The 144,179-nt window shown below is 42.2% G+C and overlaps 1 protein-coding gene across 1 annotated transcript; it reads left to right on the top strand.

Annotated features, from left to right (window-relative positions):
• The first annotated feature begins 86,888 nt into the window (after positions 1 to 86,888).
• On the top strand, positions 86,889 to 143,882 carry RSPO3 (R-spondin 3). The gene is made up of 5 exons (XM_028723346.2): positions 86,889 to 88,011; positions 112,107 to 112,295; positions 113,288 to 113,434; positions 116,714 to 116,911; positions 142,632 to 143,882. The coding sequence occupies exons 1-5, from the start codon at positions 87,915 to 87,917 to the stop codon at positions 142,820 to 142,822; spliced, it is 822 nt and encodes a 273-aa protein (XP_028579179.1). The 5' UTR covers positions 86,889 to 87,914; the 3' UTR covers positions 142,823 to 143,882.
• Positions 143,883 to 144,179: the final 297 nt, after the last annotated feature.

Here is a 144,179-nt window from a genome sequence, read left to right as displayed (position 1 = left end):
CCCTTGAGCCAAAGAAAACCATTTCTTTCAGTTGTGAATGAGCACCCACTTGTCAAACGGGTGCCATCTTAGCCAAATGTTAGGCCAGAGACCTATAGAAATAAGAGCATGACTCGCAGTTCTTCCTGTGGGAGAAAGTTTCCCAAGGACTTGTTATGGCTAGATAAATATACTCTGGGCCACAGTATACGACTTGCATGATATAATTCAGAAGGAGTGGATGCTTGCAGACTATTCAGAGCAAGGGTTGGGAACCTGTGGCCCTTGAGTTGTTGTTGGATTCCAACTTCCATCTGCCCCAACCAGCATGGCCAGTGGTCAGGGTTGGTGGGAGCTGTAGTTTGAAGCAAAAGGAAAGTCAGGATCATGACTTTCCTTTTGTTTCTGAATACTGGTAGTCAGGAGAACTCTGTTTTATGGAAGCTGGACTCCAGCATCTGGAAGGCTACAAGTTCCCCATCCCTGTTCACTCCTTTGATCCTGAACGGATCCTGCAGTCCTATGAACATGAAAACCACTGGCCTCTTGACTGTGATATTTAAGTGAAGTGGTTTGGCAGAAGAGAACATTCCCAAGGAGCCAATATACTGGCCATTACTCAGCTAAAGCAGTAGTTAACTTAGTTTTGCCAGGAAAATTGTTCCGGGTCTGCACCAGAATTCCTGTTTCATTCACGCACACAGTCCTGCTTTCACAGTTCTGAATTCACCTAGTGTGAATGATCTCGCTCACTTGATGAAAAGGAAGTTTGCTTTGGAAAGAGGCTTTTAATCTCTCAAATGTTGCCTTTATCCAAAATTATTGCTGAACCCTTTGAGCATCTCCTGTAATTACTGTAATTTGACTGTAGTTCTTCCTTGCCTTTGCGTTGAACACAGCAATCCCATCTGACCTCCTACAAGCTGCAGGTGTGTTGAAGGACCAGCTGTTAACAGGACACAGCAAGCCCTTTGGACCAAATTGTGTTTTTTGAAGTTTTTCTGTACTGATGTTTTCCCCAATGGTATATGGAGTGGCATGTCAGCATTTTCTCAATTAACATTGCTCCGCCTGAATCTCCTTTACAATGGACGGTCTTGTTCTTATTTTTCTTTCTTTGCCATAGAAGCAACTATGAGCTATATCTTGAGTCAGTGGGTGTTTGGAGTACTCAGGTTTGGTGGTATTTCACTTTTCATTTCCGCCCCAGCACATACACACATTTTAATTTAAATAGGTTTTGCAATAAAGACATTGTGGCCATCTGTGTAATGTATGTATGGTCATATTTCCAGAAATATATTTATTTTTAAAACAAAACAAAACAAAAACTGTACACTCAGCTCTCAAAAGAGCTCTTAAGATGCTTCCACAACTGAGGTGCTACCACTAAGGAAGTCACTGGTACATCAACAAACAAGAGGGTGAAAGTCAATATAGTGCTATGTGGGGTGCAGGCTCTCAGGGAATGAGGACTCCTCATGTAATGGGAATCCCCCCCTTGCCCCTGTGCATCTCCTAACCATGATTTGGGGTTCATGGGGGGCACACAGGGGGAGGGGAGAGGGGAGAAGTCCCATTGCATCAGCAGACCTTGTTCCATGCATGCAATGACTAAGTTGAATCCTGTCCATAGAACTGCATAACATTTCTCTAACTTGCTGATGTGTATTATTGCAAGTATAGCAGTGATTAGTATAATTTGGATAGAAGTGACATCCTTCTTAAAACCAGAAGCCTTTTTCTTGGGAATTCTATCCCTACAATTCCCAAGAAAAAGGCTTCTGGTTTTAACTACCTAAATTGTATAGAAATTTATTTATGTATGTGACTACAGCGGCAAGAATGTTACTTGCCCAAAAATAGAAAGAAGAAGAAGTCCCAGCAAAGGAAGAATGTATGCAAAAACTTACGGAATATGCAGAAATGGCAAAACTTACTGGAAGAATAAGAAATTGAGATAACAAACTTTTCATAAAAGAATGGAAATGGTTTATTGAATATCTACAGATAAAAAACACTGGCAGGATTATTGTAATAACCTGCAGCTACATAAGAGTATATATAAAAAGAAGATAAATAAATGAGTAAGTTAAGTTAATTTGGATATGCAGAAGATATTTAAAATAAATTTATGGACCTGCAGAAAGAGGGGGAAGGAAGTCAAGTTTTAAAATGTCAAAATGATTGTAAAATCAGTGAAATATCTGAAAAGTATAGGGTGCTTTTTATATATATATAAAAGAAGAAGTGCCATCCTTCTCACCCTGTGAGGAACAGACTGTGAGCAGGTGTCCTGGGTGCCTGTCCAGTCAGCTTCCCAATGGTACCCTGTCAATGGGCATCTTGAAGACCCTTCCTGCTCTCACTTCTTATGTCTCTTTATCTTTAAAGCAGATTTGGACCATGCAGCCCCTCAAACAGAAGACTGCCCTGTGTGAAGCAAGGCACGTAGTCTCCCACCTCCCTCCATCCCCACCACTGCTTCAGTAAGCCTGGAGAGTCGTTTTTATTACTGTTGTTGTTAAAGTGTGATCATTTCTGTTTCTATAGAAGAATGATTTTATACTGGATGACAGATTCTAAGGGGGGGGGGGAGGAAAGAGAGATAGAAGAATAGAAAGAGGTGAGGAAGTTTAATCTTTTAAATTTAGCACCAAGCGGGTTCAATATTACTTATTTCCATGAGGTTTTATTTATTTATTTATTTATTTTTAAAGTGAAGTTTGTTTAATGGCCGTTTCCAATGTAATACTGTTTCCCAGAATCAAATCCTCTCTGATGATGTGTTCTCATAGCTGAGAAACAACACATACCACAAACCACGAGTAATGTGAGGGGTTTTTTTTATTATTATTTGAAAATATGCAGTGCCAGATTGAGGTATGTTGTTGATACATGTAATTTGTCAGAATTTCATAGTCTAAATACCCCACAGAAAAGGCATTTTTGTGGGTTTTTTCTACTAGAAACAATTCCAAGATGAATTTTGTGGCAGTGTTCTGTGTGTATGTGGCTGAAATATTGCAGGAATGGCAGGCCTGCCAAATCAACCTTTTTAAAAAAGAGTAATGAAACGAAATAAAAGGATACTGTAGGGTTGTTCTGTTGAGAGTAAAGCCCATTTATCCATTCATGCTTAGCCTCACCACTGATCTCACTACATTAAAAAGTCATGTCTGCAAAAAACTGATATATCAGGGGTGGGGAACCTGCGGCCAGGGATGTGAGAGAGATTCAATTTCCATTTTCATATTTTCTAAGTAATTTGCACACAGACTTTATCACAACTATCCTTTGAAATTTGCACTTTTCTGAATTTCCCAGCGCTGTACTCCAACTCAAAAGTGTGTACAAAAGCATGTGTATTAGGGTGAAGTATGCATCTAAAAAGCTGTAGATTAATGGGTGTGGAAAACCACAAAAAATGCATTCTGTTGGATAGAAACCTGTTTGCAAAAATGTGTATAGTAGGCAAAGTTGCATACACAAACTTGTATGTTAGGAGAAAAGCACACTAACACTTGCTGACACATTTTTCTGAGTACATTAAACACACACATACAAACAACGCAAAGCGATGTGGAAATGTGGCAAGCTAAATTTAAGATTGGAAAAGTGAAAAACCAAAATGGGCAGATTCATCTATCTCTACCTTTGGTCCTCCAAACGTAAGTGGATTCAACTCCCATCAGCCTCATCCAGAATGGCCAGTGGTCAGGGATGGTGGGAGATGCAGTCTGGCAACATCCGAAGAGCCACAGGTTGCCCATCTCAGACGTGTGTGTGTGTGTGTGTGTGTGTGTGTGTGTGTGTGTGTGCAGATTGGCACCTGTATGTGCAATCTGGAACTTCCCTTTGGGGGGGGGGGAGGGGATTCAGGATCCTCTGTACATTAAGTTGCACATCCGCCATGCTAATGTGAGCCTTGAATGTTTAGAGCAGGGGGTGGGGTAATGAAACCTTACCTCTCTCATCACCTGTAGGCCATGACTGACAGGTGTGTGGGGCTGCCCACCTGCCAGTCACCTGACAGCACAATGACATTAGGTGACCTGCTTTGGCTAGTGCGGTTTGAAATCAAACCATGTGGGCATATGCACAGACCTGCCTTTTGCAAGCCCTGATGATCAGCTGTGCTTGTGAAGTCTGGAGGCACAACACTTTGCAAACCCTGACAATCTGTGGATTTGATTTGACTGATCAATCCGATCAGCATCCCATTCCAGCTTCCAGGTAAAAATGACTAGGCCTGGGGTGTTAGTCTCTCTGCTATAGGGTCTTGCAACACATTTGGTTGGCATTTTGTTTCTTTCATAGGAACAGATAAGGACCAAATGAGATCTCCATATGCTCAGAGCAGCTATGAAAAACAAGGAGCCCACTGTTAATGCTGCAGCTGGCTCTCGCTCTCTCTTTGTGCGTGCATGTGGAAAGAGAGCACTTTGTCAAATATTTTTAGCCTAACAAAAAAGGCCAAGCCTAACTTGGCATTAGGGGAATACACAGAAAAATATGGATTTGTTTAAATCAATATTTTACCTTCATCTTGTGCAATATATATATATATATATATATGCTTTCGTAGATTTTCACGGGTACAGGAATGCAGGTTTTGGTGTCCTCGGGTATCTTCCCGTGTAAAAGTTGGGGTGTCTAGGCGACGTTTCGACGAGGTCTCACTCGTCATCTTCAGGCTGGTGCTTTCGGCTTCTTGTTACTGGAACAGAGCAGGATCTCAGTGTTTGAGTTCCTATAAATACTGTTGAGGAGGTGTGGCCTCCTATGTTCTGGGCAGAGAGGAAGTTCCCAGGCTAGTGTGCCTTTTCTTCTTTTGTTCCTTAATTGCTTGAGGGATATCTTGAGTGATTTCTTGAGTGATATCCTGAGTACCACTTAGGTGGGTCATTAGGTGTGGATTAGTTGCTAAAGCCTTTGTGTCTTGACCTCTTGAACTTTGTGAAGAGTTTTTCTGAGAAGATGGGTGTACTACATTTAGTTGTGCTCTGGCTTGGCTTCGTGTATAGGGGCGAGCTGTGGTTTTGTGGCCTGTGCCAGCCAGATCTGTGTAGGGATTGCAGGGGGGTGCAGCATCCGGAGGTGCCACCATGGTTTGGCTACTGGATGGTGTCTGTAATTTATCTGTGGAAAGGGTCTGGGTTTGGGTCTGGTGTGGTTGATTGGTGATGGTGTTCTGTGTGCCTCTGGATCTGGTGTCAGTTTTTGTGGGGAGGGCTAATTTCCAGATGTCTGGCAAGCGGGATGTGTCGTCACGCTTGTTCATGTTGTGAGGGTGTTTCTCTATCTCGATGGCTTCCATGATTATTCTCTTGTGGTGATGTTCCATGTTAGAGAGCAATTTGGAATCTGCAAAATTAATTTCGTGTCCTGTTTCTTTCATGTGTTGGAAGAGAGAGGAAGTTTTTTCTTCTTTTTTGACGGCATTCTTGTGTTCTGCGATACGTGCATTTATTCGTCTGTTTGTTTGTCCAATGTACGTGGCTGGGCAGACTTTGCAGGGTATTTCATAGACCCCTTGGTTTTCCAACTGGATTTTATCCTTGGGGTTTCTGAGGATATTGGCTATTTTTTGGTTGGCGCAAAAGGCTGTTTTGATATTGTGTTTATGGAGGATTTTGCTAATTTTATCTGTAGTGCCCTTGATATAAGGAAGGAGGGCCATGCCATTGTTTTCTTCTGTGTCTTGGTTTTTGGGGGGTGTTTCTTTTTGGATTAGCTTCGTAACCCTGTTTTGCTGGTATCCATTGGCAATTAACACATTTGAGAGATTCTGTAACTCAGTTGTCAAGTGGTCTTTGTCAGCCAGGCGTTTGGTTCTGGAGATGAGAGTCTTGGCTACGGAGTTTATTTGTGCAGGGTGGTGGTGTGATTGTGCATGTAAGTAGCGGTTGGTGTGTGTTTTTTTCCGGAAAAAAACACACACCAACCGCTACTTACATGCACAATCACACCACCACCCTGCACAAATAAACTCCGTAGCCAAGACTCTCATCTCCAGAACCAAACGCCTGGCTGACAAAGACCACTTGACAACTGAGTTACAGAATCTCTCAAATGTGTTAATTGCCAATGGATACCAGCAAAACAGGGTTACGAAGCTAATCCAAAAAGAAACACCCCCCAAAAACCAAGACACAGAAGAAAACAATGGCATGGCCCTCCTTCCTTATATCAAGGGCACTACAGATAAAATTAGCAAAATCCTCCATAAACACAATATCAAAACAGCCTTTTGCGCCAACCAAAAAATAGCCAATATCCTCAGAAACCCCAAGGATAAAATCCAGTTGGAAAACCAAGGGGTCTATGAAATACCCTGCAAAGTCTGCCCAGCCACGTACATTGGACAAACAAACAGACGAATAAATGCACGTATCGCAGAACACAAGAATGCCGTCAAAAAAGAAGAAAAAACTTCCTCTCTCTTCCAACACATGAAAGAAACAGGACACGAAATTAATTTTGCAGATTCCAAATTGCTCTCTAACATGGAACATCACCACAAGAGAATAATCATGGAAGCCATCGAGATAGAGAAACACCCTCACAACATGAACAAGCGTGACGACACATCCCGCTTGCCAGACATCTGGAAATTAGCCCTCCCCACAAAAACTGACACCAGATCCAGAGGCACACAGAACGCCATCACCAATCAACCACACCAGACCCAAACCCAGACCCTTTCCACAGATAAATTACAGACACCATCCAGTAGCCAAACCATGGTGGCACCTCCGGATGCTGCACCCCCCTGCAATCCCTACACAGATCTGGCTGGCACAGGCCACAAAACCACAGCTCGCCCCTATACACGAAGCCAAGCCAGAGCACAACTAAATGTAGTACACCCATCTTCTCAGAAAAACTCTTCACAAAGTTCAAGAGGTCAAGACACAAAGGCTTTAGCAACTAATCCACACCTAATGACCCACCTAAGTGGTACTCAGGATATCACTCAAGAAATCACTCAAGATATCCCTCAAGCAATTAAGGAACAAAAGAAGAAAAGGCACACTAGCCTGGGAACTTCCTCTCTGCCCAGAACATAGGAGGCCACACCTCCTCAACAGTATTTATAGGAACTCAAACACTGAGATCCTGCTCTGTTCCAGTAACAAGAAGCCGAAAGCACCAGCCTGAAGATGACGAGTGAGACCTCGTCGAAACGTCGCCTAGACACCCCAACTTTTACACGGGAAGATACCCGAGGACACCAAAACCTGCATATATATATATATATATATATTGTGTGTGTGTGTGTGTGTGTGTGTAGAGCTATATATGTACATGTGTATATAAACACACAGAAAGGCAGCATAGCCCACAATGTTGCTTAAGAGTTAGAATTTACCTTCTTGGAAGCCATTGGGAGTTTTTTGTTCCCTCTCATGGAGATTTATCACCAAACTAATTCCCAAGGCTTTATAAAGCTGTCTGTCTAGAATTTCCATGTTATAAATTGCTCTTGTTTGGGTACAATTTGAATTATTTTCATTAGCCTCACAGCTGGGGCCTGACCAGAGTTAGACTAAAAACTTCAGACAAGCTCTACAGATTTTGCAATTAGTCTGCCTCTCTCCTGTCACCCCCAAGGAAATGAAAGGCAGGGAAGTTTACACTTCAAGTTAATGTTTTAGAAGTGTTTGAGGCAGGAAGCAAATGGGCTTTTTCATAAGATGGAGGATGTTTTGATAGCCAGTGTGGTCTACTGGGCTGAAGGCTGGATTTACCCCTGGGAGACATGGATTCAAATAATAACCCAGCAATGGGGCATATTGGGTGGCCCTGGGCAAGTTGTTTCCTCAAATCCAGAGCTTGATCTCTGTGTATACTCTGAACTGCACACATTTCTTATATGAATTTGGGAAGCCTGATCTACAAGACTAAGTGTGAAGTCAGTAAACTCTCCCCATTTGCTTATTCTGACCCCATTTGCTGCAACTTCTGCCAGACATGTTTCCGCTGTCCATTTATTAAAGCCAAGGGCCATCACCATGTCTTAGGCTTTATGCCCTTGGTGACTCTGCACTCAATTTTGTCTGCCTTGCATCTACAGCCTGTCAGTGTCACTGGTGACCCACAGATCTAATAGCAGAAGAGGAGGAGAAACATTTCTATCACCATATTGTTGATAGCAATGGCTTGGATTCTGAGTTGCTGTCCTGCAAATTCAAAGGCTCTGATCCAGCGGGTGCTACCACTGGTGGAAGGGAGGAGGCCATTTTCACCAATGCCTCTGAGGCACCCCCCATGCCACCTCCCACATTGAAAGATCCCATGATGCTCTAGAGCAGATATTCATGGGCTAAATTAGACTGAAGCTGGGAATCACTGAAAATCACCTCTTCCTGCCTTCCACCAGTGAACCAAGGAAGATAGGAATGTCTTATACCAAGTCACATCATGGACCTATGAAGCTCAGTATTGCCTTGAATGAATATCAGCAGCTATCCAGGGTTTTACTCAGCCCTATGTAGACATGGGTGGGATGTGGGTGGCACTGTGGGTTAAACCACAGAGCCTAGGACTTGCCGATCAGAAGGTTGGCGGTTCGAATCCCTGCGAGGGAGTGAGCTCCCGTTGCTCGGTCCCTGCTCCTGCCAACCTAGCAGTTCAAAAGCACGTCAAAGTGCAAGTAGATAAATAGGTACCACTCCAGCGGGAAGGTAAACAGCGTTTCCGTGTGCTGCTCTGGTTCGCCAGAAGTGTCTTGTTCATGCTGGCCACATGACCCGGAAGCTGTACGCCGGCTCCCTCAGCCAATAAAGCGAGATGAGCGCCACAACCCCAGAGTCGGCCACGAATGGACCTAATGGTCAGGGGTCCGTTTACCTTTACCTATGTAGACACGCTAGAGATTGAACCTGAGACCTTCTGCATAAAAATAAACAGATGCTCTACCACTAGGAACAAATGAATCTGTTCATTTCAGGCTCCCATGGTTTCTCATTTTTTCACTCTTAAATTCAGTTGTCCACATTTCCAAACTAGCTAGGTTCTATTCATTGATCTTATTGTTCTTACCAGGCAATGGAGGGGAAGCTGGTATTTCACGCAACCTGCTTCAGAGTTGCTAAGAGCTTAGTAAGTAACAATACATTAAAACTGAATCAGAAGCTAATAGGCTGCCAGTGCAAATCCCTTAGCATGGCTATGATATGCGCCCCGTAAAAGGCATCATTCACCACCACTGCTGTGGGACTCTGCATCCACTGCAGTCTCTAAACTGACCATAAGGAAGCCCCACAGACAGCACATGACAGTAGTCAAGACATGAGGTTACCAGTGCATGTGTCACAGGAGCGAAGCACCAATCTTTCCTGGAATGAGAGCCAGTAGCAATAGTAGCTTTCACAAAGCATCAGCCCATCTAAGGCAGCTAAGTGAAGTTCATCAGCTAACTGGGTCTGAAAAACAAAATATTATAATCTTACATTTTTAGAATATTTCACAAGGGAAGAACCTCTTAATATTCAGCATCTGATTTTTCCAGAGTTCCCTGTGGGATTATAAGAAACGAGAAGGCAGTGTTATCTCATGTATATTCCAATAAAAAGCAAACATAGTGGCTAAAATTCCGTTCTTGGTTGCAGCCACCTAACACCACTGAGGCATACGCGGTTTGGTGAGTGTAACTAAGGACAGAAGCTGATCTTTATTTTAATGTGGGGGATAAAAACAAACATGGCTTTGAAAATGCAGCATGTTTACTCTTTAAAGCTGACGGCAGGAAAAAGAATGGATTTTATGTCAGGGGTAGTTAATTCCACAGAGATGATGTCTGAAAAGGAACGGCTATTTGCAATTTTGGCGGTTGAGATGGATGAATTGTCACGTGTGATGTCAGAGCATGCTGTGTGGCAAACGATTAAATAAACAGATAGCTGCTCAAGCAAGATATTTTGAATTTGCTGAGAAGCCAAAGACACTACAAATACTCTCCACTCACTGGAATAAAATCACTCAGTCGTGCTGTGACCACACAGAAGGCTTTACATATGCATCAGTGGCGCTTGCCTTTCACTGGGAAAGGCCCATTATCGAGCTCAGTGGTACAGCACAGGCTGTGCATGGAAAAGGTGTCAGGTTCTATTCCCAGCCACTCCAGATAGGGCTAGAAAAGACTCCAGACTGAATTCCTAGAGAATCATAGCTAATCAATGCAGAGCAACATTTCCCAACCTGTGGGTCATGGGATAGCTCAGTCAGTAGAGAATGAGACTCTTAATCTCAGGGTCGTGGGTTCAAATCCCACGTTGGGCAGAAGATTCCTACATTGCAATGGGTTGGACTAGATGGTACTCATAGGACCTTCCAACTCTATGAATCAAAAAGGAATTCAAGACCTGTTTGCAGAAGAAGAATCAAGAGGGCACTCTAAGTGCAGTCCTAATTTTTTCCTGTGCAGACATGTCTTGATTTCAGCGTTTTTTGAATTTGGTGCCTTTTTTGTGTTGCCCTGAATGGCGACAGAAATTAAAAATGTACTCAGTTTAAGCCACAGCTGCAAAGGAAGATTGGGGGGGGGCAGTAATGACTTGAATTTTCAGTCACCTGTTGCTGTATGACAGCAGGTGATTGACAGATGGGCAGCCCCACCCAATGTGGTCAATTCTGGGTCCAGCCTCCCCTCCTTGGCCTACACTGCATTATCAGCTGGTCTCCATCCCTGGGACCACTGAGCTACAGCTCTTCCCCACGACTGGAGACATATGAGTGTACAGACACCCTACCCCAGGGGTTGCCATCTTAAGGATCTTACCTCATTGATGTTCCCATCTAGTGTTTTGCATATCTTTTTTTGTTTATAGATTCCTCATTTATTGTGATCAGAATATCTGCTTTGTATCCAGAAAGCCAGATTCAACCTATGGCATCTCCAGGTAGGACTGGAAGAGAACTCTAGCTGTAACCCTGGAGACCCTCTGCCAGCCAGTGCATGCACAACTGAGCTAGATGGGCCCATTGGCTGACTCTGTAGAAGGCAACTTCCAGTGATTTACAAGAGGTCCAAATGTGTAAAGATCCCAACAGCTTAGCTGAGTTGTGATAGTTGGTATTTAGGACCAGGTTCTGTTCTCTGAGCTTGCAAACTTGCAAACTGGTTATTTAAGGTTGGGCCTCAGGCATGTAGCTACAGTATATATTGATTTTTTAAGGCAGCAGGTTTAATTTTAGGATTGCCATTTGCACTCCATGACATTTTAACTGCATGCCATGCCACAGTTTGCTCTTGTGCTTCAGGCATTAGTTCTATACATGAGGAAATAAGAATAACGATCTCCTCTACCTTACAGGATTGTTGTTAAGGATAGATGCTGTAAGAGTAGTAATCATAACTCTACTAATATAAATAGAGCATTCACCATAAAAACCAGTGGGATTAAATATCTTCAGGATCATAGTCTAGTCCATCAGCTACACTTTGTATAATTGCAAAGCAGTGGGTGGGACAGTACTTTTTTTTTTTTAAGGACATTCTTTTTAATGAAAAGCATGCCTATGTCTTCATCCAGGCAAGAAGTCTCTCATGAAAGATGACCTGATGTTTGTTTGACATATCATTAATACTTGGCAGTTGGATGGCAATTTTCAAATCATCTACCATGTAATTTGTGACTGGTTTTGGCATTTTTGGTTAGCGTGCAAAAACATCACAGCTGCTAACATGATCATCATCTCTTCTCTCCCAACATGCCAAGCACCCATTCAAGCAGCATACTAGTGATAATGTTATGGGGAGATTTGTTTTAGAATGATAGAATTGTAGAGTTGGAAGGGACCACGAGGGTCATCTAGTCCAGCCTCTTGCAATGCAGGAATCTTTTTCCCAATGTGGGGCTCACTTATTGTATGAAAAATAGTTTAATCTTTTCTCTGAACTGTTGGTAGTAGGCTGGTGCTTCTAAGAACATCGATGGACGGCAAAAGTAGGATGGGCAGTCAGGATTTTGGAACAGAATAAGTAGTATTCAGATTATACCATCAAAGTAAACTTTGAAAGCACATTTCCAAATTTTTTTTTATAGAAAAGTAAAATGATAATTTCCAGATCTGGAATGAGAGATGCTGCAGGTATTAAGCAGTTACTGAGAAACAAAAAACTAGGTTCCCCCCACCCTTCAGTATACCTGAAGGAGTGTTTCCACTCCATCGTTCAGCCTGGACACTGAGGTCCAGCGCCGAGGGCCTTCTGGCAGTTCCCTCACTGCGAGAAGCGAAGTTACATTGAGCCAGGCAGAGGGCCTTCTTGGTAGTGGCACCCACCCTGTGGAATGCCCTCCAATCAGATGTGAAGGAAATAAATAACTATCTGACTTTTAGAAGACATCTGAAGGCAGCCTTGTTTAGGGAAGTTTTTAATGTTTGATTGTATTTTTAATATTTTGTTGGAAGCTGCCCAGAGTGGCTGGGGAAACCCAACCAGACGGGTGGGGTATAAATTATTATTGCCACAAAGCAAATGCTAGGTACTGCACTGTACTGCATCATCATAATCATAAACCTTTCACCTATAAGCGCCCATTCCTCAGTCTCAGATGTGTAGAGACTGACTGTGCTTACCTTCTCATTGAGGTAAGAAGTGCACTTTCCATGTGCCAAGAGGCACTCCCAGGACTTAGGGCTCAACCTAATTTCTGCTCGGCCCATGATTTCTAGGCACAGGTCTGAGAGATTTTTCCTTTGTCCCACCACTTTCCTCGGGAAAACCTACTGTTTACTGCTGAATCGGAACAAATGTCAATAAAGTATTCAGGAGACTGACATTTGTTCTGATTCAGCAGTAAACAGTGGGTTTTCCCGGGGAAAGTGACTGGGCAAAATAAAAAACCTCACAGTCCCATGCTTAGAAATCATCACAGGACAAATGGAAGTGTGTATAAGTCCTTAGTCCCAATATCTTCCGGTGAGGTCCTTGTTCTGATGATGATGCTAAACTGATGCTAAACACAAGTATGCATAGTATTGCTCATTGTCAATGAGTGACAACTGATGAAAGGTGATTTGTGTGCAGAGAAAGTCTAAAGTAATCTGGGGCTGTGGGTTAAATGGTTGAGTAGCTCTCAAGGCAGTGTGGACATTCAGTGACCTGATTTCTTTGCCTCATTTCACCTGATAAATGAGCCCAGTGCAGTGGGAACTTCATGACTTCAGAAATCAGTGAATGGGATAATTGAGTATATGGAGAGGATTTATTTGGAAACCTTTCACATGGTTGCAGCAACTGTGGAAGGATATCATTGCAACCACTTCCTTGGTCTGTTTATCTTCAGGAGAACAACTCAAGCACTCCATAGTTCATAGCATAATTACACTGGGAACCAAGGAATTTTTTATTTTATTTAATCAGGCATAGTAAAATAATGTTATAATGAAGGCTACATCTTCAGCTTAATTCAGCAGAACCACAGAAATGCTGGCCAAAATAGGAGAAAGGGACTTTCGCCATTCAGCCATAGCATAAGCAGTAGGTGCCAAACAACTTATTGTGATGTACACAACTCATATGTGGATCCTGATTTTTCTGAAAGCTTGATCTGATTATCTCTCCTTTCCAGTTTTATTTTTTTTTTTTTTTTTTTTTTTTTTTTAAATATTTTTTATTGCTTTGTTTTCCAGGGTCGAAATACATTGTCAATAACTCAACAAAAGCCGTTTTTTACAGAAAAAAGAGAAAAGAAAACAAATAGAAGCAAAGACAAAACTCCTTCTTCCAAGTCTTTTTTCATTATCCACTGGACTTCCCCACCTCCTCCATCTCTGTATTTTTATAATAAAGGTTATATAGCAAATTGTTACCTTGTTTCGTATATTATTCTACTTTCATCTAGTTATTGATTTTAAAAAAATTTAAACTTTTCTCAATCATAACTCAATCATAATCTTGTCCGAATTTCAATAATGAAGCATGTTTTCCTCAAAACTTAGCAAATTCTCAACATTCAAATAATTTATAATGTTTTTGTAAATAGTCCTTAAATTTTCTCCAATCCTCTTCCACTGCGTCTTCTCCTCTGTCTCGAATTCTGCCGGTCATCTCAGCCAGTTCCATATAGTCCATCAGTTGCGTATGCCACTCTTCCAGTGTGGGTAATTCCTGTGCCTTCCAGTGTTTAGCTAGAAGAATTCTTGCTGCTGTAGTTGCATATAAAAAGAAAGTCCTATCCTTCTTTAACACTCTCTGGCCCACAATGCCCAGTAGGAAGGCCTCTGGTTTCTTCTGAAGGGTATATCTGAATACCTTTTTCAGCTCGTTATAAATCATTTCCCAAAAGGCCTTCACCCTCGGGCATGTCCACCAGAGGTGAAAGAACGTTCCCTCAGCCTCTTTGCATTTCCAACATTTATTATCAGACAAATGGTATATCTTTGCCAATTTGACTGGGGTCATGTACCACCTGTATATCATTTTCATGATGTTTTCTTTTAAGGCACTACATGCCGTAAATTTCATACTGGTGGTCCATAACCTTTCCCAGTCTTCAAACATAATGTTGTACCCAATGTCTTGTGCCCATTTTATCATGGCTGATTTAACTAACTCATCTTGAGTATTCCATTTAAGCAACAAATTGTACATTCTTGAAAGCACTTTCATCTTAGGTTCAAGTAGTTCTGACTCTAATTTTGATTTTTCCACCTGGAAGCCAATTTTTTTGTCTTTTTTAAAAATTTCTAGAATTTGGGCGTAATGAAACCAGTCTCGCACCTTCCCTTTAAGTTTTTCAAAACTCTGCAACCTCCAAGTATCATCCACTTTTTCAATTATTTCACAGTATTTTGCCCAGCCACCCCCCATATTAAGAATCTTAATGGCCTTAGCCTCCATCGGTGACAACCACCTCGGAGTCTTGTTTTCGAGTAAGTCCTTGTATTTAGTCCAGACAATAAACAGAGATTTCCTGACAATATGGTTTTTAAATAGCTTATGAGACTTTACCTTGTCATACCACAGATATGCATGCCACCCGAAAGCATTGTTAAACCCTTCCAGATCTAGGACATCGGTGTTTTCTAGCAAAAACCAATCTTTCATCCAGCAGAAGGATGCAGCTTCATAGTATAACCTTAAGTCCGGCAGGGCAAATCCCCCTCTTTCCTTTGCATCTGTTAATATTTTAAATTTTATTCGGGGCTTTTTGCCCTGCCAGACAAACTTCGCTATGTCCCTCTGCCACTTTCCAAAACACTCCACCCTGTCCACGATCTGCAAGGCCTGAAATAAGAACAACATTCTTGGCAATACATTCATCTTAACAGCTGCAATTCTTCCCAACAAGGAAAGTTTCAATCTTGACCAGATTTCTAGGTCCTTTTTAATTTCAGACCAACATTTTTCATAATTATCTTTAAACAAATTCAAATTTTTCCCGGTCAGGTTAACCCCCAGGTATTTCACTTTTTTAACCACGTTTAATTCGGTTTCCTTCTGAAACCCATCTATTTCTAAGGGTGTCAAATTTTTTGCCAAAACCTTGGTTTTTTGTTTGTTTAACTTAAACCCCGCCACCCGACCAAACTCAGAAATTAATTCCAAAGCTCTTTTAGTACTAGGCACTGGCTCCTGTAATGTCAATACCACATCATCCGCAAAGGCCTTCAGTTTATATTGTTTTCTACCGACCTGTATTCCTTCTACCTGCTGGTCCCTTCTGATCAGGTTCAGCAAAACCTCCAGGACCGAGATAAATAGCAAGGGTGATAAGGGGCATCCCTGTCGTGTTCCTTTTTCAATTTTAAACTCTTCTGACACCACATTGTTTACTATCAATTTAGCTTTTTGTTCTGAATAGATCGCTTCAATACCATTTTGAAATGCCCTTCCCACTCCCATCCCTTCTAAATTTCTCTTCATAAATTTCCAAGATATATTATCAAAGGCCTTCTCCGCATCTATAAATATCAAAGCTGCTTTCGTATTCAAATTTGTCTGTAGTAGTTCCAAGACATCCAAAATGTTCCTGGTATTGTCAGACAAATGTCTACCAGGGAGAAAGCCTGCTTGGTCTTTATGAATTACTTCATTTAAGACTTTTTTCAGCCTGTTTGCCAAAATATCAGCAAAAATCTTGTAATCCACGTTTAGGAGTGAGATGGGGCGATAATTCTTCAATTGGGTCTTTTCAGATTCTGATTTTGGTATCAACGTGATGAATGCCTCTTTCCACGATTCTGGTGCTCCCTTCCCTTCCATTATTTGGTTGCATACCTCCAACAATGGTTGAATCAGATGTTCCTTCAGTGTCTTGTAATATTTGGAGGTAAGTCCATCTGGGCCCGGAGATTTGCCTAATTGCATGTTCTGAATGGCACTTCCAATTTCTTGTTCTGTTATTTTGTAATTCAGGGTTATTTGTTTATCTTGAGTCAATTTTTGCAGGCCATAGCTTTTTACAAATTTATTTATCTCCTGCTCTTCTTGATGGCCTTGTGTGAACAATTTTTTAAAATATCTCTGGAAGCACTTTCTAATTTCCTCAGGTTTCTGGATACATTCACCTTCAACCTCTAGATTGGTAACAAAGTTCAGTTTCTGTCTCTTTTTCAGCTGCCATGACAGTAACTTCCCACATTTGTTTGCCGATTCAAATGATCTTTGTTTCATCTGTTTAATCTTCCATTCTACTTCTTGATTCATCAATTTCGCAAATTGTGTTTGATGGAATTTTATTTCTCTTAAGATTTCTTTTGATTTTGGATTCAATCTCAACCTTTTCTCTCCATCCTTTATCTTCTCCAAGATCTTGTCTTTTTTACCATTCCAGAGTTTTTTCCTAATAGTGTTCTGTTGTATCAGGAACCCTCTCATAACAGCTTTACTTGCGTCCCAGATTGTTTTTTTCTCCACCGAGGTATTCAAATTAATTTCAAAATAGTCCTTCATCGTTTTTTGGGCCTTCTTCACAATCTCCTGATCTCTGAACAAGGAGTCATTCATTCTCCATCTAAAGGATCCAGTTGGTATGAGTCTCAAGTCCATTTTTAAGGCATTATGGTCGGAGCAAGTTTTGGGACAAATCTCTATTTTTTTAGTTTTAGGTGCCAGTCCTCTAGATACCCAAATTTGGTCGATTCGTGTCCAAGATAGGTGGGCCTCAGAAAAGAATGTTCCCTCTTTGCCTAGAGGGTTTTTTGTTCTCCAAATGTCAATCAAGTCCATATTGTCTGTAAGTTCGAAGAAAGTCTTTGGTAGTCTGCCTTCTTTAGTCAGATTTTGGTTTTGTGACTTATCCATATGTGTGGAGACAACTCCATTCATATCTCCCATCAAAATGATGTTGTTATAGTCAATATAGTCCAGCGTTATCTCATGCAGCTTCTTGTAGAATTCCGATTTCCCATCATTAGGTGCGTAGATTCCTACTATCAGGAATTTTTCTCCTTGTAATTGTATTTCAATCGCCAAAATTCTGCCTTGTTCGTCTTTAAATACAAATTTTGGCACTAGGTTCTCTTTTGCATATATCACTACTCCTCTTTTCTTTACTTTATCTGATGAAATAAATTCTTGGCCTAGTCTCTTGTTAATCAATACTCTTCTATGGAGCCTAGTTACATGGGTTTCCTGTAAGCATATAACATCTAGTTGTTCTTTCTTTAATATATGGAAGATCCTCTTCCTTTTTTCAGGGGAATTTGCACCATGAATGTTCCAACTGAGAAGCTGCAGAGACATCCTGGATCTGTTGTCAGTCAGTGGGTTTGTCTCCCTTGTTATCTATGTCTAGAGGTGGATCTTTTGCGTCAGGCGTGGGGTGTGACCAGTCACTTGCTGTTCCTTTTCGGAGGTCTTCCCCGTAGTCACTTAGGAACTTATCTTGCTCCTCTGTTGATCTGATTCTAACTTTCTTCCCTTTCAAGTTAAAAGATAATCCTTGCGGGAATTCCCACCTGTAGCGGATTGAGTTGTTTCTCAGCAGTCTTGCTAGGTCTTTATATGTAGTTCTTAAGTCCAACAGCTGTTTTGGTATATCTCTGAAGATTTCTGCGGTCTTTCCTTGTACCACCAATGGATTTTTAAAGTGTAGGCCAAGTATGTTATCCTTTTCTTGCTTGTATCTCAAAATGATCAAGCAATCTCTTGGTTTATCCTTCCTGGCCACACTTCCCAATCTAAAGGCGGTAACAATTGTAAAGTCCTTCTCCTTCGCCAGACCCCAGAATTTGGATATTTCTGCGGTCAAGAAGTCAGCCAGATCTTCCTTTTCTTGTTCTGGGATATTTCTAATCCTAAGATTGCTCTCCCGGTTTTTCAATTCTGCCATCGACAGATAGGCCTGTTGTTCAGTGATCTGTCTACTCAGTGGTCTTACTTCCCCTCTTAATTCCTCTATCCCTTTTTTATTTTGGTCAGCTTTTGCATTCACTTCCTCGACCAGTCTTCGATTTTCTGTCGCCGTCTTCCCGATATCTCCTATCGCCTGTGTGTTCTGGGCTACTTGGTCTGTCAATTTATTAATTGTAGCTGTCACTTGGTCAAATTTAATCGCTTGATCATCGGCCTTCTTGTTTAATGCAGCCAGTTGCTCCAATATTTCTTTAGAAACAGGGTCAAGCCCTCCTGCAGCCATGTCCTCCAAAGCTGGCTGTTTAGATTTTTCTTCCTGCAAACCTGTCACAGTTGGGACAGATGATCTACGTGTCTGAACCGGCAAAGTTGCTTGCATTAATTCAAGCTGTTTTGCTCTCTTGCCAGCCCTTGTTTTTTCCAGCACCACTCATTCCACAGCTGTCAAGGCTTCAAGGTCAAATTATAAATCCCATGGGAAAGGCAATCCAAAAGGAAAGTAAACATCCAACCATAAAAGTTTCAAAACATCCCGCAGTTCTCAGAGGTTGATATTTCCACAATCCAGCAGGGGGAGCTCCCTAAAAGTTCAGGGAAGATGGAATTTTCCACCAGTAAGTTCCCAAATGAAGTAATGTCCAAAATAAAGGGGAGACCCTTTAAATTCACATTGAACAGCAGAGAATAAAAATTTTTGTCAGAATAAGTGCAACAGTTCCTTTCTTATAACTTTCAGAATAGCCCAGTAAAGCTTTGTATCTCTGTATACTGTCAACGCAGTCTGACAGTCTGATGTTACTTTGTAATCCAGCAGCCCGAGAGAGCAGGGTCTCGCAACTTTGTAATCCACTAACAATGGGAGGAAATAGCACAGTCTCTATCCACTTATAGCACAGTTATAGCTTATCTTTAACTTTAAAGCTTCAAATCCGAATTTGCAGGGTAAATTCCAACTTCTTTTAACCTCCTGTCAGCGCTTCAATTTTAAAGGGACTTTGCTCAGTACTTTAAACAGAGACGGAAGGCTGACTTCCTTTTTAGCGTCTCCCGTTTTCAGTCAAATTGCAAAGATTTTGTTGTTCCTCTTAAATAGAGTCCCAAATTTCTTACTCACGAGTATGTAGTTTCAAGTTGATTAATCGTAGAAGAAAGGTCAGCGCTCATCAGCAGCAGCCGCGCGGCTTCACTTCCGCGGAAAGAGCGATGGATTCACAGCACCGCTACCCCCTCCACGTTCCGGAGCCCCTTACGGGGTCCCTTCTGCGCTTCTGGGGTCGCTTCTGGTACCCGCCGAATCCCACGGCCACGGGCTCACTCTACCCGTGGTTTTTCTTACTGGGTCGTCGCTGTGCCGCAGCGCACGACCCTTTTCCGCGGAGCCCCCCTTCAGTAGCTGAAGAGGACCGCCATTGCTGTTTCGCGCCGTCTCCTTTCCAGTTTTAAATCCTGTTGGCAAACTGCAGTGCTTGGGATAAGGTGGGAGAGCGGTCTGGAGGAGAAAATATTTTGTTCCGCCATGCATTTTCTGGATGGCTTTCCCTTTTTCAGCTCATTTGTGTATAAAATGCAGGAAATGGCATTTTTCAAAAGAAAAAAAAAACAATTCTGTAAAAGCAGTGGTGCCTATTATGTGCTAAGATCACTATGGATATTTTATGAGTCAAACATTCCCAGCATTTGTCAAAGAATCTAAGATCCCAGCATCCCCTGGGGTGATGTAAACATTCCATCAGCCAGGACATAAGTGTGTGGCTGTTATGAAATCATTGTGGCTTCTGTTCATATTCCATTTTTAAGCTATTTTATCAAAACTGGTATTTCTTCTAGCTCAATGCTTCTCTGGGCTTGGGACCTTCAACAGGCTTCAGTGCCACAGCCACGGCCACCCTCAGTTTTGGAGTACATTTTCAGCAATATGCTGGTGACACTACTTTTCCTTTAGAAATCTGCAGTGGATGTTCTGGACCATTGTCTTGCCTTGGTAATGGACTGGATGAGAGCCAATTAACTGAAGCTCTCTCCTGATAAGACTGAGGCACTGTTAGTGGGTGGTTTCCTAAACTGATGGATTGGGGGGGGGGCGGCCTCTTGACCAGGTTACAGTTACACTGCACATAGCTGGTACATAGCTCGGGGCGTACTTCTGAAATCTTTGTTGTTGCTTGAGGTGGCCTCAGTGGCGTCGAGTGCCTTCCATCAGCTTTGGTTGGTGGCCCAGCTGCATCCCTGTCTGCAATAGCCTAACTCCTATCATCTTTGCTCTGGTAACTTCTGGGTTAGATTACAGCAATATGTTGTACATGGGGCGGCCTCTGAAGATGGTTTGGAAACTTCTGCATGCCATTTCAGCCCCATGCATGAAAATAGATCAACAATGTAATAATAAATAATCACTAAAAATAAATGGAGTGACCAGTTGAGCCAGGTATACGGAACTGGATTTAGCCAGAGGGACAATATGACAATCAGCTGATTGTTGGGGTTTCTAAGCACCACACACTTTGCAACCACCAGTGATCAGCTGATTGTCAAGGCTTGCAAATAGTTGGATTTTATATTAGAATTCTGGGTTTTAAATTAGTTAATAATGCAATTTCTGTATCCTCCAGGTCATTTTCTGCTCCCCATGGAACTTTGTAAGACCATGAGCCCATTTTTATCAGTTTGCGATTCCAAATAACAGCTGAAACCATAAAACTGAATATAACTGAAGAGAGATTTCAGAAATGTATATTGTAAAATGTGTGTGTGTGTGTGTGTGTGTGTGTGTGTGTGTGTGTGTGTAACTAAGGTCATTTTAAGAGAAAAGCAACCCCGATTATCCAGATATAACAAGGAAGGCATAATTTGCTGACTTATGTTATTGTAGCTTCGTTTGCTTCAATGGGACCTGAAATGGAGAAGTTCCTGGAGGATTGTGCCAGTAATGTTTTACTACTTAGCTGGGAGAAAGTAAGAAACCAGTGGCACTGCACTCTCATTTGAATAATGTTTCAAATCAATTCCATATGTTGACCCTATGACCGGGCCTTGCAGGCTAGTTAGAAAAAACAGAGGAGTTTCTCGTATGATTTCCAAGTAAGAGACTTGCGTTTATGTAAGTCAGCATACACGTCCATACCCCTTTGCACCTGCATAAATAAGACATTGTCCATTATCAAGAGCAAAGAGAGAGTACATTTTTTGTTGTTGCCCATGCATAAAAATAATTATGCCCAGAATGACTGCTTGATGACCACAGTCTTATTCAAGCTTAGCCATACAGACGTATTATTTATGGTACCATGTTCTCAGATTGGTTTGCCTTATCATCCTCAGGTTGATATATGGGCTGGTTCATGCACTCACTCAGCTGAGGACTGGTGTTCTGTGGTGAAGGGAGAATGCACACATATAAGGCATTTAGTCCTCTGTGTGCAGGACCAGGCCTGATTCATGTTTCTCCACAAACACATACTGGAATTTGGGGGAAAGAACTGTGCTGCATTGGACCTCCACTACGGATGGGGAAGAAATTCAATTCAGTTCTTATTTAAAGGCAAAACTACCTAATCTGCACTTTCAAAATCTATATGTGAACCAAACACAGCCATCATTTGAAATTTGCACTTCTCTGAATTTTGCTACACATTTCTCCAACATTTCTGTTGCAGCCTCATAAGTTTCTGTATCCATTATTCTTTCACTGGGACTTCTTCATTCCATTTTTGGGAAACATTCTTGCCGCTGTAGTCACATACATGAATTAATTTCTATACAGTTTGGGTAATTCTGTCCATATAATTCCCAAAAGGAAAGCTTCTGGGGTTTTTTTTGGTTTGTTTGTTTTTAAACAAACATTATTTTAGACATCTTTTTCAATTCATTATATATCATTTCCCAGTAAGCTTTAACCTTACTACAAGACCACCATATAAGATAAAAGGAACCTTCTTTCTCTTTACATTTCCAACACTTATTCGATTTAGATTTAGACATTTTTGCCAATTTACTCGGTATTAGGTACCATCAATATATCATTTTCATATAATTTTCTCTTAGACCATAACATGCTATAAATTTTATATCCATATTCCACAATTGTTCCCATGCTTCCATATCTATTTTATGGCCAATATCTATTGCCCAATGTATCACTGAGGATTTTACTTGCTCATCCTTTGTCTCCCATTCCAATAATATCTTATACATTTTAGACAGCACTTTTAAATTACATTCCGACAGATCTCTCTCCAGTTGTGATATTTGTTCCCCAAACCTTCATATCCTATCTTTCTTAAATGCTTGCCGCAGATTTCTAATCCGATGTGGAAATGTGATAAAATTAGACAAGCTTATTTATATTCATCAAGGGCTGGACAGAATTAGGATAGATACAGTTGACTGGTTTAATAAATTTGCTAAAGCAGGATTCCTATGCCCATTTCCCTGGAAAGGACCTCCACTGCAAAACAACAGGACTTATTTCTTAGAAAACATGCATGAGATTACACTATTGGTCTACAGTCCTAAACATGCTTACTAAAGAGAAAGTTCCATTGGATCAAATGGGTGCTCTTCTGAATAAACATGCTTGGGATTGGCCTGTTAGTTACATAGGCATATTTTCATTTTGCCTAATAGAAATGAATAGCTGGTGACTTGCTTTATGGCAGGGCTAGGGAACCTGTTGCCCTCCAGATGCTGATCAACCTGTGCTCATTCATTTAGCCCACCTGCACTCATTCACATCTTATTCAGGCTGCATTTCTTTAAGACATATCATGAGGCCCAAACTGGAATATATTCTTATATATAAACTTCAAATGTTATTTTAAGAGGGCTGTGATTGGTGAACATTGTTCCTGTTTGATGAACTAACTTACTTTCTTATGCCAGTAAGTGCATCACACACCCCACCAATTTCTAAATTTCCTAAGACCATAATATCTTACTTTGTCTTTCCAATCTTAACCGAACGTGAGCACAGCTAGTGTGAGAATTTCCACTGACTATGCAAATCCACTGTCCTGACATCTGCGGTCCAGAAACAAAAACATGTACAATCTCATCCAAAGTGTATTAAAGTCAGCGGTTGGGTTATGTGCTGCCCCCGCCCTGCTCCATTTAGGACTATATAGCTGAGAGAATTCTCTTGTTTAAGTTAAATAAAATTGCATAAGCTCTGGGGAGCTCAACAAGCATTGCACAGGCATGCCTCACTTTTGAAGAAAGACCGCACAAGTAACCTCCAAATTCCTCTAATGCTTTAGGATCAGGAATTCCTGCAATCCATATCCCCCAGTTACCAGTTACGCCACCAATGTCAACATAAGCATTTGGTCCAGTTTCAACATTTCTGTTTCATACTTGGAGAAGCACAAAGGAGGATTGTGCATTTTTTTACTGATGCAATAGCACAGCCATACTTTGCAGCCATTCATATTCTCTAAATCACTTTGCTGTTGACAGAGACCATGATCACTTTCAGCCGTGGTGCTGTAATGGGGATACTAGGGTTGATATTAGGCTGTACCCCTCTTGCACATAAATACCCATGTACACTAAATAAATCAGATATTGTGCTGGAAGTGCAACCAGGCTTTATCTTGGCTCTTTGGCAACACTGGAGATATCTGAGTTTGGAGACATGATCAGTGGAAATAATTCCTGCGCCTCCTGGTTCCTCCCTTACAACCAGTAGGAGCATCGCTGAAATGAGATCTGAACCAGGGACATTTGGCTTGCAACTCACAGTTCACACTTTCGGTCTACAAGCTGCCTTTGGAGTTCTGCTTATTTATACCCAGTCTTTAAGTGACCTTTCCAGTAAGTGAATGTTTCCAGAGCCCTGGGGTGTCTCCACATGGCAGCTTCTGGGACCTCTGATTCAGCACTGTAGCACACAACCAGGGATTATCCCTGTGGAAGACTGACAGTTGTTTAGCTCAGGATTAGGGCTGTGCTGAGCATTTCTTCTGCACTTTTTGACCATTAATAGTGCCCCCTGCAGCTTGGCATCATCACACCAATGTTTACAATCCTTGCACTACAGATCCACTACTGAATGTGTTCAGGCATTTATGCCAATGTCCCCATACTGGTTCTCCACTTGCTGTGTTGCCAACCTTCCCTGTGTTGAGTGGGGCATTTTCTTACTTATGGTCACCTTGCATGATCCAGGTTGATCAGGGGTTCTGCTTGTGCTCGAGTGAACACAAGTCAAAGCCTCCTGAAGAGGCAGTTAAGGGACTGAGCATGGAGGGAGATGTGTATGGGAACATTGCTGGCCTCCATCCACAGATAGTTTGTGTGTTCAGGCAAGCATCTGACCACATCTTATATTTCCAGGCAGTAACAATTCATTTTAACAATGCCTACTTAAGGACTGTTGGTCAGTATAACTTGTAATTAAACCAGGCAGAACTTGCTAATAGCTTCTCCTAAAGTTGTTTCCCCTGCTTAGGTAATCCTTACTGCCATGAAGATTTCTGTTGCATGCTATACAGCCTTCCATTAAGAAGCCATAGCCCTGTTTCTGACTACTGGATGGTAAAGCGTCCACCTCCTAGATAGCTAGGAACCACCAACTAATGAAGCTTCTCTGGCATGCTTTGATATAAGTCTGTTTGCATTTAGTCTGAACATTTCCTGTCTTTACTAATAATTCTTTTCAGAGAGGATGGAGCAATAATGTTGTGTTTTTAATCATTTTCCCTTATTACTATGGCATTCAAGCTACTATGGTTTCAAAATAGTCCATGTAGTCATTGGCAACTCTTAAACTTTCTTTGGAATGAGATCTTTTTACAGTCAATAGGGTGTCTTCTCCCCGCCCCCCCTTCCTTTCTTATCTAAGGCTTCTAGAATAAATAGGGGAGGGGAACAGGGGGTGATATCCAACTAACTTGTTCCATCAGTGCAAGGATTTCCACTTGCATAACAGAGCTTCTCCTCTCTTCTTCCCCATACCCTCCTAAATCTGTTCTGGCTCCTCCCCCCAATCCTCCAGAGCAGATTTGAGGAGGGTGTGGGGTGCACATGGGAAGAGGAAGGGGGAAAGTTCCACCAAGCAAGTGGAAAGCCTTGCATTGGTAGAACGCGTTTGCTGGATACCACCTAGGATTTGCTGCTGAAAGACTATTAAAATAACAATAAGGAAAGCAATTTTGAACGAAATATTTGGTAATGCTTTAAATATTTCGAGCCGGTAATGGACAGTGGAGTGGGGTGGTGGTGCTCCACTGACCTCTCCAAATTGAGCTAATGCTGCTTACTGGGAGGGGGAGGGGCGAGGCACTGGGGAGGAGGGCATGGTGCAAGTGCAGTGGGTGGAGCCAATCTGGTTCTCCTACTAGTGCCTTTGCATGGTCCTGATCTCCTTGCCGCCTCACCCCCTCCCATTTCAGGATAGCATAGGAACAAACTGAGAACATTATCTGGGGGGTGGGGGGGAATGATAGAAGCAATGATATCAACTCAATGTTTTCCCCTGAAGATTCACATAACAGAATAGATTTCCAGAAGAAGAAGAAGAAGAAGAAGAAGAAGAAGAAGAAGAAGAAGAAGAAGAAGAAGAAGAAGAAGAAGAAGAAGAAGATACTATCAATTTAGTTGCCCAATGACCATATCCAACCCTGGAGTTTTCATATGGAGTGTGTGTAATGTGTAATGAATGTTATTCTGCTCATAGCAATGATTTATTTTCTGGAAAAGGGAACAGTATTTTTGTTATAATGATGAGTGATGCCATATTTTCTGACACAAAGATTTATACCATTATAAAGATTTATATAAAGATTTATACCATTAGACCATTATAGTTTGGTCATCACACAGGTCTGTTTTCCAGAAGATTTATACTGCCATATGGCTCCTAAAGTTATGCTACATATCAGGGTGATACAGACAAAAACAAACACATGTGAATAACATTTCCCCCCACTGTTTGCACTGTATTCACAGATTCTACATTTGTGCATCTTTATACTAGCCAAACCTATTGTTTTGTTGAAATGGTTTGTGCTCAGTCAAATCTAGTCTACGGTGTTCCGTGCATCTTACTATATTCCCTTCCTGCTCAGCTGAATACTTTATATTGTATTCTCTTTCATCTAAATAAGTAATGGCTGTGACTATGATTAATAATAGAAAATGTCAACTAGATCCTGTTCTGTTGCAGAACATATTCTTCCATAATTAGCTAAAAATCTCCCAGAGTTTCTAAGAAAGACGTTATTGCTTGTTTCAGCATATTAAAGATTCTCTGTTTTGTTTTTTAAATTGAACCACTATCTTCCTGTTTCTCAGACATAGGGCCTTAGGCCACGTCAAGAGTGCCAACCTGGCCCCACGACTGTGGGTGTCATGCAGCCTGCATGGCCCTGGCACCGAAATTTGTGGGTGCCTGGCCCCTTCATGGGGAATGAGGGTGGGGTGGACATCCAGGGCCCCAGGGAGTTGGCACCTATGGACCACATTGTGGTGGCCCTCAGTGCCACAGCATGCCTAGCGCCTCCACAATTATATGCTGCTAAACCTTGATGTGACCAGGGGTGAAGCAGGGTGGGTGTGATGGGTCTGATCCGCCCTGGGTGTCACTTCCGAGGTGGGTGACAAAATGCTGTGCGGTACTCAATGTCTGTGAGAGATGCTGTGGGTTTGGCATGCACAGACTTCCTGCTGCCGAAACGGTCCGCCCGTCGTCTCCCCCTCAGCTGTAGGGTGGCAGGCAGACTCCTTATTGCAAGGCACGCGATCTCTGCTAAAAAAAAGCAGAATATGAAATAAAGCCACCATTTTTGCAGGCAATAAATAAATAAATAAATTTCAGTGTGGGGGACAATAAATTTTCCACACTGGGTACCACCTGACCTTGCTTTGCCACTGGCTGTGACATCTTGGTTTGACTGATGCCAGTATAGTGGTACCTCGGGTTACATATGCTTCAGGTTACATACGCTTCAGGTTACAGACTCCGCTAACCCAGAAATAGTACCTCGGGTTAAGAACTTTGCTTCAGGATGAGAACAGAAATCATGCTCCGGCAGCAGGAGGCCCCATTAGCTAAAGTGTTACCTCAGGTTAAGAACAGTTTGAGGTTAAGAACGGACCTCTGGAATGAATTAAGTACTTAACCTGAGGTACCACTGTACTAGATGGTCCTTGCATGCTAAGTAAAGGTTGCCATGAGACAGAGAAGTTCAGCAGGCAGAGGGGGGAAAGGTCTCCTTTCTGCTTTGAGGCAAGAGACCAGAGGAGGTATTGAAGGAAAGTAAGTGATAGAAAAGGTGTTGTTATTACAACATTATTAATAATAACTGCGTAGACTGAGGTGGGAGTGGGGAGAAAACTATTACAGGGAGAAAAGTGAGTGTGAAATGAGACAGAAGAGGGATGCAAGAAATCAGCATTTTGGGTGGTGGGAACAAAGTGCAAATTGAGGAAGGAAAGGAGAAAGGGAGACTAAGTTACAGGAAATAGGTAAAACTACTTTTCAGAGGCACGTAGGGATGGGAAGGGGAAACCTAAAGAAAAATCCTTCTTCACGTAGAGCTTCTGGATCTGCAAGTTCTGCCGAAAATGGGGAGTCTGTGACACAATACTGCAAGAACAGGGCTGGCCCACCCATTAACCTCAGTGAGGCAGTTGCCTCAGGTAGCAGACTGGGGCAGGTATGACATATTATCCAAAGGGTACCTAGTGATTAATGACATGAAGGTATAGACTAGGCTAAGAGGGGCAGGAGATCCAGGACCCCGAGTAGCATGCCACTCACTGCTTCCTGTACTTGGTGCCTATGGCTGCTGCCTGGAAAGAGCGAGGCCATTGCTGCTGCTTCTTTCTGCTCTCCCTTTTCCTCCCTCACTGCCTTCAGCATGCTGGGACTTACCCAGGCCACCTTCAGTTGCCTCAGGCAGCAGCAGCAGCAGCAGACAAGGGCGCAGAGGTGGAGAAAGTGGTGGCAACAGATGAAGAGGTGGTGGAGGTGGCAGCAGAGAGGAGGATGCAGGGGTGCCATTTTCTCTTTTACTTCAAGTGACAAAATGTGTTGGGCCAGCCCTGACATGAGGTAAACTGAGCTATGGAACTCCTTGCCATGGTGGGACAACACCATGGCAAAGAAATTAGCCATTTCCAAAGATGGAAATAGAAAACAGTAGAAAATGACATTGATAACTGCTAACTGATTACACCAAACTGTATCCCTTTGCTACTATGAGTGGTTCTGCCACTGCACAACCATTTTGTGGGCCTTCATCATTTTCAACCATCTCAAGTGGGCCCTGGGAGCAGAAAGTTTGAGAACACTTGCTGCAGACCCCTGTTACAAGATTGTGAACAGTTGCTTTGCTTTTTAGCAGCATGGGATTACTCATATCTGTAAATGAAGATCAGCTTGGTGTGATTGAATGGAAATAAGTGTTCTGCTGAAAATGATCCACAGGTCTTTGAAAAACATCCAAGGAATGCTAGGAACTGGAAGGCAACCAGAGAAGTGGTACTTGAGGAAAAGATGGTTTCTGACTCAATGGTAAGTTCTTGGGCTGAGAAACCACACAGGAAAGTTGCACATGGTGCTCTCATCTAAATATCCGTCTTGAAACATCAGCAGTGAAAAGCAAGTGGTGTGGTTGGCTGACATGACAGCAGCAGGAGCAACAGATGTTAACCAAATGGCAACTAAATGACAACAGATGTTAGCTCAGTGGCAACTATTCAAGGAGCACTGCCTGTAGCCATGGTGGGAGCAACAGAACATGTGATGCCACTAGCACATGGAGTGCGCATGAGCTGTGGTGGTGAGCTGTATTATTCCAGTGGCAACTGGGAGAGAAGGAGAACCTTTTGTGGTGCAGATGGTACAATGCAATAGGATGCAACTAGGAAAAGCCATGAAACACGTGTAGTTTTTATTACTATTATGATTATGACTATTAATATATATGGATGCATATATCATTTTATGTGAAAATAGGTGTAAAAGTATACAGTGGTACCTCGGGTTACAGACGCTTCAGGTTACAGACTCCGCTAACCCAGAAATAGTGCCTCGGGTTAAGAACTTTGCTTCAGGATGAGAACAGAAATTGTGCTCCGGTGGCAGAGCGGCGGCAGCGGGAAACCCCATTAGCTAAAGTGGTGCTTCAGGTAAAGAACAGTTTCAGGTTAAGAATGGACCTCCAGGATGAATTAAGTTCTTAACCCGAGCTACCACTGTAAAAAGCAAGGGCATAAACATTAAAATATAAACATTCATAATTAAAATACACACTAAAACAATCCATTTTAAGCAAGATAGCTATGAAAACAGGAGACCTTTGATGTGTTGCCAGATCTTAAGCAATTGGAAGTAGGAATTGAACCAAAGGTGAAAAGCATGTTCTGTTATTAATGCTTTGAACGCTTCTTCTGTAACAGTTGGAAGAAACCAATGATGATAGGATACAGGGCTGCATGCTGGCCAGACCCAGTAAGACTGCGCTTGAAAACCAACATCCAGAATACAGGTGGAAACATGTAACATTAAATATTATAGTTTCCTAATGTTGCAGCACAAGATTATCAGGAATCTCCAGAGTACAAGCCAGCAGTAAGCAGTAAGCAAGATTCATAAAACTCAACGAATTTGCCAATCAAGAACAAAGGCAATTGACTCGGAGAATGCAATGGTTTGGTTCTGTCGTTGTTGCCACACCAGCATCAGAGAAAGAGTAGTCAAGTAAAGGGAAGGGAAGGGCAAATGGGCAGGCAATATGTTGGTTAGATGCAGGTGGTTTTACTCATGGGATTTCTGGGTGAGAGTGTTATTAGCCAGGCAAAAGCAGTTCTCACACCTCTGATGGTAAGTGTGAATGGGGACCTCAGTCAGAGCATGCTGAGGGGGAAACTAGCATCTGTTATTGGCAAACAGTAAAGGTTGTATCTGACTACATCTAACTCAGAGTAGACTTACTGAAATAAATGGACTAGAGTTGGCAATGAATTCCTTCTCTTACTCTTGCTGTTAGCGAATGTACCAGTTCAAAGTGTTGGTGCTGACCTTTAAAGCCCTAAACGGCCTCGGTCCACTATACCTGAAGGAGCGTCTCCACCCCCATCGTTCTGCCCAGACACTGAGGTCCAGCGCTGAGGGCCTTCTGGCAGCTCCCACACTGCGAGAAGCCAAGTTACAGGGAACAAGGCAGAGGGCCTTCTCGGTAGTGGCACCCACCCTGTAGAACACCCTCCCACCAGATGTCAAAGAGAAAAACAATTACCAGACTTTTAGAAGACATCTGAAGGCAGCCTTGTTCAGGGAAGCTTTTAATGTTTAACAGACCATTGTATTTTAATGTTTTGTTGGAAGCCGCCCAGAGTGGCTGAGGTATAAATATATTATTATTATTATTATTATTATTATTATTATTATTATTATTATTATTACCATATCCCAGATATCCTAAACCCAAATCCAGCAACCTTTCACAGCAGGAAGTCTTCATGTATAACCTATATTAATCCTTGCAAAAAATGTTGAACAATTGATTTTGAAACTAAAGGAACATCTTTTAAGAGATTCTACCAAAAACAAGAGGGTGAAAGGGCACAAATTATTGAACAATCACCTCCAAAACAGCTCTCTCAATTTCTTTTAACTTTGTTGTAACTTATCAATGTAGCTCAGTGGTGGAGCATCCAAGCAAGGGGAAAAGACAGGAAAAAATAGTTAGCCAAACACTCACTCTCTCTCTCTCTCTCCCTCTCTCTCTCTCTCTCTCTCACACACACACACACACACACACCCCACTGCATGGGGCTCAATAAGGTCCTATTCCTGGCATCTCTAGGTATGTCTGGGAATGCCTGAAACACTGGTAAGCCACCGTCAATCCAAGTGGACAATGCTGAGGTAGGTTGACCAATGGCAGCTTCCTACGTTCTTTTCATAAGAAGAAGAAGAGTTTGGATTTGATATCCCGCCTTTCACTCCCCTTCAGGAGTCTCAAAGCGGCTAACATTCTCCTTTCCCTTCCTCCCCCACAACAAACACTCTGTGAGGTGAGTGGGGCTGAGAGACTTCAAAGAAGTGTGACTGGCCCAAGTTCACCCAGCAGCTGCATGTGGAGGAGCGGAGACGCGAACCCGGTTCCCCAGATTAGGTGACTACCGCTCTTAACCACTACACCACACTGGCTCTCTGAGACTTGTCACTCTGAGGGAATGCCAAAATAACACTACAGAAAAATATCTTTGAGTCCAGCATGCTGGTGATTTTTTAAAATACAAATAGATGATGACAGAGGTGATAAAACATTTTATCAGGTTCCTATTGGCCAGCATTATCAGCTTCCTATAAAGACCTACTTTCACACTAACAGGTCTGCTTATTCCTATCTGGACCACAGTTTCAGAGCTCAGTGTGGTTCAGTAATGCCTTAGTTAAACCAGGAAATTTACAGAGGCAGTTTTCTCCCCACTGCTGCCAAATAGCGTCTGTTTTCAATAGTTGGAAAACACAGATTTACACTTTCAAATCGACATATTTCCACCACACCAAGGATGTCTTTGATCAGTATCAGAAGCTTCCTTTTCCACTTAATTATAGGAAAGTCATTTCTTCTACTAGCCGCAATTTCTGGTTGATAGTTCTCAAGGCAGAGGGGTTTTTTAATGTAATATTTTTTTTAAAAAAAATTACTTTAACAACCAACTGTGAGTTCAAGCAACCAATTAAGTGGCAATGATAGGAAAAAATATAGTCAACCAGACTTACACACCACTATGTTGGGTTAAATAAAATTTCACTGCCATGAATCAGTTAGCTTCCAGCCCTTCTGTTTAATTAAAATAAAGGACAATCCCACTCAAATTCACCTAAGCATTAACTAAAAATGTGTATATTTTGGAAATGTATGCTAAAATGCTGGATAATCTTCACAAGGACTTAAAAAATACAAACTGATGCAGTTTTGGGGAAAATAGAACAAGGTTGGAAAGATGAGAAAGTGAGAGAAACCTAAGTTGTCAGATTTGTTCATGGCTCCTCTTTCCTTCCAAGAATTATGAGAATTGTAGTTTGCTGAAAGTTGTAAGATCCCTACTTCTGCACACAGACCCACAGCTCCCATCAGTCCTTGGAGAGCAACCAGTCAGTATAGCATAAGAAATACCTGAGAGAAACTTGAATTTAAAACCATCTCATCTCATATTTTGGCTTTGTTTCAGTGTCCTCATTTATTTCCTGCTTTTTATTTTATTAACCCAAAGTGGTTTTTCTTCTAGGATTTTTACTTCACTGAGCAAAATAATCTGAATAGTGAAATTTTGAATTTATTAAATCAACTATTTATGAGCTATAATCTTAAATTGCATAGTGTTACACAACTAGTTAATGAAAACAATAGTTACTGGTGAAGTCCAGGAGGAGATTTTTTATTTAATAACTGCAGGTTGGTGCTGGATAGAGTTAATGTTTTAATGTGACAGAGCTCCTCCGTTTTCGAAGAGAGGATTAGATTGCATTTATTTAACCTGTCATTACATCATACTGCACAAGCCTACCATGCAATTATAATGGTAATGGTTACCATGTTGTACTGATGGAGGGATGCTGGCTCTGGCATTCCTCTCCCTTTCCCCTACAGCCTGTACAAATGCAAGTTCTGCATGATGAATGAAGAAGCCATTAGAAAACGCCAGGGTAAGCTTATGAGATACTACAGAAAGGACCGGTTCCCAGATCCCATCTTTCTTTGAACATTCAGTCCATAATAGAACATTTTGTACAACCCCAAATTTATAGGCTCAAAACTACAGAGATCAATACTTTCCTGAAGAAATGTCCATTCATAGGCATGTGTCTGTGCAGTTAGCTTCTCGACATCGACATGTCTTAGATTGTTTTTACAAAACAAAACGAAATACTCCGTATGCATTACTGACAAGCTCTAGCTCCAGTGTGAGAGACAGCAAGCCTTTTAATGCCAGTTGCTGGGATCTGCAAGAAGGGAGAGGGCTGTTGCACTCTGGTCCTGGATGTGGGCTTCCCATGGGCAACTGATTGGTCACTGTGAGAACAGAGTGCTGGATTAGATGGGCCTTTGGCTTTTCTTACATAATTATGGTGCTGGAGGAGACTCTTGAGAGTCCCATGGACTTCAAGAAGATCAAACGTATCCATTCTGAAGGAAATCAGCCCTGAGTGCTCACTGGAAGGACAGATCGTGAAGCTGAGGCTCCAATATTTGGCCACATCATGAGAAGAGAAGACTCCCTGGAAAAGACCCTGATGTTGGGAAAGATTGAGGGCACAAGGAGAAGGGGACGACAGAGGACGAGATGGTTGGACAGTCTTCTCGAAGCTACCAACATGAGTTTGACCAAGCTGCGGGAGGCAGTGGAAGACAGGAGTGCCTGGCGTGCTCTGGTCCATGGGGTCACGAAGAGTCAGACACAACTAAACGACTAAACAACAGCAACGTTCTTACATAGTGGGACATGGTGTGGTTACTGTTATATATTCAGTGGTCTATGTTTGCCTGAGCTTGAGTCTGAACTAAGGATTCTGAGCTCCTGTGTTCTGATTCAATACATGATATCCAATCACAGAACATTTCAGGATTTGGGCCTTTGCCATTGGCCCTTAAACTCTGAGTCATGATTCGCAGCTTGGAAGTTTAGACAGCCAATCACGTTGGGAGTGGTCGTGGTCCAGGCCTTCAGAAATGTATATAAGCAGTTGCTTTGCCCCTGGTGTCCAGTTCTGTTAGTTCAATAAAGGTTTTTGCTGTTATCACTGTGTCTTGCCTCGTGGGAACCCACGTACACTTCAGTTACTGTGGAGCAGAGCTGTGCTTCTTACTGCATTCCCACTGTCAAGGATGCTGCCTGACCCCACCTCCAGGGATCCTCCCATTAGCAGGAATATCTGCATTGAAGAAGGCTGTGCATGAGCAGTATATGCAATGAAAACAGTGCCCACTTAAAGCAGATACTATCCCCCAAAGAACCAGAAATATATTTGTGGCTCTATTCAATTTACTCTTTCGATAGTCAAACTTTAATTGCTAGGGATGTTTTATTATAACCACTTGCACAAAATGAAAATGTTTAGGCATCCCCCTATTAGGTAAAGGGACCCCTGACCGTTAGGTCCAGTCGTGGCCAACTCTGGGGTTGCGGTGCTCATCTCGCTTTATTGGCTGAGGGAGCCAGTGTACAGCTTGTGGGTCATGTGGCCAGCATGACTAAGCTGCTTCTGGTGAACCAGAGCAGCACACGGAAATGCCATTTACCTTTCCACTGGAACGGTACCTATTTATCTACTTGCACTTTGATGTGCTTTTGAACTGCTAGTTTGGCAGGAGCTGGGACCGAGCAACAGGAGCTCACTCCATCACAGGGATTCGAACTGCTGACCTTCTGATTGGCAAGCCCTAGGCCAGGGGGTCAGCAAACTTACCGGGCTTTGGGCTGGTGTCTCCAGCGCTGATTGCACAGTGGGCCCGAGGGCAGGGGACCGTGCACCCATACATGTGCGCACATTAGTTCTGGTGCACTTCTAGGTCAGAGAAGCACTGGAAATAGCTTGTGCGCATGTGCATGGGCCTCCTCCCTCCGACCCGGATGTGCACTGGAAATAACGCTTGCGCATGCTCACAAGCAATTTCCGGTGCTCCTCCAACCCAGGAGTGGGCAGCCGCGCCATGCCACGCCAGTAAGAGCGGATGGCAGGAGCGGGTGGTGGGGGTCACCGCGGGCCGGATAAATGAGTCCCTCAGGCCTTATCCGACCCTCTGGCCTTAGTCTGGGGACACCTGCCCTAGGCTCTGTGGTTTAACCCACAGCGCCACATCCCCTTATTAGACAGCTCTTAATCTCACACCCCCGTTTCTGAAAATTCTCCTTTGTTGGTCTCTAGTGGCATTTAAAACCAAACAGCCTTGGCAGATGACAAAAAGTGAGCCAAGTTTATGCATTTCTTTTTATTTCTTTCTTTTTTTTAATGTATATGCTTGGTTGGCTAATCTATTAAAATGCAGTTTTGTTAGTATAAATTATCTGAACACATTCATTTTTATGTGAATGAAATAACTGTATGGATTATTAACATTTGTGCAGGCCTCTACATGTGAGCCTGTGTATTGTGGGTGTTATCCCCCCCCCCCTTTAACTGCCCTTAAGGTTGTGTACAAATTGGCACTACCTCTGACCATTAAGCTATTTGCCTGAATTATTTCTGCAGTAAATCTCTAGAAATGTCCACTTAAGCAGAAAGGGTCATAAATATCTCATGTTAGCCATAAAATACAACAGAATTTTGGAAGTCATAATTTTAATGGATATAACTGCACTATAAAAGGGAGGCCTGTGGGACTGGGGCTAAAGTAAAATTTATCCAAGTGAGCTGTGATGCTAATCCATCTGCAAGCAATAAATTATCCCTTGTCCCAGGTGTGACATATTATCCAAAGGGTGCCTAGTGATTAAGGACGCAAAGGTACAGATATGGCGGAGGCCCAAATAAGCCCTGAGCAATTAGCAGTGACTGGAAATTGTCAACAGTTCCTCTAAATGGTTGATAGTTTCCTATGTGCTCAGGTTTGCCAAGGCACACACATTCAGGAGTATCTGTGGTCAATCTCAGATGTGAGCACAGATCTCAGTGACAGGGGCTCACAGAGGAAGCGGAGCAACAATTTGTTTTATCCAGACTAGTTAGAATCCTCTGTTCCATGCAGAACTGATCCCTCTAAAGCTAATGGCAAAACTCCAATAATTTCAGCTGGTAAGAAAAGTCAGGCCTACAGGGCACAAAGAAGCAAATGAGACTGGTTGTGTGCAACCAGTATATTCTATAAGTGGACTATGAAAATGATGCATTGCTTTTTGGTATCACATTAACTCCTGTGAAGCTAAAGACAAGGCAAGAGCTGGGGCTGGAGGAAGCAAAATAGCCCTAGTCACTCAGACTAATATATGAGCTTTTTATAGGGACCGGGGAGTATCACTAACTCTCTCTCTCTGACCTTGGCTTTGGCTGCCTTATCCTTCCAGTTTTATGGCTGGGAGGTGATTCACCTCCTAAATTCATGCCTGCCATCTCTTAAGTCGCCAGTTCAAGGTCTACTGTTGTGAGCTCTAGAAAATGAGCTGGAGCAGCCTTTCTTATTAACGTGCCCTCCTCCCCACACTACATGGAAGAGGAGGAGGAGGAGGAGGAAGAAGAAGAAGAAGAAGAAGAAGAAGAAGAAGAAGAAGAAGAAGAAGAAGAGGAGGAGGAGGAGGAGGAGGAGTAGTAGTTTGGATTTGATATCCCGCTTTATCACTACCCAAAGGAGTCTCAAAGCTGCTAACATTCTCCTTTCCCTTCCTCCCCCACAACAAACACTCTGTGAGGTGAGTGGGGCTGAGAGACTTCAGAGAAGTGTGACTGGCCCAAGGTCACCCAGCAGCTGCATGTGGAGGAGCGGAGACGCGAACCCGGTTCCCCAGATTATGAGACTACTGCTCTTAACCACTACACCACACTACACTAGCTTTTGGACATGCGATGTGTAGAAATGTACATCAGCCTACCCACCACCTACTTGTCTTAAATATAGTCATATGGAAGAAAAGAGACATTGTAAGGCCCACCTCTGCAGCTAATTCCTTCAGAACAATATGTGACTTAAGGCCATTTGTGAATCCCAAACATCATGTAATTATGCTAGCTGTATTTTTAAATAATCAATTAGAAACTTTTGATGGCTCTGGTGGGAAGAGAGTTTGGTAGATAATAAATCACTTATATTTTATCTCTGAATACTTTGGCACTTCTGCTAGAATTTTCAGTAGACTCCACCTGGATGAGAAGACCTTGAAGCAATTAACTAGCACTCATACTGGAGCAGTTATTAACGTTGTGTCAATATAAGACAGCTGCTCTTGTCATTTTTCAATCGACTCCCATATTAAGTTATTCTCCACTGAGTTCCTTGATTGTTTCTGGACAGCAGTGGAAAAGTTTGACAAATGGCTGGATTCTAGCTTGACTTGTACAAAAATGTGCCATGGGGCACCCTTTTTTTTTCCAGGCAAGTAGTCACACAAAATCCAGGGAAGATACAGCTAATCAGACGCATTCTTTTGTGCAGGAGAAAAGAGAGCTTGTAACACTGCCTTAGTGCTAGAGTAAAGGCAATGTTTGGGTGTCGTCCTTCAAGCCTCATGCTAGTATGATCGCTAAGGTGTTTACGCATAGTGTGGAATAACAGTAGCATGACACGCTCTATTTCTAAGTGTTAACATCTGCTGCTTTGGGATGTTTTTCTTGGATTTCTTGAATTGTTCAGAAATAAATGGATTTCGAATGCAGTTTCCCACTTACTGGGGAGTGTGAGTTGGAAGGAGCATATTACACACGAGCTGACAGAATAGCACTGGCTCACCATCTGCTTTTGGGCACAACACAAAGGGCTGGTTTAAGTGGAAGCCCTCAATGGCTTTGATGCAGGTTACCAAAGAAAATATCTCCTCCCATATGACCCACCCCAAACAGAATCCACCCTCTCTTCCGATGAGACCTTGCCTCCACTGGCTCTTTGTCAGATTGACAGGGAGAAGCAATGCCTTCTCAGTGGGGGCTCCTTTTAATGAAAATCCTTCTCCAGCTCAGATACTCTTTTTAGGGGGTAATGGCTAACTCCTTTTTAATATATCAGCAGGCGTTTGCTGGTGGGGAATATTTCTAATAGTTCTAATTATTGTTTTATCTTCTGCTGCTATGGACATCTACATTATTTAGATTTGAAAGTTTTTGTCTCCAAATCCCCATGCATAAGTGGAAAGAACATCTGAGGTGTTCTCTCTGGTTGCAGCCTGTCAGATCACACCGTATCCTGCTCCAAGGGTTCCCAAGTGTTTTGCTCCTTCCTTCATGGTCTCGTTGGACCGAAGATGTCCCAGTTTCAGTTTTAAGGGTGTTGTACTTCAGAGTTCTGCCTTCCTACACTCACCTAAGTTCTCAAGAAAAGATTTGGCAGGACAGATGTCCAGTGATACTATCCTCTAGGTTTTCTGGAAATTGCTCTCCCCTAAACCGACTCTTGTATCCAATAAGAACAGGGCTGGTTTATCGCATTTTGAAACAGCTGAAGCAAAGCACAATAGAATTTAAAAAGAGGAGTCTTTGCAACCCCATGAAGTCCGGAGTCACTTGCAACACTGCTTCAATTCTCTGGGAGGAAAACGATTGTCCGTCTCCAGTCAGACAGAGGGCAGTGGTGGGTGCTTCTGCTGGTCCAGGTCTTCTGCTGCAGGGCTCCTTCGCACAGTTCCTGTGTGTGTTTTGGTATGAAAGAGGTCAATTCCCAGCTCTGTCCCACAGGATCACAGTTCTGGCTTATGGCCCTTTCAGATGTCCATTTTATTGGACATTCATGATTATTTGTGCTCATTATTGTATCGGAGTGGTTCTACGTGGTCCTGCTTTCGATACTGTTAGCAGCTGCAGAAGTTTAGGGTGAACTTACTACTTTGTTTCCAATCCATGCCTGTCCCAAAACTTGCTGCTGAAATTCTGTAACTTCTTTTGCCACAACATGTTCCCGTTTGTTTTATTTTTGATGCAATTTTGTCACGCTATGGTGCAAGAGTGTGTATCCAAACGACAATACAGCAGTAACCTTGGGGAAGCTTTGCAGAACAACGAATAAAGCAGAAGCGTGTGTGGACTGCCCAGCATAAATGCATCACTAATGCACTATAACTGCTTCAGTGACATATTGTGGGTTACACCTCTCCCCCACCCCCCAAGAGAAAGCCAGTCTGGAGGGGCCCTTAAACCTAGCAAAGGGGTCTGTTCATGTTTGACTTGTACCTTGATTGAAGACATGCTCGCCTAGAATGATCTCCATATGTTTCAGAAAAAGAAGGGAGAAAGCTTTCGGAGTCCGAGCACTTAGGTTTTGAATCTTTTCCGCTGCTTTTTCTGTATGGAGGCTCAAAACTAGCTGAGGCTGCATCCGTGCGGTTCAGTTTCACTTACTTTGTTGGCTTTGCATTCCTAAATTGGAAAAAAATTGCATTAACCAACTTGCATATAACTTGAGTCTGGAGTAGGATTTCTTTCTTTCTTTCTTTCTTTCTTTCTTTCTTTCTTTCTTTCTTTCTTGGGGAGGTGATTTACATGCTGGCTATAATCTATGCTCCCAGAACGCAGATTGCTTGTGTTTTCAAATATGCAAGGTAAAATGAATAAGAGTTTGGGGCAGGGATGTGTGTGAAAGGACTGGAAACCTTGGGGAAATTCCTTGCACACCACTCTGGCACTTTATTGCAAAGTTCAATTTATTGCCAAGGCACTAAATCTTCATTATCCATGACAACCTTCCTTTCCCACCCCCCGCAGTTCTGTCCTTTTTAACATTTTATTACTACCTTCTAAAATTCAAAAATCTTCCATAGCCATTCTGAAAAAACCCGGCTTACTGAGGACCTTTCGCAGATGATGAAGAGAAAGCACATTTTAGCCACTACCCCAGACTCTCAAATGCAGCATCTTACTGCCCCCACGTTTAAGGGATTTGAATAAAGAGTTGCAGAATATTAATTTTTTAAAAATAAAAAATAAAAAGGCATAGACATTGCTGCATACTTTGTTTACTGTTTACTGATCTCTCTTAAAAAAGAAAGAACTGGCTCAATGTGTGTTACCATGCAGGAGTTGTGCAATGAGGGTTCTGCTGACCACCCCAGAGTTAATTTCAGGGGGTGGAAGGGGATGTGGGCATGGGGAGAAGAAGGGGAAAGACCCATTGCACAACCAGAAGCCCTTCCACAAGCCTTCTGCTGATGAGGCTCATTAGGCAAATCCCATTCAATGCATTTTTTTAATGTTATTTTCACTAATATGTGCACTAACGTGCACACTTTACCCTTGTAAAGTGGTATCTCCGGTTACGAACGGGATCCATTCTGGAGGCCCGACCACATCCTAAAAACTTCGTAACTGCAGGCACCCTTCCGCTGTGTTCACAACCCGAAGTTTACGTATCCAGAGGGATACGTAAGCAGAGATACGACTGTATACATTTTTGTTCACATTTGTCTACAAGACATATGAGAGCACTTTACCCCATAGGTACCCACTCAACAGCTTCGATTGGTGGAATTGGCACATGTACAGGTGCCACATAATATCCGCATCACATCTGTAAGGTCTTGATTGCTTAGTGTGGTGGCACTGACACTTTAGAACTCTTTGCCTATTGATATCAGACAGGCACTTTCACTGTATTCTTTCGCTTGTTGATGATATTCTCATTTAGACATGCCAACCATGATATTTAGAAAGTTGGTAAAACTGCAGAACCAAATTCCTTTTTTTCTTTTTCTTTTTGTAACTCTTGTCTATTCTTGTTTGTTTTTGAATAGGCCTGTGATTGTCAGGCTTCGGGGAATCGGATCCCTCCCTCTGTGGCAGCAAAGAAGCAGAAAAAAAGAGAAGAGTTCTTACCAGTTAGTTTATTCAATAATCACAGTGAGAGACAAAGGAATGCAGTCTTTCCCTAGAAATGGCGTTGCTCCAAGTAAAGTCTCCCTTATTCTATGTCACCCCTGTGCTGGCTAATCTGAGCTTTCTGCCTCTGAGCTCTCTGTTGCACTACCTGTAATGTATGCCTGGTTCTGGGAGAGGTGGGGTCAGGAATGCTTTCCAAGGACACTGAGTCTGTCAGCGGTCTCTCCCCAGGTGCTTCTTCCTCTTCCTGTTGTTCCTCTTCCAATATTTCCCAGCTTCTGCCCTCTGCAGCAACTATGCCCTTCGGCAAACCACTCATCTAAATCTATACCGTCTTCCTGTTCTTGGGAAGGTTCAGGAGAAGGGAGGGAGCACCATTCCTCCTCAGTCTTGCCCCTGACAGTAATTACCTAATAGTATTTCTGGTTTATTGTACTGTAATCTCTCTTCTTAACACCAGTTCAGAGAGAAAGTGAGAGGGAGAGAGCACTACAGTGCAGTGCAGACTTCAACCCCTCTAGACAGTCCCTTGTCTGGCTTGGACCTCAGCATCTCCTTTTGTTTCTTTTGCTTACGCTCTGATGGTTGCATTGATGGTCTCATCAAAGATCACTAGCATTGCACTGCATCCTTCAGTTGAGGCATGATTTCAAAACTGGGCAACTTCTACCTCTTTTGGTCCTGCTTCATCCGGGTCACTGCATTAGTGCAGATAACAGAAGCACACAAGCAACTTTAATGGACCTTGAGGGTTTGAAGGTAGGAAAGGCATGTTCACCTGGCATGGGATGGCTTGCACATATTAACATACTTCATTGAACAGAATCTCCTAGAGAAGGGATTCTGCTTGCTATTCTTAGGGTGACATTCTGTTGCAATTTTGGGTGACAGATGGTCCCCCTCCACCAACCTCATTCTTCAGCTCCTTCTTTCTGCATTTTCTTCCGTATGCTATTTTTGTTACTCCAAACATTTTTGAAGGGCAGGGAGAACAGATTGTAAAAAAAAAAAAAGGAAGTGAGAAGGACCTCTTTATCTTCTTAACATTCTATGCGAAGATAAATTAATCTTAATAGGGGGATCGCCGATCGCCATAAACTACATTAAAATACTGTAAAGCCATGCTACAATGCATTTCTATTATTAAAAAAAATATGGGAGAGAAAAACAAGATGGACTAATGATGGATTTTCCACAAACACCAGGAAAAGTGTCAGGTACTTTTTTAAAAGTCGGGGTGAGGATGGATGACATACAAATGCCAGTCTTCAAATCATTCCCAAAGGCAAAATAGAGACAGGGGACTACCAAGGTAGTCAGAATACAGGGACTAGGGAGAATGAGGGTATATGAGGATGCAAGCCATGTGCTGATTCTTGTTCTGTCACAGCTAGCTGCTGCACATTGGGCATCCTTTGTGTGCTCAGAGTTGCTGCGCAGAAACAAAGTGTCTATTCTGAGCACATTGAGGAAGCACTTCAATGATGTCTCTGCCAGGGCAAGCCTCGGAAAGCTCACGTTACATTATACCGTACGTCTTTGTCTCCTTTTTTGTGTCAGATGCGCCTCTCGTTCTATTTTTATGCTCCATCGGATGAAGTCAACTTGTTCATGACGTGCTGTGACAGATAGCAGAGCGTCCAAATATATCACTGGCATCAATGCGCAAACAGCTTCTCCACCTGCTGCAGTTGCATAAGGGAAGCTATGAGCTGTTGTCACTCTGGGGGTGGCTCTTTTTAAACCTCATTTTGTTGCTTTGGGAATCTGGAAGAAAGAGTGGGTGATACGGCAAGCATCAGATAATTTTTGTCTGAAGGGTGACTCCTTTTGTGGATGAAGGCTAATGCCTTTTTTGAAAAGTGAGTTTTCTTCAGCTTTGGACTGTTAGGACTGTAGCTGTTGAGCTGTGGATCAGATGACTCTAAGGACTCCAAGATCTTTCTCTGTCTGAAAATAAGATTGGCATTTCTATGCCTCTCAAGAGAAGTGCACTTTGTTCTGGGGTGGGGAGAAATAACCCCCTTACCAATCACTGATAAAACATCACTGTGCAATTTGATGCATGTTTACTCATGCACTCATTGGAAATATATTCTGTGTTGCTTTAAAATGTGGATTTTAACATGTATTTTTGATAATATTTTTATAATGCTGCAAACTACTTAGAGAGATATTTGAAGTCTGGAGTGGCATATAAATCACCTACATTGCTTAGAAACTTCAGTGATTAAGCAGTGTGTAAACAGCTGTAAATTGTTGTTGTTGTTGTTGTTGTTGTTGTTGTTGTTGTGAGGAGAAATATCTCAAATGAAGAAATAAATATACAGAGAGCATGTCTACCATTTCTGGTAGATCTGGTGTGGCTAAATAGTGGTCAGGCCTCACGTTTTCAAGAGAGAGAGGCTGCAGGACACATTCAAAGCACACACCCCTCAAAGAACTCTGGGTACTGTAGTTTGTTGAGAGCTGGTGGCAATTGTATCTCTGTGGTTGGAAAACTACAGTACCCAGAATTCTTTGAGGAAAAGATTGTTGAGAGAAAGAATGTGCTTCAAATGTGTTTTAAAAATCAAATGCATAGGATTTCTGCAGCCAGAGAGAGGGAGCGAGGGGTTATTATTATTTGTTTGTTTTGTCTAGTGAACACTATTACAAAAGGAGAGAGAGGTGGTGTACACACTCCTATTTTGTCTACATCATGTGAGCTCCCACTGATGGTTTGAGGAGCAGTGTACACATGATCTCAGTTACAATCCATATCTATCCTGCATCCATCTACCTTGCAGTTTATTAAGAAATACTGCATTTTAATGCATTTTCTCCAACTTCAGTCCAAATGGAGAAAAAGAATGACCTAGCTATGTTTTAATGTGTACAAAGCCAGAGTCAGCTGAAGACTGGAAACAAGATGGCTGGTCACATCTTGGCACATCTTGAGAGCCAGTGTGGTGTAGCGGTTAAGAGCAATAGACTTGTAATCTGGGGAACCGGGTTCGCATCTCCGCTCCTCCACATGCAGCTGCTGGGTGACCTTGGGCTAGTCACACTTCTCTGAAGTCTCTCAGCCCCACTCACCTCACAGAGTGTTTGTTGTGGGGGAGGAAGGGAAAGGAGAATGTTAGCAGCTTTGAGACTCCTTTGGGTAGTGATAAAGCAGGATATCAAATCCAAACTCTTCTTCCTCTTCTTCTTCTTAGCAGGCAAGGTGCCTCTTTCTAGTGATCTGGTGTGGGGTAACTGATGTGAAAATTAGCAGAACTCAGGGCCACGATCCAATGAAACTTAATGGTGGCAGATTCAGAAGAGACAAAGGGAAGTACCTCGTTACACAGCACGTTGTTAAACTGTGGGATTTGCCAATGCTGTTTGCTACCACAGGATACGGTGATGGGCACCAACTTTAAAAGAGCATTAGGCAGTATCATGGAGGGTTACCTAACTAATGACGACTGTAGACTACCTCCATGGTCGGAAGCAGAATATTCCTGAGCTGCCTGTAATAAGTCTACACTGTAGTTTCCATGACTGAACAAATCTGTCATCTGGACAAACCCTCATACTACCAAGGAAAGATGTGTGTGGTTATCAGCCAGCCCCACTCCATTACCTAATATATTTATGTTGTTTTTCTCATCCAGACTATTTCGCCAAGAGCTACAAGGGCCACCCACAAAACCACTGTGGTCCCCAGTTTGGTGGTCCTGTCTCATCAGTGGGCTGCATCTCTTTACATTTCAAGACATTTTCTTTCTAATCTTATTCTTTAATGTGAAAAATGCTATGCTCGTAAACATTTGTGGCTACAGCAGGCCACATCCTCAGCTGATTTCCCCCTCTCATTTTTAACCCCCCCCCCCCCGAGGTCCATTGAGTTCACTGAAGTTTTATCCTCTGAGTGCCTGCATAACGCTTCACAAATCCTCTCACAGATAAAAATGACAGTGTAATCGGAGTGCGTCCTCAGCCTACGCTTAGCACGTGCTTCATCATACAGTACTAGACGGCTTGTGACATTTGTCTTTGCCAGTAAGGAAAGAAACCAGGTGATTCTTTGTCCCTCAAGCATTTTATTTGGGTTTTGGCTTAGAGAGTGTTGGCGCTGGGCTCTGCACATTTCCCGCTTGCTTGCCCCATGTTTGGAGGCCTGGCATGTGTTCATATTTCATTTTAGTGGTATAAAGCCTCATGTAGCAAGGATCAGTGTTCTGGAGCACAATGGAGAAAAGGGGGAAAGGCCTAATCATCATTTAGAAAACGAGGCGCATGTTGAGTTATGTTACTGAAGTAGAAATAAAGCACCTTTCAGAAGTCATTTTACTACTGGGGTGCAACTTGATAGGTGAGTGGTTAGAAAAGCATGGAAATGTAAATACCATTAATAATACCCAGTATTTGTATAACCTTATAGCAACCTTCCACAGAATGATGCCCTCCAGATGTTTTGGAATACAACGCCTATCATCCTTGCTGGGGCTGATGGGAGTTGGAGTTCAAAAATTCTGCAGGGCACCAGGTTGGGGAATGCTGCCTTACAACGTATTGAAAGTCAGAATAGATCTTTCTATTTGTAGTTGGTGTCGTTTTTTTATTTTTTTTACATGTATTCATTCATAAGCTCATTCCATTCCATTTTGCTTTAATCTGAAACTTTTATATATATGAAAATTCATATTTAAATACCTATTTTATCACAACACACCGACCTAAATCTGTATTTGTTTCTCAATGTGTGCTCGGGTTCTGTCTGTGGGTCTCCAGCAGGCATCTGGGTGCCCAATATAAAAAACAGGATGCTGTACTAAATGGACCGTTAGCCTGTTCGAGCAGCCTCTTATCACGTTATTGCAAGTTTTATTCTAAAATATGCATTTTTATATGCACTTGGGATACTGGGGGAGAGTGGAGTTATTTTGTTTGGGTTTTTTGAGCTAAGAAGTGGATCACAACATTCAGAGAAGTGAGAAAAGTGAAGGATACCTGTGTCCAAATCTTCACCTAAATTCAGGCGCTAACATCTAATCACAACTCCAATGTCGATTTCTCTAAGAACATCTCTACATATGCTCTGAAATCCAAGAGTGCTCAATGAGGTAACATGTAACTAGTAAAAACATGTAACTAGTAAAAACAGGTGCACTTTATTGATGCTTTTTGCAAGTGTGTGTGTGAGTGAGTGAGTGAACGAATGATGTTTGCCTTCCTTTTTTCTTCCTCCCATCCCATTTAATTCTTTATATTCTAATACTCAGCTTCCTTGGTTTTAAAACGTTCTTTTCTGGAATTTCTCACTAGAATCTCCCCCATGTTTTAAGACTGCATGCTTGCTAAAACTACTTTTGTGTTATAAGAACATTTCACAAGGGTGCTTTAGTTAAGCTGTGTGTCCTCAGGGCTTTGGGAAAGTCAGTCCACAGCTCCTCTTTTTTGTTTATTTTTTCCTAGAACTGGGCTGAAGGGCAGTCTGGCCCAGAATCTCCCCCAGGCAGCTGGACAGTCACTAGGGCAGGACAAAAGTTTTATCCTGTCTGGTGGCCACTTTTCAGAATTCTTTTCTGTATATGTGTGTACGTGTGCATGTACGTACACATGCACACATGGAGGGGAGGCTTTTAAACAAAAAGGAGGTCTGCCAGTATGAAAAAATGTCCACCTTACTGAATCTGTCACACTTGCTTACACTAAAAAACTGCCTGCAATTTGAAATTTGTTCTGCGAATTCTAGCAAATTCTGCAACTTGTTATTGATATAATAATATAATAATCAGTGCTGGATATTTCCCCCCCCCCCCCTGCTTTCATTTGTTATGCGATGCTTCCCCAATGCTAACACAGTATTGCTGTCTGAAAAAGCAAGGGTGCAATACAAATGGAACAAAAATGACCAGAACATTTGTGGTATACAAAATTATGGTATTTCAGCAGGGTTACATCATATGCACTAACTGGAATGGAAGCAGTGCAGCCCTCCCAAAACTTTTGCAGGTACATGCAGTATTGAAAGAGGGATTTTCAATACTGGGATAGTCATATGGGACTAACCCAACAGAATCATGAGTGGAAATAATCCTGAATGTGTGATAAATGGCATGGGACATAGCCTTGGTAGAAAAGCTAACTCAGCAAGTATGACTGGTGAGTGGACTGATGGAGCTTTCTCATCTTCATAAATCAAGAAGAAACAGGTGGACCATTACCTACGCAAGATATGGCTTGTCCAACAAATATACATACGTACCTAAACTTTCATGCAAACAGACTTCTCTCTAATGATATCCCTTTTGTTTTCTTCCATGTTGCCACCTGCATACTTATGTTAATTAATATTTCAGTTTACGTGCATGCTTATGTCCTTGTTTTCTTACATTATCTATTTTGTTGGTACTTGATTGAAAACCTCAATAAGCAATTAGAGGGGGAAAGATGTATGGGGTGGAGGGTTGTGAAAAGCCTCTATCTATATCTATCTATCTATCTATCTATCTATCTATCATCTATCTATCTATCTATCTATCTATCTATCTATCTATCTATCATCTATCTATCTATCTATCATCTATCATCTATCATCTATCATCTATCATCTATCATCTATCTATCTATCTATCTATCTATCTATCTATCTATCTATCATCTATCTATCTATCTATCTATCTATCTATCTATCTATCTATCTATCTCTATCTATCATCTATCTATGTATCTATCTATCTATCTATCTATCTATCTATCTATCTATCTATCTATCTATCTATCATCTATCATCTATCTCTCTTTTTAAACATATACGATACTTAAAACGTAGCACATTCCACTGAAATGCTGAACTGGTACACTCCACTCTGCTATCTATCACCTCAATCTGCTTTAGCAGAATTTAATTTTTAAATGATGGGTGCTAAATTTTGACAGCAGCTTTGGCCACCCTTGAAAGAGGCAGCTTTGGGTGACAATTATAGCGAACAAATATTAGGGTTCTTTGGTCCAACATAACCCCTTTTCCAAGTCTCTGCATATTCTAAAAAGCCTGCTGATCAAAGCTTTTCCCATTTCCTCATTTCTCTAAACTGTTCCACAAAGATATTCTTGAGATTCCAATATTGCAATCAAAATATGATGTGTTGTATTCAGGGTAGGACAAGGGAACATTCTCTCCCCTCTGCCTCCTAAATTGGTTCTGGGAATTCCACCCATCCTACCTAGCAGATTTGAGGATAACATAGGGGGCAATGTGGAGGGAGGAGAGGGAGGAAGTCCTATTGCAAGTATTTAATGGAATCCCACCCAATGTGAAAATTAAAAACATTTCCATGCCCTTTTATATTAACCATTTAAATCCCAGATCTAAAAAGCAGAAGTTTACTTCAGAGGGTGGGAGAAAGCAAAATATTCCTTCTCTTGCCTCCTCCCACCTTTCCTGGTTTGCTTCTCTCTGGTTCATCTTGTGTTTCTCTCAAGCCGCAGATTTATGCTTATTGGGGGTTTTCTGCCTCAGAGCATATTTATGCAACATGTCTGCACTTTGCAGAATGCAGAGTAGGATGTCTAAGCAACTGTGTAATATTTGGGAGCCTTCATTCCTACAGCAGTGTTGCTCTGCTTTTCAGTGCCGTATGCATTCATTCAGGGACACCAGTTCTCAAATAGCACACCTCAGCTCACAGTTCTTGAAATACAGTGCTGTTGCAGCCAAGGTACTGTGGCATCAAGACAGAAATAGTAGCACTTCGCCAGCTCATTAATTCCCAGACATATAAGGTCTGATGTAGGTCCCTTTTGAAGACAATAGGAATCTTTCATTGACTTCCAGTGGGCTTTGGATCATTCAGGCCACCAAAGAAATCTGCTTATGAAGCAACTGCGGTTAGATTAACCTAAAGTGTGCAATGCATTTGGAAATGGCTGAAAAGCCTCAAGAACACCCACGTAATGCTAGCTAATTGCACGGTTGAACAGTAAACCAGAATCTGAAGAGTCCTATGGAAGAACAGCGTCCTGTGCTCTGACAAGGCTTTTCCAGATCTGCTTAGAAGTAAGTTGCTGTCTGCCTAGTAACTCTAGTTCCTTTCAGCAGATATGAGATGGATCAACATTAAAAGAGCAATGAAAATTTAGGTGAAGCCACCACCAAAATCTCTATATTCCCTAGACTACTGAACTGCAAATCATTTGGTAAGATGGATCCATGCTGGGATAATGATAATTACAGTATTATGCTGTTAATCATCTCCCACTTTCCAATGTGGTGAGAGGACCAGAGGGTACAGCAATCAGGTTTAGTTTCCTTGGCATGAAACAATACTGGAGACTGATGGTGACTTCATCAAATTTACAAAGCTAAAAGCAGAGGGTGCTGGATGCAAATACCTGCCAACTGAACAGATAAGGCTGCTGTTAATCCTGATCTAGGCTACAACTTCAACCACCTTACAGCTCTCTCTCCCTCATTTTTACTGCAAACTACAGATGGCTTCTCTGCCAAGTCCTATTTCCAAAGGTGCCTCCTTTCCAAAGCAGGGATGTGACACTCTCCAGCAGCAGTGGAAGAAGCACATTTGTGTTGCTTTGTTACTTCCAGATGACCTGTTGAGAAAATATCAGCTGGCCATTTCTGGCCAGCACCCAAAATAAAATGTTTGGCATTTATGTGATGCTTTGAGCTTGGCGGACAGTAACCTGGGACTCATGGGACTCAGGGCCGTCTTACCCATAGGCGCTAGGGGTGTGGGGCACCTGGGCGCCGGGCTCTCACGGGCACCAGACTGAGAGTCCAGGGCCTGAGAGCTGAGTCCGGGGAAGAGCCCGCCCATCAGTTGGAGCACCGCAGTGGGCTCTTCTGCTGTGGGCAGCTCTGCGCTGTGGGTTTGGGGGCGACCGAGCCAGTGAGATGCTGAGGCGGCTGGCCGGCTCCACCCTCCTGCGTGCCTGGGACTGGGCAACCTGATGGGGGGGCGCCAGGTGGATATTTGCACCCCGCGCTGCATATGCTTAAGACAGCCCTGATGGGACTCAATGAGACTCAAGGCTGGCACCAGGGGACAGTGTGGTGGGGCAGCTGCTGAGTGCCCATGTCCTTAGGAGTGTCTGCTGCTGTCCGGCTGCCACCTTCCACCTGCCAACAGCCTCTGAGAATGTGCAGCTGGGGCTTGTGTGGGGGAAGCCCTTCTCTTTCCAGGCACTCATGCCAACTGCTGGCATCAGAGACTCAAGAGAAGTTGGAGAGGGGAGGAGGGGCACAGCCACAGCAGTCCAGAGGCTTCAAAATTTCACTGATCAGCTTCAGGAGAGGCCAGCTGGGAGGGACTCAAAGAAGAGTCTGTGCAAAAGAGTAGGCTGGGGAGAGATGGCAGCTCTTTGCCCCAGGGGATGGGAGGCTCCCCTCTAAAATCTACAAAACCCAGGCTTTAGGTCTATGAAGTCTATCCATCTAAACTCCTCCCTCATAATACTAGAACCCAGGATTATCCAATGGAGCTGAATGTTGAAAGATTCAAAGCAGACAAAAGGCAGTACTTCTTCACATACCACATAGTTAAACTTTGGCATTCACTCCCACAAAGATGTAGCAATGGCCACTGGCTTGGAAAGAGGATTAAAGAAATCCACAAAATTATCAGTCAGTGCTGGCCATGATAGCTGTGTACTGCCTTCACTGCCAGAGGCAGCATACTTCTGAAGAGTAGCTGCGGGGATCTGCAAATGGGGAGAATGCTGTTGCACTCAGGTCTTGCATCTTGTTGAGTACAGGATGTTGGATTAGATGAGTCTTTCATCTGATCCAGTGGGCTTTAAAAAATAATAAATTGGTCAACTTTTTGGCCACTTGCCATATGGAAAATATATTGGTTTACAATAAAGAGTCAATGACTCCAAAGTAGCAAACAAGACTCTAAAACTTACAACACTCGGTACATATCTACAAATAATATAATTTACCAGGAAATAAATACATTTTTTAAAAATTCTAATACTTTGACCATTAAATACTAAAAATCATACACAGTATGATCCAGCGATCAGCTATCAGAAATGTTTGGATGGATACACACACACACACACACACACACACACACACACACATTTAATAAGCTTCTGAAACATGCTACAGGTAGAAGAGTCAAAGAGGAAAGTAATATGGGCCAGAGGAGGAGCTAACGGGAGGGTTCAAAGAGCTACAGGCATGATTAGAATAAGAAACAGCTGTGGGTATATTGTCACCCACAAGCACCCAGAAATGGCACCTTTCTTGGTGGTGGAGCTCAGAGGATGGCCTCCAGAAAGGACCACAGTGGATAGACCACTACACGTGGGTGGAAGCATTTTTGCAAACGATTAGATGCACCTCCAGAAACAAGGCAATCTTGTCAACAACTTCATAAAGCTCTTATTGCAACAAAAGTGTGTGGTTGCAGTTGTGGGAGGCTGGTTTCAGAATTTATTCAGTCTTCTTCCACCACACACAAATAATGTGGGGATGTCACGCAAGACCAGATTGCATGCTTCTGCCCTACAAATGCCGAGAAGCAAGAGATAGCATTGGATTTCATTGATAGCACCACAGACAGCTATTAAGGCCTAATCCAGTGTCACATTTCTGCCTTGCACTGGCAAGCCACCAGCCCAATTTGCTGAGTTCCCCTCTTGCTGTGTTTCTCTTTTGTTTCAAGCCACGCAGACACTTATCTGAATTATGGGTCAAGTCTCAGTCAAACGTGTTCCATTCAAGGCCACCATGGGAGAATGGCAGGATATTGTCTTTCCAACAGCAAGTGGATTGCAGGCAGCTTAACGTGGTATCCATTTCACTATAATGCTGGTTTATGTTACAGCTCTTTTCAAACTTCTAATTGCTCTGTACGGCTGACATTTATAGACATACCCCTGTTTTAAATGAAAACACAATACCGAGGTCAGAAGGAGGTTTTGGGACAGCAGAGATCCCAGGTGAGGGCAAAGGAGGAAATTGCTTTAAAACTCCTAAATGCCAAGCATGTTTTGAAGTGAGGGGGGAGAGAAAGTCATGGGGAGTGTGGAAGGACATTAATCAAGGCCCAAAGGCATGAAGGAATATTAATGATCTTCTCTACCCCAAATATTCAGTGCTTAGAGCAAAAAAAAAAAAAAAAAGTACTTCATATTTTCATATATTTATTCATTCGGTACCCAAAATAGACAGGCCGCAGTCCAAAGGGGGATGCATAACATTCATTTATGCACTATATTTTTCTTCTAGTTTTCTTCTTGGGACCTGCTGCCAAAGAACCCCAAAATTGTTTCACAGAGCCATCTGATTTTAAAAGGCAATTTAGGGATTTGGCACCACAACCTATTTTTAAGGGGAAATGTTCTTCTCTTTTTCTTTTTCTTTTATAAAAACTGATCATGCAGTTTTGTTTGAAATGACTTCTGTTGTAAATCACCAAAATGTGTTTTGTTTTGAAACTTGGATGCAATGTGTAAGTTCTATGAGGGCATGTGCTAAATGTAAAAAAAAAAAAAAATTGTAACTTTCTAGCCTTCTTTAATAGCACCCACAGGAGCATACCTAGTGTGAGAGAGGCTGAAAGATGCTTGTGGAGGTGTGGAGAAGTGCCCTGAGACCAGGAGCTTTCCGTGCCCAAGTTCTGTGTTTCTAGGCAAAACATTAAGAGTAGGAAGCAGTAGCTCCCAACAAAAGAATTAAAATGTACCATGTTCCACTGAGTGACTTGTAGTTCCAACACCAACAGGCTATGAAGACAACTGAGGTCTACTGGTACTTACCTGCTGGAGATGGGTGCCATAAGAAGGAATCGGATACACTCAATGAATGCATCAAATCCACAGGGGAAAGAATGTGAATAGGCTCTTAGAAGGATTTCTGGCCCACATTTCCATCACTTTCGGATTTCCAGTTTGCCACAGGGAAGACTTAATATGCAGCCCAGAATTTCTGCCAATATTTCATTACCTTTTTGGCTCCAGTTGCTTGTGCATAGTTGCTTCAGTTATATGTATTTTTGTCTGTTTTAAATAACTTGGTATAAGTTTCTCTTTTCTTGGGAGGTTAGACTTTTAATTCCCTTCATTCTGAAATGCCCTACAACTATTAATGTTCTGCTTTAAAAGCAATGGCAAAGGTACAAAATAAATACTTTCTGTAAAAGCAAAACTGGAAAACAGCTGATTCCAGATGAAGTATGTCTCTGAGATTTATTTTTTTCAGTAAAAGCAACTTTGGAAAGATTTAATTGGACCTACAACAATAACTCCAACATTCTGTTTATGAGGCATGTATGCTTCTAAAAGTTTATGAACTGGTGAATTATAAACTGGTGGGTCAACCACAGAATTGAAGAGCCCAATCAGCCATGCCACATATTATAAACACTATGGAAATTAAATATCTATAGCATTTGTGTAATCAATTTGGAATGATTAGATTTGCTCTCAAAATAAGACTTCCAGGATGCATGAGCCATGGATTTGAATTCAACCACAATTCCCTGTATGCCAACAAATGCATTTTTATAAAGTACATGAAATATGAAGACTATTTAAATGGAAGGGATCTGAAATGCCAACTGTACATTTTAGTTGCCTGCTTATAATCAAATGGAGTCTGCTAGAAAATAGTTTGTAGTGGGGGGGAAACACCTCACTGTATTGACACCACAGTTTATATATATTCACCAATCAATAGAGCCCACCAAACCCTTAGTGTATCTGGAGAAACATGTTCTGCCCTGAAAGAGACACTAACATTCTATCAAGCCAGAAGTGTATAGACAATTATTATTTTTGTCCATATAGTAAGGATAAAATGGCCTGGTGCACACACCCTGGTAAGCCAAACTATGGCTTATACTGGTACTGTGTAAATGTACTGGTTTCCAGAGAGGGGCTCACACCAGCTTTGTGCCTCCTCGGTCCCAGTGTGGCATGGGAGCTCAGCCAAAATTTGCTGGGTCATCCAAACCTAATACTGTGATCAAGCTTCCTCTCCCCTTAACTATAATCTGTTGCCAAGAACAAGCCATGGCTTGTCTTAATGTTATATGCAGATGAGGCCTAGGCACTAAACCATAATTGCAGCACACATTATACCACTTCCACTATGCCATTTGGACCACTTTCAGATAAAAAGCAGCAGTTCGGTTGTTGGGGTGATGGCCAAAAGTTAACTGAGATTTCAGTACTTAAGATTTATTAATTAGTGTGTTTATGGTGACAAATACATACTACCAGAGAGAGATCAAATCCAGGACATATGTTGTCCTGAGATAAAAAGAACTTGTCAAACTAACTGCTTTGATCAGGTACTCTATTACTGCTGTACCTCAAAAGTCTTATGTGCTGCTAGTGCACTTTTGTCCACAACTAATTTTTCCTTTGCTCCATCACTCTGGAAAGTCATGGTTAAGCTTATTTCTTTTCCTTTATTGGGGCTGGAGTGTGGGCATATCATTTTCATTTGCTAAGCTGGTAATTCATTGCAGGCAAAGGAAACTATTGTACAGAGCGGAATGGGCTTCCTTATTTATTTTACATGGAACAAGCAAATCTCCATGTGGAAGGGGCTGCAAAGCTGCATTCACACACCTTCTGGAAGTGAACAGGTTCCTACGTACACAGGAAATTAGAATGCACATGGCGCCTCTAAAGCAGAATCAATGTGCTGTGCATATGCATGGATAAGAAATTAGCACATGCAGTCTAAATACAGGACAGTAGCAAAGTAGCTCATGCAGTCATCTTAATGATTACCCAGATAAAATTGTACAGCAATTTCACTCCTCCAGTCCCACTGATAAATGACTATTGTGCCAATTGTTAACCAATGCGCCCCATGATCAAAGTTTGGCCCTATCTGCGCTAAACATTCAAAGCAGTATCATACCACTGTAAAGCGTCATGGCTTTCCACAAAGAATCCAGGGAACTGTCATTTGTTAAGAGAGCTCTTGGGAGACCCCTGTTCCTTTCACAGAGCTGCAATTCTGCTTTAACAGCCAACCTTTCCTCCTATGGTGGAATTGTATCTCTGTGAGGAGAATAGGGGTCTCCAAGCAAGTCTTGGCACTCTTAACAAACTACGATTCTCAGGATTTTAAGCCAGGAGTGGAACAATTCTGCTTTAAATACAGAGTGCAGATAGGACCTTTGAGGAGCAATTTAATTAAAAGCCTACAAATGCCTTTTCTGGCTGCAATCTTTTAAATCCACTACAAGACATCTTCTTTGGCAGTGAAAATTTAGGAGGGAAGCTGTGGTGGGAGCCAAATGTGTAGACCGCTAACCTTGCCTAGCACCGAGTGTGTCACTTCCACAATGTCTCTACCCCTTTTCACTCCCTACTCCGCCCTGCACATTGCCACATGCCTCTTTGTTAGCGATACCCTTAGTTTAAAATGAACCCAACAGGTGCTACTTCAGGACGCAGTGCTGCTGCACACCTCGCCTATGAATCCAAAATCTTTCTGGTAGCTTTAATACTGAAGTGGAGGCTAATTATAAAAGCAAGCCGAAAGTTAATCTGTTTGTCCTTGGATGTTGACAAGCACAACGTGTAACAATGTCAAGAAGCCGACACAAAGGGTACAGTCTAAGGCAGAAGGTATGGGAGTACAAAAAAAGAATATCCAGCTAGATAGGTGCTTTTCAAACTGCGTTCCAGGATGCGTAGCTTATCAGGAGTTTCTTAATAATAAGGGCAGAGAATTTTCTGACAGACAGGTTGCCCATCTCTGCCAATAACTCTTAAAATACAGTACAGCACAGCCACAGTCACAGAGGAGTGGTTTGCAGAAGATTCTGGGAAACCCAGTGTGCTATAGGATCCTCCTCACTTCTTGATAAGAGGATGAAAGACACACTTTGCTGTGATCCAAAGAAACCGTTTATACACATGTGAAGGGACCACATAAAAGGCTCTAGCTTTCTTTGGCATTTTTGTTGCTGTGATTCCAGCACTGAAGTGGCAAGACTTTCTTCACTTTTGAAAGTGGCTTATGATCACTAAACACATCTTGATCCATGCATAAAACCAGGAATCAACCAAATAGCCTCTGTGAATGGCTGCATAAAATCCAAAGCTCTAAAGGGAGAAGAAAGGAGAATAGCAAAGAACACAAAATGGTAGAGTATTCCTACAATGTCCTACAAAATGGTAGGCAGGCGTGCCATCTATGGGAGCTGTGGGGGATGACCCCCCCACAAAAAAAATTCACCGAGGCAGCTGTTCAATATTCCACAGCTGGGCAGACCCTGTTGGGTCTTCCCATGGCTGCAGAGGGTATGGTGGGTCCCGTCGGGCCTCGTCACATATACATGACAGCCCCCCCGCCCCAATGCTGGACACAACCCAGCACGCCTAATGGTAGGACATTGCATGATCACCCTCTCCTTTTTTATAGGATTGCATGAACATTCTCAATCACCTGATAGCATTAGGATGTTAGGTGACAAATCCAAAAGACATGGTCAGCACCAAACAGCTGGTTGATGCTTATAGCAAGCCTTGCTTTATGTATTTGCAGGCATGGTTCAGATCCAAACCATGCCTGCAAATGGACAATTTCAAAGGAGCTCACTGTCAGTGTCACTCGGTTGAATGGCACTATCAGCTGATAAGTCCTTCTGTCCATTGCAGATGCAGTTTGCAGGTGCATTTTTCCTCTGCAGATTGACAAAGCTTTCTGCAAAGGGGGGGGGGAGTGTCTATTTGAAGGTACAGTTTGAATCCTTGAAATTGACAACTTCAAACTGACTTGCCTCAGAGGGGCTCACTTTCTGTGCTGATCAGCAGACTGAGCCCTGTTTGCCAAGGAACAGTTTGGCACAAACTTTAATCTCCCAGTTATTCCTTTGCAGTCATGTCTTTACCTGCCTCATACATAACATCGCATATTAGTGTGGTTTGGGGGAAATGGCCTGGTGGGCCAAATTAGGTGGGCCAGCCCTAATTAGGCCCATGGGCCAGAGGTTCCTCATGGCTACAATAAGACATCTGGATCCCCCTGAAATAACTGAGTAACAGCTGTGCCTTTAGTGCATAATAAAACCATCATCTGGAATGTCTCTTAAGAAGGTGATAGCAAGAGAAACACAAACCACATTCTTGCTGAATGTATATGAGTACCTGTAGAATGTAGATTTTCTAATGAAGGCGCAGGTAAATCCTGCTCCCCTTCCTCATGATAACCCTGGGAAGAAACAGTGATGATCGGGTTATCTGGATACTACTGAATGCAAACATAAGCAGATTTAGCTATGGTGCTGATCCTTGTTACATTAGGAAAATATCCAGTTATTGCAGAGGAAACTTGGTAGGTGAAATGTGATGACTCCCTGCTATTCCAACAGTCGTATTGTTTTCATAGTGTGGCTGACCTATTTGTTCTAAATCAGGATAGGCTCTTTTTTTTCTTTCAAATATGGAAAATTACTATAATTTCTTAGTATATTCTCATTTTGTCTTTTCTCCAAGAAGCTCAGGGCAGGGTACATGCCCTGTTTTTCTTCTTCACGGCAACCCTGTGAGCTAGATATTAAGCTGAGACAGTGGGTGGCTTCCTATCTGGATGTGGACTTGTCACCTAGTAGCTCTGGTCTTAATTCAAAGACAGATCTTTGACATTTTAGTTGCCTAATGTTAAACAACTTACAAAATGGCTAAAAGGCCAAAGGCATAACATATAAAACGATGCATTTCAATATGTTGCTTTGAATGCATGTATACTTGACTTTCTTCAGTAATGTTTTGTTCTGGATTCTTTTATTTGATGTTTTAATGTAGGCTGTAAACCACTTTCAGTCCCCCCCCCCCTTAAAAATAAAAAGTGGTATAGAAATGAAATGAAATTATACTAATAACAACAACAGCAACAACACTATTACAATAAACCACAAACAAACCAAATAGGAAGGATAACAACAAGAAAAAGCATTGTATTCATTAGGCCATCAATTTATTCCAACCTGGCATTGAAAGGATATTCATGATGGTGCCAGGGAGGTCTCACTGAAGAGAGCAGTCCACAGATGATAAGCTAGAATCCCCATTCTATACCTAGCTACTCTTTGACCCTTTTCCTCCCCTTGGGAAATTTCTTGGGACATCTTTGTCCTTTCAGTCCAGTTCTGAACTTCTTACCCTGCTCCAGAACTCCTGTATCATGACTCCTGGGAACTCGATCTGCTGACCATAAGCTGCGGTCCCTTTGTACCATATTGGCTCTCTATGCTCTTTCTGTCCTGCTGACACGGGTGCAGTGTACAGGCTGCATTTTTTTATGCCTGAAAAGAACCAGCACACGAGCAAACAATTGTGAAACCTCAAGCTGTCAACTGTTACAGAAAAGGCACAGCCAGCACACACGGGGAACGTCGACTTCTGTAATCTGTGCAATGGCTCTTTATCATGGCACTAGACACGCTGTTAGGAACATCAGTCAAACGAAATAAACTTACAGCAGGATAATGGGAGCATGCAATAAACCAAGCTCTGCTGAAATGTATAATGAACACTTTGTCAATTTAATCTGTTGTCTCAGCTGTGGTTTACTGAAGTTAAGAATGGTTCTGCTCCCCATTTCCAAACTGGGGTGTGTGTGTATGTTCAAGACTGGTCTTTGTTTTTGCCTGAGTGCCAAGGCACTTGAGACCCACAACTGGATCTCCCAGCCTCTTTTTTGAAGACCTTAAAGCAGCTGCAAAGTGGACCAAAGGTAACATTTCCCTATCAGCTGCTAGAAACTTGGGTGCGTATTTTGATTGGGAAAAGGGGTGAAGGCAAAGGTCAAATTAATGTCAGTTACATTAAGTTGTTTAAAAGACATTGGGCAATACTGCCACAATGCTTTCGGATCACGTGTATTACTTGGTCCAGAGACTCCCACAAGCAGAGTTGGGATATTTGGATAGAGAAAAGGGTTAGAAAGCTTAGAACTAGTAGACTAGTTCCTGTTGGATGAGCCAAAATGGCAGCAGCGCCACTATTCCCTTCCACCTTCTGTTTTGGTGATTCTTGAATTCTCAGCCCTAATTGCTGTGTTATGCACAAACCAAGAGGGGGGGGAGGGGGAGGCGGCAGTGGCTGTCGCAAATATAGGCATCCTCTGTCCCCAGATAGATCACCAATAGGAATGGGAGACATAAACAGTTAATCAGACTATATTAACTGTTGCAGCTGTGGAGATGGAGTTGTGGGGATGTACAGAAGTATCGAAAGGAGATGGAATCGTGTGCTAATAAGATTACTGCTTATGAAATGCCATTAATGTCCATTATTATTTTATCTGGGTTTGTGAAACCTTATGTGAGATTGAGCCAGAGAGAACCCTGCATGGGCCCTTGCACATTTATTCAGATATAAGTCCAACTGAGTTTAACAGGACTTACTCCCGGGTAATTGTGTATAGGACTGCAGCATAATTGGTTGATGAGAGGATGGATTCTGCTAGACAAATATTGGAAACAGGACAGTTTGCCAAATATGGAAATATGTAAGTATAAAAGCTGTAATGCTATGTCGATGTGCAAGCCGACCTATTTTAAACATTTTGGGGGAAGGAAAGACTAATTCAAATGAAACTCTGTTGACACAAAGGATTCCATTCATATGTTACCGGAACAGGACTACGCTTCAGAAAATGTGTGCTGAAGTGCTAGTTGTGGTTTGAGACTGATTTGGAGGACTGGACATTTGATATACACAACAATTAAATGAATGGCTTTGTTGTTTCTTTCTTTTTATAGTTTTCTTTTAGCATATTATATTTTCTACATTTACAAAGCTTCCATTGGGGAAAGCATAGCTACACAATCAGTACATAATCAAGAAACGCTTCAGCTCAATGCCACCATTTAAGGTCAGCTATGGAAGCATAGTTTATTATTTTCTGTCAAATTTTTAAAAAGGCCTTGGTGCCACCTCATACTTTCACTAACGCAAGCTGCTTTTGGAAATTGTTCCTGAGAAACTTATTTTTTCTTGACAAAACCATTTGTCAGCCATTTGACAAAAGCTAATTGTTGTTGTTTTAATTTGTCTTTATTGACTGCTTTGCAATTTCAATATAATTAAAAGCAAGCCACAACTAATCTGTGCTTATTAAAACCATAACTGAGCAAGATGCCAGTATCAGCTACAATAGCTAGCATTCAAAGACCTTCCTAAATTGCTGGTTTGCAAAAATAGTAAATTATGTAGTAATCACTTTCTGAAAATGACATTGAAAATTACCCCAATTTATATTTGGCAGCTAAAATGCCTTTGGGAAAAAAATCCACTGTATAAATACCAAAAGTCTGATTTGATTTTAACTGAGTTAACGACAAATAAGAATGATCATTTTGCTCTGCTACACATGACATCGAAGATAATCTTTCTAGCATTACAGAAGAAGCAATCAAATAAATTAACATTATATTATAATTAACATTATGTCAATTTATTTGTACAGCTATGGGTTGTATTAATTGTCAGTTTTACTCAGAGTAAACCTAGAGAAATTAATGGACATGACTAAATTAGGTCCATTAATTATAGTAGGTCTGCTCTGAGTAAAATTCAGTAGGATTACAAGTTCAACCCAATATGTTTTTCATTGCTATCTCTCAAGGAACATTATATTGGACCCAGGACAAACCCATAACCAGGACGTGATACTCTAGTACTGAGGTAGCAGAGGAATGGAAAAGGGAGGCACTGGAATATCGTGAGAAGAGAGTCATACTGAAAGGGGGAATGTGGCTGTTTTAAATAATAGCAGAAGTTTGATGAAATAGGGTTAGAAGGACATTGATTGGAAAATGGCTGTTTTAAACAACAGTAGAGGTTTGAGTAAAGCAGGGATGGAGACACACTGAGAGAGAGAAAGCAGCCGTTCTAAACAACAGCAGAGTCTGAATAAGGCAGTGACGAAAAAATACTGAGAGGAAAAAAGGGATGATTTTAAACAAGGGCAGAGGTTTGAGTAGATTGAGCAGAGGGTTGCACAGATGCCCATCTACTTGGATGGCTTTAAAATAGAACAAATTCATGGAGGATAAGGCTATCAGTGGCTAGTAGCCACAATGGGTGTGCTCAGAGTCAGTATGCTTCTGAATACTAGCTGCTTGAAACCATAATAGGGCAGAGTGCTCTTGAGTCCTGCTTGTGGGTTTCCCAAAGGCACCTGGTTGGCCACTGTGGGAACAAGATCCTGGACTAAATGGATCATTGGCCTAATCCAGCAGGCTCTTATGTAATGTCATTCACAAAACATGTAAAGAAAGCCTGGAAGAGCTTGAGTTGACTGCAATTTCATAGTGCTGCTAAGTTCTAAAGCATTAGAGTTGCCTCCATATTTTGCTTAATAACTTTCCTTAGATCAACTCTTTTTTTCTACTTTCTTAATGAAAGCTAAGAGACTGGGGCCCTTCCTGGTATGCAGCCCAGTACATCTGTACCCCCTGTACACATTGTACAGCCTGGGATAATGGAAGCTGTAGTTCAGTGACATATGGTGGGCCAAAGGACCCCCACCCCCATTTTACACAGTGTGATTTTTGCACCTCAGGCTGCTTCTTACTACAGAGTCAGATACTGTACTAAGAATCGAATTTTTGGCTTTCCTTGGGATAAGTGAACTATAATTTACCATTTGTGAAATCACAATAAATTATCTGAAGTAGATGTTTTTGCGTAATAAATGCCTTGAGTTCTGTTTCCTAGAAACATTCTAGGCTTACTAACAAAAGCTGTACAACCAACTAAAAATGTGGGAGAACTCTCCCTCTCCCGTCTTCCTGTAATGATCTGCTAAATGCCGATCTTTTAAAACCTGCCACTGGAGCAGAACTAAATATCATTTATCTTTCCTGTCAAGCCAGTGATATTTTGGGAGGTAAATGAGGGTAAGAAATGAAATATTGCTTTGCACTGTTTATTTTTTAAAAAAGATGTCAGCTGTTTGAAGCTGCTCAGAGAGTTGGAATTATGGATGGATGGAAGATGGATGAGTGGTGGGGATGCATGAGAGAAATTCAAAAATCCATACAAAAGCCAGTTCATCACATTGTTCTGTAATCTATCACAATTCTATTGACAGGTCATATTAAATGAGATACAGTTCTTTCTACACTTTATATGGTAAATCTATTTTCAAATCCAACTGCACTCTAATTTTGCCCACTGTCTACCTTTATTGTTTGACATTATTTATTTATGGCGGTGGTGTGGGAGGCCGGTGTGTGTGTGTTATTTTTTTAAATTAAAACACCAAATCTCCATCTGTATTTTAATGATCTGCAAGATTACAGCAAAGCATACTATACAAAGAAATGAGGTTGTGCTTTGCTTCCTAAGGGCAAGCTGATAAATGTAACTCTGGACAGAGCATAAATTTCAAGAAGGAAAATTAAGAGTCCAATGCTATGCACGTTTATCTAGGAATAAACCCCATAAACCATAGGGGTACCTGCATCCAGGTAAGCATGAATATAGGGTTGTGCTTCATATAGTGCATCCTGACACGGCCAAGTGGCCTTAACAGTAGTTAATTCTCATTTACACAGCAGGGATATTATGATACAAATGAAGGGGGCTGGTGGTTTTGTGGGGTGGGCAGCAGGTGATTTTCTAAATTTCTCTCTCTGCTCACAATAAAAAAACACCATACACACATATGCATATGCCCTCAGATACATATATGTGCCAGACACCTACACACATTGGCACACTATGCTTTTTTGCCCCCCTTCAGGCTCACATGTACACCCACATTTACATACACACACGCGTACATATTCACAAATAGTGCATGGGATGGTCACCTTTTATAGATGTCACAACAGATAGCCACTTCAATATTTCATTGCAGTTGATCTCAGAGAAAGGTGCAAATAGCAATAACATATCCAACGGAAAACCATCCATACACTAAATCCCACACCATCATCAACATCAGCTCAGAAGAAAGCCCAGTAAGTAACAGTGGTCTTTGAGACTACAGTGCATCATCATCGTTCAGGATAAATTCACAACTAATACCCTGAGTAAAAGCATTTTAAGTTGGCACCGAAATAAGGAGAAAGAGCATTATGATAAAGCTCAGAGCAGCTAATCAATATATGAATATTAGATGTCATTTAAAAAATCGAAGTGTTCTAGAATTTTTGGATGGAAGAGATTTTTTTAATTTTAAAAATTGTGCATTTGAAATTCTTTTTCAAAACATTTTCAGATGAACTGCACATATGCTTTGATGCACACACTGAGTCTCTGTGGCTAAAGGATTCCACTTTCACTTGAGCACATGGAATAGCATGCTTGAACCATATGAAGACACTCATGTACAGGTGCTCAGTAGGTACATCAGAGTTTCAACATGTGCACAAAGCCACTAGATTGGAACAAAGTATACAGGCTACCCCAATCTCTACAGAGCAGTGCAGGATTTCAGGGCTCTTGGCACTTAACCAGGGTTTGTGCTTCCCTTTGAAAATTAGGCACAGCAGAGACTGTAGTGTCTTTATGAAATATGATTTATTTGCACATCTTTACAACCAAATCTGGATTGAGAGGGGGTTACAAGCATCACATCTCAAGAGGGGCTTGCTTCCCACAGTGGCACAGCATTGAATTCAAAGGCAGCCAAAAGGCAACCATCCCTGTCTCCTCAGCACAAATTGCCCACCCACATATCATCTAGCCCCCGCTCCCCTAACTCTTGCTAAAATGCAGCCCAAGTCTCATACAAAAAGAAAACACACCCCTGTGGTGACATCACACCCACTGTACCCTGGCAACCTCCCATTCCCAACTGTTGTCTTTTGCTAACACGCGGTTGGGGGAGGGACTCTACCCCCCTTCTTGTCCGACACTGAATTGTGTCTCAATGGCCCACCTTTTGTCAGCAGAATGACTTCCATCACCTGTTTTGTTCTTTGGTGGCCCTTCTCTCAGCGAATCTCCTGAGGAAACTGGACTGGCATCTTTTAGGCCTTGTTAAATCCATTGATCAAACTCCACATTTACTAATTCCTGAAATTATGGGGAGAACCTGGCACCCAGGGATTCTTGCCCCCTGCAAACCCATGGTACTATTTTATCCTCAAACAGCAGTGTTTTTTAAAATGTAAAGATACAGAAAACGGGTTTATTGTTTTTATCTTTTTAAATGTATTACATTCACAGCGCCACTTCAATTGCCCAATGAAACAATGATAAAATTCAATCCGAGGCCCTGTCTGATACATACGAAACAGAACAAGGTGTTGTAGCTTTTGCCAACTTTCTTGCCATAGCAATTTCATCTTGGGGTTACTTTTACTTCTACTAGTGAAGCAAACGGCAGTGTTATGTTTTTGTGCAGCTAAGATGATGAGAGTCGCATGTTCCAAATCTGTTTGCTTTAGGCTGGGTTTGCTGGTAGGATGTAAACCACATCTGAAGTGCTAACGCTCTCGTAAGCTGGCTTCTCTTCTCTGATCGTTTCTTTTACACACAGCTTCTGCTTGGCGTCAAAGAGAGAACCAGACCCTTCAGCGGAGACACATGGTTTAGCATCATGTTCATTATACAACACATGGCTTCAAAGTCTCTATTGTCATTTTGAAGCTATGCAGTGCTGCGAACATACTGTCTGCACTAGAGCATTTCAGTTTATTTTACTGGCAGTGTCGTTTCCTTAGGAGCACAATGGGAGAGAAAGAAATCGTTTGGTTGAGTAATGCGTAAGCAGCCATTTATTATTGACCTGGTATCCATAAAGGCTTGTTATAAGAAATAACTGCCAATGAACCCTTTTGCATACACCTATATAAATAGTGGGGAACACACAAACTCCCCACAAACTCAGGTTCATTTAAAACAAGTTAACCGGGTTAAGACTGACCTCTAAGTGAGCATAGAATTCCTCTTTAGTCCTGATCCACCTCCACCACATTCACCATCTACCTATTTTTGTTCCTGTGATGTCTACCGGCATTAGTGTTCCACTGACATAATAAGAGCCTGCTGAATCAGACCAATGTCCCAGGTATTCCTGCATCCTGTTCTCTTGGTGACCAACAAGATGCCGATGAGAAACAGGCAAGAGGGACCAAGCACAAGACCATTCTCTCCAACTGTGGCTTCCAGCAGCTGGTATTCAGAAACACAGTTGCCTCTGACCATGGAGGCAGAGCATAGCCATTATGTCTAGCAGCCACTGAAAGTTTCCCGCAGGTGCAACAGTATCATTCAACCCCTGCAGATTTTCCTCAGTCATCTCAGTGCTGTGTTCTGTTGGTGGAAGCAAACCTGGACGTGCTCATTTCTTGATCCAGCGGATGGGATTTAAGAACTGACTTGCACCCTCTGAGTTAGCTAAATGTTTCTGTTTCGCTTAGGGGATGCCAATTAAGGAGGTTATCCTATATCACAGTAGCTTTTTACGAAGAAATATGATACATCAGACTCTTAAGGCTTAGGGTGTGCTGGCAAATTTAGTCAACTACATTTTACTACACATGGTAAACCTAATTGGCTGTAAAACCCAGAAAAGGGGATTTGTTCTCGTAAAATGCAACTTGCATATAAATGGGGAAATCATCTTATGTTTAGCAATCAAAGACATGGGGCACGCAAAATTGGGGGGGGGACATGTGTGCTTTTTGAAGAACACATGCCACTCTGATGCAAATACACAAGAGACATATTTCTTTTTTAAAAAAACAACAAACTGTTGACACACAATTCAGTTGAATATCAGTAACCTGATCTTATAGAAATTACACTGAGGTAGGAGAACATTGGAAGTCTATGGCTCAGTGGGCTGATTTGGATGTGCTGGTAAACATTATGGACATTATGAAAAGGATAATGCATCACCTGCCCTCTGTCAACTCCTGTGCAGTCCTAAGGAGGAGCTCAGAATCTTTCACTAATCATTTTGATTAACCTTGCCATGCCATCTGAACCCAGACAAACTGTAGTTAATTTTTGCTATGGTCAGTTGGAAAAAGAATAGTTTGTGAAGATGCCTTGTTTCAACTAACCTGTGTTTGGATGACATGCTAAACTGTGGTTAATCGGAAACAGGAGCAGAAGATTCTGGCCTTCTCATGTCTATGTCAGAGAAGGAGAGGCAATGCTTGAGATTGGGGCATACTAAGGCTCATTATCAGAAAGCTATACCATGTTAAAACAAATCCGAACACAGCCAATGGAGGGGTTTGAATATTGCTTCAGTGGCCAACTTCTGTCCTTTCTCCTCAGGTACTGCACAAAAGCTTGCGGAGGGGAAAATCAGAATCCTTCCCATTGTATTTTGAAACATCCTATAGACCATTCAGGGTCACAGAAACCAGTACAAACATTTACCAGCCAATAACTGTGAGCGCATAGGAAGATATATTTTAATATATGTAAGATTACATGTAACTTCCCAACTGTCACGAATGCCATTTTCTCTTTTACTGTGCTGTGTTAATTGAATAAATATCAATAGCTTCCAAAATGCTTAACATCATCTTAGAATAGTCTTCCTCTAGTATGTTGTGGCTCTAACGTTTCTTATAGCTCATTCTTCTTCTCAGCAATAATTAAATTATTTGCATGAAGGGACTTAGGATAGCATGTTTCAATCTGGCTTTTACATAAATAGTTCAAAATCCATTATCTCAAATATATATCAGAATTAAAATAATGTGTTTTACATTAGCAGAGTTAAAATGGTCCATGGTTGTCACCACTATTAATTTATCTGCTGAATTTCAGAAGTATGTGGGGTACATTTTTCCAAGTATATGTATATTTTTATGGAGGGAAAAGATTTTCTAATCACACACTAACTGAGGACCATTAAATAATAAATAAACCAAAGGTTGTATAGGCACGCAAATGGATTGTGCCTTCAGTGGTACGAAACAGCCTAACTTCCTTTGATTTCACAATAAACTGTCACTTGAACAGCTCCAAAGCAATAACTCCCAAGACATCTATTAGCCAAAGTATACAAATGGTTCTACAAAGGACTTGAGAGGGTCAGGCAAATGGTCTCTCTGGGTTTGGCAGGTCTGTTGGCCTGTGTAAATAAAAGAAAAATTACTAGAAGTGGGTTGTGTGTCATTTTACATTTACCATTCACTACTGCCACTACCAAATGGCCCCAATGCCCTTGCAAGTCCTGCTGTTTCTTTGGGAACAAAACAAACAAACAAACAAAAGCAGTTTCTTGGGGAAATCTAGCCACCCAACACCTAGTGATTATTTGATCATATAGTTTGACTGAGCTTCAGGATGACTGCCACAATTTAAAGAACTGTGCTCAGATGACATTAAAATAATAATAGTACTAGTAGTAATAGTACTACTACTGGTGGTAGTACTATTAATAGTAGTACTATTGTTAGCATCACTACTACTACTAGTAGTAGTAGCAGCAGCAGCGGTGGTCCTAACAATAGTATTAGTATTAATAGTACTACTAGTAGTAAGGTAAAGGTACCCCTGCCCGTACGGGCCAGTCTTGACAGACTCTGGGGTTGTGCGCCCATCTCACTTAAGAGGCCAGGGGCCAGCGCTGTCCAAAGACACTTCCGGGTCACGTGGCCAGCGTGACAAAGCTGCATCTGGCGAGCCAGCGCAGCACACGGAAACGCCGTTTACCTTCCCGCCAGTAAGCGGTCCCTATTTATCTACTTGCACCTGGGGGTGCTTTCGAACTGCTAGGTTGGCAGGCGCTGGGACCGAGCAACGGGAGCGCACCCCGCTGCGGGGATTCGAACCGCCAACCTTTCGATCGGCAAGCCCTGGGCGCTGAGGCTTTTACCCACAGCGCCACCCGCATCCCCTACTAGTAGTAGTAATGTGTAAAATGCCAATGAAGAAAAATGAGTCATGCAAGCATTCCAGCTTTGTGGTTTTCAAGTACCAGACAATTAATCTGTATTACATTTTTTGTCAGTTTTTGCCCAGGATTTGCTGAACAAAGAAATCCATAGCCCTTTGTCTAGGGTTAGCACATATTTGATGCAAGGATAAAATTAAGTTGATTAATTTATCTGATGAATTATAGCTGAATGGGAGCAGCAACAAAAGCATCCACCACTGCAGTTTTACCACATAGTAAACTGGCTGGCGGTAACCATTTCTGTACATAATAACGAGGAAATGTCCTGTATTGGTATCAGGTATCAGGTTTCCATCGAAGAAAAAGGAAAGTGTACTACCTGCAATTTCAAATTACTTGCTGTCATGTTTTTCATCCCCCCCCCCTCTTCCTCCTCCCTTGGGAAGTTAGAAATCTTGGAGAAATATGTGCACACTCTTTAAAAATTTCCTGAAGTCAGCCAGTGCCATATGTTCTTAAGCAACAAACTGTTCTCTCTGTGGGTCATTCCTCATGGCATTTAGGTTTTCTAATTAGTGTGTTTGGACACCATGTAGTTTGCATTTTTCTAGGCTCCAGTGAAATGGTGATTTGTCTTCTCTCCCTGTAAAATGTCTTGGTTCTTAATTATTATCACCATTATCATTTATAATTGCAAACTTGCCTTTCATGAACTATATAAATTATGTGTGGCTGGTGTGAGTGCTCATTTGTCAAGTGCTCCAAGCAAAAGAACTGTGTCATGCCTTCAAAGGTTAAAAGGCTATTTGAGGAACTGTATGACAAGGCACCAGTTATAGGCCTTGGTTCTAGCTGGAGGTGGGTGAAAGTTGTCAAAATCTCTGGAACTGATTGTTGCAGGTAAGCCCTGCCCCCACATTAATTGATCACATGACTTGATGCACGCACACTATTTGAATTGCAATGCCCATCAACCTGGGGGTGGGGCTCAAATATTTATTTGGCAGGGTGAAGACCTCTTGGAATTGGCAAGCTGTGTCTACTCAGAAGCAAGTCCTATTTAAATCAACGGCGCTTACTCCCCGGTAAGTGGGCTTAGGGTGGTAGCATTAATTATGCTCAGAGTAGAGTTGTTGGCATCTGTCTCGAAAGACAATGGAGTGTTACTCGAGGGGAGTGTGAGATAAAACATTTAGCTCCTTGAAGAAAATATACAGAACTCCCAATGTTGTGTGAATTTCTGCAGTGTCTCTGTTAGAAAAAAGTAACCTGTTTGATTTGAAACAAGGATAGTATTTGTGAAAATACTACAGTCTTTCCCTAAAAATGGTATTATCCATGTGCTTCAATTGTATTCTACAACATCCCTTCTAAACCCACCCTACAACTGCTCTAAATAAATTCCATTACATGTGTAGTAGGTTTTCTGATGTAGAGAAAAGTTCACTAGGGACTAATTTGACACCATCAAACTCAATTTCCCTTTATTACCCTTACACAGGATTTAAACTAGTTTTCTAAGGTGAAAGGTTATAACATTAACCTGCTATGCTAGCCCCAGCAGGATTCAACTTCTTCACAAGCTAAAGCATTTTTTTAAAAGTGCACTTTGCTCAATGAATGCTTTTGGCAATCTTCTGCATCCCTTTCATGTTTACTTTGGGCTGTTGTTTTCCTCTGCTGTCTGTGAATTCATATAAAGTCATAGGCAATGATCCCATACATTATGGTAAATCACTTTGAATTCAATAGGTGCCATCCCAGTCCCTTAAATTTGCTGGAGCTTAAGGGCATCCATGAGGATCACATGGAATAAGTGTCATATAACATTTTTTTGCCATATTTAGAACTAAAAATTAAAAATAAATGAATCCTGGTTTCTTTTATGTGACATAGCTACAAGGGATTGAGACCACAAAAGTAATTCATAATTGTTTTCTGGGTGTCATTGCTCATTCAATTAACCAGAACTTTCATCCTATTAAAACTATTTTCTCATGTTGCACTAAGAAATGAAATGAAATGAAATGAAAGAGGCTTCAGTCTTAGCAAGGGATGAGCCTAACTCCTGCTGGTGACCTGGTGTCATCTGTTCCCTATTACTGTCTGTTCCCAACTTCATTGCTTGGGAGCCCTTCCCATTACCAGTCCCATTACCACTACCCAACAGCACAAAATAGGTGGCCAAATAATAGCATTAAAAACCTATTTGGTCCAGCATCCTACTTCCTGCAGTGCCCAAGCAGATGCCTCTTAAGAAACCCACAAGGAAGACATGAAGGCAACATCTTGGGCAGGGCCATCTTAAGCATATCCTGCACCGTGGTGCAAAGATCTCTCCGGCACCGCCCCCTCCATTTCCCAGAGTTGCTGACTTTTTTTAGGGAGGACGGTGCTGCCGGTGCTGCGCCCAGCTTTGCGGGGCTAGAGGAGGCAGGCAGCGGCAGGAGGGCAGCTCCTTGGGCAGGGAAGAGGCGGAGGCTGGGTGTGGTGGCTCCCAGCTCAGCTGGCCGCTTCATGCCATGGTGGCCATGGCAGGCGGAGGCTCCAGGCGCGGTGCTGCTTCAGTGCGGCATGGTGGAGGTGGGGGAGGGCGGTGAGCTGATGCCGGGAGGCGCCATGTCTAGCCTCCGCCTCTTCCCTAGCATTCTCCAGAACTTGGCACCTTGGTGCCCTGTGCCACTAGCCTCTATGGGTAAGATGCCCCTGATCTTGTGGAAGCAAATTCTGCACCTCCCCAGAACACATTCAGCATCAAAAGTTTTATTGTGAAATCAGCTTGGAGTGACACCAGCATGGGCAAAGCAGATGGCTTTAGCAGGGAGAGGAGAAGTTGGAGATGTTCCATGGATGAAGTGGGTGAAGGATGGTAAAGGCTGCAGTAAATACAACTAAATCTGAGCACTTCCAGAATGTCACTATTTTCAACTGAGATTCAACCTTGTTGTTGTTGTTGGCATCTGTCTGTCTCGTGAGACAATGGGAGAGAGATTCAGTTAACACCTGTAAGTTCAGGTTGCACAATTATAATTGACTAGCAGCCTCATACCCAGCATTGTTTGGGATTCCTGTCCTTTATTATTTATTTCATTTCATTTCATTTCATTTCATTTCTATACTGCTTTATATTTTTAAGAAAAATCTAAAAGCGGTTTACAGCATATTAAAACATCAATAAAACAATCCAGAGTCAAACATTTCTGAAGAAAGTCAAATATAGAATACACAGTCAAAGCAACATAATTAACAGAAAACTAAAATATTATCTTAAAGATTTCAAAATAAAACATTACAAAGGAGGTCAACTACAGAATACATATCTGACATCCCATGGGCGTAGTTCGTCCCATGGGCATGGTTAGGGGTTGCAGCTGTCCCCCCATCAAGTAAATAAATAAAAATATTTACCGTAACTAACTGACAAATTGAGTTGCGGATAACTCGGTTCTGCCCCCCCCAATAAAGTCTGTCCCCCTAAAATAAATGCTGGCTATGCCCATGCTTCCTCCTGAAGGAGCCCAGGGTAGCAAAGAACAAGTGACAAAGCAATAAAAAACCAATTCCAGTACAGGTGCAGAAAAAGAAAGATATCAATTTTAAAGGCTTGCTGAAATAGGAAGGTCTTCAGTAGGTGCCAAAAAGACAAGAGAGATGGCACCTGTCTAATATTCAAGGGGAGGGAATTCCAAAGGGTAGTTTCCACAGCACTCAAGGCCCAATTCTTATACAGTGGCACCTCAGTTTAATAACAGCCCTGTTTATGAACAATTCGGTTTACGAACTCCACAAAACTGAAAGTAGTGCCCTGGTTTGTGAACTTTATCTTGGTCTAAGAATGGAAGCCAAACAGTGGAAAGGCACCGGCGGCGGGAGGCCTCATTAGGGAAAGCGCACCTCGGTTTAAGAACAGTTTTGGTTTAAGAACAGACTTCCGGAATGGATTAAGTTCATAAACTGAGGTACCACTGTATTGTGTGGACTGGACCTCTTGATAAGATGGCTTTCTTGAGCAAATGTTACGTTGGATCTCAGCCATAACATCAGTTTTGTCAGAAGTCTTCTCAAAATTTGTCACTAGCCATTTTAGTAAGTTTTACTAATCAGCATGACAAATACTTTGAGGCCGAGCCATTGGCTGTTCTTCTCATGTTGCAGGTGTTCAGATGATCGAGAGAGAATGACCTACATTCATTCGTCCGCTGTACACAAGGCTGATACGAGGGCTGGAATTGTGGCCACACTTGGAATGGACCAAATCCACAAAGAGTCATTTGCCAAAACAAACACAAAAATTGGTTTTCCTGATGAACTGGACTTCCTCTTTGCTTGCTTGCTTGCTTGCTTGCTTTGTTTCTTAAGAGCATAATACACACTGACCTGATTCTTATGAACTGCCTGCATTGGCCGCCATTGTCACCTGCCAGTGGAGATGCCCTGCTTGAGTGACATTTCATTAGCTGATAGTTATACAAGGATCATGGGGGACAATCCAGCCAAAGTTAATCACTTCTTAATCCCATTCATTTCAATGGGAGAGTTGTTTTTATTCACTTACTTAAGGGATTAACTCCCCTGCTTAAATCAACAGGACATTAAATGCTAAACTTTGGCTTCAGGGGCCCAATTCTTGACATTTCTTTTCCAAAATTAGTTAATAAAAGGGCATGCCTAAGAGGCAACAGCTGAGAAAATGTCAGATGGCTTTGTGTTACAGAGCTATAAATGTATGAATGGTGCCGGAAGAGGAGAAATTAGGACTTTCCACCCTTCGTTTTTCATAATTTTAGACCAGGATTTAGACCATAATTTTAGACTCAATGCAGTGGACTTAGAATACACAAAAGGAAGGAGCCACTTCTTCACGCAACCCATAGTAAATTTACGAAGTTCAATGCCACAATACCTCTACTAACTTAGATAGAACTCTTATGAGCTGTAAGCCAGGGGTGGGGAACCTCCAGTCTAATTACGCCAGCCAGGCTTCTCCAATTTGCCTGCTACACACCCCAGCCTTACATACATGACATCAAGTGTGAGACAAGTAAATATGTCACTGGGCCAAATGCGGTTTGCAAAGCCATGTGCACAGCACTTTGGAAGTGGCAACAAATGCACAGAACTCCGCAAACCCTGCCAATCAGCACACACAGGCAAAAATGGCATGCCCAATGTCATTGTGACTATGAAGTCTCCATTTCTGAAGTGGTAATCATTGCAATAATCATGGTACCTTCTTCCAGGGGCCTCTTCTGGGTTAATCTTGTCTATAGACTGCTGAGCTAAGTGGTCTTTGGTCTGATTGAGCAAGGCTATTCTTCCGATTTCACATTCACTTAATTACTACTGCAAAAGTTTAAGATGGAAAGAGATATGATGGACCTTAGATGATGATGATGATGATTTTGCAGTCTCTATCAAGTAGTTGGAACAGCAAAGCAAGGATGATATATTATTTTTGAAAACTGAAAAGAAATCACTATTCACTTTCCAAACACCTAGGTGATCTAAACATTTATTTTCAGAACATCCGAAAATTGTACTGTCTTTGGGGAAATGACCCATTTTGAAAATAATACCTCCCCATATTTATTTAGTTTATGAAATTTCTTTCTTCCTCATTCTTAGTGGGGGAAAAACCCCATTGTTTAGTTAAAACTTAAAACCAATTCTTTTTTTCAGACTTAAAACCAATCCTATTTCCCCCCCAAAAACTATTTAATCTTGTGACAATGACACACAACATTAAATAATGCCTTTTTTGAGTGCTATGTGTTCTTGTCCAATTCGAACATGTACAAATATGTACAAACAAAAGCTACTTATTAATAGGCAGGGATAAAATAGATAAACAGGAAGCACATGGAATGTTTTTAAAAAGGCCCAAGAGCTCAAATGCATGAAACATAAATAAACTTTCTTAGATTTGACTCCCTCTAGAGTATTTTTAAGGGAAAAGCTTCATAGCAGGCTTCATTTTCATTACAGAAAGCAGCGTTCCCACAAAAATGCCCCGATTTTGACTTTCTGACACACTTTTATTTTTACTCAATATCTTTCCACTTCTGCATAAATGATTCAGGGACACAAATTATAATAACAATGATTGCTTTCAAGAAAGAATAGAAATAAAATATATGTAAAGACATTGGTAAATACTCAAATTAGTCCTGCAGAAAATCAAAGCCACAATCCAACACAGAGTTAATCACACTGTGGTCCATAGGAATCAGTTATTTTCACCTATCTCTGGCCTAGACTTAGGACTTTAGCAACACTGTGCATATACACATTGAGATATCACACAAGCCAGCTCTGTCATCACTTATGCTATGTTTCTTGGGACCATCTGTTGCACTACTTTTTTCTACATGAACTTTTCAAGCATAAGGAGTCAAGTGACTAGGAGATAATAAAAAAAGGTAAAGGACACCTGACAGTTAAGTCCAGTCACGAACAACTCTGGGGTTGCGGCGCTCATCTCGCTTTACTGGCCGAGGGAGCCGACGTTTGTCCGCAGACAGTTTTTCCGGGTCATGTGGCCAGCATGACTAAGCCGCTTCTGGCAAAACCAGAGCATTCCTAGCATGGGGTGGGGAATCCATTGTGCACATATTTAGCAAATGCCCTGCTAGGGAATTGGCTAAATGCCTAATGACTGATTTCTGATTGATTGATTGATTGATTGATTGATTGATTGATTGATTGAATGAGTGTGTCTGACTTAGATGGTCACCTGGCTATTCCCACATTACAAAAATAACTGGTATTGGGATAGTACCCTGTCCTTCTCCATGCAGGTAAAAGTAATATGAGAATAAGCTTTTATTCTGCGGAGCAATAGTACCAAGTCACCAGGGATGCCAACAGGATTTCTTGGGTTCAGTATGTTGTATGTGGGTTCCAGCCCCGTCTCTGCATCTATTGACAAGAACAGCTTATGTACATACTAACAGTTTATGTGCATACTAACTTAGCCTACCTAACAACCTCACAGTATTGTTGCTGGTGGTATTAATACTGCAGCATTATTACTTTGATTTCTTACCCTCTCTTCACCGTAACATCCCACAGCAGGTTATGACATTGTAGAATTCATTATTAAAACAAATTTTAAAACAAATTGCACTTAGCAATAATAGGGTGGGTCCTATTGCAAAGATAAAAGCAGGGGAAGGGGAGGATAATGTATACAGCCTTGAGCTCCTGAGTGGAAATGCAAGATCCATATATATCTCATGTCTTCACAGCAGCCCCCTTGCTTTAACTGCAATATTTCAAAGTCCTGATATTGATAGCAAAATCCTTTCCCCCCCTTTTCCCCCAACAAACAAAAAGAAACCCCTCTTATATACAATTTCACAACTTTGGTATCTGAAGTACCAACTCTCAGCCTAGCCTAGCCTACCTCACAGGGCTCTTATGAAGATAAAAGGATGAAGGAAAAGATGAGAAGCTCCTGGGATGAAATCACAACACAAATCTACAACAACAGACAAATATGTGCAATTTCACAACTCTCAGCAAAACACACACACAAAGCATTTTTCCCCCTATCTTTGAGAAACAAAAAGTATCATTGTCTTAAAATAGACTCTATGGAGGAGGGAATCTTTTCTGGTGGGAGGGTCAGATCTTTACCCCCACCCCTGGCAGGCTGTCTATCTGCCAATCACCAGATGTCTGTCAGTCACCAGGACTAAACTTTATTATGTGGGGATCTTTACAAGAACATTCAAGTGAAGCACGTTTACCACTCATACATGCTGTAAAATGCTACGATTGTCATTCTTCTGAATCAATGACAGCTAACAAACCTGTGTGTTGAAAAGACCCAAATCTATTTCTCTGATCTCCAATGGCCCCTTCAAAAACTGTTTTCAAGCTGTAAGAAACAGAGATCCTACCTTTAAAATTACATCTCTTGGAGTGGGGATTGCATGTAATCTGTCTTTGTAAATGTATGAGTTGTTACTTCTGGATGGTATAAACGTTAAGAAGCTGGCTGTTCCCGGACTAGTCTGGAAAAGAAGGGTCCTTGACACTACTGATGTTGGCTGCTGCTGTTCAAGCTGAATCTTAAATTTATCAGGGGTTTTCCCTGCACATACTACAATATTTCTATAGTTCTGACTTCATTGCTAGAGCAAACTCTGCTTTCTGTGTTTGTCATAGAGATCAATGTACAAATTACAACATGTGCTAAACAATGTGCATGCTATTACACTGGATAGTTTAAGAGTTGTGTGATGTCCACTAATGCTACCAGACCGACCCCAGTCTGAAGTTGCTTGTCTTTTCTGTTTATTTAAATGACACTGTTGTTTGAATTGATTGGAGATGGAGGGGGATCTTCTTAAGTCTTGAGTCATGAATTCTCAGACTGGGATGCTTTGCTGAGCTACTCTTAGCACCTCATTAATTACCAACTGAAGCAAAGTCAAACTGTTTTGCAATTCTGGTGCCTTCCCGTGATCAGATCACAATCCTGTGTCGGAATGTTAAAAAGGTTGATTATCTGCCATATGTCCTATTTGGTTCCATGAAACACAATTGGCATTTTAATCCCTGTAAATATAAATACTCAGGGCATTGGCACCCGTTATCAGTCAAGGCAGGCCCTCGGTGCTTTTTTGTGCAAATAACTCTATTTTGAATGCAATATCACATGATGTTTTCACCATTCCTGACAAATGGGTGCACAGCCACTCAAAGATAGGGATATGAATAAATAGCCCTGATGATGGGTGCTTTGCTCTGGAGATAACCTTGGTGCTCAAGACAGCACTAACCCACCCAAGCATGGTTTGAATAAATGCATGCCTTGTGGAGATTGGGAGAAACTGGAGACAGTTCACAGTCTCCAAAGAATAAAAAATAAATACGACTTTAAAGAAGAAACAGATCTCAATTAGTGCAGGCATGGAAGAGTGAAGAGTTGTGAGTCTCATAATTAATTACATCACAAACACCATCCAGGAGTTGGCTGTTGCACTCATCGAAGCAAAAACAACAACAACATTTCATGCAGCAGTTGTTTCATTTGTTTACTTATTTGATACAGTGACAAAGTGATTAAAACGTATAAAAAACATGAAATTGCATTAAAATTCCATAAAATTCACACATTACAGAGTGATCAGTAGTATATGCAGCCAAATATCCCACCCTCTATACAATTGATGGGAAGCTGTGGCCACATTTCTAGACTACATCGCCCATCATTCTGACTATTGGCCATGTTAGCTGAGTCTGATGTAAGGTGGAGTACAACAACTTCTGGATGGCCGCAGGTTCCCCCATCCTTGCCTGACAAGACTATGTTAGTGGGGGAGGGAATCACCTATTTATTTCCTTAGCAAAAGTTTTCCAATTCAGCACTTCCAGCTTCATAAATTGAATAATATTATATACCTTCATTATAAGGGGGCTTTTTACTTTAGGGAGGGAAAGAAGGTAAGGGGGAGAACATGGAATATAAGGTTATGCATGGTCTGGAGAAAGTAGACAGAGGTAGGGCCAAATTCCCTCTCTCATAACATCAAAATCTGGAATCATCCAATGAAGCTGAATTCAGAATGGACAAAAGAAAGCACTTCTTTGCACAGCCAGCACATAGTTAAACTGCGGAATTTGTTCCCACAAATTGTAGTAATGGCCATTGACTTCACTGGCATTAAAAAGGGATTAGGCAAAAACCATGGAGGATGAGGCTAACTGTAGTGACTAGTAACGATGGGCTATGTTTTGCCTCCAGAAAAGCAATGACAAACCTAGACAGCATCTTAAAAAGCAGAGACATCACCTTGCCAACAAAGGTCCATATAGTTAAAGCTATGGTTTTCCCAGTAGTGATGTATGGAAGTGAGAGCTGGACCATAAAGAAGGCTGATCGCCAAAGAATTGATGCTTTTGAATTATGGTGCTGGAGGAGACTCTTGAGAGTCCCATGGACTGCAAGAAGATCAAACTTCTCCATTCTTAAGGAAATCAGCCCTGAGTGCTCACTGGAAGGACAGATTCTGAAGCTGAGGCTCCAATACTTTGGCCACCTCATGAAAAGAGAAGACTCCCTGGAAAAGACCCTGATGTTGGGAAAGATGGAGGGCACAAGAAGAAGGGGACGACAGAGGATGAGATGGTTGGATAGTGTTCTCGAAGCTACCAGCATGAGTTTGACCAAGCTGCAGGAGGCAGTGGAAGACAGGAGTGCCTGGTGTGCTCTGGTCCATGGGGTCATGAAGAGTCGGACACGACTAAACGACTAAACAACAACAACAACAACATGTTTTGCCTCCACTGTCAGAGGCAATATGTCTCTGTGTGCCGCTTGCTGGGAATCACAAATGAGGAGAGTGATGTTGTCCTCAGGCCTTGATTACAGGCTTCCCATAGACATCTGATTGACCACTGTGATAGCAGGATGTTGGACTAGATAGGCCTTTTGTCTGATCCAGCAGGGCTCTTCTCATGTTCCTAAATTCCTAATTTTCATACTGTGACTGCATTATTTTTTAACGTTAAATATAAAATATATTATCTGTCAGCCAGTCAAAGGCTTATTATTTGTAACTGTGGAAGGATACACACATCCCATTTCTTTCCACTTATTCGGACTATGATATCGTACCGTAATAAGCCTCTGTTTGCAATGTTAAATTAACATCTTTTGCAATTTATCTTCAGCATAGCAGAAGATTAATTTCAAAAGCTGGATGTCAGAAACAAAAGATCTATGTCCAAAAACATGTGGGAATTGCAACAGGATAAGGAATATGGAAAAGAAGGGTTTGATATAGATTTAAATCATCATACCTATGGCATCTCAGAGTTCAAAGACAGTTATTAGCCATAATAACTAAATGAAACCTGTTCAGAGATGGAATGCCTCTGAACACCAGATGTTGGGGACAAACAGCAGAAGAGAGAATTGGTGCCTTCATGCCTTGCTTGTAAGCTTTCCAAAAACATCTGGCTGGCAATTGTTAGAATAGTAGACTAGATGGACTTTCAGTCATATATATTGAGGTTCTTCTTGTGTTCTCATTGTCCTACAGTATTTCTGGCTTTTCAGAATACTGAGCTTTCACTAGCATTATCTCAGAAGCCCTGTGCATTTTGTCACTTGGGATGGGGGATTCTTAAGTATTGTGTGGTTGAATACATTTTTTTTTATCTCTCCTGCTAATTCTTGCTTCGTGAGAACATCTTATAGACAAAATCTTGGTGATGTCCAGCTGTGTTGAATTCAATGGCAGTATCCCCATTGGCTTAAGTCCAGGGTTGGTTTTTTTTTCATAATCTGTGTCTTGTCTAGTTAAAATTCGGAGAGCTTTTGTCAAGAGAAATGTTATCGCCTGCCCTATATACAGGGAAGAACAAAAGGAGTTTTACATTTGAAATATGAGTTGGAGACAGGCTTGCCCCTCTGCAAACAGGTGGACTCCTGTTCATGGAGGGAAAGGATCCAGAAAAGGCTCCCTGCTGAATGAATGCCACATAGTGCTGATTTTTCCCAGTTTTCCCCTTCAGCAGCCAACCCTCTGGGGAAGCTTTTCAGGGGACACAGGGGTAAAGGGTAAATCGGTCAATATCACAACCCCTCCTCCTTCATCCAGTGTAATCAGAACTCCATTGAGTGCAAGTCTTGGTCAAACCCTTCACTTTTTTCTCTCTATATTATATTTGTACTCATCCGTCAACCTGTTGATGATCAAGTGTGCATGCTCAAGTAGAGTGAGCGGGCAAGAAAGTAGGCAGCCTAGGCTGGCCTTCCTGAGCTTCTCCTACCATCGTGCCCACCGCTTACAAGGGCAAGCAGAATGAAGAAAGTCCTTCTCCCCTTCACCTATCCCGCCCCCCTGCTGCCAACAACAAGAGAAGGAAACCTACATTTTAGAATGCAGGGTTACTTCTCACAGTAATGGCAAGAAGGTGGACAAAGGGGAGAAAAACATTCACTGTTTTATTTCCTCTCCCCCCCCCCCACCAGTGATGGCAGTGACAGTGGGAGTGTGGAAATGGGTAAGCTGAGAATGGAGAGGGGGCATTTGGGTGAACTGTGAAGGGGTGAGTTTTCAGGGCTGAGTTGTGATGAGATGGAAAGGGAAGGGGGATTGAGGATGGGCAATCAAGACGAACAGAAGCGGTAGTCCCTAGTATATTAAAGATATATTAGATACTTCTGGGATGCGGGTGGCACTATGGGTTAAACTACAGAACCCAGGACTTGTCGATCAGAAGGTCGGCGGTTCGAATCCCCACGACGGGGTGAGCTCCTGTTGCTCAGTCCCTGCTCCTGCCAACCTAGCAGTTCGAAAGCACTTCAAAGTGCAAGTATATCAATAGGTACCGCTCCGACGGGAAGGTAAACAGCGTTTCCGTGCGCTGCTCTGGTTCGCCAGAAGCGGCTTAGTCATGCTGGCCACATGACCCGGAAGCTGTATGCCGGCTCCCTCAGCCAATAAAGCAAAATGAGCGCCACACCCCTAGAGTCAGCCACGACTGGACCTAATAGTCAGGGGTCCCTTTACCTTTAATAGATACTTCTATACTGACTATATTGTACACTGCCATATCTTTTTTTGAATGAATTGACAGTGTAGAAATACTCCTATAGATAAATAAATGAATATGGTAGACTGTGTAATACATTCTCAAGTTACCAAGCATCTCTTCTCCCTTACATTAGCCAGCTTGCAACTAATTGCATCGCTCATTAGCAAGACCCAAAAGTGAACGGAGCTAGTGTTTTCATGGCTTTAGGATAAGATAATAAGGAATAATCCAATTACTTTTAATTAATATATTTTCTAACTTCATGGAAAAAAATTAATCCATTGTCCTAATTACTACTAGGATTATGCCATGTGCTCTTTCTGGTAACAACTGAAATATTATTCTGCTGAAAAATGTAGGCAAGTGAGTTATTGAAAATATTTAGGAGTACTGTCATTTTCCTACTCATATTGAAATACTGCCCCTCAATGATTCACAAAATGTTTAGGGATATGCATACCCCTGTGTCCCCCCGGAAAAAAAGCACTGCTAAGGTGCATCTCAAATTCTTATTTTGTATTGATACTAGTTCATTGATACCAGTTTCTAAGTGCTTTTGAAAATCTTTTCATGACAACATTAACATCAGGTTGCATGTTATGGAAAATAAGAGACATAGTTTCGGAGGACGAGGAGGAGGCAGATATGGAAATAGTGTAGCCATATCAGTAGTACTTCTAGGAACAGTAAGTTTCTAAATCACAATTAACATTGTGTTTGTATCTCACAACTGCAGTCACAGGTTCTGGATGATGATTTTATGTTAGACATATGTCCATATCAAACCTTACCAAAATTATATATAATATTCACAAAGCCATTACTTAATTGATTGTCATTTGGAAAATAATGAAAAGTTAATAGGATAGGTTGTTGCTGATAATAATTTACTTAAAATCTTATAGATGAACTTAAGCATATTAAAGTCCCATGGATTTCTATGGGATAGTTAAACATGCGCATAATTCTTTTCTAGTAAGATCAGTGGGTCTTAAAAATGTTAATTTTGGGTGTATCATGCCCAATATGTTTTACTGTGCACGGGAGAAACATTTTATAGGTACTTCTAACACATGGTGACCAATCTAGTTATGCACAGTTAAAGACTACTGAAATCAACATGTATGCCTAGCTTTAAATTGGATCACAGCTAAGAAATGTTTGTGACAAATGGGTGTTTTAAACTATGTGCATTGAACACAAGCCAATATCCATTACATATCAAGAATATGTAAAATATTTTCCTTTTCTAAAGCAATGTAAGTTTCCACCAGTCAATTCTCATTTAGTACAGTCCCATTCCATGTCTACGTGAAAATCCTCCAAGATCTATATCTGATTTTAGTGACAAAGATGCCTTTAGCTCTCCATATGTTTGCTTCACAATATTCTGGCACCTGAAGGCTTCTTTAAATCCTTCATCTCAGAGTCTACAGTCTCCCCACCATCAGCTGCTATGGGCACCAGGGTTTGTGGCAGAACTCTTCCACCAAGATAATCATCCTGTATCTGTATTTACACAGTCAATGCCAACTTTGCCAGTGGTGTAGTAACATGTTGGCGGACATAAAAATAAAATCCTATGCCTACATTACTGTAAAAAACAACAACCCACCACACACAGTCTTTCACAATGACAGAACTGGATTTCAGTGATATTGTATGTTCATGAACCCTGTTCATTATTACAGCTGCTTCTATCAGCAGTTGATCTTTTTATAGTTAGAAACAAAGGGCAAGAAAATGAACTTGTTCAGCACCTATAGCTAAAACGGCATAAGCCTCAACACCAAATTTTACATTTCACTCACTGTCAAAATAGGCAGCAGCATGATTTTCTGTTATCTTCTTCTGCAATGCTGGCTTTATTTATTATTTATTTATTGTTAGCCCACCCTTCACTAGGGCAGGTGACAACAATTTTAAATACAACATTAAAAACAATTTTAAAACTTATAATTACAAAAAATACAATCACAAAAATATTGATATCAATATGCAATAAGCCTTCCCAATTACCCCCAGTGAACTAAGGAGTTATTGTGTTTTATTTATTTTATTTGACACTTACTACAAAAAGATTTCTCTGGAGGCAACTTAACTTAAAAACAACAACACACCACCATACTGTACCAAATTTGAAATACATCGGAATATTAATAAAATATTAACTATGAACTATGAATATTTTAAGATAGTGTTCAAGTTTTATTTTGCTTCTCATTTTGGAAGTGCTTAGCAAATATTACTGCATTTCCCCTCCAATATAATATCAGAGAGTGGGACGGGACCAGGAGTCTAGATAAAACCAAATGCATCAATTAAAATGGACCTGTCTCTGGTTTGAAACAAAGTATGTATTCTCCCTGAGATGGTACAGTGACTACAGGGTATAACCCAGGCTGAAGCTGAGAAGCCTTTCATGCGATCTGCCTAATAACTGGAAGCTGTGCATTAACAGCAATATAATGAATCTATGCAATGTGTCTGCACTGTGAAGCACTCTGGTGAAGGTTAGTCTGGAATACCTCGTCCCTGGAGAGAACGTACTGTTTATGTAATGTTTTCCTTATGTTTCCTCAACATTCCCACCCGCTTTTAAAAAACATACTTTTAATGTTAACACTTCTCCAGCAGAGCTGTCCAACTTTGCTGTGGGTTAGTATTGAATGTATATTCCTTTAGTTTCTTCCTGTGATTGTTTATTAACACCATTCCTTCCTCGGGTTACAACAGACATTTCAAAAGGCAAAAGAGAAAACTGCACACACACACACACACACACACACACACACACACACACACACACACACCATCCCCAAATATCTGAAGTTGAAGGCTGAATTTTTATGTCTGTGGGGCAGTTTTCATCCCATCTAGCTCAAGTATCCTGGATTTAAAAGATTTTCCCTGGATCCCTTTTCAAAGGGAACCTCCCATAGATCTTTAAATCCCCCATATTTTCTGATTCAGATATTTAACAATGCAGTGAGAAGGGGAAAACTACTCCGAAGAAGTATTTTTCAAAGGAAGCCTGCTTTATGATTTCTGGTACAATACAAGTGGTTGTAGGTATTTTCCTTCTCTTAAAAAGTAGCTGTATGTTGATAATAGGTAAGAGAAAGTAGATAATGCCTCCCTCCCACAATTCCATTTTCTTACAAAAACATTCCTGTATAAATGACAGTCTTCTGCATAAAAAAAGAGGTGAAAATCAGCATGACTTCTAAATAAATATGTTTGGGATTAAGGTGTGTATGCATTTGGGTAGTCTTTAGGCTGAAGAAATGCAAATATCAATTATTTGCAAAGCAATTGCCTGCTGACTGTTCTGATCCTGTTGTGTTTTACAAGACTGAATCTCAGTGATGGCATGAATTTTTAATGGACAAAACTCTCTCCCAGATTTCTGGCACTGTTTCTGATTCACAAAGACCTGCATTTCTTTTCTTTTTACTAGGAAAACAATGTTTCAGTGTATCGGGTACGGTAATAAAATCACTGGAAATTCTGTAGGAAAAAGATAAAACAGACAAGGAATATGATAATTTTTAATTTGAAATTCAGTATTCTTGGAAATGAAATGAATTAGATGGGGGCTAACTAAACACATTTTTTGACGGTGCAGTTGACTGCAAAGGCACTGCAATGTAGCCTGTGCATTTGTGCCTTAATGCCATTAAAAGATGTGTGCACATTTGCATTGGAATTTCTTACATACTGAGCACATTTACATGGGAACATTCTGCATACATTTATTTGGGAAAGGGAACAAGTCCCAGTGAACTCTGTGGGTCTTGCTTGTAAGTAAATATACATAGGATCAGGTTGCTAAGACTGTGCTCTGCTCAGAACACCATATATTCCAAACCTTTCATTTGATTTCAGCAGTACTACTTTTGAGTAAGTTGCTTAAGCCATAATTAATGATCAAAGTCCATCAGCTTCATAGACTTTGCATGCTATGTTGTGTGCAGTGGAGTACCGTATAGTAGAGTTTATTTTTAAGGGGTGCAGTGTGTTGAAACCCAAGTTCAAACTCTAATCTCATGGTGAAGTCACTGTCTTTCAGTCCAGTCTCCAATGCGGGGGTCCTGTAAGGAATTATGAATTATTTTGTACACTTGAAAACACTATACGTGGGGGGGGGGGGTTAGAAATTCCTGCAATGAAAACCTCAGTAGGAGACAGCAGGATATTTAGGTTGACAGTCTTTTTGTCAGTAGGGCAAACGTAACAGTTAATAACACAAAAAGTGTATAGGGTGGGGGAAGATCTGAATGATACTTTTCAATCAGGAACGGTGCCACAATACTGTTCTAGAACCCTCTAATATCACACAGCAGTACGCTCTTTTTTTTTAGTTTCACGGTACACTTTCTCACACACAATTTTAAAAGAGAAAAATGCAGAGAAGAGAAATGATAGCGCACGGTGTGCTGGAAGCCCTGTACGTATGCAATCTGTTATAGTTTTAAGATGGTGATCAGGAAGCTGTAGCACTGAACTCCTGGAAGGACTACTGCATTTTTAAACCCTCTTCCCTCATAACCATAAGTTTTGATTAGCACTTCATTCACGTTTGAATAATTGTATTGTTTTTATACTTTCAGAGGAAAGGTGGCCATTGCCTCTTTCTCATATTTTGTTCCGGTGCAACCTGAAATCCTTTTGCACTAGGTACAACCAAACCTAAGTAGCCTGGCTTGGAATGTTTACTTGACCTGTGACAATGCCTTTCACATGCCAGGGTGGAGAGCAATGAGTGCCTGTGTAGAAATCTCTGTCTTTTGCGCAGCTGGAATTTAGCCTCACAGCCACTGCACGGCCCACTTTTTTCTTCTGGCCCCATTTACCAGTCACATGTGGCCCCCCAGGAGGTTTTGAAAAGTTATCCTCTGTTGGAAAAAGATACCCAAATCCTGCTGTGACATATTGCAAACATAAGTTCCCCCTGGTCCTGTACCAATATACTTGGTGACGGATTAGTAGATGAACACATGATCAGCATATGGAAAGTCCAGGTAAGGCTAGGGTCAGCTCCCTACCTGAAACCCTGAAGTGCTGCTGCCAGTCAGTATGCAGATAACACCGAACTAGAGGACCAGTAGTCTGATTCAGGGCACTTCCAGATGACCTGTTTAATGAGCATTCCATCCTGACTTGTTTGCCAAGATATTAGATGGTGTTGGCTCCTGAATGTGCTCCTGGACTTAGTCCTGAGCCTGGATGCCCAGGTCTCTGCAGAGGCCAGGAGTGCATTTGCACAGTTATTGATTGATTGAATTTATATACCACCCTATACTCGGAGGTCTCAGTGTGTAAATGAGTACCTTGGGTCAGGGACTCAAGGTTTAGGAAGCATATATAAAAACAACAATTGCATTTAACAATATTCAAACTGCCTCTTCTCAAAACTACTGCACCAGCTGCACCCATTTCTGGAAATGTTTGATTTGACCATAGCGACACAAATCATTCCATTTGGATTGCTGTAATGCGCTCTATGTGGGGCTGCCTTTGAAAAGTGCTCAGAAGCTTCAACTGGCCCAAAGAGCCGCAGCCAGACAGTTGATCAGGGCTAGTTATGGGGAGCATATGATGGCTTTGTTCCAACAGCTCCACTGGCTACCAATCTGTTTCCAGGCACAATTCAAAGTGCTGGTTATGACCTATTAAGCTCTATATGGCTTAGGTTCAAGATGAAAGACTGTATTCTCTCATTTGAACCTGTCTGGGCTCTGAGATCTTCATGGGAGACCCTTCTCTGAGTTCTGCCACTCTCACAGGCATGCTTGGTACGGACAATGGAGAGGACCTTTTTGGTGGCTGCTCTTAGAATTTGGAACTTCCCCGCTCTGATAAGAAGTTTGACTAGCCTCTTCCTTGTTTTCCTTTTGCCAGCAGATGGATACCTTTTTATTCCAAAAGTCCTTTAGGAACCGACTCTTTTAAAGGAAAGGTCTACTGTGATGTTTTTATCATTATTATATCATTTTTAATAGATCTTATTATTGTCTATTATTATAAACAGATTCCATTAGTGTTTAATTACTTTTTAATGACTGTCTCTTCTATATTTTTAGCCTTTTCTATTTTATCTGTGTTTTTGTCTTATCTGTAAGCCACATTGAGTCCTTTGTCTGGGGGAAAAGGTGGGATATAAATAAAGATAATAAAGATATTTAATGAGCATTCACTCTAATTTGTTAATGGGGAGACTAGAGGACAGTGCATCAAAGCAGGTATTACCCCACACTTTCCCCAACCCAGTTTTTCCCACTTATTGGAGAAAGTCCAATCTGGGGGAGGGGGCAGGTTTGTTGCGCAAGCCCTCCCTATCGATTCTAACTGTGCAACATGAATCTGCCTATACTGTATGTGATTAAATCCCTCAAAAAAGTGACCGCCTGGGAGGGAGCGCCCTCAGTACAACGCAGCTTCTTATCTCTAATCATCAAAGGGGGGGGGGGCTGACCGACTTCTGTGAAATCTGAAATCTAGCTGCACTCGCTGCTTTGTCCTTGTTAGTTGGCCCCAAGAAATGTTTCATGAGGACACGCTCAGGCATCATGCACACTAACTCCCCCCCCCAACCCCCTATACTGACAGAGAAAAGCGTGTGGCTCCTCGAATTGTGTGGGAAGCGAAGGCGACGGCGAGCGACGCCCCGGCATCAGCAAGAAGCGAGCCTTCTGGGCGCGCTCTCGCACCCCCCACACGCACGCGCGCGTTTCCCCGCTGCCGTCGCGCGCCTTGTCCCTCCCTCGGCAGCTAGAGCCAAAGCCGCCTGCCAGCGATTGGAAGTTCCTCGCCCAGGCGGCTGCGCGTCCGATTGGAGTTTTGCTTTCCACACTTCGACGCGGGCTTCAAAAATACCCCTGGACTCCCGGAGAGGGAGGAGTAAGTGGGAAGCGCTCTCTCGCTCTCGCTCGCAGGCAGAGTCCGCGAAGGCAGCGGAAAGAAGCTTTGCTCCGACTCCGGCTGTTGCGAGGGACGGTCTGAGGGGCTGCTGCTGCTGCTGTCGTTCGCCCCCCGCCCCGCTGGGAACGGAGCCGCTTCTCTAACGCTCCTCGCGCTCTGAGGCGCCTCACGCCTAGTGTAGCTGAGGCGGCGCTCCTACTACCCACGCCTTCCCTCAGAAAGATGCTGCTGGGCTTCGAGGCGTCTGAGGCGACAGCTCCCAGCCAGGTCCGAGGAGGGCGCGCTCAGCCCTGACGCGGAGGGAAAAGCGCTGCCACCGGCTCGCCGGCCCCGCAACCACCATCAGCTGCCTGGGCTCCTTCCCCGCGCCTCCCCTTGCCCTTCTCTATGGGGTTCCTCAGCGAAGGTGAGCAGCGCCCAAGAGGAAGGCACACCTGCCCATGGAATTTCTGACTGGGAGCGCCGACCTGTAGCCGGAGCCGGGTGGGAGCGCCCCGCGCCACGACCAACCTTTGCCCAACCCTCATACTGCCCTCTTCCCCCCCACCCCCACCCCCTCGCAACATGGTACCTGCCCTGACATCGACCAGGCGCCTCGCTCCCGGGTTCCCGCCGTTCTCTTTCGCCGCCCTTCCGAGGAGGCTGCCGGGAGGCCATCGTCGGGGCGACTTGAAAGTGCAATAATTAAGAGCCCGCGCGCCGCCGCCGCCGCCAGTGACATTTGTTGGCTCGCTTGTTTGTAAACAAGAAGACGCTCGGGAGCCCTCGCCTCCCAGGCAGGTATTTCTGCCGCCCTCCCCCCTCCCTCCCCACTCCGCCGCCTCCTCTTCCTTCCCCTCCGAAAAGGACGAGAGACGGGAACTTCTTACAGGGTTACTATGCAATTGCGACTGGTTTCTTGGGTCTTTATCACTTTGAACTTGATGGAATACGTCGGCAGCCAGCAGAACCCTTCCAGAGTCCGGCGGCAGGGAAGTAAGTGCGCCCTTTTTCCTGGGTCTCTTCTGAAGCGGGGCTGGGAAGGGGATGGAGATCACCTGTTGAGGATCTCTCGCTTCTCTCGTGGTGCCGGGGATGTCCCAGGGGGAGACACGCTGAAGGGGGGAAAGGTATTTTGGTACGGCAGCAGCAGGTCTCGGGCAACCCGACCCTCTGCATATTGGCTCGCTTGCAGCCTCGGTGAACTACGCTGTTCCTTAGCCGCGCAGCGCTAAGAAGTGCCGCTGGTCTCTTCTCCATTAAACGCCGCGCACAGGGCTGCGGAACTCAAGGAGACTTGTCTCCAAGGAACGTGGATAGGATCGCACTGCGCAGTTTTTTTGTTTTTTAAAAAACGAAGCTTGCATAGAGGAGCAAAGGAGGATCACGCCCTTCTTGGGTAGCTTTTTCCCCAACCAGCTTAGAAACACATCACTGATTCACACTATCATAAAGATTAAACTAAAGCTATTTTCCTTATGTATTGTGCAATGCATTCCACACACACGTGGTTCAGGATCGAGGAGGCATCTCGCTGTCCCTCCCTCGGTAATGCAGCAAAGGGTCGCGCAGGTTCCTTTGGGTGCCTCGTGATATTTGCCCGGCGGTTTGAATGGGATCTGCCTCCCACATAAGTGGATAGGGGGCAAGTTGATACTGTCTTGGATGAGTGCTACTACGATGTACCTAATAAAAAAGGAAGGGTGACGTTGGCCCCAAGCATCTTTTCTCTTTCTTCCTGGTGGTTGCTCGGCTTTGTAATTTCTCTGAAATTTGGGGGTGAGAGAAGCACCCAGTGTACGCATCTCTGTAGGTAATTATAACATCACATTTTTACAATCAGAAGGTGGCAGAGAGGGCCAATCTGAAAAATAGAAACACCAAATAACATCAAATAATGGTGACAATGTTCTACCAGCGAGCAGGAGTCGGCTAAAGTTGAGCACGTTGCATGTTTGCATCTGAGTTAAGTTGGACTTAGGCCCCATTGATTTCAATAGGCGAGATGAAAGCACAGGACAGGAGCCCAGTTTGTGCAAGATCGAAAAGTGCCCCTGGATCGTGCCCCTGTTTAATTCACACGGGCATCGTCCTCGGAGGAGTTCGGAGACATCGTTGGAAGTGTGTGTGTGTTGGAAGCGTGGGGCTGTGGGTTGTGTGTGAGTCTCCCACCGAAGGAAGGCCAAAGCGACACTGTTTGAACCTTGGATTCCAGTAGATTGGCCTGGGCAGATAACGCAGAAGACACTGGTGAAGTTTGTGATGAATGGGGCCATTATTTCCAGGTTAGACAACACCTAGGTAGGACTTGCCCGTCAATGAGCCTCAAGTGAGAGGCCAGGGCGAGTGGGTGGAGGGGTTGAATGAGATAAACCCAGATGAGCGGGTGCAAATTTGGTCTCTTCATTTCGTGCAAAGTCTACTAGGAATCTCTTTCCTCCGTCGACCTCGATAAGGATCCTCCTCCCCTCCCAAAGGCCCTTCCTAGAGAGCTGGGCGAGATGTTTCTGAGCTTCCTTTGGCGCTTTGTACTACTTGGTGAAAGGGGCTGTGTATTTCCCTCTTGCTTGACAGCTCTGCCCTGATAGGAAGAGGCCAACACACACAGCAGCCTGTTTTCATTCCGCCCCCCCCCTCCAAAAGTACACAAGGTTATTTCCTAGGTTTTGCCCAGCCTTCCCTTTCCCCACCTTGGCACAAGTATCCCTTGAAAGCTTCCTTTGTGCATCGGCTTCTCGAAAACAAGGTCTGATTCACCGAAAGTGCCCTGGAAATATCGCTTTAGCGAGGGATCTCTCCGGGCACGCTCGTGTCCGCTTCGCCAGAACGAAAGGCTGACGACGAGACGCCCTCTTGTTGCCCCGGGGCCACGGAGCGGCTCGTTTCCTCCAGAGCTGCCCCTTGAGCCCTGTGAGCTGTTGCGAGATCTGGACGTGGTTTCAGACTGGGCAAGTCGAGTTGGGGAGACGGTACTGGAAGGCACAGCACACCTTTCAGAAAAGGAGGTGCTGAAGGTTCCTCGTTCAAACAGTGGTAAGCTAGATGGACCGGTGCTCTGGTTCAGTATAAGGCAGCTTCCTCCGTAGAAGGGGGAACCTTCTTTCTCTCTTTCTCAGACAATAAGCATCTGACTAAGGACTGATCCGAGGAAGACGTTTCGGCATTTGGTTTTCTACACAGCTGGACTCCAGGAAATAGACTTATCCAGGAGAAGTAATGAAATCGTTCCGCAAGACCAAACTAGCCCCGATTTCTCTCTCATATATGAGGTGGGGCTGTGGGGCGAGCTGTTTCGCACAAACTTTAGGCTTGCACGTCATGGAGCGGTGATCTGCACGCGTGTCTCGGTGGGGCACCACAGATCTAACGCGGAGGACTGGACTTTCGCTTCTCCTCCGCGGTGCTTACATCGGAGTCTTCGGCACGCAGATCAGCCCCATTAAGTTCAACTGGGTAGGATAGGGTTGCTGTCTCACATAGCTGCCCCTCACTGAGTGCAGAGCGATTAAGTGTATGCCAGTGTATGCGAAATGTTCATTCATTTCGTATGTCAGGCAGCCGAGAGCGCGCGAGAGTATCTGATATTACTTACTCATGGAAAAGGAAAGCAACGCCCTGACTTATTCTTCTTCTTGGCATATGAGGATATGTTGTTGTCTCCTTTAGTTCGAAAGGACTGAGGGTAAATTTGTTAGATGGTGATGGTGGGACGTTGTTTGGGCGTCATCTGCTCAGCCCAAGGTGGTTTGCTTTCTCCAAAGCCCAAGGATCTCGCCCTCCTTCCCCCTTGCCCTGAATCTCCAGAGTTGTGAAAGGCGCGACCCCTGGCGTCCGCTGCAATAAGAGGGGGAGGGAGGGAGGGAGGGAGAGAGCGCTCTTTGCAGGTGCGGGCTCTTTTCGTAGGGAACTTGTCCCAAAGCTACGGAAAATTCAGGGATGCAGGGGTGTGGTGTGGCTGGCCGAGCTGCGAGCGCCAGTGTGTTGGTTTGACCCTCCACCCACCAACCCACCCACCCATCTGGCCTCGTCCCCTACCGAAGCTTTTCCGTTGACTTCAAAGGCAACTATATCGGTCCTTAAACTTGGATTTGGAGACAATGAAACAACCTCCCCCGCACGCGCACACACAACCAAAAAACGAGCGCGGGGATCAGATGACGATGACGAGATCAGAAGAACAGATGTTTAAACAGCACGGTAGAGAATAGCTTCTTATCGCTCTTACAAACTAATCAGGCAGCGCAAATCAGGCAGAAGATTTACTTCAAAGGCAGATACACCCCTTACTTGACTTCAGACCAGAGGGGGGGGGGGAAATATTCAAGGAGAACCAACGGGTGCAATTTTAGAAGATGGCTGGGAAGGGGATTGCTACATCTGCCTTCTTTATGCATCTCAATGAATGGTGGGAGCCATATAAAAAGGAGCCTTGGGGCTGTAATAATATGTTGCTCATTACTCATCATGCTGCTGGTATTTTCCAAACTCCCCAGCCTCGTTGTCAATAATTAAACCCATCAATCCCAGCACATGCAAGTCCTGGAGGGGGGTGTCCAGTGCTTCTTCCTCTGCCCACAGAGCATCTGCAGCATGAGAGACAGAATGTTGTGGGGTTATTTGTTGATGGAGGAGAGGCAGGCAGCATGCTGTCTCCAAATGGGACTTAAGTAGAGGGTAAGACGTGAAGGGGACTGGTCCCTCCCCCCTCCCAATTCCCAACTTCAGTCCAGGAACTTGGGAAGCAGGCAAAGAACAATGGGGAATATGGGAAGGGAGAAAGTCCAATAAATCAGGAGGGAATTGGGGATGGGGTGGGGTGTCCTGCTGCTTTCTGTTCACCCCTCCCATCCAATCCACCTCACCTGTGAAACGTTATGTTATGTCTGGGATCCAGACAATGAAGATTTTTTTGACATTTTCCTCCTTTGAGCCCCAGAACCTCAGGCTAAACCATAAACTGCTTTTGAAACTCTTTTAAGTTTCAGACTATAAGACTTTGACTTATGACTGAGAAAGCTAAGACAGTTAAACCACAACCAACAGAAGAACGGGGAAACTACTTCAACCACAATGCAATAAAATGGTGCTATGTGGTAAAAAAAAGAACCCTCTTCTTTAGTGGGCAGCCAGTTCAAAAAGAACCTAAACATAATTGTGTCCTGTATTCATAGGGGTTTGGCATTCTTTAGTTGTGTACACCATACATCTAAAACACATTTTTCCGCACCTGCCAAAGAATTCTGAGAACTCTTGTTTATAGCTCACAGCGCTACAATTCCCAGCATCATTAACAAACTACAGCTCCCAGGATTATTTGGGGTTTGTGCTTTAAATGTGCTCTAAATGCATAGTGTGTACACATACTATGTATAAACCAAAAATGGTCTTTCAGCATTAAGTTTTTAAAATGTTTTATAAGGCAGATAATGGTGAAAATAACAGGTTATCAATTGTTGCTGTTTAGTCGTTTAGTCGTGTCCGACTCGTGACCCCATGGACCAGAGCACGCCAGGCACTCCTGTCTTCAGGCTATCAATACAACCAAACAAATATTCTTTACCATATTTCCCCATATGAACCAACCTGGACCCTGTGATCATGATCTGAGGCCCTTCTTTGTGTGCCTCCTCCATGAAAGGTCTAGAGGGTGGGCAACATGAGAATGGGCCTGCTCTGTGATGGCTCCCCGCTTGTAGAATGCTTTCTCCATGCAGGCTCACCTGGCACCTTCATTACATATGTTTAGGTGCCTCTTCTCCCAGGTCTTTGGATATCGACAATAATGCTCATTTAATTAATCACAATGAAAAAGGGAAAATATTTATACTCCCTCTTTTACAATACACAGATTTCCTGTGCTGTCAAACTTGCTTGTAAATATAAATTGGACTTTTGAAAATTGTCCTTTCAGAGAAAGAGAACAAATATTTTCTAATTTTCATTCTTTGGATCTGTCGAAATACTTTGGGGCTAAGCCTAAATAAATTAGTAGCCTCACTGCATTGTCAATAGAGCCACTCACTCCCTTTTACCTACATCTTCTTCTCCACTGAAGTCAAACATCCATTTCAGTTATATACAACACAGTGAAAAACCATTGAAAAATATCAGCTGTATAGGTTTACATTATGAAGGACTCTGAAGGAGAGTCTGTATATGGAGAAATCACCTGTCTAAAGTTAAGTAAATACCTAGTTTGATGCAGTTAAAGCGCCAGCCAACTTCTCCTGATCCATTTTCTTAACATGTTACATGTATGCTCAAAGTACAATAGATTCTGCCAACAAACAAGCAAGCAAAATCTGCAAAACTGTTTACAATTACCAAGTAGAAATAGGAGTGCATATATATCTTTTGGGGGAGAAGTTGTTTGAAGTTGCGGACCCACTCGCAGCGACCCCTTCCCACGGAGCAAGGCCTAAACTAAGGAAGGTGAAGAAACTGGACAAAACAACGTTCTGGGCTTTAAAAAGTTATGGGGTCAGGTGCAACAGGTTTTTATTGGCTGGGGGCAGACTAGAGTGAAGCCCGCTCCACTCTGGTCTGCTCTCAAACCATGCCCACCCAGCCTGGCTGGATTGGTCCAAATTCAAACACTGGCTGGTGGGAAAGTCTGCCCACTTAAGCAGCTGGCCAGGGGAAGCCCACAAATGCCAGCTGACTGTCCAGCAGTCACCCACCCCAGGATTGGGTAAGCAGTCATTTCTTTCCCCTCCTCTCTCTTTATGGCTATTCGCCCTTACAATCTGAAGGATTGGGTAAGCAGTCATTTCTTTCCCCTCCTCTCTCTTTATGGCTATTCGCCCTTACAATCTGAAGGATGGGACAGAGGGCTATTTTGGAGAGGAAGGGAAGAAGTCCCACCTGCCTTTCATCCTATGGGATTCTGCTCATCCCATCTCCTTCACTTCTTCAATTCTTCCCTCTTCACTTCTCACCTCTCTTCTGCTACAGCCTTCCTTCTGTACAGTACCTATTTTGTTCAGCTGCTGCCACAGCCACTTCTGTTTCTAGGCACCAGGTGAAGTTATAGTAATCGTAACTAACTCCTGTTTACAGTCATACCTTGGGTTGTGATCGCTGTGGGTTGCGCATTTTCGGGTTACGGACGCACCTAACCCGGAAGTACCGGAACGGGTTACGGCACTCGTGCATGTGCAGAAGCGCTAAATCGTGCTTTGCACATGCGCAGATGCGCCAAATCGCGTCATAGACATGCACAGACGCGGCACTGCGGGTTGCAAACACCACGGGTTGCGAACGTGCCTCCCACACGGATCATGTTCACAACCCGAAGTTCCACTGTATTTTAATCCCCGTTAACTGGCTATTTGGTATCTTAGTCCTCTGTTATTGTTATTTTGTTTAGGTTTACTTTTATGGCATTTGCATTTGTTTGCTACTTTGGAAAGAGTAAAAAAAGGGGGAGTTTAAAAAAAAAACCTTCATATAACTAACTAACGTGCTAAATAATTACCACCTCCTTTCCTGATGCACATGAGAATTGCCTATGAGAACAAAGTACACACACTCAGGATGCTAGACAGTATGTCAGGACATAGTCTTCCTTCCCCAGATGCACGCAGTATGGAGAGATAAGAAGGGTGTGTTCCTCCATCCACATGGCTCCCATGCTAGACCAAGAACTGGTTTCATGTATGGGAGAAATGAAGTAACTTATGGGGTTGGCTAGATGTTATGTAGGTTCCATAGATGCAGCGTTATGTGAACACTGAAGGATAACTGGTTTTACTCCCTGTCTCCTCCTCCTTCTGCAAGTCAGTTGTCTGACTTTTCTATCACACTCTAGTGCAGCCTTCCTCAATTTGGTGCACTCCTGGTGAAGTATGGCCCAGCCAGCATCACTGATGGTCCAAGATGGTGGGATTTGCAATCCAGAAACATCTGGAGAGGACTAGTTTGGGGAAATCTGCTTGCTTTTGTCAAAGAAGGGAATGTTGGGAAGTAGCTATAACAGATGCTTGTGTGTGCTAGGAATATAAGAAAGAACAGAATATTGGGAACTGGCTATTTAATACATGAGTGTGTGTGTGCGCGCACACACACATGTATGCTGACCTAGATACAAAGAATGGTGTCACATGGTATGGTTACATTGCTAGCAGATGTGAGCCTGGCTAGTGCCTGGTTTGGAAGCTAGGTGTCCCCATGTCTGCTGCTCAGAGTTCCATGAAGGGCAAATTTTACCTTTGCAAGGACCATTGTGGGTTTTCTTCTGAAGTAAGTTTGCTTCAAGTACTCCTTAAGGTACAGTGGTCCTAAGCCACATCATGCTTTAAAGACCATAATCAGCACTTTGAATTGAGCCAGAAGTCCGGGCATTTGGCTCAAGACTGGCAATATATTTTCTGAATGCCTGGCCCCGGTCGGCAATCCAGCTGCAGTGTTGTGCACCAACCTAAGCTCGGGAATGATTTATTGAGTCAGCCAAATGCAAAACACATTGCAGTAATATAAGTGAAATGTCAACACATGGATAAAAGTGACAAGGTTGTCTCTGGTGAGGAAGGCTCTGACTCCCCAGGCTCAGCTGATGAACAGTGCCTCATGCACATGGGCTTCCCAGAACAAGCCTGTAACTAACAGCAGCTCCAAACTGTGCTTGCTTCTTAAGGGATATGCAATCCCACCCAGTTCAGACTGAATTCCACTTCCCTATTCTGATAATCTTCAGTTTATTGGCCTTTATCCAATTCACCACCCATCTCAGACACCAGGACTTCAGTTACTTCACCTGAATAAGATAAAAATGAGTGGCAGAGTTGGCACTGCACACCAGGCCCCCCCAATTTCAGAGAAATATCAAACAGCATGGGGGACAGAATAGTGTCCTGTGATGTATCATGGGGCCCCAGGCTGGCCAGTGCTTCTACTGATCACTTTCCTCCTCCCTGTACTCCTCCTCCCATTGCTGTCTTACCTGGGCATCTTTCCATACTAATTGGCAGTGGGAGCAGTAGATCTGCAGGCTGACCACCACCACTTCTGGATGTCTTCTTCCTCTCCACATTGCTCTTCCTGCTGCCGCCTTACCCAGACTGACTCTTCGTCCTAAATGGGCAGCAGCAGCACTGGATCCCCAGTCCAACCACTGGTTCTGCTTACCCTTCTCTGACATTTGCGGGAATGAAGGGGGAAATGGGGAGGAAGAAGGCAGCTAAAATTCACAAAGTTTCCTGGGAAGAGGGATTGATTGTTATACCACTCTGGGAACCATAACTCTCTGAGTGAAGCAGGAGTCTTCTAACAATTCTCATCCTTAACAAATTTCAGTTGCCAGGATTCTTTGAGGAAAGCTATGAATGTTTAAAGCGTTATGATACTGCTTTAAATGTATAATGCAGATGGGGCCTATGGCTGGTTACAGAATACTGTTTATACTGGTTCCAGTGTGCTCCCACTACTGGTTTTTCAATCTCTGTTCATATAGTATTATCCAGGGGTAGGCAACCTAAGGTCCGTGGGCCAGATGCGGCCCAATCGCCTTCTCAATCCAGCCCATGGACGGTCCAGGAATCAGCATGTTTTTACATGAGTAGAATGTGCCCTTTTATTTAAAATGCATCTCTGAGTTATTTGTGGGGCATAGGAATTCGTTCATTCCCCCCCCATATAGTCCGGCCCACCACATGGTCTGAGAGGGACAGTGGACCAGCCCATGGCTGAAAAGGGTTGCTGACCCCTGGTATTGTCAATGATCCAGATGTATTTTGCAGTTTTTGTGAAATACTGAGGTTTGATGCATATCCCACAAACCAGCTTTGATCCGACTTGGAAACTGTAGCCTTATTCAATTAACAGTGAAGCCCCAGTGTGTATACTTGAGACACTGACCTTTCCTTCTGGGTGTGGCTGAACGTGTGTGGTGGCAGTATGGGCATGCATGTGCAGATGAAGATGGTGCCAGCAATATATCTGCTTCTGCTTAAGTTTAAATACTTTCCAACTGTTTTGTAGTGGTCTTAAAGCTGTTCTCAAGAACCTGTAATATGAGGCTCTGGTTTCCTAGCTCCAAGTGCCTCTGGGCTTAGCTTTTCACAAGTTAGTTCCAGCAGGAGAGAAGGTAGGTGGAAGGGTGAGGACACCCACCAGGCAGTTTGCATTGGGATATCCCCACGCCATCTCCACTCAGTGGTGTGGGCAGGCTGTGGGTGATGTGGAAACATGTCAAAGCATAGGAATGCAAATGCAAATTGAAACACAATGGGGGGAAAACACCTCATTGTGTTTTAAGATGGTAATGTGTACTCAGCCTATGGTAAGGATGTGTAGTTCAGGTAGGACTTGGATATGTTTACCTGCCTGGTATTACCCGGTAACGTCAGGCTCTGTTTTATGTTGGAGTGTTTTTGAACTGAGTCCAAATATAAATCACAAAATAGAAATGACTAGCTGATGTAGAAACACCTGCAGTGCATCCCCGGATCCTCATGCACAAATCCAACTGCAAAAAACATGGCACTTTAATGTATTTTATAGAATTTATGTTATGAGCGCATCCAACAATACAACAGAATTTACTGAAGGTAAGTTTGAGAACATGATATTTGATTCCTATCAGCTCTGTGGGTCAAAGAGAGGGAAACCACCCATGTTCCCTGCTGCAGGTCTCCCACAGACACGCTTAGCAACAGTAAACATTATTCCAGTGCTTCTTCTCCAAAGCTACAAATACCAGCATCTGCAAGTATTTTATGACTTTTACTACATCACCTTCTTGACATTGTCATAACTCACCCATAAACTTTCCTCCTATTCCTAAATAAGTGCTTCGAAAACTTACATACTTAGCTGAACACCAAATCAAGCCTAAAACAATTGGCTTCAGTGGGATGAATACAACAGGGTTGCAATCCTGTGCATGTATATTTGAATGTAAGTCCCATTATGTTAAATGGGCTTATTCTCAGGTAAGTGTGTTGGAATCCTAGGGAGAGGTTACTTCTTAAGAAACATGCACAAAAGTGCAATGTGGAGTATATAAGAAGCAAAGAGCTGTACTATTATTTTATAATTAATATTGTATAAGAAGACAGGGAAATATGATTGCACTACTTAAATGAAATCCACAACTGGAGTAAAAAAAGAGAGTAAAACAAAAAAGTGCAGAGTTTGAAAGTGGCACAGTTTGGACCCCTTACACCAAAAATCAGGTGAAGTCACATCAAAACCATGCTTTGGTCTGCCATCTTGGTTCAAAATGGCACCTGACATCCAAACATCAACAACAACCACTGAGCCCATCTCAGGAACCCTTGTGTAAAGTTTGGCAATGATATATCAAGAGGTGTCCAAACTCATAGAGAACAAATGGACAAACAGACAAACTACTTTTCAAAATATATACAGTGACCTCACTACGTGAGAGTTCAGTTCCGGGCATCCACATGCAAAGCCAAATTGTGTAAAGCTACCAGCATGCGTTTGACTAAACTGCGGGAGGCAGTGGAAGACAGGAGTGCCTGGAGTGCTCTGGTCCACGGGGTCACGAAGAGTCGGACATGACTAAATGACTAAGCAACAATGACAAAGGAAACCCTCAGAACCATGCCCCCCTCCTGTGCAACCATCCCTACCTGTCCGGAGTGAGCTTAGTCCTCTGCCTTACTTACCACGACCTTCCCAGAGCCCAGTAGGCAAGATGTGGGGATTAAAAAGCTCTGTCCATGGTAAGTTTTCCCCACTCTCCATTTATTTATTTGGAGGCTGCAGTTGCATAAGTAAATTATGTGGAAGTGGCAGGCCCGGTGTAATAGATAACAAAGCAGGTCCCTACCCTGAGGTGCTTTCAGACTAAAATTGACACAGGGAAACATTAGAGGAAGAGAGGGAAGTGGAGGCAGGGGTAGGCATTAGGAAGAATGTAGCTTTTTCAGTTGCACATTCTTAGACTTTGTTACAGGCTAAGTCAAAGTGGTACAGAATGGAAAGCTGGGAATTTCACCAAAGAGCACATGGAAAAGGTGAGTTTCCTTGGATATTTTATAGAAATGTGGGGCATGCGACCCCATATCTCTCCAAAATCTGCCCTGGAAGGCTCCACAGAAGAGAGCGTAGAAGCAAGGGAAAATGCTTGTATTGACAGAATGATATCCTTAGTGCTACAATTTTCTACCCATAGTTTGCAGATCTGCTTTAAGCCATGGTTTGCCAATTTGGATGTTGCAATTAACCACATCTAAGTCTTGTAAACCATAATTTGGCATTTCAAGTGAAAGATATGTTCATATGTGAATAATTGTCAGCCAATGGCTCCAGCGTTGTGATGACTTACATGTGTGACAGCACCATCACAAAACAAAAAATGAACAGAACTTAACCTGATTATTTTTGGGGAATGCATTCCTTTTCAGTAGAGGCAGTAATTTGTGCATTCAGCTGTGAGTTATTAAGTGTTAAGCATCTGAGTGATGAGATACCAAATGGTGTATGTGCATGTGTAAATCAGCCCCAAGTAGAGTTACCTTTTCTTTAAAATGGCAATGTAATCAAAACCAGCACTTGAAACAATGAGTATGATCTAATGAAAGTTAAGCTCTTTTAACTCTCATTTATTCTAATAGGAGGGATGTAAACATGTGCTTAATACTCCCAGTGAAATTAATGTAAGTTCACTGAGCTTTATTTTGGCTGGACTGTGCCCAGCAAGAGTGTCTTGAGTGTGGAGGCGCTGCTGGACCTCTTGGTCTGCCTCTACACCAAATGCAGCCACGACTCTCTGCTCCAGAGGGACAGGCTTGCCTTGGACTTTCTCGAGTGGGAATGGACTCCCTGATTACTATCCTGACTCAACATATCCTTTACCACTGGCGATAGGCCTGAGAGCCCCACTGCCTCCACCATGGCCCACTCGCTACCTGAGGACCCCAGCTGGCACAGCATTTGGCTGAGCTGTCTTAACAACAGGCATTATGTGTGTTTTTATTTTATTCTTTAAATTCCATTTATTTCATTTCATTTGACACATTTTCCAGATTTTAAATATATACATCATACATTTCCCAAAACAAAATAATGCAGAACAAAAATCACTTCCCTCAGGACTTCCCAGTCCATCCTCTGTGTTTTAATGAACTGAATAGAATGAAAGATAATAAGACATGTGATCGTGAAGAGTCTGCGTACAGACTTGACTGTGCATAGCTCTCTCTCTTTTTTTAGTTGCTATTTTGTTAACGTTGATATTGTTTTATGGATTATTGCGATGCTTGGCTTATTTTTCAGTTGCTGCTTTGTTAATGGTGTTTTAGAGATTGCAATTATTTCGTTGATGATTTGTTATTTATTTTCTATGATTCATGTTGTATTCATGATGTTCCATTCTGTAATTGTTATTTATTGTTTGTAAGCTTCTTTTAGATGATTTTGAATGGAAAGTGGCATAGAAATACAATGAATCAAAATCAAGTCAATCGGATCTGTGTTAGCGACAGATCGCAGCTTAAGGAAAAAAGCCTGTTTTATCTTGCACTTCAGCATATATTTGAATGTGCTGGAGCTTTTGGAACCGTCTAAGGTTGCTCTCCATCAAAATGACTTAAAATTGTTTAATGCTGATGCTGAAACAACAAAGGAAATACCCCAAGAGCCCGGGGGAAGCAGCTGTAGGGGCATCTGCTGTTTTCACTGTTACATGGGACTCTCCCTGAAATTTTTTTTTACTCTTTTTTAAAGTACAATCTCTGTTTCTTATGCCATAAATATATTCCCCATGCTGTAAATAAATAGCTTGCAAGCATCATAAAGCTGATACAGAAGAATAAATCTTAACTACATAATGTCAGGTCAGAAGTATAAATCTTATCTAATATGCCAGGTCAGAAGAAAAGAATACTTTCAGTGAAAAAAATAGCAAGCACCTTCCAGTAACAGAGCTCTGTGGGGTTTTTTTCTTCACTCCTCTAAAAATATGCTGCTGCCAATAAGATGATTTGAACGGTCTCATTTTAGAATTTCCAAAAGAAAAATAAACATGCGGACCAGAATTAATTTATAAAATGCTCCAAGGTTTATTTTGGCAGAACACTTTTCAGCAGTGAGATTTTTCTCTCCCCTGCTTTCTTCCAGACATGCACACATTTACTTTCCTCTACTTTTCTTATAAAATGGACAAGTTATTTAGCTGTAATATAATAGAGCAAGACTGTGTATTCTATTTATAGCTAATACAGTGGTACCTTGGGTTAAGAACTTAATTTGTTCTGGAGGTCCGTTCTTAACCTGAAACTGTTCTTAACCTGAGGTACCACTTTAGCTAATGGGGCCTCCCGCTGCCACCGCCACACAATTTCTGTTCTCATCCTGAAGCAAAGTTCTTAACCAGAGGTACTATTTCTGGGTTAGCAGAGTCTGTAACCTGAAGTGTCTATAACCTGAATCGTCTGTAACCCGAGGTACCACTGTAGTAGAAGCCATGGTTTTTTCAACATAAGAGGGCTCTCATTTCAAATACAGTGGATTTTGTTGCAGCAGGGAACCCTACACCCTTGGTGCTTTAGCCCCAAACTTCATTACTTTCTGTGGGCCCTGCAATGGGATTCTTGCTCTCATCTTACCAAGAAGTAATTTATAAATTCATTTATTTTCCCTAAATAAATAGGAAATCATGATTTGCCATACCAAAAATATTTCTTTGCTGTTGTCCCTTGTTCTCTTTTCCATGGACAAAGCTATGCTAGGTTAATGCAAATGCCTAAAACTAGTAAGCCATCTTTGAAAGTCTTGGGGACAAAAGTAGTCCCTCCACCCAGTTCCCTCCTTCCTGTAAAAGATTGGGGAGTTATAGCAGGATGCCATAAGTGAACAGCCAGCTACAAGATAGCATTGTTTCTTGGACCTGGTGGGAGATGGGATGTACCCCATTAGGACTGGGAAGAACGTGCTTTTCAGGAACCTTGTCAACATGATCAAGGAAACTTTTAAACCAAATCCTGTGAGGAATGGAGGCAAAAGCCCAGAGCTGTATACTGAGTCAAGTACTAGGAAGAAGGCAAAAAAGAAAGAAAGAAAAAAGAAAAAAGGAGGCAGTACAATGGAAGTGGTGCCTGGTAATTTTCAGGTAACTACAACAGCAGGGAAATTGGGAAGGTGCAATGGCCATGGTCCCTTACAACACAAAATATGGGAAACAAACAGGAAGGATCTGGCATCCTAACCAGGAAATTAAGGTATTACTGAGGTGTGATGAGGGGAGACTCATGATTGGAACATAGCAGCTGAAGGGTATACCTTGTTCAAAGTGGGAGGGGGGCAGGGAGTCTTATTATATGTAAAGAATGTGTACACCGAGTTCAAATTCATAAATCTGAGAGTGCCTCCACTGTGATCCCCCCCTCCCCCCCCCGGTTCTTAGCAGCCCTTCCTTCCTTTCGATGGTGGTGAAAGCAAATGGAAGCTCAAAGATCTGTATGGAAGGTGACTTTGGATCCAGGACGTCTATTTCTCTTATGACCTCTACACTTACAGATTTGAAAAGGTTATAGTAAGTAAGTGAGTGAGTAAATTTGAAACTTGATCCCAGGGCTTGGCTTGCTACTTGTAAAATTACCAAAACATAGAGGCCCAATCATAGTGGGAAGATGCCAGCCACTCCTAAATTGAAAATATTAGATAGTTTTACAAAGTATTCCTCTTGGCTCCTGTAGTTTGTATGGATCTTCCTCACTTCATTTTAAGTCATGCCTGGCTGCATTGCTTTCACAAAAATATCGCAGTTGAGTGCTGTTGTTGCTTCATAAAGGATGCAGAATTAATAGGCAAGGACTCTGTTAAAATGTTCAGGCAATGGAAAACTTTGGGCAGATTCACTGCACCTTAACAACCCTGACTCTGCATATATTGTACCTTGACCAAATTTGACTGGTAGCTTCTTGGTTCATGTTCTTGACTGATCACCTACCCTGTATATGTATTGACTATGTGTTGCTATCCTTGGCACTAATCTTTGCCTCACTAGTATCCTCCATCTGTATTTTTTCAGGTATTTTTTCCTACCCTTCCTCCTTTAGCTTAGATAAATTTACCCATGTTACAAATGCTTAATTCCTTGATAATACACATCATACATGCATCTTGTGTTTTGTGAGTTTATGTGTAATCTGCAGAGGAGATCATGTGCTTTAGTTAATTGGCTGTACAAATATTTCTAATTTTTTTGTTTTGTGGATGTGTCACATTGTGCTACTTTGGATTATGGTCGATTGATAGTGAGACCTCATATATTTGGGGGTCAAGACCTTATTGTGTTAGAATTCCATCTCTGATTAATTGCTGGCAAATGGTGACATCTAGTGCTATGTACAGTGGTACCTCGGGTTAAGTACTTAATTCATTCCGGAGGTCCATTCTTAACCTGAAACTGTTCTTAACCTGAAGCACCGCTTTAGCTAATGGGGCCTTCTGCTGCTGCTGCACCGCCGGAGCACGATTTCTGTTCTCATCCTGAAGCAAAGTTCTTTTTTTTTTTAAAAAAAGATATTTATTAAGGTTTTCAAATTTAATACAATAAAAAATCAAAAAGGAAAAAGCAAAAAAAAGTTAAAAACACATAAAGTTCACAATACTTATTTTTCAATGACATATTTCCCTGACCTCCTCATACCTCCCCTTCTTGTATTCCAATTCAAATTGTTAGTTTAGCAAATCCTTATCCATGATTTTTAACCTATTTCTATTTGGTTCATTTAAACAAACCAGTTTTGCCTTATCCAAACTTAGACACCAATACTTATACATCAATACTCATTCTTAAAACATTTTTTCTAAAGTCGACCCAAATTCCCTTCCACGAATTCCCCAATTTTCATACAAATAACAAAGCAAAATAAAAACAGAACATATTGTGATTATGTACCCTTTGGATTCCCAAACTCCACCCCCCCTTTCCCGGTTTAAGTCCCCAGCAAATGTCCATCAGTCTTAATCTACTATCAGCCTGGAGATCTCACATCCGAGGCTCTTAATTCTCTCTCAATTCCTCTCTGCCGGTTTTTTTGATAGTCCTTAATATTGAACACCAAATCTCGGAGAAGCTCTGGCCCAACGGGATCCATGTTTCTTCCAGCCAGACCTCCATACTTAAAAGTGGAGCCCAAATCTTGTTTCTTACTCCTTTCAAGTCCAAATGTCCCCAAAGCTCCAACTTCCACCTTAAGCAAATTTGTAATCCTTAGATCTTCAGATCTCCACCTAAAGAGATCTCTCCATTTTTCAATCTCCAATTCAGACCAGATTTTCCACATCAAGTTTTTATTTTCCTTTGTTGCCATCATGTCACACCTCAAGCTCTCCTTTGTCATCTGCAAAATTACAGCTCCTCCTTCCTTTTCTTCAGGGACAACAGATATCTCCTTCTCCAAATTCTCAAAGCTCTCAAGTTTCTCTTTTTGTCCAGTTGAATAGACTTCCTGATTCAAATCCTTATCCAATTCAATGATGTTGTTTACTGTTAAGTCCAGAGTTGTAACATTTGTAGCCAAAACATCAATTTGGCCTTGTAACTTTCATTCCTTCCAGTTCAAATCCAACAATCAAGTTAGTTTGTATCAGCTCTTCCTTGTTTTCAACAAATTGTAACAAAATTGTAACAAATATAACCAGCAGAAGCAACAGAAACAAAGTTCTCTTTTTCCATCTTGACAGCTAATTTGACAGCTGTCAAACTCTTCAATACCTCATCAACAGGCTCTCTCGCGGAGCACTCCCGGGTCTGGGGGGGTGGCACTTCAGCTCCCAAAATTAGCTCTTTATCCTCCAGTAAGATTTCTTGTACTGCCAAACCGTGAAATTAAAGTCTTTTACCAAAATAGGAAAAAAAGAGGATCTCTCGACCTTAGTTAGCAGGTCCTTGCTTTAAATTATTTACAGGGGGGGGGGGGGAGGTGGACTTCCTGTTTGCACCTTCCCCGATCGTGCCTAATTCATAAAAAATTTTCTTTACAATTCCAATTTCCGTACTACTCACGGGTTGTCACTTTAAAGTCCAATTGCTCACAAGAAGAAGTCAGCGCTCTCCGACCACGGCAGTGCAGCTTCACTCCGCAGGAGAAGCAGTCGACTCTCAGCACCGCGCCGCTCACCCCGTCCCCCGTTCCGAAGCCTTTAAAAAGGCTCCTTCGCAGGTCGGGGGGGCACAAATGGTGCCCGCCAAGTCACCACGCTCACAGGCTTCACCGCCTGTGATTTTTAAGGGTCCCCGCGTCGCCGCAGCGGCAAGACCCAATCCTGCGGAGCCGATTCCCTCCGGAGCTCAGAGGGAATCCGCCATTCTGAAGCAAAGTTCTTAACCCGAGGTACTATTTCTGGGTTAGCGGAGTCTGTAACCTGAAGCGTATGTAAGCTGAAGCGTATGTAACCCGAGGTACCACTGTATTTATTTGCCATTGGAATTAGAACATTGATATTACCGTACTTTTCTGTGTATTAGGCAAGGTTTTTTTTACTCCAAAATAAAGTAAAAAATGGGGGGGGGGTCGTCTTATACATGGGTAGTGCAGAGGGGGGATGGGCGATTGTTTGCATCCGTAAGCAGGATCTAACGATTGGGTGGGTGAATGGTGTTTGCTGCAAGGGCTGCTTTGCATTGGTTGCTGCTTTGTCAATTGGGTGGGTTATTTGTTCTGGTGAATTCTAAAATGTGCTCGTCTGTCCCACATTTGCCTTTCTCAGTTTTGTGAAGGGTTTAGCATAAATAGTCTGAAGGAAGACCACTTAAATTTGATTTCTAGACTGTATTTCAATTCAATGTAGATGGCAGCAACCAGTTTACACACTCTCTCTCTCTCTCTCTCTCTCTCTCTCTCTCTCTCTCTCTCGGTTTTGGCATTTATATACTGCCAAGTTAACCATGTCCTCTGGCAGAGCAACCCAGACTTTAGCCTGGCAGCAGAGGGTGTGACAGAGCTGTATACTGCCACCATACCTGCAGTTATTGGTGCTCATGCAGGCTGGGATGGGAGTTGAAGATGGTGCAGGCAAAAGTGTGATCTGTAGCAATTGAACCCATATTGAGCCTGATGCCGTTAACTGATGGCAGTGGCACTGACTCAGGATCCAGCAGATCTTGGGCTCGCTCAGCCCATTTCCACCCCCAGAATGCTAGGTTTTGGGCTTTCCATGGGCTACCATTTCCTGCCAGTAGTATTGCCCACCTGCACTCTCAGCACATGGAGAGTGATTCTAGCAGAGAGTGTTGGAACTATTCTGAGCTTGGCAGATTGTGGGTTTGGACTGCAACCTAATTATTAAATGACCTGCATGAATAGAAGTGTTTTCACCTGGCACTGAAATGTCTTTATATAGGTTCCAGGCTGCCAGGCAAGCCTTTATGGAGAGAGGGCTTTATAATGGGGCACCACCACTGTAGAGGTCATTTCTCAGAACACCTTTAGTTCACTAAGGGTGGAAATTTGGAGAAAGTCCTCACCTAGTGATTGGAATTTTAAAGTCTGGACAGATTTATATAAGAGGAGGCGATCATTCAGGTATATGGGCCCCAATAAAATTAGGGCTTTAGAGGTTAATGCCAGCATTTTGAATTGCAGCTGGGACTTAGGGTGCAAATGACAGAACACTGAAGTAATACACTGATAGTTGTCAATGCCCATCAATAATCTCACTACCCTGTGTTGAGCCAGATAGAGCTTCCAGGCAATTTTGAAAGGCAGCCCCACAGAGGAGTTTTTGTAGCCTACACCAACCTAGTAGCAGATGGGAGTTGTAGTTCAGCACATCTGGAGGACACCAGGTTGTCGAAGACAGTTTTGCCGAATAACATTTCCACTTGTCAGGAGTGTGGTTTCAGTAATCCATACAGCTCCTTGTCTTTTTTCACGGTTAACAAAAGCAAAATAAACCATGAAAAGCTCCAGAAAACCATGCAAAATAATTCAGTTTGCATAATTTTCACAGATAAGGAGGCGCCTGGGAGGGAATTTTTTAGAGGGGATTTCTGCTAATGTGGCTTGCATAACAGTCTACAGCTGCCACATATTTTTTACTTGGTTTCCCTCTTGCAGAATTTGGGTTTCCTTGTTGCAGAATTTTGTTTTTCTGACTGCAATTTTATGCACCCTTGCCCAAGAGCAAGTCCCATTAGTGCAGAGCATTCACTGGCCTTCAGGAGACTGGGAAAAGATATGGAAATCACAGCCAGTTGAGCTAAAGTCAAGATGGTAAACCATGCCTGTACTTGGACCCACCAAGTCAAACATAGCCATATATGGTGGGTCCCAGGGGCTTGCTGAAAGTTTCTTGTTTAGGTTGCCTGTCTGGGGCTTCAAAAACAAGCACCAAAAAGGCTGTAATACATGGCTGGTGAGCTGTGTTCAGTTTGGTGGGTCACAATTTGTGTAGGCATGCAATAAATTTGAGTGACTACATTAAGTCTTGTTTCTTAACAGTGCAGGCAGCGCTATAACTTCTAAAATGGAATTATGGGCTTTTTGTAGTTTATATTCTCTGGTATGGGGGAAAGGGGACTTTAAATATGCTCCTGCTGTTTTTCCCCTTGTGGTTTCTATTTCTTAAAAAGCCTGTGTGACAAAAACGCTTGCCTCAAAAGGCTGTAAGAGATACTTGCTACTGTAGTTGTGTAAAGCTGATGGTATGAACTGAATGATCTCTGTACTGTTTGAAAGCTGATGAGCAAATATGCAGCGTTACTAGCCAAATAGCTCAACTCAGCTTTTGGTTACATTAATACATACACAGTGACTTCTCAGTATTTCCTACAACTGCATTTTTTGGTATTGTGCAAATTATCAGTGGCAGCTGTAAAATCTGGCAAGATGCTAGGGTTAATTGTAACTATATATTTAGGCCTAAATAAATGTGGGAAAGTTCCATGCAATTTTCATTTGCATAAGGCCTATAGTTTGATTGCATAGTGGAGCCTTCCCAAACAGGAGCTTTCCATAACCTAACATTATAGTCCTGGTTCAAACCTAAGAGGAATCCATTGTTTGCCACTCTGTTACCTTAGAGGATGAGATCAGAATTTTCCATTTCCATTTTTAAACATACCACAGTTCCCACACGGAAGTCACAATTTGAAGAACCATGATTTGATTAAACTCCAGTTTGTGAGAATCAGCCAGGTTTAAATTGTGGCTGCACCACTACATCTGAACAAGACCAAACACTTTAGAGCATGACTGATGGGTTGTAGCTGTGCTTCCCTCTCACTGAAAAGGCATCACAGACAAGATCCAAATAATGTATTTGATCAGCTAGTTCCGTAGGCCAAAAGGCAATTTAGATGTTTTTCATGAGTAGCAGCAACTCTGCATTTCACATAACAAACTGCGTATAAACCTGGAATCTCAAAAGTAGGTTGTGATTTGTGTGTTGCCCAGTCAAAAGTTTCAATGTGTGCATGCAAGTCCATGGGACTCTTATGAATCCCAAACCATTTGTATAGGCATGAGTGACTAGATAATCATAGGAATCTGTTATGGCAACAAAGGGTAGGTGTATTTTGCTTTGCATGTCAGAACAATTAAAGATCCCCACAATGCCATCTTGAATGTTCACATTCTTAAAGGGGTACCACCAGAAGAAGCTGGCAGTAAATAATAGGACCGCCCTTGAAAACTGGATATTTTAACATAGCCGGTTTGTATGACGTGTGTTGAGCGAAAGGAATCACAGCCAGTTGCACCACCTGTCAGGAGCACAGTCCTGCCTTTGGGTGTTGTTGTTTAGTCGTTTAGTCGTGTCCGACTCTTCGTGACCCCATGGACCAGAGCACGCCAGGCACTCCTGTCTTCCACTGCCTCCCGCAGTTTGGTCACTCATGTTTGTAGCTTCGAGAACACTTTCCAACCATCTCATCCTCTGTCGTCCCCTTCTTGTGCCCTGAATCTTTCCCAGCATCAGTGTCTTCTCCAGGGAGTCTTCTCTTCTCATGAGGTGGCCAAAGTACTGGAGCCTCAGCTTCACGATCTGTCCTTCCAGTGAGCACTCAGGGCTGATTTCCTTAAGAATGGATGCATTTGATCTTCTTGCCTTTGGGTGCATGTGCACAAATGGATCTCACATTTGAATAGTAGGTACGTGTAGGGAAAAACCACCAATGTTAATAGGGACAAAATGTGCAATTAATATTTTGTTCCTCCACAATGCATGGCTGGTCAGATTGTCTGAGCCTAGCCCATAGAAGTTAATAACTTCCACAGTCCTCACTGTAGTGAATTCATTATTTTATTCCATAGTCCCTTTATTTTGTAGGCTCTTTTTTCTTGCATGAAAGAAAGGTAATCATACAGTCTGCAGTCTTCAATTATAAGAAGTATCAGATTTTATAGACCTCTTGTCTGAGTAGAACAGGGTCAGATTGGATTGAGAGTGAAAAGTAAGTTGCCTTTGCCAGTAATAATGGTAATTATTTCTAGAAATTTCTGTTAGTGCCTGAATAAGTTTTGCATACTTCTCTGGTAGATTTTCTCTTGGAACATTTCTCAGCAAATTCAAGCTCCCAGCAAATTCAAGCTCCCAGTAAACATAGTGCAGGTTTAGGTGTTTGACCTGTTACTGAAGAACAGACACATTTTGCCTGATATATTATTTGGTCTTTAACATTTCGTACTCGGACTGTATACACCTGCCCCAAAGCCACATCTGATTTAGCGCCTGATTTGGTGGTTCAGACCAGCCTGACCTAACCTGGAACAATCTGAACCTGACCCAACCCTTGGATCACGATCTGGAGAAAACAGATTGTTGGAAATCACACTTACTTGTATTGGGAAATCCAAAATGGTCACATCTTTGCAAGACTGGGAACCTGTATTAGAATCAGATATATTTAATTTTATAGCACAAGTTAAACCTGGAATACCTCCAGTTTAGTTTTTATTCCATTTGAATTACTCTACTCTTATGCTGATTGGTGTGTCACAATTCTCACCAGGCTATTTACCCACAATGCTAAATCTGGCCATGTCCCTCTTAGTGGGTTCAAAGCAGTGGTGGTGCCAGTTTGTTTAAATGGCTCCAAATTGCACCCAGTAAATTACAGACCAATAAGTATATTGTCAACCACTGGAAAACTGTATGCCATGCTGTGGTACCTCTGGATACGAACGGGATCCATTCCGGATTGCAACCCGCGTCTGTGGGTCGCAATTCGCTGCTTCCGCACGTGTGTGTGACATCATTTTCACCGTCTGCGCATGCATGAACGGCGAAACCCGTTCCAGGTCACCATGGAGCGCAACCCGAAGCATATTTAACCCGAGGTATGACTGTGCATTGAAATAGTATATTGCTGAAGTGGACCAATATCTTGGAAGCTGAACAAATTGCTTTTCAAAAATGCTGTTTTCAATATTAAACAGCAACGTTTGTAAGTTTAGTTTCAGTGATATAGTCTTCAGAATTGTTTAGGCTCAGAAGGACAGTGAAGAAAGTACAGTGGTACCTCGCAAGACGAATGCCTCGCAAGACAAAAAACTCGCTAGACGAAAGGTTTTTCCGTTTTCGATTTGCCTCGCAAGACGAATTTCCCCTATGGGCTTGCTTCGCAAGACGAAAACGTCTCGCGACTTTGTTTTCTTTGTCTAAAAACAAAGACATGTTTTGTTTATAAAGTTAATTTATTTTCCCTTCAATTTTTGAACTGCTCTTTACAGTATGTGTGACTTTAAAGAGCAGTTAATAAACTGTTGTTGTACCAAATTTGGCTTTGTTTGGACTTTTTTTGACCATAGGAACGCATTAATTGATTTTCAATGCATTCCTATGGGATTTCGTGCTTCGCAAGACGAAAAATTCGCTAGACGACAAAAATTGCGGAACGAATTAATTTCGTCTTGCGGGGCACCACTGTATACGTATTTGAACCTTCTCATTTTTAGGTCTCATTGGTGATGATTATGCATACATATGCAATGTGGAGAAGACAACAGGTTATTCTTATTGATTTTTCTTTTTTCATGGCTTGTGATGTTCTTCTTGGATTGGTTGAACCAAGTATTGTTTTAGAGCTGATTGCAAACTTAGTTCAAGGTTTGTTTTTAGTACATAGGCAATAACAAAAGCAAGACTGCAAAGACCAGGTGAACCAAACAATGAAATAAGTAAGCCAAAACCCAACAAATTACAAAACAATTAAATTTAAAATTAAAATATTCTTAAAACAACATACAACATTCACATCTGCATAATATTGCTTTGGTTTCTCTGTTGCCAATGCAAATGAAGCTACTTTTTCTATACTGTGACTATTTTTGCTTTTCAGAATGACTCCTCTGCCAAGGAACTCTTCCTCATGTCTGAGGACATGCATGTTCTAGGTCACATGTTCAGTTTACATAAGGCATTGGATAGGCCTTTTGGGCTTCACCATTGCCTCAAATGAAGTAAGACTGCAATCTGAACATCCCCACAGTATGAGATATAGGAAAGCAATAGGTAACACTGATAGTTTTAATAGTAGTATAATAATCTACTATTATTGTTCCTCTCAGTAGTAAGGTTTTGCAAAACACAGAATTCCCTAGAGCACAGGTTTTTTTGGGGGGGGGGCAAACTTACTGGGTCAGTGGATAAAGATTAAGGCTGTATTAGTCTCTCTTTTTAAAATTTAAATATTTATTCAAAAGTTACAATACAGCTTTGTCCACTTGCCATAATATCACAGAATGATCCAGTCCTCAATCTACTTACTTGGGAGTAAGGTCTAGTTAATTTATTGGAAGGAATATAATTTAGTAAGACTTATGAATAACATGCACATGTTCTTGAGGCTGCAATCCTACAGACACTTCCTTGAAAGTAAGCCCCATTGCGCACAACGTATTATTCCAAGTAAACATATATATGTTCAGGCCACTGGTATATTTTGTTATTTTTCTCTCTTTTCATAAGGATTGCAGAGCTTTATTTTGCATGAGAGTGATACTATTAATCATAGTAAAGAAATAATGCCCCTTGTGAAATGTGGGGTTCCAAGCTGCAAAAACCCAAAACCATAAAAAACCCCTAATGCGGTTTCAGCAGAAGATTTATGGATTACAGAGATGTTATCTAGCTAACTCCCCTTTGTTTGTTTGTGTTACTTTTCTTCTTAGTGAATCTCGATATGAGCCAAGATTGCCAAGGATGTGCAACATGTTCCCAGTTCAATGGATGCTTAACATGTAAACCTCGACTCTTTTTTTTCCTGATGAGGAGTCAAATTAGAGAGATAGGGATGTGTTTTTCATCCTGCCCCAATGGATATTATGGACAACGGTACCCAGAAAGAAATGAGTGTAAAAGTAAGTTGAAGGAAAAGTTGCAGCTACTCTTTTTATGCTTTCTTGTGAACCCTTGTCATAGATATGAGCCACTATTCCAACGCTACCCCATCAGATAGTCCACTGGCAATGGGCCCCTTTGTTGTGTTGCTCTCTTCTTGACACCACCTGCTTCTCTGTCAAACCTGGGGGGGGGGGGCAGTGAGGCTCTCAGTGACTTACCATCCATTTACTTGGGAGTAGAGTGATGGCCAGCCAAATTCCCAGTCTCCACCAGGGAGCTCCAGTCCTTCACCTCTCCTTATCAACTTTTCACTTAAAGTTAGTAATGTAACTAAGCATAACCCTCGATGTTAGAAGAAACTGATACAGCCTAGGAATCCAATTTATTCGAGTTTGGCTAAGGGAGAGAAAGCAGTGGCTATGCACAGTGAAAATAAAATGCTAAATATTGGTCTCTCCTAGGGTACAATCTGTTGGCTGGTTGTCTTGCTATTTAAAAAGTAAAATAAAATAAAGTAGCATAATATTTAAATGTTTGTTGTGTTGTTATTAATAATTATGGTAGGAATGATAAAAGTTTTTTATCTAAGGCAAGCCTCATTTTAAAAGAGATGTAAAACTACTATGGTAGTATGTGGGTAATGGGTTTTGTGATGTTGCAAAGTGACAGAACCTGTTTCCTTGAACCTTGATCCTGGACAGAAAATTATACATTGGGACATAGTGTGATGAGTGTGCTTCCACAGAGGCTTAACCACTCAAAATGATTCTGTCTGGATGCACTAAGCTTTATAGCTAGCCACATTGAGAAGCAGATAGATCATGGGCCAGCCTAGTGCTATAACTGTCAGTCCTTCCAGCCAGATTCTTCTTGCAATGGGGTTGACCCAAGCATCTTCAGTTGCTGATCCCTAACAGATACAAACTCTGTCTTGCATATGGCATCACACTAACTTAAGTAGATCATGGTATACATGGAAGATAGTAATTGCTTATTTCTCGCCCTTCAGAATGTAAAGCTGACTGTGAAACCTGCTTCAATAGAAATTTCTGCACAAAGTGTAGAAATGGGTTTTACTTACACCTTGGAAAGTGCCTTGGAAACTGCCCTGACTGGCTGGAAACCAACAACCACACTATGGAGTGCAACAATATTGGTGAGTAAGCTGTCCCAAAAAGCTGTACCCAGTACATCATTTCCATTTGTGGAATATAGTCTCTGTTGGTTTTTGCTTAGACATGCAGTTTAAATCTTGCAACGGGGAAATATTCACAAATAAAATGTTGGTACTTCAGAAAAGGGGTTTCCCACCTTTGTAGACATTTGAAAGATTTTTTTTGGGGGGTGTTCTGTGGACTTACTTGTTATGATGGTTGCGTGGCGAGTTCCCGCCCCCCCAGGATAAATAAAGACACGAGACACCATAATTTAAGGTTAATTGGGCGAATTAGGCCACAACTTTATTGAATTCAGGAATGAGAGGCATTGGCTTAGGCATTGGTCCTAACGACTATCCGGCTCCAGCCCATTTGCTGGAGACACGGGGAAGGGTTAACCTTATATCGGGGGAGTCTCCTGCCGAGGCACGTCGACTAGGAGCTCCCCCGGGTCACCGCTCTGGGGCGTGCCTTTGGCCCTCACCTCCATAGGCTTCGGACAGGGCCACGCCCCCCGGAGTCCTTTAACGGACCACCCTTCGGTCGCTGGGGGGAGGTGATGGCGTTCCTCCCCCCCCCACACATCCTCTTAACCCCTTCTTACCAATGCCTACCGCCAATGCAGAGAAGTTGTGACGAGTTGCTACGAGGTAGGCGAAAAACCAAAAGGCCAGAAATCGCCAATTGGGAAAAATTCCTACCATGCCCCTTGCGGCGACAGACCAAAGTCCATAGCAAAGTCAATGACCTACCTAAGCCCAGCTAAAGGGAGGGAGGGTGGGAAAACGTGGGGATGAGCCGGCGAAAAGAGGGCAAGCCCCCTCTGTGCCGGCCCTAAATAGGGCAGGCCACGCCCCCCAGCCAGCCAGCTGATTGGCTGGCTGGGGGGGGGGCAGACCCAACCGGGATTCCCCTGCTCTCGCGGGGGCTGGGACCAGCCCCCGCTCATGTGGGGTGGGCGTGAAGCCCGCAACCCCACCTCCTGGGCAGGCCGGAAGTGGCTTTGTCATAACTTTTTCTGTGGTTGTATGAGTATGGTGGAGGCCTGCTGGTGTATGGTAGTATTCCTGCTAGCGGATCCTAGTTGAAATACAGTAAACTGAGTGTTTCAAAAGCATGGTGGGATGGGATGCACTGGATCCCAAGCCAGTCTTACAGACATTGATCACCAACATCAGATTTCATCAAGATCACTGTGCCAGCTTGGAACTCACAATGGGGTGAAGCCTGGTTGTTCTGCCCCCTCCCTAGATTTTCTGCTACTGCCACCATGAGCAGCTGGGCTGCATCATTTGAATTAAATCCTAAAATACCAATTCATTTCAAAACATAATACCACAACCCAAATAAATAATTCATTTTTTTTAATTCTAACAGTTGTGCCATTTTAAACTCACTATCTAATATGTATATGCCTATGAATATGTATATGATGTATATGTATATTTATGTGTGTGGGGGGGACCAGTGGCCCATCAGATGCTTTAATTTCATTTCACTTTTAATTTGCATACCACCTTTCTATACACAATGTGGTTTACAAGCTGGAAAAAAAAGCAGAATATAGAAGATCACACCCACTTATAACAATTCAATACGAATGTTGTTGAACTCCCAACTTCCTTCAGCCTCAGCCAGCATGGCCAGTGGTCTGGCATTATGGGAAATGAGCAACATCTGGGGGAGGGTGCTACATGTTCCTCACCCCTGTGTTAAAATACAGAAACCAGAGTCAGGTATGACAAAACTTTCTGGCGCAGTTTATTATTACAACCAGCAACCAGTTCCTCAAAAGTGCCAAGTGCAGGAAGTGGCAATCAGATTTCTTAGACCCTGTAGTAGATGATCTGTCTCACATGCCCCACTGTGTATTATTTCCTGGTGCAGTTCTTAAAAGCAGCAACAGAGACAGGGTTGCTGTTCATTCTCTTCCCCTTTGCTCTGGATGCTCCCGGTGCTTCCATACAGTTCAAGTGTATCTATTTTTTATGTGTGCATTTATATTTTGACACATGAACTTATGTCTACATCCTCTATAAGGCATTGCAAGTGTTTAGTCAGAGATGACTGGTCACAACTTGGATCCATTCAATGGCCTCATTCTGCAAGAACCATGTTTATTTGACCAATGCCTAAATCTGTACATAGGAATCAATTCAGCCAGTGCTACTTTCCAAGGAAAGCCTATTCGTTTAGTTCAAGCTTTTTCTTCTTAGGAGTTGTGTGTACTAGATTACATGCTTAGCATATTGATTCAAGCTTTCTGCTGCGAGCAGGTGTGACTCTCACCAAATTAACAGAATCACACCTCCGAAAGCCCATGTTAATATGTCTCAAAAAGTACAGAACATATCAAGTTATGTCTAATCACACTGATGTGCTAAAGCCATCACTATAAAGTTACCATTAGTAGTAGGACCTCTGTTGCTGAATCTTGCATCTTACATTTATCTGAAATACTTGAATGATACAATACTTGTTTGGCAGCTAACTATTTGCTAAGCTGTTCAAGTTGTCTCACTTAACAGCACTGTAAACCCAGTGTCATGCTAGGTGATGGTTTCCAACTGGCCCAAACAGATGATCTTGCATCAACCAATGAACTACTAGTCACAATGGCTACTACCCACAATGCCTATGTTCTACCTCCACTGTGCAAGCCTCTGAATACTAGTTGCTGAGAATCACAGGTGGGGAGAGAGCTGTCGCACTCAGGATCTGCTTGTGGGTTTCTCATGGGCTTCTGGATGGCCACTGTGAGAATAGCATACTGGGGCGGATGGGCCTTTAGCCTGATCTAGCAAGGCTATCCTTATGTTAAGCTTTCTGCAGCATGGAGACAAACATTACCACTTACTAATGTTTGTGGATCAGAATGCTGCTAATGGCACAGAAACAGACGAAAGTGAAAAAGTTGGCAGTGCTACTCCATGAAATTGCCCTTAGCTTTTACACTCTGATTTGAGCAAGCACCTCATATGAAACAAGCCTTTGAGAAAACATACATTCAAGATCATAAAGATTAATTTTCTCTAGACCTCTGACGCACATGTAGATTAAATATGTGATGTGCAAGGTGTGAAAAGAATATATTGTGTAAGTTCTGCATAAATTTGGGGCTATTTGGCCATACTTACTTGCTTTCTTTAAATTATTTTTTTTATTAAAGGTGTGTGTGTGTGTGTGTGTGTGTGTGTGTGTAACAAAAAACTACATATAGCGTCTCCACTTTAAATTTATAGAGGCCATACTTAATTTATGTCATATTTTTGTTGCAGTGCATTGTAAAGTTAGTGAATGGAGCCCATGGAGTCCATGCATGAAGAGAGGGAAAACGTGCGGTTTCAAAAGGGGGAATGAAACGAGGAAAAGAGAAATCTTACAACTTCCTACTACAAAGGGCAAACCATGCCCACATACAACTGAGACAAAAAAATGTATTGTACCGAAAACGAGATGCCAGACAGGACAAACAGGTACTTGCGATCATTATTCTTTCATATTTTTGAACTGATGAATACCAATTCCTTATAAAGGCGTGATTTCGTCAGAATTTTTGTTGGGGCTTAATAGTACTTTGGTTTGAGAAAATCCTAAAACTTGGCATGTTGGGAATGTTGACTCATGATTTTCATTCCTTTAAACAAGGTTTGTTTAAACAAGGTATTATCCGGAAGCTGTAAGAGTCATTTATGCCATTATGCCATTCCTCAGTTGTGACACTTGGAGTTAAGTCACTGTTTAAACAGTCTGGCAGAGGAAGACTAGAGAATAGCTAGATATTCTGAATGCAATATTAGCTACAGTGTTTACAAGTTGTGAGTAGCTGAATACGATGACTAACCAAGCAAGCCGTTACTCCAAGTATGGTCCAATTATGCCGGATGGCGTGGGGTACAGGGAGGATATAAGCCGCTGCAGCAGCAGGACAGTGCCTGCCATATCCTTTCCTGATCCAGAACAGGAGGAAGAAAACACACAACTCCCCAAAGAACAGAATGGAACAACAGTGACAACCACTATGTGCATAGGAGCACTGCTTACAACCCCCCCCCCCCCAATATTGACTGGCGCAGGGATGTTGCGGCAGTGTCATGGAGTGAATGTGACAACATTATGGCATTGCCTTCATGATGGCCAGATATACTGTAGATGGAAACAATGCATTCAGTCACAGGGAAAGCTTGCCAGCCTCCCCCCTCCATGATGCCACAGCAACATCCCCACTCCTGCACTCCACAAGCTCTCACTGCTGAGTCAACAGCAGGACCATAAAAGCCTCGCAGGAAGGGGTTTGAGTCACACCACCCACATTTGAAGCTTTTCGACTGCATACCACAAAGGAAACAAAGTTGTATAGGACACAGCCTCCCTATACAGTAGATGTTTTGGATGGAGGCCTGCCGAAAGAGTTCAGAAGTCTTTCTGTGGAAAGTGGGGAGAAAGGAGCTTTTTGCCAGGCAGAAAACTGGGGCGTGCAGCAAAGAAAGCCACAAACATACCCCCTGTGGGATAGCTTCCCCAAAACTCAGTGCATAGGGCATGGGGCATGCAAACAGGTTGGATTTCAAGGCCCACCATAGGGAATGCCAAGAAGTCCCACTCAGCTTTGGCATTTCTAGCCAGCAGCAATCATGTCAGAGATAAACAATAGGAAGCTGCCAGGACTTTGGGTCACACCACAAACTCCACAAAGAAGCACCCAACTTCTTCAGCCACAGCAGTCAACTGAAGGCAGATACGTAATATGACATTCATGGAGAAATGTCTCAGCTGCAATATGACCAATACATAAACCAGGATGACCATGGCTGCAGAAGGAGGCCTAGCTCTGTGGAACAGCTCAGATGTTACATGCAGGAGGTTTCTGGTTTAATCTGGGAGAGGATCACCTCCTGGAAGAGAGTTCCCAACACACAGTGTCCCAGAGAGAGAGTCGTTTCTGTGCTAATCAAGGTGTGCTATGTGAGACGGTAGCCTAATTCATGTATAGACCAACCAGCCCTTTTGGCAACCATTGTGATCAACCCTCCCCTGCCATTTTGCCTGGTAGACTAGCCACACTAGATAGCTGGCCTAATCATTTATCACTTTCCCTTTGCCAAATAGTAGTGGCAGCCATCTATTTGCGTGTCATGAGAGGTCTAGCTGTTTGTGCCAAGTGCTCCCTTTGTATGTAAAGTGCCCTTTCTCTATGGATTCCATTGCCAGAATTCTTCTTTGTGTGCTCTAAGTGTTCATGATATGTGAGGCCAGAGAGATATAGCCCATGCCAAATGCTTTGTCATCTGAGTTATGGCTTTTGTTGGGGAGTTTATAGACAAGTCTTATGGGTTGTGATTGAGAGAGCGTGTTCTCACTAGCAGAGAGCACGTGTTGCGGTTGGGGAGCAGGCCACTATCATGACTAGGCAAATTTGGGAACCCAAGCCGGAAAAGGGTTAAATGGGTTGCTGGGGAATTTTGGGTGTTGCAAAATTGGAGGATGGGTTAGAGTCTATAAATTGAGGAGCTAGACTAGGGGACTTCCTCTTGGCCGTTTTGCATCGGATCACCCGCCCCCCTCCCTTTTATAGGGTGGTTCTTGGGTTCATTTGACCTTGCTATGCCTGTCATGGGGTCGTTCGCCTTTGAGCGGGGGCCTGGTAGGAATTTTGCCATTTGGTTGATTGGCTGTTGCCATTTGGTTTTTGCCTACTACGTAGCAAATGGTCACAACTTGTAAGGTTGGCGGTTAGGCATTGGTTAAATTGGTGCTTGGAGGGGTAAGGTGCCTATCCCTCCAAATGATGCGAATGGGAATTCCGTTAAAGGAATCCAGGGGCTTGCTATTCTTTCGTCCTTGTCTGTGGAGCCGGGCTTGGGCCGTGCAAGCCCCACCGGAACATGAGGGTGAGAGGTGTTGGACTGCAATTTCCCAGCCTCATTTCTCCCCAATACTTGTTTCCCACGCTGGCTTCCGGTGGTGCCCGGAAGTGCCAGCTCTGTCCTTGGGGGGCAAGGACAGATAGTCATAACCAATGCCTAAGCAACCACTCACATTTTCTGTATTTAAATAAAGTTGTGGCCAAAAATTATGCCAAAAACCTTAAACAAAAATTAACGTGTGCTGTGTGAATTTTTGGGGGGTGGCACTGCGGAACTCAACACGCAACATAGTTATGCCATATCCTATATTCTGTTGTAATGATGTGGATGGGGCAGTGGGCAGTAGGTGTAACCCTGAAATGAGTTTTATAGATGGAATTGTTGTTATCCCAACTCTGTGATCGCCTAAAGTTTCGCCATTGTTGAAAACATATTTGAGGTCTGAAGAAATATGGGATTTGGTGTAAGCATGGTCCTCTCCTGTCCTTCCCATGTATCCACCTGTTTTGGTTGCTACCCCTACTTTCCTAGGTCATATGTAGATGTTGCTAACTATAGCCAATTGAATTGACTGCTGCATGTCCTATATAGTCGTTTGGTGAAACTCTTTTTTTCTTTAGAGTGGTGCTTTCATGAAAATATCCCTTTGTGTGTTATGTGTTTTTAAAAAGGTGGGGTTTTTTGTCTTAGTAATTTTTTAAATTCTGTCTTGTGTTGTTTTGCATTTATTTATTTCATAAAATTTACACACCTCTTGATTGTTTTAAAAAAACTTAAAGCAGTTTACAAAAAGAATAAAACAATAAAATTATTGGTAAAGATGGTTAAAAGCAACTATTTAAAACATTTTTTTAAAAAATCAAAATCAGTGATAAAATATGTTAAAAGACACATCAACATTCTACTTACAGTATATGGGGAGGTTTGCCTAAACAAAATGTCTTTAACAGGCACCCAAAAGAATACAGTGAAGGTGCCTCCCTGGTGTCAATATGTATTAACGTAGAAGACTGTTAGCAGCAAGCCAGGTCTCAGAAAACTCAAAAGTTTAAGTCAGAGTGGGGACACAACCCAGCCCACAGCTATGATATAACAGAGCAGTTGTGGATCAGAAGATGGCCAGGCCTGCCAAGGGTCATTGCAACAGCTTCCACCACTCACAGTTAGTGTCGAAGGCTGTTTTATGAATGCTGGGCCATGTGGTATCTGGATCCTTGTTGTGCCTGGTTATAATAAGGGAGAAAAGGAAGAGTAATCAGCAGAACACAGTGCTGTGTACTGCAGTGCTGTACAGCACAGTTGATTTGTGGACCACACCCTGTAAAAGTTTTATGTGCCTTCCTGTTCGTCTGATCTCTTTTCTACTAAACCACAGTACCTTTTAGTTCTTTTTCATTGCTTTATCCTTCCTGCCCCACTTAGTGACTTGCATGCTGCAAACTGGTTTGATATGCACAATTCTAAAGGGATCCCAACAGCTCATTATATTAATGTGATTTCCAGAGGTATTCTAGATACGCTAAGGAAGTATTTGCTATTTAACGACTCCATTAACTTTCCATTGATTTTTCACTTCTAAAAATAAATGCACATTAGCAATTTTCACTTTTTGCAAATGGCCTTGGTTTCTACTGGCTAGCATGTAAATTTCAAAGTTGTTTGCAAGAAACCAGTGTTACATATTCACACCTTTTATGATGTGTCTGTTCACCTGAATGAGCCAGGAATCTATTTTATGGGATACGCCTACACGTCCAATTATCAATACCCTTTTGTTAGGTACTATTGGGGAACTTTAAGAGAATATGAGATGATAAACTTCTAAAATATAATAAGCTGTAGTGAAATATTTCACTTGACATTAATGGCTATAGAATCCAGCAGATCCACTTCAGGATAGTTCAGAGATGGTGTGAAAGGATGGGCAAAAAGGGGCAGCCTAGTGCAAATGTGACTATTGTCCTCTTCCATTGGCCATGAGTGGTTATAGATATATACAGTGGTACCTCGCAAGACGAATGCCTCACAAGACGAAAGGGTTTTTGGTTTTTTTAGTTGCTTCGCAAGACGATTTTCCATATGGGCTTGCTTCGCAAGACGGAAACGTCTTGCAAGTTTGTTTCCTTTTTCTTAAAACCATTAATACAGTTGCGACTTGACTTCGAGGAGCAACTCATAGCACGCGGTGTGGTAGCGTTTTTTGAGGTTTTTGAAGACTTTGGTGATTTTTGAAGCTTTTCCAAAACTTTTCCGAAACTGTGCTTCGCAAGACGAAAAAATCGCAAGATGAAAAAACTCGCGGAACGAATTAATTTCGTCTTGCGAGGCACCACTGTAGCTGGATAGAGGTGTCAACATGCACCTGCTTCCTACATATGGTTCATCTTTTGCCCATATGTAGCCCACAGGGATTCAGTTGGAACACTTTTAATTGGAAGAGGCTTTATTCAAAGCCACAGACTTTTGAAATATCTTTGGGAAACTTTTCACATTTACTTGTCTGCCAAGGGTTCTTTATGCATTGCAGATAGTTCTGGATCATATTTTAGGCCACATGCATTGTACTGGTCAGCCCTGCTAGGACTCATCTTTAACCTTATGTGAACTGAATCTGGGAGCAAAGTCTGGAACACACCCAGCCAAAGTGGAAAATCTTCAAAGGTGAACAAGATGTCTTTCATGAAAGCTTGCCTACTATTCTTGCCTTTCCCACTGAGGAACTACAGATATATTTCCAAGCAATCCTGGGGACACAGTTTGCAAACCCACATATTTGAGTGATCTGATGATGGAAGGCATACCCTCCAACATCTCTCTGCTGAAAATAGGGACATCCCATTCCATAATTATAATTTTACTATTTATCCCCCACACATCTTACTGGTTTCCCCAGCCACTCTGGGCAGCTTCCAACATATATAAAAACATAATAAAACATTAAACATTAAAAAAACAACCCTTTCCTATACAGGATTGCCTTCAGATGGCTCAGGGGTCAGATAACTCCATAACCTCCAACATTTCTCCAATGAAAATAGGGATGTCCTAAGGAAAAGTGGGACAAACCGGGATGGCTTCTCTAAACCAGGGACGTCCCTGGAAAATAGGGACACTTGGAGGGTCTGGGAAGGGATTTTTTTTTTTTTAATGCCTTAAGTTATGTCAAACATTTGAATTCATATAAAGATTTCATTTGGTTTTGAAGAGAGGAAGGCCAAAATTTTGGCCAGATCTAATAGTTTTATTTATTTTTTCAGATCAGTTCATCCATCCCTAATTAGTATATGTGTCCATGTAGTGCATCCAACATATTTGTAGACCGGATCTGATAAATATGCAGTTGAGTCTTGTATATACAGAGTCCAGTCGGACGTCCTGTTGGGCTTTCAGTAGATTTCCTAGAACACTGTTTAGCTAAAATTCACAAAGCCATTCCTCAGTGTTAGTGTTGCTGTGGTTTTAGATGAAGACAATGTAACACAATACCAGCAGGCTCAAAGAATTAAGCAATTAAATTCCTCTTATTTACGCCCACTCTCATACCACACAGATTCGGACATCAGTGAAATGCAATGAGTTGCAAAGAAAAGTGGGCTGCTCATTTAGCGTTCCTGTGGGACACGTTGTTGCAGAGTTCATCTCTGTTCACTTTTCTTTGTTTATGAGCAAAGATTCAATTAACATTCTGTGAAACTGCTCCAGAGAAAAACAACAGAAGCAGCATAATGCAGTTTATTAAAAGAGAAAGAGTTTTCAATTCTGTGCACATGTGCCCTGGAATAAGATGCCTTGCTCGGATGTCAGACAGACTTCTGAATAAATATCCTAACTAGGCATAGGTTAGGCTGAATATGAAAGAGGTACAAAATATTTTACAGGCTGACATACATATGCAAAAAAGTTAAACCAGAGTACTTCTGATAATAATCCAAAGCAATCAAGTCCCACTGACTTTGGCTTCCATCGAAGTATTTTGGTGTTACCACTGAACAGTCTTTTACCAACCAAAATTTATGTTGGCGGTATGATTTGAATTCATGAATTTATAGTGAGTTTCAGAAACATTCATAAATGTGTCTGAAAATTTCTGTTATATAGTTTTTAAGTATGTTTGCTGTGAGCATGCTGCAATATTATTCTGGAAGCTCTTTCATTCCTACCTACCAATATGATTACCACACTTTTCCATGTGTAAGACGAGGTGGTTTTTTTACTCTAAAATAGTGTTCAAAATCAGGGGTCATCTTATACATGGATAGTGCTGAGGGGGACGGGCGATTAGTTGCAGCCGCGAGCAGGAGCTTGTCAGCAGTGATAGGGTGGGTGATTGGAGGCTGCGGCAAGGGCTGCTTTGGATTGGCTGCCGCTGCGTCAATTGGGTTGGTGATTGGTGGCTGTGGCAATGGCTGCTGTGGATTGGCTGCTGCTGCGTCAGTTGGGCGTGTGCTTGCCAGCTGCTGGTTTATGGCTTCTGTGATGCGTGCAATTGGCAGCATTTGTCAGTCTGGTGAGTGATTTTTGGCACACCCCCCCCAAAAAAACTCAACAACTCTGGGCCATCTTCCCCCATTTTCTTAAACTGGATTCCCCAAAAATAGGGGTCGTCTTATACATGAGGGCATGTTATACACGGAAAAATACGGCATGTCATGTCTGCAGGTTTGGATATCTTTTGTAGATAAGAAATGGCTTCTCTTTTACAGAGGGTATTTTTGGCTTTTAGTATTATTTTACATTGTTTTATTATTAGTATAACCAAAGGGAACAAGCTAAGGTTGCTTTTTTTAAAAGCTGTGATTCAACAGCTGAGGACTCACATAGGCGTTTTGGGAACCATTGACTAGAAACATTGCAAGAGGTTGCCCCAGGTTCAAGAAGAGAGCCCTCATCAGAACCTAGGCATCTTCCTCTTGCAGTTTCCTATCAGATCCCAGCATGGTGATGAAGACATAACTACGGTGGCCAGCGGCAAAAGAGGAGCACATTCATGCACCTTATATAGATTAAGTTAGAAGAAGGAATTTCAGCAGGATTCTACCCCCACTCAGTCTCAAAGTGCCCTCTGACAGTTTACCAGGTAAATAAGGGCCTTCTGTGGGTGCCACCCTGTGAGGTGAGGTGGGTTGGTATCTGGAAGAGGACCTTCTCAGTGATGGCAACACAACTATGGTGTGCTTTCTCCAGGAAAGTATGCCTGGTGCCTACTTTGTTGTCCTTTTGGTGCCAGGAAAGGGCAGTCTTCAGCCACCATGACTTCTAAATAATTTTAGCCCTGCTGATTGCCTTTATCTGGAGCAACCATTTTGCTCTGTGCTAGAGCATGCATAAGCCCATCCCATTGCGTTCCACCTTGTTCCGCCCCTGTTCTGCCCTCTTCCAAGTCCAAAAAGACCCATGCATCAGCAGCAGTGCATCAATTGGACGCGAGCAAAATGGTCGCTGCCTGTACTTGTATTTTAATTAGATTTTTCTTCTTTTAATGTAATCTGTCTTGGAAATTTCTTTGGAAGGGCAGTATAGGCATTTCTATACTTACAGAATGTTCTGAAGCCTATTCTCAGGATCAGCCTTCAGTTGTGGATTATGTGACGGTGTGTTTCTCTCTTTTGTAAATATATGCAGCCTTTATTGGGCACCTCTTACTAAGCAAAGAAGGGTCCATCTCTCTCTCTGCACTGAAGGATCTCAAGCAACTATGCCTGCTGCTCCTTTCTCTGCCCTTCCCTTCCCAGCAGAATGTTGTACAAGGGTTTAGTATCTTTGGCAACCTAGGCTGTTCTACTTCAAATGTAGTTTTCCATGCAAAAGAGACCATGTTAGTCCCCAGCAACTCCAGAAGAGTTTGTGAAGGTGTCCTTGGCTGAACCCTCAGACAGCTGCTGCCAGACAGAGGAGACAATACCGAATTAGATGGGCTACTGATCTCAGTAGGGATAAGGTTGTTTCAACCCAAAGTGGCATAAGTTGAGTGAGTGAATAGCCAGAACTGGATATGACCCACAGCTGTCCAAGATTTTAAAACATAAAAGGGATTGTGCAAAACCTTTCATCAACACAATTCAGTTCATATAACTAAGATGCACTTTCATTTGGCAGTATGATTTCAGCATCTTAATTATAACATCTCCATTTGGCATTTAGGGAAGATCCACATCATGCACTTGAAGTGCATTCAACGTATATTAAAAGCACAAGACATTCCCCCCCACCCCCAAATCCTGGGATCTGCAGTTTACCCCTCATAGACCCACAAGTCCCAGGACCCTTAATAAACTACAGTTCCGAGAATTCTTTGTAGAAAATAATGAGCTTTAAATGTATGTTGGATGTGCTTCAAATGTATGCTGTGGTCTTGTCTTTATATACTTTATTTACTACTAGCACAAAATATTTTTGGCAATATTCTCTGCCACTGTTTTGCTCTAGCCCAGTATCATAGCTGTCAACTTACAGATTTGACAATAAGGGACCAGCAGCCAAAATAAGGGACCTGCAGCCTCACCTGTTCCAGGCACTCCAGTCTTCCTGTCCTCCTGCAGTCTGGTCAAACTCATGCTGGTAGCTTTGAGAACACTGTCCAACCAACTTTGTAACCAGAGGTTCAACTGACTAGAATCTGAATCACATGCACCACAAGGCCTATGCACCCACAACTTAAGTTGGCTCCCCAGCCTGGCTTTGCACTGCAAAGTTTGCAGCAGCACGTGCAACAAAATGGCACCCAGCATTCAAAACCCCCCTCAGCTTGCATTAACTAGCCACACACAAGGCATGCAAGCTCTACCCCCCCCAGTCATTCTTAGACTTCTTATTGGGTGAGCAACACAGCCAAGCAACACAGTTGGAGCCTCCCTCCTCCCTGGCTGGCAGGGAGGGAGGGAGAGGAGCTGCTTCCTTTGAAATTTAAGGGACAACATTTAAGGGACATCCATCAATAAGGGACAGCATCGAGACATGGCGCTGGAATAAGGGACTGTCCCTTCAAATAAGGGACACTTGACAGCTATGGCCAGTATTCCCTGTATTGGAAAAGGGTGTGTGGACAGAATGCAGCATTGCCCTGGATTATTCTAGTGTATCAGGAGTGTACAGTGCATAGTGCAGCAGCAGTCTTGGATGGCAAAGAGTTAGGTGCAGCTCAGAGCTACAAAGCCTCTTCCCATTCCTATGGGGTAGTAACAAAATTGTAACCTGCAGTGGAGGATAACCTGCCTCTAGTATCCAAAATATGAAACATGTGTATGGAGGAAGGCAAAGCATTTCACTCCCAGTCTACTTCTTTCCCTGTCCCCACATCAAAAACATGTTGCCTTGAGGAACTTGGAGCAGATGCTGAGACTCTTGCAGCTGAGGCGTATCACGCCAGCACGATCCTCTAGCAACAGCATGTGAATGACACCAATGTGGTTACGGTTAATGCCCTTTCTTTGTGGTTATTCCCCAGGCTGCTGAGGCTTCAGAATTAACATGAAGCTAATTACCGTATCTCAGTGTTGACATTTTGCATACGCTGCTGGGTCATCATAACTTGGATTCTGTGACTCCAAGCTACTACTATAATTATGAAAATCCTGTGAAGGGTTTGGCTGTTTATTTTTAATGGTTTTTTTCTGCCAGCAAATCCTCTTTTATTCCCCCCCTTTCTTCCTTGCAGCAATTCCCCCCCCCCTCCTAAGGTAGCACATTTCTGCTTCATTTTGAGTACTCCTGAGAGCTCAGTTGCAGGCTCCCAGTTATAATCGTATTGTGACAGATTGGCTTCAGCTATGATGACTTAAATACAACCATCAGAGGGGAAGCATGAGAGATAATCCTTACCACCCTTCTCCATTAGCATAAGCAGCTGCCTTAGGGACAAGCTAGACATGAAGTTAATTACGTGAATGTGGTTAAGGCAGGGATAGTGAATGTAGTGCCCCCTCAAGATGTTGTTGGACTACAGCTCCTATCATCCTTGCCCATTAGCCATGTTGGCTGGATCTGATAGGAGACAGAGTCCGGAAACATCTGGAGGGCACCGTGTTTGCTACCCCTGGGTTAAGATGCATACCTAAAAAACAGTAAATATCAGTCACAGACGGTTCTAGCAGAAGCAGAACTGTAGAGGTTGTGGAAGGAGTTTAACTCTTTTCCTCCCTGCCATGTTCACCCCCGCCAAATCTTCCACAGCTGCTATTTGCATCAGGAAGGAATATTTTTATTGGTGTCAACAGAGTCAGTACATTAGTTTGTTCACTCGAGGAGACAGTACTTTCCACATCCTTTTTATTTACCAATGGTGGCCAGTGAGGTGATTCACCAGTAACCATTCTGTAGCAATCAAGGAGTACCATGGGATTCATTTCCATACTTTGTTATTACTGACTGGTAAAAGAGATGGGACATAAATCTTTGTGTATAAGGTGCATCGCAGCACTGGGAGGTTGTGGAAGTGAAGAGGGAGGATGCCATAGCCAAAGCCATCCGAGCACATGGTTGCTGATATGATATCCCAGCGCAGATCCAGGCTGCTTCTGCCTCCACTACCACCTCCCATCTCTTAAGGTACAACTGGGAATTCCTTTCCTCTCTTGATTGTCAGGCAGCGGCTGCAGGCATAGCAAAGCCACCTCACCAGCTGCCACTGCTTGCTACCTAAGATGTCAAGGATTGAACCTGGAACCTTCTTCATGCAAAGCAGATGCTCTCTGTTGCTGAACTGTGGTTCCTACCCCAGCTGTTGTTGTTGTTTAGTCGTTTAGTCGTGTCCGACTCTTCGTGACCCCATGGACCAGAGCACGCCAGGCACTTCTGTCTTCCACTGCCTCCTGCAGTTTGGTCAAACTCATGCTGGCAGCTTCGAGAACACTGTCCAACCATCTCGTCCTCTGTCGTCCCCTTCTCCTTGTGCCCTCCATCTTTCCCAACATCAGGGTCTTTTCCAGGGAGTCTTCTCTTCTCATGAGGTGGCCAAAGTATTGGAGCCTCAGCTTCATGATCTGTCCTTCCAGTGAGCACTCAGGGCTGATTTCCTTAAGAATGGAGAGGTTTGATTGTCTTGCAGTTCATGGGACTCTCAAGAGTCTCCTCCAGCACCATAATTCAAAAGCATCAATTCTTCAGCAGCTAGCAGTATACTAAATGAAAAATGCCTGAGAAAATCTGTAACACAGACCATCTGTAACAGAAAATCTGTAACACACTTGAGTCACCTATACACAAACAGTGCATTGGGGTTTGCAGTGTGCTGCAACAGGGTTTTTGTGGGGTGTAGTTAGCTAGTTTGCACAACACGATAAACCAAACCATGGCTTAGTAAGAATGCACGGGCTCCAAGAGAGAGGTTTACAGCTGCTTTTCTCCTTTTGACTGTTGTGGTTTATTGGGCTAAGCCAAGACTTGGTTCAGCATGTCCAAACTGGGACTCATGGTTAAGCTTTATCCCCACTAACCACAAACTGTAGCCAAGAACAAACCTTGACTACTGCTCATGGTTAGTGAGGTCAGAGCTTAACCACGGACTACATGCTAAGCCAAGCCATGGCTTACTTTAGCATAGCAGGCCAGCAAGAGGAATGGGCAGGAGGAGCAACGTGGCTGCAAGCTTCTCTTCAGGAGCCCACACATTCGCATCGTCTTGGTAAGCCCTAGTTTGGCTTACCATGTCGTATGAACAAGGAGGATGAATACTGGAGCCCAAGTTGAAGAAAGAGCCGAATATCTCCTTTCTAGCATTTCTGTACCAGTTCTATCACACATTCTGCATCTGATCCATATATGGACAAAAGTCAGTTTCCCAAGGGTCTCAGAGTGGTGCTTGGTTGCTCATTGCATTAGCAGAAAGCTCACCTCTTTCTCCCCCCAGTTGTTCTCTCTGCTTCTTAACTCCTCAAACAGGCAAAGATGTAGCAGAGGGGTCACTTGGCAGGCTTCCCCCCTCCTCTGAAGCTTGTGCTGAAAATGTGTTGGACTTAATGCAAGTAAACAACTTTATTAACCAGATTATAAATCATTTTGAAACTTTAAAGCATATGTTGAACACTCTTGTACTCTGCAACCAGAGAAAACATTTTTTAAAAAAAATAAAGAATTGACCATATAATAGCTACTTTTTCCCAAACTGCTAAGCAAAATAAATTAATCAATGTACACTTTTATGAACTTTTTATTATTCAGAGCTCTGATTTCAACATTCTAAATACTGCCCTTCATCAGTGGCTAGCAGCTTTTTAAATGCTGAGGGCCACGTAGGCAAAATGTAATGAGCTGGATCACTGTAGTTAATTTAAGATGTTTTTAATTGCTAATTTACATAATTATCACATCAAACTCTAATTGATGGGTATGTTAACCTCTCCCCCCTCACCTTTGCAATACTTTTATAGTGAAGCTGATAAGCTTGATATTTGGAGATAGACCTAATCCTCAAGTTGTGTGAATGGTGTGGGAAGTAGCTGTCTTGTGGGTTAGTACATTCCTGTTAGTGGAACTGCTCGTTTTCAGGTGGTTCTATTTATGTGGTTTAAATTTATACCAAACCATATGGGAAATGCTTCACTCAAGCGTCTTCTGACATGGCTTGGGACCTCAGTGCCACTCCAGTAATGTGGAAATAGAGCCTTACAAACCAAGAAACCCCAAATGTGTAATACTGCGGACAGCATTCAAGGCAGAGAAAAAATAAGAAAGGACTGCATAAGACAACTTTCAAGGGTTTCATATATTTTATTTTGTTCTTATGTTTGACTGACTGCCACATTTCGGGATTCTCATAATACACATTTTTCCCCCTTCAGGAGTTGATGAATGCATTAGATTTCATAAATAAGTATTTTAACCAACTTTTAGTACTAAAAAACTAGTTGACTGATTCAGGATACTCATCTAGAAATTCACAATTCAAGGCATGAAACTTAAATGGTAAATAGTACCACCTTCTGACACTCATGTGTCTGGCAAAGGGCTTATCCACCCTTCCTATTATTATTATTATTATTATTATTATTATTATTATTATTATTACCCTCCCCCCCCACCTTTCATCCAAAGATCCCAGGGTAGGTCGCAACAATTAAAATACAACATGGATATTAAAAAAACAATATTACTCAATACTGAAAACAGTTTAAAACAACTTAAAAGTATGCCTTTGTCTCCGTTTACCCAGAAGTTCACTGCTTGTTTGCAGCATTTTATCTTATTTTTTTAAAAAAATTATTTGTAATTTTCATTTATATACATTACAACCATTATTTTGCCAAGTTTTAACATTTTCAATTTTGACCCCCTTTCCCCTTTTTGCAGTTCTTTACATTTATTTTCGTCCTTTCCTGCATACTCCAAATTGTCTTAACTTATTCTTTTATTCACACACCCACACCCACACCACTTCCATTCTTTTCTAAAAAGTTTGTTGTCTTGATTTCTTATTCTTCCAGTAAGTTTTGCCATTTGTGCATACTCCGTTAGTTTCTGTATCCACTGTTAGCATCTTTTCTTCAGAAAGAATATGAACAAATGGTTATGGATATGGAGGAATATGGAAGAACAATATACTATTAATTATGTTTTATCTACTTTTAGAACAAATGAGTGAGGAATAAGATTTTCTTTTTTGGGGGGTGGGAAGCTCTGTTGATGATCCAGCGTCATGTTGATCATGCCAGGCAACTTGGCTTTAAGCCAGTTTAGTGTCACATAGAGGAGACTGCGTGGGTTTTCGTCACTTGAGGCAAAACAAAACCATACATTCGCGCATCATGTTTGCACCAAGAACCAGTCTGCTCCACCAGACCCTTCCATGCACCCAGCTCTCCTTCGCCTGGCATCTTTCCCAGGACTATTCTAAACAAGCAGTTCGCCCTGCTGCTGCAACAGAAACAAGCAGCTTACTTTCCCCTGCGCTCCCCAAGTGACTGCTGTTTATCTAGAGAATACTGACACATAGTGGAAAGGCCAGGAACTGGACGGACTGGGTGGAGGAGTTGCTCCTGGCTCCTTCTCTTCTTGGATCTGGCATTTCAGCCTTTGAATGTTGAAAATATCGTGAGTGGAGGGGAAAGGAAGGGCAGCGAGGAGAAGGAGAAATAATTTATAAGTACCTCCAATAAAACACGGCCAAAGTATGCAAAACATTTTGGAAATGCCAGCCACAGAGGAGGAAACATTTTTAAATGTAATGAAAGCAAAATTTAGTACTGTTTAATTATTTTTCCATGGAATATTTCCATGTATAGCAACGCTGTTACGACGCTGCTAACCACAGAATTCAGTAGTATTTACTTACTATTACTAGCCGGAGTCTTTATGGGCCGATTTCAAAGTGGAACAAAATCACTGGCATCTCTTTCCCTCAGACAAACTATTCCAAGCATCACCTTTACCAACGTTTTTACAAAGAGAAGGCTTGCAAGGCACAGACAGTTCCACTTATTAGGAAGTGGTCTAGAAAGTGTCCAAGACAGCGTAGGCATTAGAAAAATGGTTACTGTTTGAGAAATGGACTGACATCAGGCCCAAAAGGGACTGGTAAATCATCATCTAGTCTAGACTCTTGCCTAATACAAACCACATTTATCAAGCTATTGTGGTACTACGTGCAGCTAAACTAAAGCACATATTAGAGGGGGCGGGGGAAAGACATCCAGGATTGAAGTAAATAGCAGTTTTGGTTTGGGTTTGTGTATCGTCTCAGACTGAATTAAAATGGAAGTAATTCTTCATTTTATGTGCATTTCTTTAAAAACATGAGTTTTATGTTTTTGCGCCTATGCTGGACTAATATATAAAGGGTGAGGGACTCTGCTTCTACAGATGCACAAAAATATATTTCAAAAATAAAATTATCCTTTTGAAAACATTTTTTTCAAGCAGGTGGGGTGGTGGGAGAGGGGACAAAGAATATTTTTTATTACCAGTAACAGGACAGGTACCAGTTCACGTGTGCCTAAGATGGCTACATAACCACAGTCCAAGAAAAGCAGTAGAATAATCAGCTCTGGGATAAATGGCATACTTCTCCTAGAAGTATGCAATGATAGATAATGTAGTTTCTCTCAATAGACAGACTGGAGTGTGCATGTGTGTCCCTGCAGGATCTGACTAAGAAATGTGCATTCAGTTGTATGCAATACACATTTGTCTCAAGGCAGATTTAGACCTGAGCTGGGCTGAATATTCATAATCACTCAAAACAGGAGTTTTTTGGGGGGGAATATACATTGTGAATATACATTGTGAAGAATTAGAAAACTGGCAGAACAACTGGGACTGAGAAGCAGGCATCTGTAGAACTGAACAGCATTTAAGAGAAGGAAACCTTCATTGGTACTGAAATGCAGTCACATCTCTGCTCATAAAGTTTTATTTTTCCATCTGTTTTTCCATTGTTTTATTTAGACTCATCTATTTTTTCTGTTGTGGCATATCTGCTTAGGTTAGCTGGCACTCACCTATGCATCTGTACAGGTGTATGGGTAAATAAAAGATAGATAAGGTGAGTGGATAAATTTTATATACACACACAAACACACACTGCCCAAAAGTTTTTGTCTATGGACATAAGTAGCCTCAGTATAAAGATATTCAGGTATATCAATGCCTTGGCTTAGAATTTCTTCAGATGGTTTGCTTTCTATTTGTCATCATCTGAGGGATTCGGTTTAAAACAAAAACAGGCTTCCAGCATAAAACACAATGCTACATTCCTGAAACATGAGATGAACAACCTTTAATTTGCACAAGCTTTCATTCACAGGAACATGAAATGGATGGTGCACCATCATTATGGACAATGTCTCTTTTTGCTTTTAAGCCAACACAAAAGGCTAAGTAAGATGTTTAAACATTTAAAGAAATCTCCTGGTGGTCTCTCCTATTCTTTCTGTCTCCCCTTCATTTCTACTGATTACATGGATTGCATGCTGTGTTCTTCAACCTCTACTTACTGTTGGCTTGGAGTATAAGGCTCCCTCTTAGCAGAACCCTTTCAAAACTCTTAAGGTCAGATTGCGGAAAAATCTCAGCTGCTGGACTTGGATCCTCTGAGCTAGCAACCATTTATAATTAATATTAATGAATGGCAGATGACAGCTGTTTATTGCTTAAGTAGAAATGTGCATTGCAAAACCAGAAGGATTTAGTTTAAACTCCAAGGAATTGACTTCATTAGTGGGACAGACGACTGGAGAAGGGAGAAATTGCCAGTGTGGGATCCAAGTGCTGGAATACCAAAATCTGCACAATGCAGTGCAATCCAGAAAAGGTGCTCTGCTTGTTCTTTATTATGAGTTCATCATACAGGGCACTGTTTGAAGAATTTACCAAAGTATTCCAAGGTTTAGCTTTATTACGTTTATATATTGCTGTCCACTGTGAAAAGTTCTGGGGTGATTTACAATAATAAAAATACATAAACATATTAAAAACATCAAATCACTGATGCAGCGCATATGCCTGAGAAAACAAGAATGCATTTGGCTAAGGTCGAAACAATGAGAAAGTTGGCACCAGACTGGCCTCCTTGGCGCCATAGACAGGAACGTACAACAGAAAAGGCCCATTCTACTGACTTACCCATGTACTGAAGAATTCAAACTTTTGCCAAAGCATCTACAGTAATGGTAGTTTTTAATACTCAAATGTTACCCCTGCTTTGCAGATGTGGTACACACACACACAGTCAAAGCAGTGATAGAAAAGACAGCATTGGAATTTAGGTCTCTTGGCTTTCCAGTCCAATGCCTGAATGCCTGATTTATTACATTTGTTGATTACATTTGTATCCTGCCTTCCTTCAATAAACTCAAGATGTCCTCCCACCACGGCCACCCAATTTTATCTTTATAGCAGCCCTCTAAGGTAGGTCATGCTAAAATATAGTGAATAGTCCAATATTACCCATTGCACTTCATTGCTGAGTAGGGTTTTGAACTGGGGCTCCCTAGTCTATTACTCTAACCACTGCACTACAAAGCTCTGGTTCAATAAATCCCTTATTAACTACCCTTCAACTGAACTTGGTTCCAGTTCTGATAAAATGTTCCAGTCTCAAGAACAGACTGGCATACCAGTCAATCTGCAGTGATCATACCAATGAATCCCTCTTTGCCTGAACCTTTGGATTCTCCTACCCTGCCTCTCAGCATCTTCAACCAAAGAGTTGCCAACGATCAGCCCAACTGCAGTTGACTCCTCTTTTCATCAAATTAACCCTCAAGACCACAAACCATCAGGGGGTTGTGAATGAATTATTTATTACGATCACAGGCCAATATTATCAGACACGCAAATAAATCATACGGGGGCTTGTCATATTGCCTGTGTGACTAATTGGCCCCAGTAGTGGCTTAAAAAACACACCACACACTAGTTTTTACATCCAAATCCTCAACCACTAATGTCCTGTCCCCTCTGCCACCCAAAATAAAGCATTTTCAGATACATTTACAGATGCATTTGTGGAATGGTTGTTTTCATGTGGGAGCTGTGATCCCCCCCCCCGGGCATTAGTGTGAGAAGAACCAATTCAGGTACTTCACTAAATGGTACTAGTGGAAAGAACAAAACAATTGTCTTGTTAGGTCAAGTCATAATGCTAGTCTGGCATTCTGTCTCCAGTGATGGCTAGCCAGGGTGTGTAGGAAGCTTACTAGTAGGACTTAATAAAGGTGTTGCTTGTCCCTAACATGTGTAATCCAGGGCATGCTTCCTGTGAACACAAAGATTTCACTTTAGATACCATAGCTAATAGCCATTGATCATTTTATCCTTCGTGAATCTCCTTCTTCTTCTTCTTCTTCTTCTTCTTCTTCTTCTTCTTCTTCTTCAAAAAGGCTATATGAAGTCCAGTCATACATTGTGGTGTGATTTCTGCTTGCATAACACCACAGCAGTTACATCTGAAACTAGCAACTGTGTGATCCAGAGATCTCATGGAAGGCATTCTTCCAGGGGGTCTGTCCCTCAGAAGAGTAAGGGTACCTAACCCTCTCCCACCCTAATAACCCAGCAACTGGGATTCAGAGACACACTACTTCTCCTGCTCCAGACACCTTATAGCTGTAATGATTAATATCCAATGACAGCCCTATCATCCTATGAATTTTTAACTCTCCTTCAAAACCATCTAAGTTGGTTGGCAGCATTACATATTGTGCCAAGGAATCACATAGTTTATGCTTTGTGAATAAGTGCTTTAAAAAACAACAACAAACCTGTCCTAAATAGCTAATCACCAAGTGATGAACTTCCCAGCCCATAATATGCTACACAAGCAGAGTGACTTGGGATCAAATGCACTATTAAAATACAAAAATGTTAGAGAGTCATTGTGATGCTTTGGGGCTCTTGTAAGAGCACGACTGGATAACAAACTGGTAAACATATTGTTAAAAACCCCACAGCGGCATCTATTGAATAAAATGAAGATGCAGCTTCTGTCTCCACATGAATGAATCAGAGCATTAATCCTTCACATTTTCCCTGTCTCTTTATAAACAGTTGGCTGCTAATTTCAGTTTCTGTAAAAGCTATGGCACTACAAACAACCATAAATTCACTGCTCATTCTTTTGGGGGATTTGGAAAAGAATAAACTTGCTACATTCTTGCAAAAGTGAAACTGGATAGAACCTACATGTAGAAGTTTGTAGTTTGCATTTATATTCCCATCAGAGGAAACAACCTTAATTCACAGTATCATGATTTTGATTGCTAAGGGCTGCTGGCACAGTGCAGAGTGAAATCAATATAGAACATGGATCTCATTTACATGGTTTTGCTGATGTTTAAAACCAACTTCAGTTTACGGAGCAGTAGAAAGGGGGTATGCTGTGCAGGAGATTCACGCAGTTGCCAGGTTTATGAATGGAACAAATGAACAGCAGCTAGTGAGAAAATTGATGAAGCATAGATAGTTAAGTGCCACTTCACATATTACAGACAACTGTGGAATAGAGGGCCGTAGTGATGGCTGCTTCTCTGCACAAGATTTTAGCTCAGAAAGGATGCAACCTATTCCCTTTTTCAGTTCTGCTTTCACTCCAGGAGCTAAGGTGGAAACTCCACTCCAATACACAGGATCAAACTCATTATGTTTGAGAAATGCCAAAAAAGTATACTGACTTTTCCTCTGGTAACCAGAACAAATCTATGTAGGTTACACCACATCTTACCTTAACCATGGTACCTGGCTGCCCTTTTATTTCTGAAACTCAACATCTAAATGTTGCTGCCACCAATGCTTTGTATTCAGTTCAGCATATGCTGTCTCATTCCATCACTACACGGCAGCATTTGGTGGTCTACTACCTTTTGGACGCGGGTGGCGCTGTGGGTAAAAGCCTCAGCGCCTAGGGCTTGCCGATCGAAAGGTCGGCGGTTCGAATCCCCGCGGCGGGGTGCGCTCCCGTTGTTCGGTCCCAGCGCCTGCCAACCTAGCAGTTCGAAAGCACCCCCGGGTGCAAGTAGATAAATAGGGACCGCTTACTAGCGGGAAGGTAAACGGCGTTTCTGTGTGCGGCTCTGGCTCGCCAGATGCAGCTTTGTCACGCTGGCCACGTGACCCAGAAGTGTCTCCGGACAGCGCTGGCCCCCGGCCTCTTGAGTGAGATGGGCGCACAACCCTAGAGTCTGTCAAGACTGGCCCGTACGGGCAGGGGTACCTTTACCTTTTTACCTTTTGAAGCCTAAGCACAAACTGAATAATAATGTGAATTAATTCCACTATATTGAGTCCTTCAACAAATCCCATTAATGTCCCCAGTGATTCTCTCTGCTAGCATTTTTGGTGTCAGCTGTAGCAACCAATCGCTTCAAAGCAGTTTCGCTAAATAAGACCTACAGTTTATATACAGCTAAAGGGTAGTGATGGTTGGGGAGATTCAGAGCCCATTCAAACAGAAAAAACCCCTCTTCTCCACATCAGAGATGCCCAGATCTGCATGTGCTAATGGACTCAAGGAAGTGTGGCAATTGCTTGGAGTTCTGCAATTTGATTTGATTTGATTACAGCCCCCTTCACAAGATAAAGGGGCTACAGGGTCACACCTTTTAGGCCCATTCCTGGTGTCACCTGGCTTCTTCTGACCGCTCTCTGATGCTGTCCATAGCTGGGGAAAGTTCAGAAGGAGGTGCACCTGTCAAGTGCAAGCAGGCTGCCCCTGTGGGTTGGAACCCTGACTATTCAGGGCTACAGTGTATGAAGACAGCTTGCACATCTTCAGCAGACTTCCATCCTTCAGACCCCCCCCCTCCCGGTGCATGAACAGCCTGGGGTCAAAGCCAGAAAGGGATGAACCACTACACGAAGGGGGAGCATTCATTTATTTTTCAGCTTTATTGTTTCATTCATCTCATAGTGACATTCTGTTGGCAGGTAATACAGTATGAAATTGAGTCAATAAATGTTCCTGGACAGAGAAATGGAAGCTTTCAGAAATTACTCTTTCCACATATCACCATACATTTAAAGCACATAGCCTCCCCCCCTACAAGGAATTCTGGGAGCTGTAGTTTACCCCTAACAGAACTGAAATTTCTGTCGCCCTTCAAGAACGACAGTTCTCAGGATTCTCCAGGGGAAGATGTGCTTTAAACATATGGTATGGCTGTCAGTGCTTATGTGGGCTAATGCTATTCAAACCTGATCTAAAAGGGTGCATTCAGTTCCCTACACTGGTTTTGCTCCCATATTTGGTATCAGGAAGTAGTTTAGAAAATATTTAACTCTCTCCGCCCCCTCTTCCTTGTAGCATATGTTTGGCCTGAGTCGGATGGAACCATCTGTTCTACAAGTCTCTTGCTATGTTGCAGTCCATTTGCTTCTGTTCTCTGCTTGTGATATATGGTATTCCACGTTATGTGTTAAGTGGTGGAGAGGAGAACGCAACAGGACAAATGGCAAATGGTGCGTGGATTGATTCTCTCTTGAAGCAAGGTCATTGGACTTTACAATCATCTAGCCCTGATTTTGGGAACTAAGGAAATAGATGGCCAATAGCATAAGAAAAGTGTTTCACAAATTTCAAATAGTGCACAATGTATTTACACATTGGTTTATTTCAGTTATTTTTAAGTGCGAGTTCAAAGAGAAGCAGTATCATTGTTCATTACAAATTGGTTGGATTGCAAATCCTTTTAACATGAAATCAAATTATTCCTTTGGGTGCTCTCTCCCACTGTAATATTGTTCTAGAATAAGTTCAGATTATCTGCCAGGATAGAAGCATCTGTCTCTTATCATGTATAACTTTTCCTGATTATTTCTCGAAGGGCAGACTAAACATGCAGTTCTGACATAATACAGCATCAGATCTGTGTTTCTGGTTTGCTCAAATGCCTCCACTAGCTGAACTAAAATCTCAAAAAGAAAAGGAAAAAAGAAAAGAGCAAACGAATCTAATGGGAGAGGTTAGAGTGCTGGAAGACCAATAACAAACATCACACTCACCTTATGTGGAAGTGTTGCTGCTGAATGCATACCTGTAGCCATAACCTTTTCCAGAACAATTCAAACTGTGTACCACCTGTTCAGTTCCTGTCCTAAGTGGTGGGAATTACTACAAAACTTGGTTGGTTGTTCTCTTCATGGTACGTCTGAAACAAGATGGTCAGATCATGTTGAATGTGTAAAGTCATTTGCAGCTCCCTTGCCTATCATTAAATTAGCACTGGAAGACTTCCTAGGACTAAATTTGACAGCCCAAACGAGAAATGAATTCCATGGAGATTTAATATGTGACATCTTTTGCTTGTGTGTTACTGCCAGTCATGTGGCACAAAATATTAGCTGGCATTGATATATGCAACAAAGTCATCCAAGATAAGAGATGCCACACTGGATATTGAAGTAGCAAACATAGAAACTCTCTTCACAGAGCTGACAAAACTTCAAAACAACTGGAAATGCCTGTGGAATGAAGCCAAACTGGTTGCATCAAACTTAAATACAGAAATAAAACTCTCCCATAGATGTGATGGAGTCAGGCACAAGAGGGCAAGGCTGCATAACCACAGCACACCTACTGCTAACATGGAATAAATGAATGGCATAGATGATATTCCAGAAGAGGCCTACTTCAGAAAGTGTGTGTTTTACATTTTGGTAGCAGGATTAACTGTCCGCTTCAATGCTTTTAAGCACTTGGCAGAAAATTTTGATTTCTTATAGAAAGATTTCACCATGTCCAAAAGTGATGTGGAGAGGAACGCATTATCTTTATCAGAACAATATCCTGCTGACCTTAATGGTGAAGATTTTGGAAAGGAAATGCAACATTTACCCTAAGTATATAAAGCAAATTTTGTAAATACACAGTTAAAGCCATTAGATCTGTTGAACTCGTTAACAGACTACAAAGTACAGCTTTTCAAATGTTTGTGTTAGCTTAAGAATACTATTAACAATAGTAAGCAACAGTAGCTTCTGGAGGGAGGTCATTTAGCAAACTTCAGCTAATTAAAAATTATTTAAGGTCCACAGTGTCTCAGGAGCATCTTGTGGATTTGGCCAGGTTAAGTATTGAATCAAACATTGCCAGAGCAAGTAATTTTCATGCTGTCATTCAAATTTTTTCACAATAAGGCCAGGAAATATCTTTTTAAAAAGTAAATATTAAGTTTATCTGCCCTTTTAAAAACAAAATGAATACTTCTGCATTGCAATATAAAATGATGTTCCGATGTGAATTCTTTCTCCTTATCTGCATTGCAGCATAAACAAAGTTATTCAGATCAAATTTGCTTTCTTATCTCTGATCTTCTTTTATTTTATTTATACTTGTCTAAATTTATTGTGGAAGGAGTGTACTAGCATAAGGCCTTAAATGAAGAGAATTGACAGAGCACCTCTCTCCACTCCTTTCTCCTCTTCCATACCCCTTTTGACCTTACAGGCTGCAGCTCATGGCCTAAAACTGTAGTGGATAAAAACAGAACGACTTAAGAGGCCATGTATGCTTCATAAATTGTGTTTGTGCAAATAATCTGGCTGCAAGGATGCTTTGCCATAAGGTGGACCAACGGGATAGCCTGTTGCTGCTCAAACCTCTCTCTTTAAATGATACGGCTGTGTGCTTGAGCCCAAGGGAAGAGTGGAAGTGTGTGGCTGCTGACAGACAGCATGATGTAGTGCTTGGACAAGGACCAAGGGAGGCCTGAGTTCAAATCCCCATTTGGCCATGAAACTCGCCTGGGTGACCTTGGGCCAGACTCTCACTCGCTCAGCCTAACCTAAAAATGTCATTAGTAATAATAACTTGGAAGCCACATGTTCTAATGCCAGTATTCATTCTGCTTCCAGTGCCAGTGGGACTCTGCTAGTAGATAATTTCATCCCAGCCTATAACCAGGGTAAAGCTTCTTTGAGGTTGGGGTCAGGCCCATTTACTCTCTTCCTTTAGAAATGGCACAAGTTGTTGAGTACCTGAAATACTGGGGAATCGTGCTGTTCCTTGAATGGATTAAAAAAAGGCTGGCAAATGAAAATGCAATCACTTTCGTGCTGGATGGGAGCCTTGGGAGAAGGGGTCCTTAAAATTATGTTTTTGGCAGACATCTGTGGAGTTCAGTCTGAGTGTATTTGAAAGTTGGCCCTTCTCCAAAAAATTGGTCATGCTTCTTGGAAATGAGAAAGGAGCTAGGAATTTACGTAACGTTGCATTAATGGACTATAGGTGACTTGAAGTTGACCCAGGAGTAAACAAGAATTGCATCAGTGGTTTGGGAGACACTGGCTCTTCCAGAGCATTTTCCCAATCGGGGATTGTTAATTGGAGTTATATATCTGTATGCTTTCCTTCTTAAGCCATATTGAATTGATTTATGGAAAGAGGCAACAACAAAAGCACTGCTAGCTGGGTGCACCTTAACGAAGCTTTCCCCACATAGCCTTGCACTATTGTCATTGTCCTCCTACCATGGTGGACCTGCAGGCCAGTAATTCCAGGTGGGACAAGCTCATGGAGCTTTAAATTATACACCTTTCACTTTATTGGGTCCCCTACCGCCTTTGCATTCCATGCATAATTCAGTGTGCAAGGTTATAATAATAATAATTTATTATTTGTACCCTGCCCATCTGGCTGGGTTTCCCCAGCCACTCTGGGCGGCTTCCATAGAAACCAAAAATACACTATACACAGGTTCAGCAGGTGAAAGAGTAGACTTCATTTATACAAACATTCAGCACCTTCTTGCAATTGTTAATAAGAATCTGCATCTCTGGTTCACAGTTTTTGATCACAATTCCCACTCTTGTTTCTTTCTGTGGGTTAAGCAGTAATACCACAGCACATTGGACTGGGAGTAATTCCCATTGAAGTCAATGGGACCTACTTCTGAAAAGTCAAATACAGGGTTGCACTGTTAGTTGTTTTATATTGACATTTCTGCAGCTGAATACCACAGCTGACTGTGTGAGTGATATCTTCCTGTATCCTCTCAGTGTGGTAAACCAGATTGATTCACAGAGCACCAGTGTGGTTGAAAGAAAAAGAACATATATAATGTATACACCCAGGATAATAGTGCTCTTCACTCTCCTTCCTGTTTTAACCCCTGACTTCTGCACAAGAGGATGAGTTTTTTTCTTTTCACATTGGAAGGAATCCTATTCTCTCTGAGCAGACTGCAAAAGATGGGTTCAGAAAGCTCAATGGTGCCCCTTAGTGGATTTTATTGCTACTTCACCTAAACCAATGCAATTTGTGACATTCAGAACCACAGGAATTGTTTGTTATCCACCTTAATTGTTGCATTACAAATAATACTTCTAATACTGAAATCCAACTTAGTTTCATTTACATATTTCTTTCCCCACATATTTGTAGATGCAGGTGTCTCAAACCTACAAATGGGCACACACTTTTGAAATCCAGTTGCCACCAGCTGATTTATATTTCTTCCTAGCAGAATATATACAAATACTTTATGGAAAATAAAGTAATGCTATAGGACATTACTAATGGTTAAAATGTATGCAGCAAAGTCATGTTGAATTCTAGCACATTGCCATTTATTATGTCTAATTTATTTTTACTGATATGGCGGCTGCAGGCTATAGAATAACTCCTATTGGAGAGCAACTGGAGCAATCCTAGAAGGAATTTTTTACAAGAATGATCACCAAAATGTCTATGAAGTGTGAAATACTTAAAAAAGAAATGGGTGCATTTTGTGTATTGGAGTAACGGTGTCATGATTAAGCCAAGAGTTTGAAGTGGTGTGTGCTTCCAGTTACTGTTCACATTTGTAGAAATGCAGAGTTAAAGGGTGGGGGAAGGAATAACAACAACCTCTGAAGAAAAGTGAATATATGTTTTAAAGAATCGTCTTGTTGCTTTTTGCTGTAGGAAGAAGAAGCAGAGAGGAAAGAAGAAAAAAGCCAAAGACAGAAGAAAGCAAGGAAAACAGGCAGGAAAACAGTGGCCGAGAATCTAGAAGACAAAACCGAGAACGGGACAACAAAAGTAAAACACAGTTGAAGAAAAGAAGAGCACAGGATAAACAGCAGAAACCAGTAGCCACCAGCACTGTACACTAAATCGCCTTTACACCACTGTTTAAGACTTTTGCTGCTGCTATTTCCACCAGTTCTCTGAGGCTGGTGCTCCCCAATTAAGCCACAAATGGACAATATTTCCAGTTATTCTTAAATCTTAAATGACATTCCAAATAATTCCTATTATATTCTTCATGCAGTCATAGTTTATTCAAGAGACTGACATGAGCCAAGATTCTTTTTAAGTAAAAGAAAAACCCTTTAAATGGGATACTTTCAAACTGTTATATTATATGCTTCCATGCATCTCTAAGAGGCAATTTAAAAGTTTTGTATATAATTATCAATATGGTATAAGGTATAGCAATATATTGAATGACATCTGCGGGGGGAAAGTCTTTTTCCTTTGTAAAATATTTTTTCAATCTATTGTTTATGAAGCAAGAGATATCTAAGTAAAATATACAGTATCCCTTTGTGCATAATTATATATGCTACATAAGAGTCCGGAGAAAGAGGAAATCTGTTAAGAGGTGTTGGGAATCTAAGCTTTGATGCTGCACATTCTTATCAGAACTCAGCTACCTGGTGGTTCCCTGGTTTTCATCCCAGACTCACGTGAGAAACTCCTGGCTGAACAGTTTCAGGGCTCTGAAAGCCAAGGGGGTAAAGCAGGGGAGGAAGAAGCCACATTAAACACACCAGAGACTCTTTTTCTGAAGAACAAGCAATAGCGCTTAGCTATACAGCGCTCCTATCCGCAGGACAGCACAATAGTTTCTGGTCTAAACCATGATTATACAAGGTGTGCCGTTCTATCCTTCTTCTTTTGTAACTCTGTGTAACTTAAATCAGCATTTCAAACCTTCCAGTGACTGACAAATCATATTTGCAGGAAAGCAAACGAACGAACAAAACACGGAGCGAATAAAGAACAGAGAAGACAGACCACGTAAATATAATGTCATTTTGCACTGTTGATTTTTTTGCCCTTTCATTTTTTTAAAAAAATTAAACACTATCACACAATCTGCTTTGTAAACAGAAAAAAAGATGTTCTTTAGAAATGTGCTATCTAATAAACTAAGGCCACTTTACTGAATCATGTATATTTATGAGTGGAATACATGAGAATTAATTAGAAAAAGAATACTTCCAGACAAAGGTCTTTAGGGGTGACAAGCATCCTTATTCAAGATAGATTGTGAAGTAACCAGCTGTTTGGGGAGATGTGCAGGGGGCAGTTGCTAGCAGCACAAGACAACTTTCAAACCAGCCCTGTAGCTGTGCCTTCAACAGGCTCCTGATCTGTAGCAATTAGCAGGCAAAGCTTTTGACAGCATGGAGGTTAATGTCGCTACCTGCTAATTCCTGCAGATCAAATTGCTTTTAAAGGCAT

Source organism: Podarcis muralis, chromosome 3 (genome assembly GCF_964188315.1).
Source record: "Podarcis muralis chromosome 3, rPodMur119.hap1.1, whole genome shotgun sequence".
Taxonomy (NCBI): Eukaryota; Metazoa; Chordata; class Lepidosauria; order Squamata; family Lacertidae; genus Podarcis; species Podarcis muralis.
This window is presented reverse-complemented; position numbering and strand designations above follow the sequence as displayed.

Bases quoted from the DNA above. Each gene is read 5' to 3' on its own strand.
- RSPO3 (XM_028723346.2), top strand. From the start codon at position 87,915: ATGCAATTGCGACTGGTTTCTTGGGTCTTTATCACTTTGAACTTGATG. The intron at 88,012-112,106 runs GTAAGTGCGCCC...TTTTCTTCTTAG, and splicing joins CAGAGTCCGGCGGCAGGGAA to TGAATCTCGATATGAGCCAA. The intron at 113,435-116,713 runs GTGAGTAAGCTG...TTTTTGTTGCAG, and splicing joins TATGGAGTGCAACAATATTG to TGCATTGTAAAGTTAGTGAA.